Source organism: Alligator mississippiensis, chromosome 5, assembly GCF_030867095.1.
Source record: "Alligator mississippiensis isolate rAllMis1 chromosome 5, rAllMis1, whole genome shotgun sequence".
Taxonomy (NCBI): Eukaryota; Metazoa; Chordata; order Crocodylia; family Alligatoridae; genus Alligator; species Alligator mississippiensis.
The window spans coordinates 54,187,079-54,331,257 of record NC_081828.1 but is presented as its reverse complement, the minus strand read 5'-3'; the positions used below and the strand labels follow the sequence as shown (position 1 = coordinate 54,331,257).

The 144,179-nt window shown below is 44.8% G+C and overlaps 3 protein-coding genes across 5 annotated transcripts; 2 read left to right on the top strand and 1 right to left on the bottom strand.

The window, feature by feature from the left end:
* The first annotated feature begins 14,146 nt into the window (after positions 1-14,146).
* Positions 14,147-15,647, top strand: APOBEC4 (apolipoprotein B mRNA editing enzyme catalytic polypeptide like 4). Its single transcript, XM_006260629.3, has one exon. It carries the CDS (start codon positions 14,179-14,181, stop codon positions 15,289-15,291), a length of 1,113 nt encoding a protein of 370 aa, XP_006260691.1. The 5' UTR covers positions 14,147-14,178; the 3' UTR covers positions 15,292-15,647.
* A 15,520-nt stretch (positions 15,648-31,167) lies between these two features.
* Positions 31,168-50,917, top strand: NCF2 (neutrophil cytosolic factor 2). 2 transcript variants are annotated; one of them, XM_006278945.4, is made up of 15 exons: positions 31,168-31,527; positions 32,360-32,442; positions 33,106-33,214; positions 34,539-34,673; positions 35,409-35,516; positions 36,681-36,740; positions 37,333-37,376; positions 39,642-39,783; positions 40,443-40,505; positions 40,831-40,909; positions 43,421-43,467; positions 44,228-44,379; positions 44,456-44,567; positions 47,460-47,625; positions 49,433-50,917. In XM_006278945.4, exons 1-15 carry the CDS (start codon positions 31,354-31,356, stop codon positions 49,513-49,515), a joined length of 1,557 nt encoding a protein of 518 aa, XP_006279007.2. In that variant the 5' UTR covers positions 31,168-31,353; the 3' UTR covers positions 49,516-50,917. The 2 variants fall into 2 exon arrangements, with proteins under 2 accessions (XP_006279007.2, XP_019355867.1); XM_019500322.2 differs by lacking the exon at positions 35,409-35,516.
* A 1,490-nt stretch (positions 50,918-52,407) lies between these two features.
* Positions 52,408-135,690, bottom strand: SMG7 (SMG7 nonsense mediated mRNA decay factor). 2 transcript variants are annotated; one of them, XM_014596025.3, is made up of 23 exons: positions 135,345-135,690; positions 106,306-106,337; positions 105,431-105,548; positions 103,883-104,015; positions 92,290-92,461; positions 91,349-91,420; positions 90,007-90,157; positions 89,445-89,580; positions 83,296-83,458; positions 82,515-82,671; positions 78,333-78,403; positions 77,945-78,005; positions 76,333-76,452; positions 74,845-75,280; positions 68,940-69,084; positions 67,190-67,572; positions 64,392-64,760; positions 62,583-62,732; positions 59,631-59,711; positions 58,347-58,506; positions 55,573-55,743; positions 55,304-55,452; positions 52,408-54,542 (listed from the first exon to the last, which is right to left on the bottom strand). In XM_014596025.3, exons 1-23 carry the CDS (start codon positions 135,371-135,373, stop codon positions 54,429-54,431), a joined length of 3,573 nt encoding a protein of 1,190 aa, XP_014451511.1. In that variant the 5' UTR covers positions 135,374-135,690; the 3' UTR covers positions 52,408-54,428. The 2 variants fall into 2 exon arrangements, with proteins under 2 accessions (XP_014451511.1, XP_014451510.1); XM_014596024.3 differs by lacking the exon at positions 62,583-62,732 and having other exon boundaries at positions 135,345-135,688.
* Between the last annotated feature and the right edge of the window lie 8,489 nt (positions 135,691-144,179).

Here is a 144,179-nt window from a genome sequence, read left to right as displayed (position 1 = left end):
TCTGTATAGCTCACACACTTTAGCAGGGCTTTTTGGTGCTTTTGTCTAATAACTGATGTAATAAGCCATTAGATAAAAGTGTCAAAAAGCCCCACTGAAGTGCATGAGCTAAGCAGATGCTGGGCAAGCCAGGTCAAACTGCCATGATTCCTCTTCTGGACATGTGCTGCTCTTGGCACACCCTCACAACAAGCTGAAAGTAAAGCACTGTTTTCCTCCCCACCCCATTTCACCCCCTCCCTGCCAGTCTGTAAGCACCCTCAAGTGTCTCCATGCCCTAAGAGATGACAGTGCTGAAATCAGCTTGCTAACTGCAACAGCAGCTGTTGCATTTCTTGCACCATGCCTACATAATGGGTCTGCACAACTACAAGCCAGTTCTGTATCTGTGACCTTCTATAATGGTCCAATCGTTATGCATCTGTGTGTAGATGAAATGAGAGGCATGTGTGCACGACACTTTAAAGCAGGCTAAATGCTTTTGCACTGCTTTAATGGTGTCAGTGTTTGCACCCCTCAGCAGCATACTGTGCATTAATTCCAGCCACTGTAAGAAATTTGGCAACGTAATGTGCCTTAATGACTTGGGGTGCAGCAAACTAAAACTCCTTCGAGGAGTTTTAGTTTGCTGCCCCTACAGCTGCGGAGTGAAGCACCAGGCTCCGTGCAGCTCCATGGCTCTGCAGGAAGCCCTGTAGGCAACCTGGTAGCAGCCTGGGAAAGCAGCTCTGTCCAAGGAAAGTGGTGAGCCTGATCACCCCACCCCCAGACCCTGCCTGCCCAAGCTGTGCGTGGGCCCGGTGCTTCCTTCCATGGCTGCAGTGCCCCTGGGACCACCCGAGCCAGGTGCCTGTGGGTAGGTGCCACCTGGGGGGGGGCTGCCGCTGCTGTGGAGAAAACCACCGTCTTCCTCTCACAGCCCAAGGACTGCTCTGCCTGCCAACAGCTCTCCCTCCCCTCCCCAATGCCGGAGAGGCAGGGTATGTACACAACACAGGGGTTTAATCAGCCCTAAATTGAAGTGGTGTTTTTTAAAACCCACTGCTTCAATTTAGGGCCTCCGTTTCATCTACATGCCCCATGTCCACTTTCTCAGGGTCTCACCAAATGCACTCCTCAGAGTCCATGAGCCCTAACCACTTCATAATCCACCTGTTGTAAGACCAGGAAGTGGCTTACAAGCTACCTAATGTTACTCACAAGTACTTCAGCTAGGACTGAACTCTGCAAGGGTTTCCCTTCAGGAGACTGTGACAGCAGATTATTAAAAGGACTCAAAAAACAATTCTTAACAAAGCACTATTTATTTTCTGCGCACAAAGAGCACAAGGCCCCGGTATATCTTACATGTATTCCCTAAGGTAAATGTAACCTCTATTTCTGTAGTCCAGGGGGGCTCCAGCTGGTTCCCCATCTCTGAGCTGGGAGAAATACACTGTACTACTTTCAGCCTACTTTCAGCTTTTCGACTGTGTGCATCTTTCCGGTCTCTCAGCATTTTACTACTTTCATGAGCAACTTCCCTTAGTTTACGTTAAACCCCTTTTCCCTTCTGTAGGGCTAACTGTTTAAACAGATCGATGTCACTGATCTCCCTCTTCTAGCTTTGGTCAAACAACCCCAGAGTTGTGGCTAAAGAGGCCCTTTTCATGGATATAATGGGGTTATTGTGCCTTGAGGGAATGCACCTTATCTACCATCCTTATTTTACCTTTCCTTCCTGGTTCTTTAACAATATAGTTTACGGCCTCCTTTAATCCAACTCTACATTCAGGCAGGCAGTAGCACAAAGCTGAACAGCTAAACAATCGCAAACATAAAATATTCACAGGACACTAGTAGTTATAGCTATGATGATCTAAGGATACGAGAGAAGCAAAATTAGTGAGGTGAGGGAAGTAGGGAAAATGTAGAAGACAGACTTTTGGACTTCAAACACCCTTTCTCAGGCCTGGAAAAGCAGCGATCAGAACCCAGATTAAGTACAAATTAGAACAACTGCTGTAGATTACCCCATGTTAACTAATTTGAGCACTTGAAAGGGAAGTGGCCAGTTAACATCTGTGGAGCAAGTTAGCAAAAGGAGAGGTGAGAAGTAAGTTGTAATGAACCATAAAACCAATGTCTCTGTTAAGTCCCTGTTTTTAGTGCCTAGTAAAAAGTTATGAATTTCTGTTATTAATCCCATCTTCTAAGGCAGTGTTTTTCAACCTGTGGTCTGCAGACCCCTGGGGATGTGCAAACTATGTCTAAGGGGTCCACAAAAGATTACTTTGATCAATTAAAAGTATGTGAAATGGGGAATAGCCACATTTACAATTTAAAGGGGTCTGCACCTCCATTTGAAATTTCAAAATGGGTCCATACCTCCATTCAAAATTTTTTAGGGGTCCGCAAATGGAAAAAGGATGAAAACCACAGTTCCAAGGGATTGTGTAAGTTTCCTTTGATGAATATGAAGCCGAAGATGGAATGATTACTGTGTGAAAACTGTTTTCCCTTGGTCGGTAGTTTCTGTTGTTTATCATTTTTGTGGGATCCATGGATTCTGGGGTTTTGTGGTGAGGTGTGTTAATCATGGTGGTGGCTGTAGGAGTGATTTGTTAACAGGTTTTCCATTTATTGTTTTGACAACACCTGGTTCCATTTGATGCATGATGGCCAACCCAGAGTTTGCTTCTGAAGACAAGTAAATGCTACTTAATTTGTATTACAGTAACAAAAGGGAATAAATGAGATCAAATACCTTTGTGCTAACTACCATACAAATACTATGACAACATGTTTCTGTCCCCAAGAATTTACCTTTAGTGTCTGTCAAATACTTTCCACAGACAGAAGGCATTATAGAAATATCAAACTATTACTATAAATTCATAAACTAAAACAGATTTTTCTTCTTTCATGCAAATCGATTATGCTTCACAGAAAATACCAAAATAGCTTTTACAACTCAAGCCATATGTTAGGTGTAAAACCTACTTTGTCTATGATACCTGATCCAAAAGAGAAACAAGCTACACACTTGCACAAATTTAAGAGTAGATTCATATGTATTTTCTATTAGTATGTGTATAACATGTTTTATTTATATGCATTGTGTTTTCATCAGGCATTTTGCAATTTAATATTACTTTGCATTATTTCTTTGCATGACAAAGACATTCTGGGTGTGTCTACAAGTGCGTTTGATCTGGGAGTACTTTACTCATGAGTAAACTACTTGTGAGTAAATGCTCCCGGGCAGGCATTTAGACATGCAGGGTCTTGGGAGCAGATTTGCTGCTCATGGCAGTAATCTGCTCCTGCCCTTGCTGTCCTGCATTGGCCTATGGCAGCATCCAGGGGGAGCTCTAGGCTCCCCTGGGTGCTAGCCCAGGGGCTGGCAGGGACCACGAGGCCAGGAGACAGCTGTCACCTGGCCAGGGCTAGGACATTGCTCCCTGCCCCCAGGGGGCTGCCTGCTGCCAAGGTAGGGATAATGTCCCCCTGCCTTGACAGCAGGGGGCTCCAAACCCTAGTTCCCCAATCAGGGGCAGGAGACTTGGAAAAAGCTGCAGAGGAGGAGCAGGTCCCAGCCCCCTGCCCTGACCCACCACTGGTGCAGCTAGCAGTGAGCCCCCAGCTGGGCAGGGATTCCTTGCACAGCTGGGGCCATACGTGATGCGTAGGGGTGGCACAGGGGGTCACGCGCCCCCCCTGAGATTGGCCTTCACCGGCCAGGGATTGAGGGTTACTGAGAGAAGCACCAGGGGCACTTCCAGGTTTGCTGCCAGCACTTCAGGTTTGCTGCCGGCAATTGGCCACTGGGGGACATCCCCCTAGTCGGCAATTGGCTGCTGGTGCCCCCCCAGGATCAGTAGGCAGGGGACATGTTGCTAGCCGCCCCACTGGTGGATGGGGCTGGAACCTGCCCCACCCCTGCAGCTCTTTCCAAGCCCCGCACCTCAATTGCCCGATCGGGGCACAGGGCTTGGACCTGCTCCTGACCCAGACAGTTCAGCCCCAATTCCTCAATCATGGAGTGAGGGCTGGGGAGAGCCTATTCCCTGCACGGCTCCACAATCACAGAGTTGGGCAGGGAACAGGCTCCCCAGCCCTGGGCAGCAGGGACCTCCCAGCCCCCACATTTGCTCCCAGTCAGGAGTCTACATGTACACTGCTGCGCAGTTACTAATCTTGACTCAATTTGCTACTTGCATTTGCCAGAGCTCAGTTAGGTTAAGGAGGAAAAGACCCTTCAACAAATGTCTGGTGATAGATTTGGGAGGAAGGAAAGAAAACAAAATTAACAATTAAAAAATGGGTGTCTGCAATACAAGAACAAACAAGTATAAGATTAGCAAATCATGAGTTACAGGTGCAGTAACACAGAGCAGGAATAAACCCTATCCTGTCCATTGCAAGTAATATAACACACTGCACTCTAGAAAACAAAGTAATATAATGAATGAAATGAAGTAATATATTCCATGTGGTACATTTGCAACTGGTATCAAAATAGAGATGCTTATTTCAGAAATTTATTATTAAGCGTGTGTGTGTGTGTGTGTGTGTGTGTGTGTGTGTGTGTAAAATGGGAGATAAGGGAGACCAATTACACAGCAGCCACATCTGTCAAAACTTTAACCTTTAGCCTTAAGAAAGCATTATCTAGAATCAAATGGAGGCACCCAGCAGATGCACACAAACTATTTTATATTGCTCTGAAAGTGCTGTTACAGATTACCCAAGATATCCTTAAGAGCTGATGAGAAACCCAGATGCAGTCCTGGTAAAGCATTTGAAATCTTAAAGTAAAAGAACATTCAAAATAAGGATTTCCTACATTGCAATTCCTACATTTCTCCCACACCAGGATGAAAATGGTCCTGGTTGCTTTGCAGTTTGAAGCAACTGTGTAATGAGTTTTATCTATTTAAAATATATTTTCACTTCATGTAGAATGCAACTTGGTTTTATACTGAGGTTTTCTACTGAAATGTATCAAAGCATTTTACAGAACAATGAGTTACATACAGGTATGCACTGACTTTGTAGGTGAGCCACATCAACACAATGTATTCACAAACTCAGACACAGTCTTAACTTTTACTACTTGTTTCATCATTTCATTTTATAATACTTTGCATTTCTATTACATTTTTTGTCAGACTCTCTCACAACACTTCACCAACATGAATCCTGAACTAAGCCTCCTGGCACTCCATAAGAAAGAAGGATGAAGTGTTATCCCCATTTTAAAGAAGGGATATAGTGATATATAGGCAATTGTGGTCCCATAGTCAGGCAGCAGAAGGGCTGGGAATAGATTCTAGGAATCTTGACACCCAATCTCCTGCTCTAGTTACCAGGCTTAGACTACCAACTCAAACATTTCAGGGTTATTCCCCTCCAGTTTCCATTAAGAACTGCAGGATCTTTAATTCTCACCTAGACAACTATTAGAGATGACAAACTAAAGATACTTATTTAAAATTTCTTCTGAAGGGCAGAGCTTTTACTGTTTTATATCACCCTCTCCTCCCAATACTGCAGTGCAGCAACAATAGAGATTTCACATGAATGGCAACTCTAAAGATTTACTCTATCTTTCACACCCCATCTTGTTTCATTACAATTGATTTTAAAAGAAATAGGATCCAACCCAAAGAGAGAAATGTGATCTATGCTTCAAATTAATATATATATAATCTAAGCCTTCATATCCCCTTCTACAAACAGATGTGTACCAAGTACACTAGGTTTACAGGCTAAGGGAAAAAATCTGGTCTACCAGAACTAGTTTAAGTCAAACATACTATTGAGTTTATGCAGGCCTATATGAGCTTCTCAACCCACAATGTGAGCTATCAAGTTGTCACCACATTGAACAAAATGGCAACATCTTATTTTTCACATAACCAAACCAAAAGCAAACAAAATCCTGGCATGCATCTTTCACTTTCTTAGAGGAGGTATAAAGCAACCAACCATTCTGAATTTTCCGGGATACATCCCTGACATTCAGGACTATCTCCAGTATCTTCAAACAGTCCCTGGAAGAGGACATTTGACCTGAATTTGGAAATATTATCTATATTGACTTTTATTTATTCAGCTCTTCCTATGATATTTAGAATTCCATAACTTTTACCATTAATCTTTTAAATAACTTGCTCATATGAACCATGTTTTTGTTGTGTTTTTTTTTTTGGGGGGGGGGGGGGAGGTTGGTGAGGTTATGGCACACGAGTCTCCCTGTGCCTAAAGAAAGATGTTTGTGCCTGAAAGCTTGCAAAGAACAATTTTTCCAACTATTTAGTTGGTTCAATAAAAGATATCACATTTACCTAAAGAACCTTGTTTGCTCATATGAAGGCATTCCTGTATTTTCAAATGTACCAGTCTAGAGTCTCTACAGACACCTGCTACATGTTGACTAACAAGGAGATAAATGCCCAAATTTACAGCAAAGTTGGCGTGATAGCCCATATCAAGAAGATCAAACAAAGGAAGCATGAGCTTTCAGGATATGCAGGCTGAATGAGCAGAGGAAATTTGCCAAAGCATGTCTTGGTGCCAGAAATAAGGGTAAGGTGACCATATGTTTGGGGCAGTCCTGGATTTCATAGGCTGTTTCAGCATCCCAGCCGTTATAGAAAACTGAAACATAAATCCCAGATCAACGGGAACCTGTCCACATGTGCTCAACCCCGATGGACTCTACTGAGTAAGTGATTCTCAACTCATAGCCCAGCAGAGTCGAGACCAGGGAACGACCACTGCTGCTGCCCAGAGCACAGGTGAGGACAGGGTTTCCCAGGGAGTGGTAAAGGGGGTGGGGGCTCCTGTAACGTGTAGAGGGGGCCATAGTCAGAAGTTAGAGCTCTGACAAATAATGTGTCAAATTACCACTCTCACTCCACAGCTGTTAGCACACATGATTGTTTAAATGGGGACTGCTGAACAACCAGGCACAGGTTCTGTAAATGCTTTGTGTAGGTTTCCATGGCTGCGGTTTCAATGTAGGTTCAACCAAAAAATATATAGTACAGGGAGGCATTTTATAGGGTAAAAAGAAAAACACATATGCCTAGTTTTGAGCTTCCCCAACCAAACACATATATCCCTTATGGATACTACTGTTAGTAAAGAGAAAATAGAATTTATGTGTGGACCAATAAAACTGAGGTACACCTTGGTGGAATTAGAACATGTTAATTGTATGATTCTGATCACACACCTGAGATGGGATGTTTAAACTCCACCCTAGCAGAGAGGAGATTAGTAGAAGCTGAGAGCATGATGGAGCATGATCTGACTGGAGGGCTGAGTTACAGAAGAGGGGAAACCACTGCAAGGAGCAAAGCAGCAGCTGACACAGGGTAGCAGATAAAGGTCAACATCTGTATTGCCATGACCTAAAGAATAATAAGGCACACTTGGTAATAAAATACTTCCTTACTATCAGTGCAATTCTACTGGCTTCAGTGGGTTTCTGATTACTTTTACTGGTGTGAAAAAGAACAAAAATCACACTCAGTATATTTAGTGTTATGAAGCCAACTCTTCTCCCTCCACTGAACATCTGATACCAATAGCTACTTTTCTCAGCAGCAGCTAGACCATTAACAAGTCAGTTCAAAACAGAGTACTTTAAATCATTCCATGTACCTAATATACCCAACCCTCTGCTTGGTCCAATCCACTTGCATAAGTTTATAAGAAGCCAGGTTGGAGTTGAAGTGTGGAGGCAGCATGCCACTTACCCGGCTGGAAGAGGGAAAATGTTGGTATGCCTTGTTCAAACAAGTCATGAATATTACAAAATATTAGACTCCTTACTATTCCTACAGCAGGCACTCGGGCTAGGTTTTTAAAGTGTTATACAAAAAAGTATACACAATGTGGTACCAACTTGCACAACTTTATCCCAAGTTGCATGGTATTTGTTGTTTTTTTATTAGAGGCCAACCTGGTGGAATTGGGTTACTACCAGGGAATCCCTCCACTTTTCCCTGCACCATCCTGGGAAAAGCATATGCCACTGCCTCTTTTCCCTGGCTGGTGAAAGTGGTAGCAGCAGGCGCATTTCCGCATGCCAAAGATGGGAAAAGCAGCAGCAGTGGCTAGGTCCTACTGCCCTCTCACCTATTCCTCACTTCCCCCACAGCCCACCTCTGACCTGAACTGATACCTGATTTAAAGTATCTTGCTTCTGACTTCTTTTTACCTACCTTCAACTACACATTAAGTCAAATTCATTTGTGAACATTATACCTGGTTTGAATTTGGCTAATTTTCTACAATGTTTGCTACAGTTCTCTATGGTCTGCTTCCTTCCCATGTACAATAAATCGATCAGTTTTAGCTGGAGTTATTATTTTAGTCTCCTTATGCATGCTTCATGTCTAACATCAATTGGAGTAAACTCTTTTGTTTAGGAAAACACAAGTGTAAATTCTGTGAGCCACATTGGGATCAGAATTTTCATGAGCAAAAAAATACCTGCCTTAGGAATAAAAATTACTATAATTTTTTCACTATACATGGAATTACTATATCTTTTCACGCCATCAGTTCTTGTTACTCTGCCATATCAATCATTGGTTTAAAAACATGTATGTTGTCTTTTCCAAACCCAAAGTCTCTTTATGGAGATGTCTCAGATGCACTGCCACTCAGAAGGATGAAACAATGGGCCAAGGAAACACACTAATTCTTTAAAGGAAATGTATTTTACATTTAGTAGTAGAGATGGCCGTGATCCTGATATCTTAAAATACTTTAAAAGCTAGTTCATGGGTTATACATAAAATCTAAACTTTCCTGAAAATTAAGTAGTGCACTGTACCAACCCTTCCTTCTGCAAATCTGATTTGCAAATCTTAGTTTAATTCATCAGTTCAATTGTGTTTGGTGGCCTCATCCCAATCACTGTTTTATAAAAAGCAATAAACTGCACTACTCACAAAATCAATTCTTCTGGGTGATGCATATGTGGATGACTGACAATACCAAACTTGTCTGATTCAAAGCAGCACTGTTTCTTATTTGTATATGCACTAACATCACAACCCCATTCCTTGAGCTATTTCTTTCTCCAACCTCTTCCCCAACTATATTTTCATCATCTGCCTACTGCTGCTACAACTAGCAGAACAGGAGATTCAGGATCATTCTCTCCTATTTACGGTCTCACTGTTCACCAGCATCCCAATCCCACAATGGGCAAAGTACCTTCAAGTTAAATTTTAATGAGGCCACTTAATTCTGTGCAATTCGGGAGTAACTTCATTAAAATCAGTGACATATATCTGTGTTAAAACTGTGAAATAAGAATCAGACTGATAGGAAGTGAGGATACTTAGTCCATTATCCACAATCCAGCACCAGGTTTCCAAATAAAATTAAACTATTATGACAAACAGTTTTGAATCACACTGACTTCTTCCCTCCTCCCACTTCCACCTTAAAGTCTTAAGATAGGACAGAAATGTTAAATGTCTGATTGTTTAAGAGCCATGTGATCTGTCTGTACTTTGAACTCAGATAAACTTATTACTGAATGAAGTCATGTGTAAAATGCTTTCCAGTGGAGATTATTTTGAACCAGGCAGTGCTAAGATATGCTACAGAATTCCAACACACAGAGTTTCAGCAGTAAAAAAAGGAACTATTCTTGTTCAGGGTACATTATTCAGAGTGGGAATGCAAAATCCCTGTTGTATAAACTTAAGTATATTTATGCTAGGGAATGCAGAAAACACTTTGGCTAACTAATCAAGGAAAACACCTATCACTTTAGATAAACTTTTGCTTAATTATTTATAAACATTAATCAATATATGTTCCTTTATTTACAAAAGAAATCTTTTAAGGAACTAAAACTAAATCTTTTAAGAAACTGTCAGGGTCACTGGGCTCCAGACACAGTGAAAGAAGCTTCGCTGATTTGACAGAGATACATGATTGCATCCAGTATTAGGACAAGACAGAAAGCTAAGGTCCAGCCTATTTAGCATTGCCCCCAAGAGTAGGAACATATGGTCTGTGTCTTGGTTAACCTCCAATAAGAATAAATACATTCTAACCACATAAAATTCCTCCTGTGGTTCTAATTGTACTCCTCTTCAATTCCTTTTATAAACAGTTGTATTGTACATTGTAAAATGGCTTCTTCCTTCCCCTCCAGAGATGGTTGCACTTGTCATAGGTAAAGCCATTCACATTGGGGGGGGGGGGGGGACGCTTTACCTATGACTGAAATATAAGTATATACACACACATTAGAGGTGCACCAATACATCGGTCCAATATCGGACTGGCACAGATATAAAGAAAATTTACTGCATCAGAAATCAGCCTCGTGTGGCCAATAATTTGGCCGATAAATACCCATGCATGCACGCAGCTGCAGCACAGCATGTAGGTGGCGAGGAACACAGCCCAGCAGCTTGAAGAACTGTGTGCAGTTCGTAAGTCTGTTGTGGTGCAAGGGGAGTGGGGAGGGAAGGAGTGTGTGGGGGGCAGATCAAGCCCCCCACAGCGAGGAAGGAGTGGGGCTGGGATGGGGCACAGGATGGAGCTGTGGGAAGGGGGGCACAGTTCCTGCTGCTATGCACACCCCGAGAGTGTATGGGGGGGCATTTGCCCCCCAGATCTGCACGGGGCGGGGTGGGGCAGGCTGCAGCTGCAGCTGCAGGCTGGGGCCAGGGCGGCACCAGGCTCTTCCTGGCACATGGGGGTGGGGCTTGGTTCAGGGCTGCACTGGGGCGGGCGGTGGCGCTGGAAGAGAGGTTATGGGGGGCTACGGTGAATTTTGGGGTGGCTGCAGCCCCCATTGTAGACCCCCCCACCACTACCCACCCTGAGCACAGCCCAGCCCAGCACCCCCCTCCCATGCCGGGAAGAGCCCACCACCACCCTGGCTCTAGCCTACAGGCTGCCCTGCCCAGATCCATGGGCACACCCCCCCACTGTGCCCTCCCAGGGTGCTTGCAGTGGCAGGAGCCCCCCCTCCTCCCCGCGCCCCCAGACAAGCTGCGGCTCCATCCTGCACCCCGCCCTGTCCTGCCCCGGCTGGGCAGCACCTGCCCCAGCCCCTGTACCTGCTCCAGCTCTGCTCCTCCCTCATCTCAGGGGTCTCGATCTGCCCTCACATGCCCCTTCCCTCTCCCCTCCCTTTCCAGCACAACAGACTTACCAGCTGCATGCAGCTCTTCAAGCTTCCAGGCTGTATATAGGAAATCGGATCAGTATCAGCTGATATGCCTCCTTAAAAATCAGCTATCAGTATCAGCCCCTAAAATGTCTATCGGTGCACCCCTAATTATATTTATATACATATACACACACATATATATATACATACATACACACACACACACACACACAAATATCACACATACATACAGAATGCATGATTATGTTTTAGGATTTAAATGTCAGGATTTGTTGACATGAATTAGGGTTCCTACAGAACATGTCTAATAATTCGTGCATCAGGATGATGCTTTCATTCAGAGTTGTCACAGTATACCATGATATTTTAGAGGCACTTTGTAGATATCTTTTTTCAAAGACCAGCATTAAAGACCCACTCCTCCCACTGTTGCAGCAAAAATTCCTGTCCTCTTCTGAGGAACAGAGAATTTCTCCATGAATTCAGAAGGTTAAATCCATAAGGAAACCAAGTAGAAGAGGGAACGCTGGAACAGTGAGGCAGCCGAGTGAACCAAAAGACTTTTGGCGGTTCTTGTCCCCCTCACTAGTGTGCTTGATTATAATGGATGAAGGGAATTAATCATAATATGTACATACTATATTACTGTCCTACAGAATCCTTAGGTCTCACTTTACAGACATTAATTTGTTGTCCAACAACCCTTTATTTATGCAAGGGACTGTACAAAAATATTATAAGGAAACAAAAACTCAGACCAAGAAATAGGAGTCAATTTGTTTTCCAAACCTGGTAGATGCTTTATTTTGTTCCATTTTTCTTGAACTTTCTTTTATTGCCATACTTTCCCCTGATACACAATCTTCTGTTAGACTCTTAACAGTTAGAGGAATGGTGTATGTGACAAATGAAAGCAAAGAAGCCTCTGCTGTTTGCTTTCACTGATTTGTTTGGATTCTGCTCTGTTCTGAGCTGGCAAGAGATTTAAATTGATGAGAATGCTATAGTTTGGAGTACTAAAATGCAGGATCCTTGTCAATTTACACCCCTGCAGGCTCACAAGTACAGAACTGGCAAAGGAGCAGAGGGCTAGCGCAGCACTAACAGATATGCACTCAAGTCATGTGCATGCAGTCCTAATTAAATTCAATATCTTGGATATGTTTCTCTTGGGCTCCTAGCAGCACTTATCTGAAAGGCTGCAAGATCTGCTGTCACTGATGCAGCAAAAACACAGTACAGCAGATAGACAACAAAAATGCAAGTTTTAAGAGGAGAAGCTGACCTTGATACTTTGTGGTACTACCTCTTTAAATTTCATGGGACACAGATCAAATTAATTTTATTACAGACAGCAAGTATAAAATGAAGTGCACCACTTATGTGTTACACTGCCATCATGTGGTCACTCTGTCTAGCCACAAAAGGTAAAAAGAAGATACACAAACCAATACATTTCCTCTTTTCTTTTCTTTTTTCTTTTTTACTCTCCATTTTTCTTGTATCAGCAAACTGGACACGTGACAATAAACTCATTAAAGCATGGTTAGCCAAATAAAGAAATTCTTACGTCTTCAAACACATTCTTTTTCATTATTAAATAATATAAACACTAATATGCTCATCACTGGCAACAGCACACACACATACAGTCCCTGATGGAGGAAATGACAGAGACAAATGAGAGCTAAACACAGAAAGTGTAGCCTTTTTTTAAATGACAAGATGGACCTCAGGAAGTGATTCTTTAGAAGCAATGTGAATGAAAAAGAGGATAAGAGTCTGGATCTGGAGGCTGTTCACACATGGAAGCTGGAATAAAGACAGAAGAGGGAAAAGAAAAACAAAAGGAGGAGCAGAGCAAAGAAGATATGTAGGAACACAGTATAATCTGAAATACCTGGCATCAACATAATGACTCACCTGAACAAATTAATATTCTAGTTTACATACATATGCAAAAGTGTCAGCAAAATCTTGTATCAGAATATCTGCAAAGAAAACAGCAGAATGTAATAAACAGGAAAATAACATACTAACAGGCACAGAGTAGAGAACAACACCCAACAGACTGTGTGAAATACAAATGAAAAATAAATCCTGCTTGCATCTGCGTATCCTAGCATTTGACGTGTACAAACATCACAGTGAAGTTACCTATCGAGTCCTTACCATAACTGTGCAACAGGGTTGCCATGCCTCATTAGTTGTATTATAAAACCAAACTCAAGCAAACTGGGCAAACTGAAGTTAGTTCAGCAGAGCCAGGAAAAAAAATATTTCTCTCTCCTCTACTGAACAAGTGATCTTGAAAACAAAGTTTGTAATATTTACTAGACTAAAATGGGAATCAACACATGAACTCAAGAAGGCTGGTGTCATGGACTAAATATAAATACGTATTTACTGCTGTCCTGGTCTGGAACTGTAATGATGGTAACTAAATCTTTTATTTTATTTGAAACATCTAGCAAACTGTGCTCAGGTTGTGTAGGGCAATAGTTCTTAAACTGTGGTCCACAAACCACAACAAACCCAATCAATTAAATGTTTGATGATAAGCATATGGAGTGGTCTGCAAAAAGACTTTAAGGGTGGGCAGTTGGCCCATTGACCCCAAAAGTTGGGATAACTGGTGTAATGCAAATATATTCCTTCTTATTATATATTTGCTTTTTATTGCTTTTCATTATATATTTTGTGGGTTGAGGGGAGTAGCTAGAATTGCAATTTTCTAGTTTCTCTATTTTAAACAAAGTTGGACAGCAAAAGCAAAGACAATCTTGAAATTCACACTGCCAAAGGCACTTGTCTTTTCACTTAAAGCTGCCCTCCTCAAAGATTTTTAGACCTTACTACTGGCCAAAAGCTAGAAAAGTAGTTAATTTTATTCTAGGAAGAAGTTATATTATGCTTACAGTGCAAGTGCAAAGGAAATGGATTATGAGTTTCTTTTCTTCTTTTAGGCTTAATCAAGTACATAAAATACAAGTGAAATTTTCCGAAGAAATATGAACCCAGAAAGGGAAACACTGTTCCAGGAATACAGGGCAAAACAGGGGACACTCATAAAGCCCTATTACTGGCAGACACTGAGCCACAGCTGTGCCAAATGCCCCTATCATATACGGACAGGGGAAGAAGCAAGAGTTCCTTATGTGGAATTTCACAAGGCCTTTGGATTCCCATACGGACAAATGACTCCTCAGAACAAACACATTATATTCTATGAACTGAGAAACTCTTCCAGCATGTTAGTCCAAAAAGGCCATGCTACAAATTGCATCGAGTATAACATCCATCCAGAATCCATGTTATTCGAACTGGGTGGTTACCTAGACTCAGTTACATATAGATATGATAGCATTGGATACATCATTCTTTATTCCAACTACTCTCCTTGTAATGAGGCTGACCACTGCTGCATAAGCAAGATCTACAACTTCTTGACCAAGTATCCAGACATCATCCTATGTATATATTTCTCTCAGCTTTACCATACTGAGGATGATTTCCCTGTATCTGCATGGAACCGTGAAGCTTTGCGAAGTCTTGCCAGTTTGTGGCCTCATGTGACTTTACACCCACTTTGTGGAAGAATGTGGTATTCCCTCCTCTGCAATTTTGTGAGTAATATACCAGAGGCAACCTTTTATTATCCAGTTTTACCTGCAAGAGCATTAGCTGACCAACAAAATTTGTATAGAAGTAACACCATTACAGGAATGAAATCTTATTTTATGAAAGCATCTCCCCAAGCAACATATGGAAACCCAAACGTATTTCAGAACTTGCAGAAATCTTCTTTCACTAAAATAGCCTCTCAGCAATCTGCATCAATGATGAATGGCAGATTGCCACCACTGATGAGTCAAAACCATTTGGTGCCTTTTACTAACACACTTCCGCCTTTTGGGAGGAAACACCTATACTCCAAACCAAAAAATATTGTAAGGCACTTAAAAATGCCTCAGGAGTTTAGTGAATTTAATGATTCCCAATTCTTTCCCAGTGAAAGGCCTGTTCAGATGATAAAAATCACTGAAAAACTTACAAGCAGCAAAAGCAGAGACCAAAGGGGGCAAAAAAAGAAGGAAAGTAAATTCACCTCTTATAAAAATTAATATTCTGCTGGGACTGAATGGCTCAGAGAATTGATATGGACATGAAACCGCCTACCTTTAGAATACTAGTCTGAATATATCCCAGATCAGTAATGATGTACATTCACAGTGCTTTCTGATGACTTTTAGTGACTTGTGACAACTGGATTTGATGATCTCAGTTTAATTTCTACTAGAAAGATACTGGTAGTATTCACCACCATGACTGGACCCTTAGTGGCAGCTTCTGCAACAAAGGCTAGGATGAAACAGGAAACACAGGCCAAACTCTGCACCCACCTACCTTCAGGTGAAGGTAGACACCCACTACCTATTCTCTGAATACAATGTCTTCCCTCTTCACCCTTTATCAACAAGTTCGCATATTTTAAAATTACATATAGATATGTAATACCAGAGCACATGAAAAACAAAAATGCAGTGAGTCTTTAAGACAGATCTTTTACATATCAAGATAATAGACAGTATGAAGCTAAAGTTATACTTCAGATCAATGTTCTTGCTGTTGAAGTAGACTATATTTGTTAATAACATTGCAACTAACATGAAGTTGGTAGCTTGAACTCTTCAGCTGGCAAAGAGCTTGTGAGCAGGGGTACAGAAACTTGATGCAAGAACGAACACTGGCTAATTTTGTCAAATCAATTTCCACACCCTCCCCCACCCTTATTTTTATGGCTGTGGCATGAAGCCTGGGTACATCTATCCCTTATCATGCCCAAATCCTCAAACCAAAGCTCTGCTTTTCACTCTACATGCAATATTGCAGTACAAAACTAATCTAATCTAAGTGATGTGCCACTTTCCAATCTGATGATGTAACTTGCCAAGTATATTCCTGTAGGGAGGTGGCTTATTGGGCTGAAGTCAGGCATGTGCATGGTTTGCAGAACTAGGCCTCAGTGCAAGAACTTTTCCTCCTGTACTAAACTCATGTCCATAAGACACGTCATGCTTTAAGGCCTGCTTCACCTACACTGAAGACTCTCACACAAGGAGTCTCCCCCGATGTCAGCAAGAGAGGGCCTGGCTACTTGAAAGAGAACAGGCTACTTGTACTGCAACAAGCATTAAAAGACAAAAAGGGAGCAGTTAACTGGAAGCAGTTCAAGACGCATTGGTTAAAGGTGACTTTCACAAACCCCTTTTGTGGGGCTCATTCTTTTTCCCTGGCAGGCTGGACTGGCCGTGCCCATCTGTCTGCAGTCCAAATCCAGCTGGTGTTCCCAATCCAGCACCCAGGTGGGCACAGCAGGCACCATCTGGCCACATGGAGGATGGTGGGGGTCAGGTTGCCTCCAACGCACCCCCACAAGGGAAAGGATCCTGATCCAGCCCCATGGAGAAGGAAATGGATATAGCTTGGCCCTGAAGTGGGGGTGGGCATAGCCAGGTTTTAACTTGTTCTCTGGCATCAATCAGGTATGCACAACAGATAATATTTTCATTTTCACTACTGTATGTATAGCCAGTCTCTTGTTCATGTTACTGACCTTTAATTGAAGTTATTTAGGTACACTGGTAGTTGCAGAAGCATAACAAAACAGCTTGGCACTCAGCACAGCAGCAGTACTATGGGTAGTTGGGGCTCCCGGATGCCAATGCCAGTGGTGCTACCAGCTGACTGCAACAGTGTCTGTTATTTTTCCATGCCCCACCCTCCCCAAGTTAGCAACTAGGACTATTGTCGTAGTTGCCCCACCTTAGTTATGTTACTTGGTCAATACTGGTAGTATAATTTATTAATAAAAACACTAGTAGTTACATTTTGAATCTTACCTGTATATATATATATTTAAAATCCCTTCAAGGAGGTGAGGCCTAGCACTGAAAGGAAATTGCTTCTCCTACCCCTCAGCATTACTGAGGAAAAAACCTGGAGCTGGGTGAGGTAATTCACAGCACACTGCTCCGAGTTGCTGTAAAACAGGTTCTAATAGGACAGAAAATTAATTGCATAGGTGTTCTACCTCCTGCAAAGCTTCTAGCTTTGTGTGTATTGAATGTTATCTTTTTTGTATTTCTTATAACAGGTGTTATATGTAGTATTCACAGTAGGTAAATTGAAAGTGGCCCTATACACAGATATTCAATAGGGTCTGTTATATACATACAAACCTCAAGATGTTCAGAGGGCAAATCTGTAAAACACAAGGAAGTGCAAAGGAAATGGATTATGAGTTTCTTTTCTTCTTTTAGGCTTAATCAAGTACATACAATACAAGTGAAATTTTCCGAAGAAATATGAACCCAGAAAGGGAAACACTGTTCCAGGAATACAGGGCAAAGTGCAAGATCCCTTGTGATCTTTCCATGAAAGTAATTATAGAAGAGCAAAACAGTGCTTTTGTTTTCTTCTTATGGTTCTACCATCTCTTCCTTTTAATTGACAAGGACACAAAAGAAAATACACTTACCTGAAAATTTCAGACTGTTTTTGATGCAGTTGGGAAACAACTACATTTATATTCATGAATGGCCACATGGTCTGTAGACAACAAAGAACTCTTCCCAATCCAGTGATGAGTATTTTTCAAGATGGAGATAATAACTGAGCAACCTGATGTTTGCCTGGGTATGTGAGATATGGGGATGGCTAACGGAGAAGGGGGAAAGGGCACCTACAGGTTTCCCTCGCTTTATGCGGGTTCTGTACGTGCAAATTCACTCTTATGTGATGACCCTTTTTATGCCAAAAAATTGTTATATGCAAAGTAAATTCACTCTTATGCGATCAGTGTGATGGAAGCCCAAGGTCAGCTGCTTTGTGCGGTGCACTGTGGGAGTGACATGCACCAAAATATAGTCTCCTGTGTGGATTTTCTTTTTTTGTAAAAATATATATCTACACTCCGAGTATCACTCCACAAAGAAAACCTTAACCCATTACAAAAACTGCACCTGTGCAGCCCGCGCACCCATACAAAGGCCTGCTGGTCACCTGGACCTGTTACAATATCCACCTCACACGCTGCACACACAACCAACCTCTGGTCTCTCAGACTAGACAACCACTTCATTTCATCCCCACCCTGCTTGCGGGCTCACGTATTCGGTTCTCCTGTCGTCCATGCCACTGTCACTTCAGCTCCCACCGCTGCTGCTGCTGCTGTCGCTGTCCTCAGTTCCATTTGTCTCTTCCTCACTGTCACTACCCACTTCCCTGCTAGGGGAAAGTTGAAAGATACTGTGCCATGTGTCTTTGTGCCCAGTGGCTTTGGCCACATCCTCTCCATCCTCCACTACCTGTGGGTGGTCGCTGCTTGCCACCTTCTCCCCTTGCCGCTGACACTGCCAGCAGCATCTGCAGGTGGTCCGTGATCGCCGCTGTCCACCGCCAACACTGCTGGTGGCATCTGCAGGTGGTCGTGGACCACCAGTTGGTGCTCGCCACCCCTCCTCCCCCTGCTGCCAACAGTGCCATGGCCACCTGCGAAAGCTCCCCACTCGCTGCCGCCATGCTCCCACTGCTGACAGTGCTGCTGCCGCCTGCGGGAGCTCACCATGCCCCCCCAGCCTCTGGGGGCACACGGCGCTCATGAGAATAGTTCACCAAGCCCTTGATGTATTCCCCTGATATAGCGGTAAGTTACTACTATGTCCCCTCTCAGCCTTCTCTTTTTTAGGCTGAAGAGACCCAAGTGCCTCAGCCTTTCCTCATATGGCTTGCCTTGCAAGTCTCAGATCATATGGGTGGCTCTTCTCTGGACTCTCAAGCTATTCCATGTCCTTGTTGAAGTGCAGCACCCAGAACTGAATGCAGTACTCCAGCTGCTGTCTCACCAATGCTGAGTAAAGTGGAAGAATCACTTCCTTGGTTTTGCTTGATGTGCATTGGTCAGATCATTATCAGTATGAACAGGATATGGTATCTGCAGGTCTTTTCTAATAACATACATGTGACACAGAGCCTCCAGGCTGACTGATTTGTAGAGCTTCACACACCAGAAATACTGCTTTCACCTCTTGCAGCCATTGACCAGGATGTGTAGAAACTTCCCCCATCTGCCTTTCAGCCTAGTTGCACAAGAGTTGAACACAGAATGGGAAAAAGCTGCCTTACTATCACTGAACAGCTTTGAAGCAACTATATTTGAAACTCCTTTAACCATTCGGGAGCTGCTGAGGTTCAAGGAGGTCCCATGCCAGGATTGCTAAAGTGTCTTGAGAGCTCTGAGTCTAGATACCCAGTACCAGATGTCATCTACCTAGACTTTAAGAAGACCTTTGATATGGTATCGCATTCTGTTCTCTTAAATAGACTGACAGGCTATGATGTAGATATCGACCTGGAAAGATGTGGGCAGTGGAGTCCTGCAAGGCTCAGTCCTTGGACCGGTGCTATTCAATGCCTTCATCAGTGACTTGGATGAGGGCATGGAGAGCACCCTGTCCAAGTTCACAAATGATACCAAATTATGGGGCAAAGTTAACACACCAAAGGGTAGGGAAATGATCCAGGCAGATCTGGACAGGTTGGAAAAATGGGCAGAACGAAATAGGATGCCGTTTAACAAAGACAAGTACAAAAGTGCTGCACCTGGGCAAAAAGGACCCCCAACACACTTACAGGCTGGCGGATGACCTTCTCAGCAGCACAGCAGTAGAAAGGGATCTTGGAGTCATAACTGACTCCCAGATGAACATGAGTCATCAATGTGATGAAGTGATCAACAAGGCTAACTGCACTTTATCATGCATTAGCAGATGCATGATGAACAGGTCCAGGGAGGTGATGCTTCCCCTCTATGTGGCACTGGTTAGGCCATAGTTGGAGTACTGTGTCCAGTTTTGGGTGCTGCACTTCAAGAAGGATGAGGAGAATCCTGAGAGGGTTCAGAGGAGGCCACTCATATGGTCAGAGGCCTGCAGCAAGGCCCTACAAGGAGAGACTGAGGGATCTAGATCTCTTCAGCCTTCACAAGGGAAGGCTGAGAGGTGATCTTGTGGTTGCCTATAAATTCATCAGGGGAAGGCAGCAGGGAATAGGAGGTACTCTATTTACCAGGGCACCCCCTGGAGTAACTAGGAACAGTGGCCACAGATTGATGGAGAGCAGATTTAGGTTAGACATTAGAAAGAACTTCTTCACAGCAAGGGTTGCCAGAATCTGGAATGGGCTTCCCAGGGAGGTGGTGCTCTCCCCTACCTTGGGGGTCTTCAAGAAGAGACTGGACAAGCACCTAGCCTTGGTTGTCTGGCTCTAGCATTCTTTCCTGCCCAGGGCAGGGGGGTTGGACTCAATAAACTACTGAGGTCCTTTCCGACCCCAATATCTATGAATCTACTCAGAGCAGAGTTTCACCATCCACTTTCTGCTTTGAAAAAGCCACCTCTCTCCTGAGCACTCAAAACTTAATAGCCAAATCTTTTGTGGACAAACATAGTGGGGACAACTCAGAAATCCATACTACATCCTGATTTCAGCAGGTTTGGGTACACCGTCTGTCTCATAGCCTGCTGAATGTTATGCCCTATTTATATGCATGTAGCTAGAGGCTCAACATTTCCCTCTCACTCAAACCATAATGGGAAAGCACAGCTCTGAACTATTATATCAGCCTCTTCACCAAGACCACTAAATGAAATTCTAGCCAATCTGCACAGCTCCACTGCAGATTGAGCCATGTTTGATGAAGGAGCTCTACAACAAGTGTTAGCTTTGGACCAGTGATCCTCTGATTCCAAGACCTAATGCCAAAATAGCTGACCCACCGAGACTGCCCCACAAATACTGTCTGCTGGGTGTCAGGGATCTGCCCATCCTGACAATCATTCTAGGTAGATAGGAAGCCTGAAAGTTCAGAACAACATTAAAGTTTCTTGCTTTTGGAACATGAAGCAAGAACTGTACATTTCCACCAAGATGGAATCCCCTACTTCTATCAGTTTCCCAGCAGTCAACTTTGAATAGTCAAACCAACCCTCTCCTCAGGTTCTTATACCACTCCTGATTCCCTAATACACAAGTACCTCTGATAGTACATTAAACAGTGTGATTAGCACCAGTCAAGTGTGAAGCGAGCATTTTTTCCTGCTAGGACTGAAGTGCAGATGTTCTGTATATTTTGCAAACGTGATAATAACTGTGCTATGGGAACCATGGAAGTTCCTCTGATTATCAGCTGTTTGCACAACACATGTTCACATTTTAGATGGTTGTATCTTTTCCTTTTCAATAGCTTCAATATGGGTCTATAACTGCTCTCTGGTTTTACTTTAAAACCAAGTGTTGGAAACTAGAGGGATCTTTTTAATAGTGTAAGGGCCAGGCTTGACATGCCTGGATACCCATGAAGTAGCAGATGAAATTATAGAAGGCCCAATCCTTCACATTTCTGAGACAGATTAATTGTGCTTCTTAAAAGTTGGGATTGGTGCAGATGTGAGTCAGGCCAGACCAGCTTGTGCCTCTAACAATATCCACTCTTGGCTATGGCTGTAGAACCTTCAGAGGGTTTGTGTGGTTAAAATCAGTGGTTGCTACACTGACACAGAAACAGGCATGCTGCACTGCTCTTTCCAGTTGAGAAGCAATACAGGCAGCCTAGTCTCTGCCCTGGCCATTTGCAGGAAAGGACAGGAGAGGAGACGCCCCTGCTCCCCTACTCCCCCTGGGTTGCACTTTTGTAACCCGGGTACACCAAGGGTGTGCCTTCCTAGTAAAATAGAGAGGAAGTGGTGACAGACTAGAGTGCTGAGGGAGGGATGTCACCACCCTACATGCGGATCCCTCCATTTCTGTATAGAGACAACCCCATGAGTGTACACTTAACTATATACGGTTTTATTATTACAAATATAATTAAAACATTTACTTGCCAGAAATAATTGTATACCTGATATTACAAAATAACTTTCATAATCTCCGAGTCAAGAAATAAGTTACCTGACCCAATGAATCGAATAATATTCACCCCAGTGGGTAAAACCCAGTACTTAAAAATATGTACACAACTAACCCAAAGATTTCTTCAAGCTCTCAAACCCATCAACAATCACGGTTAACAACATTAAAATAATAAGAACAATATTATTTATAAAATGTAAAGCCCAAGGGGTGACGATCCCAACAAGAAGCAAGGGGGGCAAGAATGCCCAAAAGCCTCCCTGGCTCACCAAAGAAGTCCGGGAATGCCTGGTTGCCAAAAAGGTGGCATACACCCGGTGGAAGGGGGGGGGATATCTCCAAAGAAGAGTATACCTCCACTGCTCGGGCCTGTAGGGGGGCTGTTAGGAAAGCTAAGGCGGACATAGAGCTAGGACTAGCGTCTAAGATCAAAGATAATAAAAAGTCCTTTTTCAAATATATAGGGAGGATGAAGAAGGCACTGGGAAATGTGGGGCCCCTGCAAGATGCGCTGGGCAATCTGGTGGTTGTGCCAGAGGAGAAGGCAGACATCTTTAACAAATTCTTCACCTCCGTTTTCTTGGGCAGGGACCGGGACTCCCCCACTGTGTTTCAAGACGGACTTGAGGGGAACGCCTCAAGAACTAAGGTTGAGGAGGACCGGGTTACGGTGCTTCTGGAGGGGCTGGACGTGTTCAAGTCAGCAGGTCCAGATGCTCTCCACCCCAGGGTGTTGAGGGAGATAGCAGGGGTTATTGCTGGGCCCTTGCCATGGCTTTACGAGCACTCGTGGTGCTCGGGCCAGGTGCCAGATGATTGGAAGATAGCCAATGTGGTACCCATCTTTAAGAAAGGGAGGAGGGAGGACCCGGGCAACTATAGGCCCATCAGTCTTACCTCAGCGCTGGGGAAACTCTTTGAGAAGATCATCAAGGAGCACATCTGTGATGGGCCGGCATCGGGGATGATGCTCAGGGGCAACCAGCACGGTTTCATTAGGGGGAGGTCATGTCAGACCAACCTGATTGCCTTTTACAATCAAGTCACAAAAGCATTGGATGCAGGTGTCGCTGTGGATGTAGTCTTTCTGGACTTCAGCAAGGCCTTTGACACGGTCTCCCACCCCATCCTCATTAAAAAACTAGGCGACTGTGGCATCAATGCCTACACGGTCAGATGGATTGCTAATTGGCTGCAGGGTCGTACTCAGAGGGTGGTGGTGGATGGGTAATATTCGACCTGGGGGAAGTGGGCAGCGGAGTCTCCCAGGGCTCGGTCCTTGGGCCTGCGCTGTTCAATTTCTTTATCAGCAATTTGGACGATGTGGTGCAAAGCAACCTGTTCAAATTTGCTGATGATACCAAAATCTGGGGCGAGGTGAGCACGCTAGCAGGGAGGGAAAGACTGCAGAAAGACCTGGATAGGTTGCAAGGGTGGGCTAACAAAAACAGGATGCGTTTCAATATGGACAAGTGCAGGGTGCTGCACATGGGCAGTAGTAACTGGCAGCACACTTATAAGATGGGAAATTCCCTTCTTGAGAGCACGGTGGCAGAAAGGGATCTTGGAGTCATCATTGACTACAAGATGAACATGGGCCGACAATGTGAGGTCACGGTCGGCAGGGCTAGCCGGACCCTATCGTGCATCCACAGGTGCATCTCAAGTAGGGCCAAGGAGGTGATCCTCCCCTCTACGTGACACTGGTCAGGCCACAGCTGGAGTACTGTGTCCAGTTCTGGGCACCCCACTTCAAGAGGGATGTGGACAACACTGAGAGGGTCTAGAGGAGGGCCACCCGCATGATCCAGGGACAGCAGGGCAGACCCTACAATGAGAGGCTATGGGACCTGAACCTGTTCAGCCTTCACAAGAGAAGGCTGAGGGGGGACCTGGTGACCATCTATAAACTCACTAGAGGGGACCAGAAGGGTTTGGGGGAGACCTTGTTTCCCCTGGCGCCCCCCGGGATAACAAGGAATAATGGCCACAAGTTGTTGGAGAGTAGGTTTAGATTAGACATCCGTAGGAACTACTTCACAGTCAGGGCGGCTAGGATCTGGAACCAACTTCCAAGGGAAGTGGTGCTGGCTCCTACCCTGTGGGTCTTTAAGAAGGGCCTCGATGCCTACCTGACTGGGGTCACTTGAGCCCAGTTTCCCTCCTGCCCAGGCAGGGGGTCGGACTTGAAGATTTACAAGGTCCCTTCCGACCCTACTTCTATGATTTTATGAAGTGCAACATAAACTTAGAACCTCACCCACATAGAAGTCTAATTATGAATTTGTTCCCCAAGCCTGGAGAACAGCGGTCCCCTCACCCACTCTTAACAGGGTCTCAGGGCCCACCCACTGGGAGGGGTCTTTCACCCAGCTTTAGTGAGGCCACTCTCAATACCTCCCCTCCTTTTCAGGGTCCAGCGCTCCAGACCTGGCAGAGCACAGTCTTAAACCAGGTCCGGACTGCTCCTTGCCCCCCTCCCTTCAGGGAAAGGGCATGGCCTTGCTTACCCTGGCTTGCTTTTGATTGGTGGATGGGCTCCATCAATCGAAACTGCAGGATCTCGAGCCCAAGACTCATCCAGAGCTCAAAAGGTAAGTCTGCTACACTGTCCCCTGCGAAAATTGTTCACCACTCTGGTGAAGAGTATACCTCGTGGTATTCATTGAGTCCAAGGGGTGGCTCCACCTGTCAGCTGGAGCCAGGCACCACTCAGCCCCAGCTCCCAGACAGCGTGCAGCACCCTGCTGAGCTGTGCTGCACCCATGCCATGGAGTAGCTGCTGCACAGGTACCAAGCGGGGGTAGGAGGAGCGATCCCCACTGCTCCCCTGCACTGCTTCACTCTGTGCAGGGGGGCTCTGCCATAAGCACCCAGAGGCCTCAATCAGTGCTGCTGCAGCCGGTGAGTGCAGGGCTTTTTTTTTTTAAGTGCCGAGACTAAGCTGGGGCCAGGTTGGGGATGGGGATGGGCAGGGCAGCCATGGGGGCTTCTCCTATGGCTCCCCCACCCAGGGAGAGGCAGGCATAGCTGGAGGAGCAGTGAGAGAACTGGCAGCCACCTGGCTGTGCCTGCCTCTCCCTTGCCAATCTGAATCATCATATCTCTCCCAATCTTCCAAAGCTGATTCAGCCAAATCAATTCAGGACAGTGATCCAAAAAAAAAAAAAAAAATCGCTGTTCTCTGAATTGGCCGAATCTGAATCAAACACTTCCCTATTCACACAGTCCTACTGTCCACTCCAGTAAGTGATACAATTTGCACCATCAACCACAGGAAATATAACTCATGGACATACATTGATTGGTTACACCCCCCAAAAAAGCCTCTCTACTAGGAGAGTGGTTAGACACTGATGGATCTTTATGGCTGTCCATTTCCTACACACACCATTTTTCCATAAGCCTACTCTGCTTTCCCCATCTAGGGATAAATACAAGGGCTCACCTTTCAGTAGCAATAAGTCTGTCCATCTGAATTATCTACATTTTACTGTAATAGGTGTCATTTAGATACTCTCCCCTTTTGAACTGATACTGTATAAATCAAGCTACCACCCAATTGGAGACATTGTATTTTAGAAACAAAAAAAATCTGTTTGAAGCATTGCTTGCCATTTGAAGAAAGGTTATTATTTGTATTTATCCTAACACATCAGCACCTATAGCCTCCAGCTAAGATTGTGCGCTAGGAAGAAACTGTGGCTGCCCCTATAAGAGTTTGCCAACTAAATAAGACAGAAAGTGGGAAACTGAGGCACCATGAGATGAAGTGATTTGCCCAAGGCTGCATGGAAGGTGCTGAGCTAGGAATTGAACTCCTGTTTCCCAAGCTCCATGCCAATATCCTTGGCATATTAGCATCTAAAGTAAAATCTTTAGTAAAGGAACTATATATTTAAAGCCATGAGGCTGAAGGAAATGGAAAGCAAAAGCTGATTTCTTGCCTCTCCACTTCTACCTCCATTTAAAAGGAGAAATATCCTTGGGTTTTAACATGCCTCTTAGTCAAAAAAAAGAACAAAAGTCTCCACAGAGGAGTTTCATACTTATATGCTGTGTCTTCCTGTCCTTTTTCTTCATATTACTTAAGCTCCTTGCAGATTTCCCTTTTCTTTTCCTGGGGCCAAAGAAGCTTGCAGCCTATGTTCTCCTCTACGTTGCTGCATGTTGCCACAGTAATCCCACAGGAGTGAGTTGGGACAGAATAGATATAAACAGGTCTCTCAGCTCCTAACCTGAGATCCAAAAGGAAAATTAGAGGTTAAGACATACAGTACTGGATTCTAAGTTAAAAATGAGTCATTGTTTCTCAGGAGTCCGTGTTGGCTTGGGAGCTGAGCCATAGAGGTAGAGGTACAGTGGTTTGCCTGCAGGACATAACAGTGATGGGAACAGAAGGCAGGTGGCTTAACTCCCAAGCTAGTCATGTAGTCAGCGGCCCAAGTAGGTCATTTTAGTGCAGGTGAAATGGGCTGAATTCACAGCCCCTGAAGACCAAAGCCCTCTGCCACTTTACTGTGAAACGTCTACAAGAAGCTGCAAAGACGTGATAGAGAAGAATTATTATTCTTCCCAAGGCACAAAGTGGGCGTTGACAGGCCAAGTGGGGCTGTGCACATACCCATGGCGGGCTTTAAACTAGCTTCACTGGGGAAGGGGCCACTCCGTGTGGAGAGGATGCTTCATCAGCATGCAGGGTGACAAGAGAAAGGGATGCCCAAGTAAGCAACAACGTCCTGGAAATAGGGGGCCACAACAGCCCTGGAAGTAGGGGGGAGGCACGTGCACCCTCAGGAGGCCTCAAGTGCCTCTACACCAATGCTCGTAGTATGGGAAGCAAGCAGGAGGAACTTGTGCCTCCTGATTGCAAGTAAGAATCCAGACTTAGTAGGGCTCACAGAAACCCACGATTGGGTGGTGGGCATTTGGGGATACACCCTATATAGAAGGGACAGGACAGAGAGGAAAGGTTGGGGGGGAGGGGGGGTTGAACTCTATGTCAAAGAGCAACTCGCATCCTCAAGGATTAGCTTCCGGTTAGAGGAGGGTTGTGCGGAGACACTGTGGGTCAAACTACAAGGGGGGCGTGGCAAAAGGGACCTTAGGGTGGGTGTCTACTACAGACCACCCAACCAGGGGGAAGAGCTGGACCAGGACTTCTCCAGTCAGCTTATGGAGGCAGTTAGGTCAAGGGATGTCACTATCATGGGTGACCTAAACTACCCAGACATTTGCTGGGACGAGCAGACAGCCAGGTCTGACTGCTCACATAGGTTCCTGGCTGTATTACAAGACCTTCACCTTATCCAGGAGGTGCACAGCCCCACTAGAGATAATGCCTTCCTGGACCTGGTCCTGGTCACTGGGGATGACCTGGTGAGGGGATTGCAGGTCCTTGATCACCTGGGCAATAGTGATCATCACCTGCTGGAATTCACTATCCAGCACAGGGTGTCAAGGACTTATAGCAAGACTAAAGTCCTTGACTTCAGAAGGGCCAACTTCAATGAGCTTCAGAGATTAGTGGGGGAGGCACTGAGGGCCCAGAAGGTAGAGGAGATGGGAGTCCGTGAGGGATGGTTGTACCTTAAGGGGGCGATCCTCCAGGCCCAAAGGGTAACAGTCCCTCAGAGAAGCAAGGGGGGTAAGAGTGCTCAGAAACCCCCATCAGCTAGATGATCTGTTCAGGTCCCTCCTGACCCTAGCTACTATGAAACTATGAAGCTTCCCTTACTCTGGGGTGATCCTTTTCCCAGCTAAGGCTCAGACAGATAGCTTTTACCTCAAGGAGCTGGCTGAAGTCAGCCAAGTCTATTCCTTCGGGTTGACCTCAATTAGCTTTTAAGGTAAAAACATGCCAACCTCACTCCAAGATTAATTAAACCTGATTCTGTCCCCAGGACCAGAGTTACACTGGGAGGAAAGCCCGCCTAGGTTGTATGGCCTATTCAGAGTTTGACCTCTCTGCTAAGGCAGATTATCAGCATGTAAAGCTTAGCAGTCACATTATGAAACAAACACCTCTTTATTAGGCAGTAGCAAAAGCTAGGTCATACTCTATAGGCTTACAGTCATAAGAGAGTAGTGACTTTTGTTATGACCTGCTTGAACCAGATACAAACCAGCCAGCTGGCAGTAAAAAAGCCTAGAGACCTGATCCCAATTCCATGAGCCACTGGGGAAGTCCCCATGGCTGAGAGCACACCTGACAATGTATTCAGCTCTTTAACTTGCAGCACTCTTGGGAATATCTTCATACCTTCAGCTAATTTGCTAATAAGAGATGCAATCATTCTTATGAGGTTAAGCAACCAGTTACATCAAGGAAGTCCCTTAACTGATTAAAACACATTTTGTTTCTTCATCTTAGCCAGGACCAGACCATGCAATGAGGCAATCAGATAAGAACGTCTGAGGAGGTGAGAAAGATGAAAAACGACACTGCATTAGGTCTGCAGATCGCACTGAAGGGTAGATACCCATGAGGAGCTAGCAAAAACCAGATGTAATCATTCCTGATATGGGCCACAGTGTTGCTGAAGTGCTGAGGCACACAAAACATTGTAACCTCCTGATTAATATCCTGGTTATAGTTCAACTCAGTCAGCTTTATTACAAGCCTTAGCCATGTTTTAATGTTGCTCAAGGATTTATACATGGGAAGAAAACTGCCTCAGGTTGAACATACCCATTGAGAAGACACCAGTCCATCTTCCCCATGCCAAGGGGACTTGAAGACATTTCTGGAGGAGGAAGCCATTGTAAGCAGTTGAAGGTGTTACAACACCCTTGTCTATGTGACCAAGGTACACACTCAGCAGCATTTTACGGTTATTTCAAGGGTATTTTTGGTTTACCCCTGCCTGAGCCTGCTAAAAGAGCTTAATGTACTCCACCTTCTTCTTACCCTTGGAGGACAGTGAAGATGATGCTACCAGCTGGGCTGCTGGCAACTGTTGGCCCTAGCTGCAGTGTCCCCTTGTATATAGTAAAAACTTTTTAACTTTATAGGTCCATTGCCTACTTTAGACATGTGAGCATACAGTCAGCCTCTATTATATACTCAGTAATGCCAACTGTTTCAAAACCATGGTGAGACTCAGGCTTTCAAAGTCAAAATAACTGTGATTCATGATCTTTGGATCCAACCCTCAGATCTCTGGATTTTCCCAGCTGGTAAGTGGAGGGAAAGAGGTAGGGAGGGGGAGAGTAGGGCAGAGGTGGGGTGCCCACTGTGGACAGGGCCTCTGTGCCCTGCTGCCTTGCCCCAGGAGCTCAGCCGCACATCCAGTGTGCCTCCTGCCACTGGGTGGGCAGGGGATGTGCCAGCGCACCCCACATCCCCTGCCCGCCCAGCAGGCAGCAATGGCATCACACAGCTGAGCTCTTGGGGTGAGGCACCAGGGTGCAGAGCCTCAGCCCGCAGAGGGCAGTCCACCTCTCCCCCTTGGGGGGGGGGCACATGCCCCCATGCCTCCCTCAGTGGTGTTCGCTGCTGTGGGAAGCAGTGTCCCTCCCCTGCACCTCTGGATGACCTGCCCCAGCACTGGGGCCCCATTCACCCCTGCCCCACTCCCTCCATCACCATGGGGGCCTCAATCTGCCCCACTCCCAGCCCTTCCCTCTACTTATCAGCTGGGTGCTGTCTGTGTGTCTATCAGTGTCTCTGTGTGTCTGTATCTTTGTCTGTCTGCTCCTCACTCCCAAGCCACAGCCCACCTAGCCCTGCTGCTGCTTCTCACTCTTGACCCACAGTACCTCGCATCCTGCCAGGGTGTGCGGGGACCCTCCCTCCCTGGGCTCCAAACCCCCCCCCACACACACACCCACAGCCCCCAACACCTTCACAAATAACACCCCTTACACGCACACTTCAAAACTAGCATCTCATGATTTACGTGCCAATCTCTTGATTTTTTAAGAGTTCGTCTCATGATTTTTGGCATGGTGGGGCTGGCAATACTGTATAATACAGTTTTGGTGGGAAAATGTTGCCAATGTGTGGTATGGTATTCTATACCTCAGGTAGGGTCAGCAGTATGGTTGCATGAGATTGGCAGCCTTCCTTCCTGAATGATTGGATGAGTGGCAGATTGACATGAGTGGTGTGACTGAGAGAGTTAAATAGGCTGAGAAGCTGCATCTACGGGCACACACGTGAGTTTGCGTGTGCATTGGTGGGTGTCTGTGCATCTGTGGAGTGCAAGTTGTGTTGTGCTTGGTGCACCTGGGCCTGGTCTGGTTTACTTGCTGTTGCTGCTGTTGAGAATTGTTGTAAGTTGTGTTGTATGTGGTTAAGTGAGATAGGCGTTGTCTGAAGTGCAGTCCCTAGCTGTGACCCTTCAAAATGTTGTTTCTTCCCCCAACTTGTGTATATAGTCCTGTAATTGCCATTGTGTATAATTGTATTAATCACTTTTCATACGTACCTGTTGTTTTGGTATCTTCTCTGAGTCTGTTTAATATAGTCGGGCTGTTGAATGGTTCATGAGAGTCTGTGATTTTTCTTGGTGGGAGCTTATTAATATTTAGCTACCTGGAGCTGGGCTGAAGGCTAATGGTTAGCATTGGGACAGACCCCTCCAATCAAAGAGAGCATTTGCATAATTAGCCTAATTGAGTTCTCGCTCTCAACAGAGGTTTTGGGGAATTCCCATCAGCAACCAGCCTGCAGCTAGGTGCTGCCTTTGGAAGTTAAGAGCGTGCGCGCTTCCTTTAAAAGGAACACGGCTGCAGGAACATGGCAGGACCTTCTTTCTTCATGCCCCAGTTCCTCTATGCCACATCACTGATGAACTCTGACTCAACTGTGACTACACTGACAGCAGTGCGATGCCAAACATAAGCCTCAAATTATAGATCCCATGAGGCAAAAAAAAAAACCGAAAGAGGCGAATAGCCGTGGGTGGAGGAGGAGGATTTATAATAACACAGCAAGGGGCTGCTCGGATTCACGTCAGCCAGCATTTGCTGTACTTCCCCATCTCAGCAGGGCTGTTTTTCATTGGCAAGTGTAGACACTTCCTGATAAGTTTGCGACATTGAACACTGTGTGGGTGCTGGAGGGAATACAGAAGTACAAGTAGAAGTGCACTGGCCGAGCTGCAGTGCAGAGGAAAGAGGGCCCAGAGTAAGGAAAAGCCACTCCAAGTTGTGGGGAGACCTGCCATCGCACTACCAGATACCCCACTGAAGGCTCCTGAGGAACCATGTCTCTGGCTGAGACGATCCAGCTATGGCATGACGGGGTACGTGCTGCCGATCAGAAGGACTGGAGAGCAGCGCTGGAGGCCTTCACTTCAGTTCAGAACCCCTCCTCCAAACTCTGCTTTAACATTGGCTCCATCCATCTGATCCTGGGGAACTTGGCTGAGGCAGAGCAGGTGAGTAAGAGCATCTCGATTCCTCCTGCCCCTGCCTCTTCTACATTCAAATCCGACTTAGCGGCACACCCAGCCCTGCCAGATAGACTGAAGGGCCCACTGACAAGTGAGAGGACTGACAGAAGTAGACTGATGATGAAATGACTGACAGCCTGACTCGCAGGTCAGACACATCTGTGCCTGACAGGCTGAAGGGCACTCGGCACAAACCTGTCAGGTAGCTGGCAAGCTGGCCTGGCTGGGTGCAAGGGGAAGAACTCCTCCGTGCTGCAGCTCAGCCACTGCTCAGCCAACCAGATGATGCCACATGGAGTATTTGCCAACCTGGCGGTTCACACCAACAGGCAGCCACATAGTGACTAATGGTCTATTAGGGAGGATGGCCCAGCAATTGATAGACCTGTCCTGAGCAGGATGAAGAGACAGTTACAGCACAATAGGTCACATACTTCATTTAATTCTTGCTGCTCAGTGCTGGGCGGGGGAAGTGGGGGGGTATTTAATTTATGGGCCTCTGGCCAGGTGAAACACAAGAGCCAAAGCTGAAGGGTGGAAAGAGGAGGTACAATCCTTTTCCTTCTCTCCACATTTCCCTTTCCATTTCATCCTTCATTTCATCCCTTCTCCTGAGATGCTGGTTTCATGCCTCCTACCAGTCAAAGGCAAGCACCGCACATGCCAGGTTCTGTTCCACTCTCCCCTCTACCGCAGCACTAGCCGCAGCTGCAGCTGCTGCCTTCTCCCCATCCCTATACTCCGTATCCAGGTCTCCCTTTGCAACTTCTCTCTGGGGAATAGGTTTCATGTATGAATCATCTCCTATCCCCTGCAGGCATTTGCCAGGAGTATTAACTGTGACAAGCACTTGGCTGTGGCCTATTTCCAGAGAGGAACAGTATTTTACAAGAGAGAAAAGTAAGTATTGGAAACTCCCTAATGGAAGTGAGGTGGGTGGGTGTGTAAAAGTCAAACTTTGTTTCCCTGACTGGCAGAGAAGCCTTTTGACAAGTCAGTCATGCTGGAATGCTGCAGAGGTAACTGGAGCCAGAACGCACCTAACAAGGTAAATACTATCTCATGCTTAGCAGTGGTCCCAACCTACGGATGAAGACTATTCTTGGGAGCCTCGGAAATTTCCCAGTGTGTGTTTAAAAGCAATGAGAGGATTAGCTAAATCCTATATAAGAAACCTTTACAAAAGGGAGTGTACACAGCACCTAATGTGATGGGGCACAACCAGAATATAAATGATACACAATAATATTAACACTGGTCACAGCTTTGGGTCTAAAGCAGATGCAGGTAACAGACTCAAAAGCCTTGAGACTGGCAAGCACAATTGGCCAATGAAGAGTCAGAACACAATTGCCTAGATCTGGACAGCCTCTTTTCTCCCAAGAATGACTCAGGATGAAGGGCTTGGGCTGTGGTAAAAGGCTACTGGCATGTCATTAGCTGGCCAAGTGACTCAGGATGAGAACAAGACTGCATTCTTGAAAGGCACCAGGCAGCCCAGCCAGCAAAAGGCCCTGCCCTTTTCTTGGTGGACCCTGACAGATTATTAACTTTGCTTTACAGCTATGATTCAGCAGTCGAAGACTTTAAAGAAGCACTGGCTCAGCTGCGAGGGAACCTGCTGATAGACTATAAGATCCTGGGGCTGCAGTTCAGGCTGTTTGCTTGTGAGGTAAGGAGCATACGGGAAATGTGACACTGAAACAAGCAAGGCTATCCATGAAGCAGAACAAGTTAAGTGGTGAAGATATATTGCAATCCAATGCCACACAGCCAGTGGGTGTAACTCAGACATGAGGCCTCCATATAGGAAGAGAAAAAGGTGGGAGGTGATACATCAAATATAACGCAACACATATTTCTCCAGTTAAAAAGAAACTAGAGACTTTACTAATATGCTAAGGGCCTAAGGGCTATATTATTCCATTTAAGATCAAAGCAAAACCAAATATAACTTAACTGCAACATGCATTAATTTGCTATATATCATGTACTTTGTATAAAAAAAACAACACAACAAACTTGGCCAAAATAATCCAAAGATATTGTTGCATTAGTCCTGCAACATTAGCTATTAGAATAAAATGTATATTTTTTCAGATTCATAAAACAAAATCTAGCCTTCTTGAGAATCCTGATAATGCATCCAGTACTTCACTGAAAGTTGCTTATACAGCTGAATAAACGTTCACCCGAGTTAACATTTCTACAGCTGAGTTAGTGTTTTTAGATAGAGTTAAAAACAGCTAACAGACAGTAGAACTACAGAAGAAAGGGTAGCTTGATTAGTGGAACATCGAGACTTAAAAAGGAGAAACAGGCAGAATCAAGACTATAGAAGGAATCAGGCAGTTTACAAGGAGCCATGAAGTCAGTTGACTCCCTCATTGCTACTGCACCTGCCAGGCAGTTGGCTTTAAAATTTGGGTGGGCCAGGAATCAAGGAGTGGGTGCACCACTGCACCCTGACCTCATATATGAGTGACAAGCCAACATTCAGCCTTCAGAGCTCGCATGGAAGAAATTAGAGGCTGGTCCCTAGGACTAGTAACTTTAGAGCTAATTAATTAGCTGGTGTTTCTTTGTACCCAAACCCAATAAGAAGGAAAGTGAGTTGATAGCAAGCATGACAGATTTCATGTCCTCACAAAAAAGCAAGTGATTGATTTATGAGAGGAGGCAAGCAGAGACTAGGAATCTTTGGAACGGGAAGCTAGTCCTGCCTAGCTTCCCCTCACCCTGTATTAACAAACATCACCTCATTGCCTCCAGGTGGAGCTTTCTAGAAGATTTCTCTAGGAAAATAAGACTCAACAAAGCCCTTGGAGTATCTTCAAACAGCAGGTAGCACTGGCAGCACATGGGGCTCTCTCGGCTCTGAGTTCTCTACTGCTTTTAGGGACAGTAGCTTAAGGCACTCCTCATTAGAGGCTGGTTCACTTGAGAACCTCCATTCATTGAGCCTTTGTTTTTCTTAACAAATTTCCTTTTTGCAGGTGTTATACAACATAGCTCTGGTCTATGCCAAACTGGAGGACTGGAAAAAAGCAGAAGAGCACCTCATCTTGGCAACGAGCTTGAAGAGCGAGCCTCGACACAACAAGATTGATAAGGCTATGCAAGCCATTTTGGTAAAGAATAATTTCTCCACGTGTTGATTCCTTCCTGGGCTGCCACTAAGGTGGCCATTAGTCCAGTTTTATAGAGGACAGTCCAGTTTTCTGGTCCTTTGTCCTCTATTGATATGAAACTGGACGCCTTTATGTCCTCTATTTTTCACCACCCAGCACCCTCCCCTCCCCCGAGCCACTGACACCACTGCGGCCACATGCGGGAGCTCCCTGCTCGGCCTGCCCCCACCGCTGACACTACTGTGGCTGCCTGTGGGAGCTCCTCGCTCAACGCCACTATGCCCCTGCTGCCAACACTGCGACTACTGCCTGCGGGAGCTTGCTACGCCCCCCCACCCCCAGCCTCGGGAGGCATGCAACATTCATGGTGGTGGGGACAGTTGCACTAAATTCAACTCTCCTCTATCCTTGAGGTACCTCGATGGCCATCTTGGCTGCCACTGAAAAAGCCAGGGGCTTATAGGGATAAAAGAGACTGAAGTCTATAAAGAAGGGGAACTATCCTGTATCAGAAGCTTTACAAAAACAGCCAAGAGCTGTGGCTTGATATACGAACATGGGTTTTGCAGCATATGGGGAAAATGTGAATGAAGGGTTTTTGGGAGGGCTAGGACTGAAGCTGTGTAGCACATGGGCCAAATTCACCCAGAGGGAGCTACATGCAGAGCTAGAAGGTGGGCAATGCTGGAAGTGTCTGTACTTTCAACATGTCCCTATGATTTCTGTATGCTACAGAAGCAAAATGTATTTGAGCCAGTGGTGATCCCCCTGGGGAAGCTGTTTAGGCCAAATGAGAAGCAAGTGGCTCAGCTGGAGAAGAAAGATTACCTGGGGAAAGCTACGGTAGGAAAAAGTTCACATACTGCTTTCAAGCCAAATATGAGAGGAGGACAATGGGGTGGTCTCTGCCCAGGAAATCATCACCGTTATTCATTTTGCATTGAGTGCTGAGAGCATGAGCAGGATACAGTGGCAGACACTTTTTGCCCCAAGAAGCTGAGGCAGATGTTGAGGGAGGAAACTGAGAGGTAAAACTCTGTGGCAGAATTTAGAAGCTGCATGCACCTGTTTGCAGGATGATTCCCCCTCCTACCCCTGATTCTCTCAGCCCTTAGCTGGACACAAGGAAATAGTCATTTAGCATTTCGCTGGAACTGATCCACCACAGCTGATTCAGAAATGCTTCTGGAAGCACATGCCAGTCAAATATGATGCATGCTTTTGGTTTGAGAATTTCCAAGTTTTCTTGATCAAACGCCCCTAAACAAACTCCACAAAGGCCATGCCACAGCTGAACTGGGACAGGGGTCAATACATTAATAATAAAAGAAGCATTTTCTTTTACTTGGTGAAAGCCAAATATTATGGTTCATGAGACAGAGAAAAATAGAAACAGAAAAACAAAGCAGCAGTGGCAGACGTGCAGAGTGGATCAGACAGGCATCACCCCAGCAGATCAAATATTCCAAGGGGCGGTCAGCAACATGGAGAGAGACTTTTTAAAGGCTGGGATTTTCAAAGAAGCCTAAGGGCTATTGAGGTGCTCCAATAACATTGAAAGGGATTTAGAAATGTAATTCCTTTGAGCATTACAAATTAATGATATAAATTAATGTTAACTTGTCAGGATCCCCTGGAAGGTGTTAACAGTGAGAGCTGAAAGCCGATTTCAGTTTTGGGATGGGTTTAGGTACCCTACTGAACTAGAGTATGGTTGGCAAAGCATTTAGCCTGAAGTCACAGCAGTTCCTAGCACCTGGATGTTCCTCAGTGCTAGGAACACTTGAGCAACAAACTGCCTGCAAAGACAAGAACGTATTGAAACGCAGGCAGGTAGCTAGGAGTTTCCAAATCTATGGAGTCTTGGACATGACTTGCTTGGATCAGAGCAAGCAGCAAGCAAGAGAATGATATTAATAGGAATTAGCAGGATATGAGCAGGAATTAAAGCTGAGGAAAAGCCAATAATAACCACGTAACTAACTAAATGTCCTTCTTTGGCTCCAGGTTGTGGCATCCGTGGTCGACAAGGATAATTTTTCAGGGTTTGCACCACTTCAGCCACAGGTGAGTAAATATTGGCTGGAAACGTGGTAGCCCGTTCAGCACTATAGTGAGTAAGGGAAGAGATATGGGCATGGATGGCTTTCAGTAAAACTTACTGAAATTCTCATATGATTAGTGTAATTCTCTTTTTATTTTATTTTTTCCTCTCTCTCTTCTGCTAGTCACAGTTTTCTGACTCTGAGACTTTTGTCATTTGTTCTTATTGAGAAATTAAGATCTATTCTGGTCCTTAAGCCACCCAAAAGGCTTTCATTACAGCTCCTCAAGAGGCTGTCAAGGAAGTGTGGTAATCACGGGGTCATGTTATCTTCCAGGTGTGTGCCAAAATTAACCCCGTAGTAAGTATAAGCAGGCAATTCACAGAATGGTAAGAAGTTGCTAAGACACCACCTTGGGAGTGAATACTGGGGCCCAGTTTAACATTGCTAGCCTCTTGGAGCTTTGAAATCACCTCAGTTGAAAAAATAATTAGTGGGAGAAAAAAAAAAACTGGCTGGAGAAGGGCTTCAGAAACGTTGAAGGCCTGAGGGATTCCTCTGTGGAGGGTGTGAACCAAGTAGGTTTATGTAGGATTTGGTTTGTTTGCTTGCAGGCTTTAGATCCTCCACCCCGACCAAAGACACCAGAAATCCTCAGGTAAGCAACATGAAAACCAGGAGATAAAAAACAACATGTAAAGACATAGAGACTAGCTTAAGCCTAGCACTGCAACAAACAGGCTAGCAGTAGGGCTAGAGAAATGCCATAAGCAGCAGATATGTGAGCTAAAGGCTCTGGTTTTAAATCACAATCACAAGGCACTGACAGAAGTTACACTTTTCACCTGATCTGGCCCCTGAAAGCACTCTACAACCATGACCAAACACAAGTGCACAGCTGTAGAGCTCTTTAAAAGGGCCCAATCCTACAAAAATCATTGCATGAGGATTCAGATGAAGGTGCTCCAAAATGGAGTGGCTTCAGTAACTTGTGTCTACACTACTTCCCAGACCCAGTGCTCTTTTGAGAATGGGAGGGGGGAAAAGGGAGCAGAGGGAGTTCGGTCTAGGGTTTTCTCAGCCAGTGCTGGAACAGGTAGATTGGAGCCTCCCTGAAGCTCCCAGAATGAGCTCCCTCCTCTCTGTTTCCCCCCCCTCCCATTCTGAAAACAGCACTGGGGCTAGGAGAGGGGAAGGGCGCTACTAGGGAACAGTAGCTGCAGGCTCACAGCCAGAGAAATCGAGAGTGCATTTGAGGGCAGGAGGGTGATTTGGGCCAGGCCACGATGCCCAAACTGGATCTCAGTAAAATAGACAGCTGCTCTATGGATTCCATCTTAAGGATCCAGTGGCTTCCTAAACCAAGAGAATGACAATCTTATGACTTAGTGTTACTACCCAAATGTGAAGCGATGGCTTTAACAGGGAATCAGGACTGCTGAGTTCTTCCCATCCCTGCCACTGACTAGCTATACAGACCTCAAGTAAGTCAATATTCCCCCTCTTTACATCCATCTGTAAAACGGTTATAATGCTGCTTCTTCTGTGGGAGACTGGAAGGCACTGGTGCATGCAAGAGTTGCAGAGGGTTGGTTTTGTAGATATGGAAAACAGTATTAATGTTTGTTGTCCCTCTCCCAAGTACCAGGTCTGCGCTGTTACGGCCCCCACCCTCAGTTCAAGCTACATTTAGATTTTGATCTACCCTAGAATGGCCTTGGTTGTATTCAAAATGGTATCAACAGGAATAAGAACAGCAGACTTGCATAGATCTAAAATCCATATTCCTGCCTTGTGTGAACATATCTATAAGCTGCAGGCTGAAGGAATGACAGAAGGATTTGAGGAGAGCATGTACTTGCATGCAGGGAGTCCCCTAGGAGCAAATTGAGTCACTTGGGTTATAGACCAGAGTTGCATTTATTGTGGGAAAATACATTTTCTCCTGGGACAAATTGTGATTAAATAGACATTCATTTCCATTGTCTCAGGATGGACCCTGTCTAAATAGATGTCCCAGAATTGCATAATTGGATCAATGGCAGAAAAGTGACATTGCGTTCAGATGCTAGCTAAACCCCAGTTGGAAGGGTGATGTGTGTACACACAATCCCTTGACTTTTCTGTTCCAGGACAAGCAGAGACACAACTGATCTCAGAACAAATGCAACATGTTTCATACCCATACAGAAGCACAAATTCCACATTTTTGTTTGTCTGTTAGCAACTTCCATGCCTCAGTAATAGCAACTCTACACAGTTCTGCAGCCTAACACCTGAGGGGGCTGACCCAACACATCATTCCCTAGCTAAAGCACCATGGAAAAGGGGCATAGTAATGAGTCCATATTTATTTCCCTCGCTGACTTCAGCTCACACATGCTCCCTTTGCAAGTCACACACGGTGTTTCACTGCTTCCACCATACTTCAGTTGAATCTCTGTCCAGTCTTGCTTTTGGGACACAGCATCTTGTAATGGACAGGGCACTGAACTGGGAGTCTGGAGTCCTGGCTTCTCTTCTCATCCCTGCCACTACTCCTGCTTAGATGATTTTGGACAAATCACTTTATCCCTGTGCTTTGGTTTCCCTACCTGTAAAAGGGAGGCGAGGTTACGTCTCACTTACCCTTCTTTGTAGTCTGTGGCTGAAGAGTGCTAATTATGCACAGGGATGATGCACGAGGCAGATGCTTAAATGATGAGGGGTGCATCCCAACAAGCTCCAGCTCAGTCTCTTCCCATTGAGTCCACAAGCGTGAGCAGAGAGGGGTTGATTAAGGTATTGTTTTTACCCAGTGAGAGTAAGGGCAGGGGAAGGGACCAGGAAAGTGAGACACCCAAGAATTGCACTTTGCTATGATGGAAAGGGGATGGGCTTCCACCCCAGCTCTAAGTGACTGAGCCATCACTTTCCCATGCAGGGCTTTGGAAGGAGAACCTCACAGAGTCCTGTTCGAGTTCACACCCGAGACTTCTGAGGAACTGGCAGTCCTTCCAGGGAACATCGTCTTTGTCCTGAACAGGGGAATTGACAACTGGGCCACTGTTATGTTCAACGGGAAGGTACTTGCAGAGTATCCAACACAAGGGACCTACAAGGCCAATGGTAGTGTTTATGAGGGCCTGGGCAGTCTGGCTTGTTGGGTTGCTTCATGTTTTGTTCTGTTCTGGCTGAAGCACTGGAGTTGACCCACATCACTGAGATCTTGTTACCAACACAGTTGGGCTGAGGAGTGCTGTGAATGCAGATGTTTCTGAGGGTGCCTTAGACCAGTAGGGGAGTTCTTTAAACAACACCCCCTGTCATTCCGTTACTTCCCATCAGCCAGCATCTGAGCCCCGCATGTATTCACCCCGGAGTCACGTCAGTGCACACGACCTTCCTAACTCATCAGTCTGATCAGAGAGGAGCATACACCATGCAGGGGTGCCTCCCTGTGCTTAGCTTTGGGTCAAGGAACAAAGAAACATTCCTCCCCTGCTGAGACAACGTAACCAGAGCCTGGGAGGCTGTTCAGACACCAGCTTGAATTGAAAGAGGTCTCAAGGCTCAAGAGAAACTTTTAAAACTGCAGCAACTGCCCTGCAGGGCTATGGGGTCATGCCCAGAGTAAGGGCAGGGGTTGGACCAAGTAGACCTGCTCTTCTCTGGCACAGCCGTCACCACATTGTGACATGAATGTATAAACACGCCCCAGTTTCTCTGTTTTTCCTCTTCCCAGAAAGGGATCGTTCCATACAACTACCTTGAGGCGGTGGAGTTACAGAACAGACCTCACCAGTGGGTAAGGCAGTCTGGCAAACTAGGAGTGCTGCAGGTGGGGGGGGGGGGGGAAATCACGGAAGGGGAATGGCAACTTTCCAGCAGGAAGCCATTTTACTCCAGAGGACTAGTGCAACTGCAAGCAGGGGACTAGGATACCTGCAAGCAGCATCTCTCAGCAGGAATTGGATACTTTGTTCCTGCCCCACTAAAGCAGCAGCTGCATCTCTTGTGCTAACAGGGAAGCTCCCATGGAGAGCAGAGGAGTCCCAGCTACCTGGAGCTCCCCCTACTAAGTGTCCTCTGACCAGTCATGGTAACACTAACTACTTTTGCATCCCACACAGGAGGAAAAATCCCCAGAGCTCGACATCCCTGACCCACCCAGTTTCAATGCTCCAGAAAAACCCAGACAGGCAGCACCAGGTCAGTAACCACGGACCCTCGGGAAGTACCCAGGGAGCAATGGCTTGTGGGCAGATCTTTCAGGGCCAGGCACTCTGGCTCTATCACCCACCTCACAGTGTGTCCTTCCACTCCCAGGCATCCCCTGCTCTGCTGTCTGCCCCAGCCAGCTGCAGCCATTGCTGCTGCAGCCAGGGACATGGCCTGTCCCTCACTCGGTTGCAGCATCGTATGAGGCTGAGAATGGGATACAAGCAGGGGTAGGACTTGCAAGTGACTTAAGGCAAGTCCCTTTGAGGTTTAAAGTCATGTGTGCTCCTAAGTGCTTTTGGGTCTGTCTGTTTGGATGCTGTCCGGGTGGTCAGACTCACCCCAAAAGGCTTGCTGAGCATCAGGGCATGAGGTTGAGCCCCTTTGCAGCTGCACCTCCCTGCAGCATGCACATGACTCACCTGGGTGCTGCAGGCTCAGGGTACAGGGCACCCCCATTCTACAGATGGACAAATGGAGGCACAAGGTAGAGACTTTGCCAAAGCAAGGGAGCTAGGAGAACCCAGCTTGCTCAGTCCTCAGGACAGGGAATTCAGCAAAAGAACAAACAGTACTGCTACCTGGGGTTGCACTTGTTCTTTGGTTTGTTGTAGCACTTAGGATGGAGCTGTTTGCAGTGGGGTATTTTTCTGCTAAGCAAAGGGATGACTTTCCTCTATATCCTGGTGATCTCCAGTGCCACACTGATTTAACAGGCTTGGCCTGAAAGGAGGAGTGGCTAGTGACCTCTGTGAAGGTGTGGAAGTGCTTTGGGTCCTAGGCACAAGCAAGGACACTGTCCTCTGGTTCAAGAGTAAATTGGAGCTATTTGCCACAAGAACATAAAAGCAGGACTCCTTCAGTGGCAGACTGGACAACTGTTGCAACAGGGCACGCCTTGTGCTACCTCACAGTGTTTAAGCCAGGAAAGATTTAGACAAGTGTACAAGATCCAAAATAATTGGTGGGGAGCGAGTGGCCTCAATTCCCAGATTTGAAACCTTTGTTAAAGTCCAAAATCCAGACTTTTCTAGGGGACCCACACTACAGAGACTTTTCTGTTAGCCAACAGAAACTGCCTAACAGAGACAGCTGTTCTTAGCATCCTGGTGTTACTTTAGATTAATACCTGTGGTTAAATGCTCAGCACCACAAGGAAGACACGCACTGGACACTGCAAAGGGAATGTTTTTGCATAGACTTACCTGAGCTCTTTAATCTTTTAACCCTGCTCATATTCATAGGGTAGTTTTAGTTTCTCCCTGTAACTCCTGGTATGTAGAATAACCTTAGAGAACTGAACATTTTAACATGTACAGGAAACATGTACATGCAAGTTAAGTGTACACAGTCTCTAGCCAAAACATGGAAAAGCATGGATATTGAAAGCCAAGTCCCCATAAAACATTGATGCACAAAATAGTCACTAAAGCCCTTAGTCTGAGTTGAATTTTAAGTTTTGTGCTGGTGAATATGCTGGGTCGACAACCCTGAAGAGTGAAATGCTTCATAACCCCAGGACAGGGAGGGAACAGACATCTGCAGAACAACTGTAGCATTTAGTGTCCGTCAGGATCCAGAAAACAACTTCTAGGGTGATACTTTTTGGCCTTTGCTGAGGCTATCAATATGTCAGGGTGGTGGCAATAGCCAATTGCAATCTTGCTCTGCCAAACAAAGCTCTCTTTAAAACAGGCTGGTTTCAGGCAGAAACCAACTGGCATGTTTGGAACAGAACATTCACTTTCTCAATAAAGTCTGTTGCCCCAAACAAAGCCACATTAAGGTGAAAGGAAACAGAAGGACGTGGCTGAATTTTCATTAAACAGACTTGTTTATTTAAAATGAAAATGTGGTTGTTGTTGGGTTTTTTCCCTAGCAAATTTCAGCTTTTTTTGAAAACTTGAAAAATGCCCTTCCATTTTTTTTCTAAAATGTTTTCCACAGAGAAATACTTCTCAATCCCCTACCAGTCCTAAACAGTGAATCACCCTGCAAGCTTAGCTGATCAATTATAAAATTTAACCCGTCTTTGAGTCGTAAGTCTCAGGAAATCTTCAGCTCCAGAAGCACTTTTATTGCACCAAAATCCTTAGAACAAAGTGAAGAGCACTGTGGCACTTCTGTGGGACATTTCACTGAGAATGTCAAAGCTTTCATGGACCGTGGGAGCAGATCCTTCTCAGGGCAATCTGTCACAGCTCCACTGAAGTCAACCCTCTGTAAATTTAGTCTTATAATATCTCCATGAAACAGGGTTATCTGCAGTCTGGAGAGAGGGGGAAATGGAGGCACAGAGAGGATAATGGTAATTTAAACTAAACCAGTTAAATTACCTCTTGTAGCAACCTAAACAAGTTACTGGGCTTTGTTGTTGTTCGATGTAATGCAGGAAGGAGCCGCAGCAGGTCAGAGCATATATTTCCATATGCAGAAGGACAAGAGTTATCTAATTGGAGTCCAGTCACTTACCAGTTTACTTTGCCTTCCCGTTCTATTCAGATCATGTTCCTGTTACTTTTGACAAACAGCGGATGAAAGAGACAAAGGTAACAAATCCTGCATTGTGGTGAATTTGTGGACTCAAGTCCTTCAGCAGTGGATATACTGTGTCCATGATATGGGTGTGCATTTGTTGTACATCAGGGTGATCATCTGGGCACCTCCAATCACTGTAGCACTAGTGACTTTTTAAAGCTGCTTGACTTTTTCAAAGAAGTTATAGGCTAAGAGCCTTTCTGAAATGTTTGATAAGACTCAGGGCACCTAAATGTCATGTGAAGACTGCCAGATGCCAGATTCCTTGATCTTTCTACACTTGTAGTAAGAATCAGTTATTGATATCCTTTATCTCCTTCCCTGTCCAAGCAGGACAGGCTTATGTTTACCTCACCCCATTTGCCTGAAATAACCCCAAACCTGCTTAAGGATTCATCAAATAAGGAGTTTGTTACTATGGCTCACACCTGGGTTTCTAAGAACTGTCAGTGTTGGGTGTTTAGACTTTCTTGTAGTAGCGGCTTTGATGACAAGAATACCAGTCTGCTGGGAAAAGGATCAAAGCCACCTGTTGTACATGTGCACATATTATTGGTCTTCCTGATAACAGATGCTAACAGGCTTTTGGTCACCAACAACTTAGCTCAGACTTGAAACAGTGTCCTAGAGATGGTTACATATTCCATTGCCAGGTCCAGCTCATGCAGGCCCCATTCTTCTCCTCCTAATGCATCTTTCCATATCTGCAGTCAGTCAAATGTAAATGCTGATGTACAGATTGCCAATTCCGATCCATTTCACTGCCTGCAGGTGGGAGACACAGCTGTCCCAAGCCCATACATTCTCAAGGTGCACTACAAGTACACAGTAGCAATGGAAGCCACGCCTCAACTCTCCTACAGCGAGATTTTGGACATGGTCTGCAAGAAGCTTGAGCTCTTGACGCAGCACACAACACTGAGGTGAGCCGCTGTCTGGCATCAACATCATCCTTTTTCCAGGGGCTTCAGCTCAGGACTAATTTTTCCCTGTGCCCAGGTACCGGCCTGCAGGTAGTGGTGAGCTCATGGTTCTGAGTGAGGAGGGCATGAAGACAGCCTGGAGCCACGCTAAAGACCACTGTCTGACACTGTGGTGCGGCAGCACAGAGGTCAGTAACAGCTGGTTAAAATGCTTACCAACTGCAGCCAGGATCTGTAGGTTGCTCTCAGCAGAAACCCTTGCTGGTGGAGCTTGAGATGGGTGTAATATCTCTATGAGTTTCGGACAGAAGTATAACTGGGCAGTTCCTTGCCCTGGGTGGTTGTGGTACATGGAACAGCAGTGCAGCAGCAGCTATTTTTGCACCCCTCTTCCCCTCCCCAAGTCAGCACCCACAGCTGGTGCCCTGGTCACCTCTCCCCCATTATGTTACTGATCTCAGACCTGAAGGTTTGAAAGGGAAGATCTGAAAAATCCAGGTGTGTCAGAATTGTAAGGAGCAGTCCCAGCATGTGAATATGAGGGAGCTTACATCAAATAACTTGTGCACTGATGGACCCAGAAGCAGGTGTGCCCCCCACCCTCCTCCCTGCATTCCTCTTGTCTGGCCATTCAACGCACAAGTTGCAACAACCCGAATCTTGGAATCAATGGGACAAATTCAGAGAGAATCTGTGAATAGGGGATGGTTATGTAGAAGCAGGTAAGACTAAATTTAAGGGAGCTGAGGAACATGTACTGAGCTATGGAATACGGCAGAGTGTGATAAATTACAGCAACTTGCAATTCTTTCAAATCTGGCCCCAAGTTAATTATTAGGACTGGGCTCTTGTACAATGAGCAGATGTTTGCCAACACCAGCCCAATTGTTATCAGGAGCTGGAAGACAGGACCAGAGGAGCCATCAGTAAAGCAGTCCCCCTTTCGCCAAGCCCTGCTTGGCCCGTGTGATTTCCCTCTTGCACACTGTAGTGTCCCATCCTATGCTGCTCACACACGAGGATTCAGAGGGCCTCTGACTCCACTCCACACTGTGCTACAGTCTCTCTCAAGGGATGAACAATACGTTAGGTTGACAGATGTTGTGTGAAAGCCTGGGAACAAAAAGCTCCTGGGGGGTGGGGAGGAAGAGATCACAAGCTACATTGTGGGAAGGTTGCAGACAGGGGGAACCTTATGTGAAAGCTCCCAGGAGACCCACTCCCAGCAGTGACTCCCAAGGGAAAAAAAAAGTCAGTTTTAAATGTGTGTATATAAAAATCTCTTTAAAAATACCTTTATATTTATGGTATAAAGAGAAATCACTAGCAATATTATGTGCCTTCCCCTACAAAGGGCTGTGGCTTTAAAGCCCCTATGGGAGCCCCAGAATGGGGGAGCAGCTGCCCTTGCCCATCACCCCAAGAATCCCAAGCCAAAGAACTTACTTTCTTGCACCTCTGTAAGTTACTGTATGTTTGATATCCCATGCAAATCCAATCCTCTTGAAGAGTCAATGAATAGAAGTAACGTTTTTGCACACCTGCTCCCACATACAATGCACCTTTCATTTACCTATACAGCTTTTTCTTTTCCTACACTAGAACTCAACCAGGGAAGACCCAGCTCTGACAAATGCAAAAACAGAGAGGGGGCACCTCCGACACTGCAGGAAGTTGAACAATTCTTACAAGTGCAGTAGCAGCCGTAAAGAGATAGTCAGACCCTTGAGAACATGCACTGAAAAGCCTTAATAGGACAAGTTAAGAACAGTGACAGAAACAATGCAGGTGGACAGGTTTCTCTACAAACACTTGTTACATTAGTGGGGTTGTGGGGAGGAAGCTATTTATACTTAGTCACTCAAAGTGGCTCCCTTGGGCAGGCAGGCTGTGCTTCTTATATAAGGAAGGGCTCTTTGCAGGGATCATAGCTGTATTTTTCCTCATGCCCTGTATATAAACCTCACAATTGAGAGATGGCTGGCAAACACTAGGAGCTCTCACTTTGCTGTTTTTTACTGATGAGAAGTGACACTTTCAAGCCATGGGTGTTTCTCTCAGCCAGTGTTCCTGCAACAGGAGCCTAAGCATGAGTTTATGGCTTCTGAATTAAAGTAAACCTGAGTGGAAGGCAAAAATCCCACTTTCAATACTGTGCACTTTTCCTTAACGCCTCTGATGCAAGGCTCCCAACTCATCTGGACGCATGAGCCCCACCCCTATCTTTGACATCACTTAGCTATTGCATCTGTCACTGACATGCCACTTGTCTTAAGACTAGAAGCAGCCACTGCTTTGTGGTGTGCAGCAAAGTGGCATCTAAATTAAATTGCTGAGCTGAAACTTTGGGTAAATAGAAAAGAGTTGTCAACTCAATGGTCACAAAAAGCCTCAGATTTTAATAATGCATTGCATCCCCCCAAGATGAAACTTGGAAAAAAAAAAAAGGAATGCTTCTGGCCACAGGGAGGACCAGGTTCGCCACTGACAGAGGAATGAGCACTACAGCTTGCAGCTTCCTTTGCATTTCTGGAAGAGCTTTTCACTGAGCCCGACAGGGCTCGTAGCAAACTGTTTTAGATTTGGAATCAAGGACATGGCCAGGTTCAAAAGTAACCTAAACACTGACTTTCCTCCATAGTGACTCCTGGTATCATGCTCAGAGTCAGTTTTCAGAAGCAGTCATTTTGGGAACTTGAAAATGTGCTGTATTTTAAAAATGGTCCCACAGCTAACTGGACAGCAGTACTGGATACATGCACTAAGGAAACAACGAGTTTGTTCCAATCAGTTCTAAAAACTCTCACTACCCCCTTCTTACACAAGTGCAGGCTTAGCTCATTTAGCAAGATGCATGAAAAGATGAGTCCATTGCCCAAGAACTATGTAGTGGGGAAAGTCTGAACGGACTATAACATATTGGCCTGAATGGTTCTTTCACTTTGACTCAAGGAAATTTACAGTCAGACAGACTTGATCATTCCCCCAAGGTGTGCAAGATTCAGTTGCCTACTTTCTTAAAGAGTTACCAAAGAATAAAAAATGAAAGGGATCTTAAAAAAGACTATTTTCTCTACTAGGGAGATCAAGATTTTCCAGGAGATGGCAAAACAGAGGAAGATACCCAGAAAGCAACATCAGAAGAGGAATTAGCAAACAGAGTAGTAGCGCAATACAGTTATGAAGCCACCCAGCCAGAGGACCTAGAATTCCAGGCAGGAGATGTGATACTCATCCTATCCAAAGGTAACTATATTCTTCTGGCATTGACATGCAATACTCCTTGTAAGAGCACTGGCCAGATTTCAGGGTACCTGCAGGAGCTTCCACTGACTTTGACAGGAACTTCCAAACTACGTTAAAAATTAATTTGGTTGGTTGATGCTCACCAGTAGCTCTTCAGCACATCAACTCTACTAGAAACCATTAGTCCCTTTTTTCAGTTTCTTGCATCTTCTTCATGCATATTGTGCTTGGAACCTACTGAGCCATAGGTTGGAGCAAGCAAATTAACCAGAGAGAAAAATGTCTGCCGTTTCCAGCTGTTCCAGCCCACCTGCTCGGCAACAGGTTTCTCATTCTTCAGTTCCTTCCCCACCTCTTCTTCCTCCCCCAGCAACACCCTACACCTACTGCAACATTTTACCATTTTCAGAAAAACCAAATTAACTAAAGGAGGCTTGTAGAGCCTGTTGGGTGTGATCTTAGCTCAACAAGTGGTAGTCCTGTGCTAAGATGGTCAAGGGAGGTATACCTCACTTCCCACCCTTAAGAGACCTGCGTTTGTATTTGAAACCTGCAGAATGAGTTCCCAGGACTCCAAAGGTATCCATTGTTTTCATAGACACAAACCTATTATAGTAAAAGCAGCTTCTGCTCCATTGGCTGTTTGCTTTATGAAGCTGGCAGGATTTTAAACTCATCAGCTGATCCACTGAGCAGCAGGTGAAGGAGTGCCAAGTCTACACTAGCAAACCTCTCAAAAGTTCCCCCCTTATTCCCAGATTTTTTGGTCCATTCTTCCCCCGCAGAAGTTCTGTCCACACACAATACGAGCGTTACTATATTTCCCTTTCCAATCCACTTCCAGGCAGCCATTTCTATAATCTATTAGTTATAGACATATATAAATTTTACATTGCTCCCAAGATTAAATGACTTTGCTGGAAACTTTATCAATGTATCAATGTATTGATCACTTTTTCTTTTGGGGAGGCCGGGGGGGGGGGGGGGGACGATGACGACAGCTTTGAATGTCCAATTTGAATCACTGCCACCATCACGGTCTCAGAAAAAATGAAGTTATTTATTTTCCAAGTCCTTCTCCCTAAATCAGTTTCTTTTCTTCACTGAACCATTCTCTCTCTTAAGGTAAACTTCTGTATTAAACTTAGATCTTGCTGGTATTTTGAAAGATCAGATACACATCCTCATATACGCCTGGTATTTCAGACATTTCAAACATCATTATATGTGAGGATGCGTATTAGACCTTGCTGGTATTTTGGTTCTGATCCCTCAAGTCAGTGCCTGCCATACAACCGCAAGGCCAAGGCTGTTGCAGTTGTGAGCAGAGGATGCTGGTGAGCACAAACAATGTTAAGAGGCAGAGTCCTCTGCACTGGAGCTGCTATGTCTACTTCATTACTCTCAAGGGCTTTGAGCAAAAAAGGGGAGGAGGCAGAGAACTTGTTGAAAGAAAAGGATTTAAAGGCACTCCTCAGAATACAAATAAGATTTACCTATATGCTGCCCTTAGATCTGACTCCTGCTACGAGGTGGAAATAAACTGGTGGCCATATGGAAGGGATCTCATTAATATAGGGTTTTGCTCCTTCTATGCTGCCTCCCTGCCCAGCTCTTTTTGCCCTTGTTTTTATTTATTTTTAATACCTCATTAATCATCAGCCCCTTTTTATTTTAGCCATATCTTTGCCAGCCTTTCAGCATATCTACTTACCCAGTAAAGGTTATCTCAGGAACTGTTTGCAGTAGTTTGTGTTGTTGTTTTTTAAACTTACACAGAGTGACAAGTGTAATTTTTATCTTCTAGTGAATGAAGACTGGTTAGAAGGCCAGTGCAATGGGAAGGTTGGTATTTTCCCATCAGCTTTTGTTCAGAAGTGTGATGTGTAAAAAAGACACTGAAATTAATTTGGTAGAACCCTGAAGAGCCCAGGACATGCAAGGAAGCCTAAGAGTTTCTAAAGTTGCACACAAGAAGTCTCATCTCATTATCCGCTGCATTTAAAAACAGACCTAAGTGTAATTCTGGTGTGTAAAAAGGCTGTACTTTTCTTTGTTTCACACTTCTCTGTTGTATCAGCTCTTATTTAAAACAGGTACCAGGTCACTGGAAATATGGTTATGAACTATCTTCCCAATGATAAGACCAGACATTTAATCCTGCATAAAAAGAGCTACATATCTCAAATGGCCTAGTAGCAAGAGCCCTCTCTCCATGGCTAAGTACAGAAAGTCAAAAAGCCTGAGGCTGAATTGATTTAGTCTTTGCAAGTTAGTCTGAGATGCATAGATTAAATTGAAACAGAAGTGAACAGACATTTATTTACTTTTGATTCAGGAAATGCAGCCACATGCCTGCAGTGGCTCGGGCTAGAAGCTGGGGGTCCTAGAACATGGATCTCTCACATGTAGCTAGTATGGACTACATATTCGCTTCCTCTTCCTGCTGTCCCTGAGGTCTCTGGGATTTGTAGTCCAAAAATCACAACAGCAGGACTCTGCAGGGTTGCTTATCATTTCTTCTTCCTGCTTCTAGGTGCCTCTGGGATTTGTAGTCCACAGCCAGCAGTAAGTTTGAGCAGGGAAGATTGTTTAACCCCCTCCCCCTCCTCTCCCTGGCCCCAGTCCCCAGCTGGGGTTTGCCTAGAGGGGGCAGTTTCTTCTCCTCCTCTCCCCCTGCCAGACAGGGCTGTATCCCCAGCCAGGCTTGCCCCTCCTACCCCCTTGTCAGCCACCCTCACTGTTCCAGCCAGGGAGCAGAGGGGCACGGCCAGTCCTGCTCTCTGGAGCAGACCACACAGCCCAACCCAGGGCTGCAAAATATGATGAGATGCTGGGGGGCCTCTGATTTAACTTGAACCAGGAAGGTCTGGGACAGAAGTTTCATAAACTGGTTTGACCCAAATCAGTTGAATCTGATACTACATTCAACCAGGTGCATCTTAAATCAGCTTTAGCCATTTTGAAACTGGTTTATGTGCACTGAGCTTCTGTTCTGTTGCAGGTTTAAACCAGTTTCTGATCACTTAAACTGGTTTATGTGCAACTTCTTTCCCTAGCTCATCTGTTCTGCCCATGGCAAGAATGTGGAAAAATCCTTTCACAAGCACAATAATGCTTTATTTATGGTGCTGCCAGCAAAATGGAAAAGGAACTGGTATTCAGGAAGCTAAGCAGCAGAAGGGCAAATTTTGCCATACTATTAGCCATCTTACACTTTATTGCCAAGCCAATTATTCAAAAACCCTGCGTCATGCCCCTCATTTAATAAATTGGTTCTACTTTCACACTACATTGCCTTCACTGATCAGCAGCTGGGAGGTCTGCCTCTTTGAAAGGAGACTTTCACCAGTAGCACAAGAACTCCGGATAAATTTACTGTTAAGTTGATGCTAAACATTTATGGTTTAGAAAGTTCTATATTTAAGAGATTATGGTAAGTTTTCCTATTGAGTATTAATGGGCACATCCAGATGAGCATACATATGCGTTTCCCTGGGGAGAAACAGTAGTGGCACATATTTGTATTGCTCTGTCCCTGGGGAATGCCCCTACATCAGGGGTGGGCAATTATTTTGGGTAGAGGTCCACTTACTGAGTTTTGGCAAGCCATTGAGGGCTGCATAACAGACAGCCCTCGATGGGGCAGATGACTATTCATTTTCTAAAATTTTTAGGGGTCCTGTGGGCCAGATAGAATGGCCTGGTGGGCCACATCTGGCCCGCAGGCTGCATTCTGCCCACCCCTGCCCTACATGCACACTCTGGCATGAGGCAAATTGCCCCAGGTGGGGTGGGGGAGGCTGGGGCCAGCATATGGGCTAACCCCAGCAGACTTACCTGGGACATTTGGGGCCTTCTGGGGCTGCAGCAGTGATGATCCAATGTACAGGAGACAAGCTCTACTTTTGCTTTTGCTATGTGCACTGCACCGCTTTTTTAATCTGCATGGTTTTTGATACTGGGATTTTCCGGTATCTAAATTTAGCTCCATGCTGCAAATATACAGCACAGAGAACCAAACCATGGGCGCAGGGTGCATTTTGCAGAGCCTCAAAAGGCTCTGAGGTGCCACAAAGCACACTTGCACACTCGTCCAGATGTGCTAATGTGTATATTCTGGACAACCCCCACAAGCAGAAAGATATCTATCTGTAATATGTCCAGAAGCAACAGAAACTTGAAACCTGCCAAATCAGTACATTTGCTGGCATCCCTGTATTTTCCCACTAGGGTGCTTTGAAGATGTACCTATTTATGAGAAGGCAATTCAGTTTCAAACTCAAATGAGAACTCTTGCCAAAAAGAGCACCACCTACAGGTATGCACACATCTGCACCAACAACATTTGAACTGTGACCAAACATCCTTCAGGCTAGTGATTATTGTCAGTAACACCCTGGCTCATGTATAAATCAGGGAAATGGAACTAACAGCTCAGTACTAGTCTCCTCAACCACCCCATCAACTCCTAATATTTCAAGTTCAGTTCATTCTCAGGCTCTGGCATTTGGGCATAACCTTTCAAATAAAAGCACTGCTAGTCACTCTTATCCATGCTTTTTAGTTTGGAATACAAATCATGATGTTTTCGATTAAGCAGGCAATTTTTTTTTGTGACTACCTATGCTGAGCCCAAGTAGGAATCTCTCTGGCACATTTGGTTCCTTTCAATCCCATGTCAATATTCTAATTCCTATTACAAATCTTGCTCTGATTTCTACAAAACATACCTGCAAGTAACTGCAGTTCAGTTAGACAGGAAATAAAAGCTACACAAGCCTGGATGGACAATTTGTTTTAATTAAAGGCAAAGCTGATTTCAGCAGCTGCAGGTCTTGCACAGACAGACAAAAAACACAAAAAAGCTTACGACACAAACCAGTTTCTGTTGGGGATCCCCTTCGCTCACAACCCCAGACATCGGAGAGTGAGATGGGGAATCCCAGCCAAGATTCAGAAAACATTCCAAACACCAGATTCTCATGCAGAAATGGGACTCTGTGGCTGGGATCTGGCACTGTTGGGAGTGAGATGACGAACCTGGTTAGCTTGTCTAGGGTGCAAGAGTCAGTGACAGTTCAAACACTGGAATGTTGCAGCTGCCTGGGTGCACAGCTCAAATACACAAACTGGGAGGGCTGGAGAAGTACAGAGGGTTTTGGTTTATATAACCCCTGGGGCTGGGAGCTTCACGCTTTAGACCTTTCATAAGGAAACGTGTCTTAGAAATGCAACTGAGAACAGTAATGTTGCTAGTGAGTGGGTGCTGGGGGGACCCATCTTATCTGTAGAGAAGGGCATTAAATTTCAACATTTCCTTCTTGTATGCTATTTGGGGCTGCCCAGGCTCCAGTGTCACTGAGGCTCCTGCATGTGCTTTGCTCTGCAGCTGTTTCCCAGCTCAGAGATCCTGAATCATCTCACAAAAACCCCTACTGCTAGCACAGCAAACGGACATTTAGATAGTTTCCATAACTTCCTTGGGACACTAACAGAAATGCCGTCCTCTTGTCTACATGAGATTTCCAGTCTTCCTCCCCCTAATAAATAACAAATAAAATGTTTTATTTCCCCTTCTGCGCCTGTTCATATGTGAACAGCACGATGTTTCCTTCTGTATGCGGGTTACACCACTTATGTGGTGGCTTGCACATCATTCTGGAACTAGAAGTTTGGGGCTGCAGCTGTGTGGGAGTCTGTGGAGCTGATGCGTGCCTGTGGGACTGTACACTCCACGCTGCCCAGGCTCACTGTCCTTGTACTCAGTCCTGCTGGACCCCTTGTTACTTGTTTGTGTGATGTTGCACATTGGGAGTAAAACTACTAGCATCCAGCGAAGAGGGAAGGGGATGGGGTGGCGGGAGAGAAAGAAAAAAAAAAAAAAACACTGAAAGCATCTACCTACCTATTAAAATGAGTCAGGCTGTGAATGCACAGACTACCCTGCCCTTTTTGTAAGGCTGGTCACTATGCTACTGTAAAATGTACAGGAATCAGAAACATTAATTTAAAACTCCAGAACAATTACTTGCTTGTCCAGCAGAGCACTGTGATGCCCACTGTTGTCCCCGATTACAGCTCGAACACCTACAGCAGGAAGGGCATTTCACGCTGGAGTCTCTAACCCACACATGGGCGGCTCAGAGCCTTCGAGTGAAAGGTGAAGTGGTGTCAAGTGCCAGACTCTCCTTCATGAAACTCCTAACCAGCCCAGGAGATAGATCCCAACTCTGTCACCACCCACCTCTGACTGGAGCAGCAACTGGGGCTTTCATTGCTACACACTGACTACAAAGTACGTCTTGTGTATGGAAGAATTCAGTGTGATCTTACTACTGAGACAGTAATAATAATAAAGATGTTTAGGAATAATTTCAACTACATTCCCAGTCAGCAAAGCAATCATTAATGGATTCCTAGTTTATCTCCCCAAAAGAGGAAAAGAATTGAGTTCTCATTGGCTTCTCCCATCTGCCCTTCATTCTCAGCTCTTACTTCCCATGTGGCTGGGGACATGCACGATGGAGAAGGTGAGAGGCGGTGATATCAGGTTACTGAGTGAGACAAACAGCAGTTCCTCCCTCCCTCAAGAGAGCATGGGGAATGGGAGAGTTCCTGATGTTGTTTGTTGCACTGCAGACTTGTGCACACTCAGTGGGTTGGTGGAGCACTTACGCCCTCCTGACAGCAAGGAACAGAAGAGAGGGCTGCCACCTGCACAGGACTGTGTGGGCCAGTCCTGCAAACCCAACATGCCATGGTTTATGGAGCCGTCGTTTGCAAGGGTCGCCACCTTATTCTCAGTGCGGTGGATTCATGGTGCCTTGTCCACGTTGCTGCTTCTGCTTCTGCTGCATTAGCAGCTGCTCCAGGGCTGAAGGTCCAGGATGCATCATGGAGCTGGACCAGATAGACTAAAAAATAAAAAAGAATGAAAAAGGTAGCAGTAGCACCCATTTAGTTGGTGCTTGGGTGGAGAGGGAGGACTTCTATACATTCTCCAAGCAGAATATTTATACTATGCTCTTCACTCTAATATCTGAGATCCAGATCATTAACAAAGCACACTGGTTAATAAAAAAACCTCTTCCTTCAATAACCCTCTCTTCTCCCAAAAATATTTCCTTCTTTTAAGCTTCACCCCACATTAAACATGAAACAGAAATAATCCCTAGCTTAATTTTAGAGACACCAATATTCAGTCAACCTACTCCTTTTCCACATAACAGTCTACAACAGGGGCAGGAAATTATTGCGAGCGGAGGGCCGCTTACTGAGTTTTGGCAAGCCATTGAGGGCCGCATGACAGGCAGCCAGGGGCAGATAAATATTAATTTTCTAAATGTTTTAGGGGCCCTGCAGGCAGGATAGAATGACCTGGTGGGCTGCATCAGGCCCATGGGCTGCATTTTGCCCACCCCGGTCTACACTGAGAAGAGATTTTCACAGAGCTATTTGAAACCATGGTTGTCTCATGTCTGGTTCACTGTCTACCTAAATGGATCTTGGTGCAGGAAATCCACAGCTCCTGGTATTAATTTAGCTCTCTAGTATTTGGGACATTTTAATATGTACTTTGCATTATGTCCCATGACCAGATCTCCCAACTTCACAGGTTGGCTGGAAACAGGTGCATAACAAATATCTGTTCTGTCCTCTGCAAACTTAAATATACCTTGAGGCTCTCCATGAGCACAGCGGAGGAATCCTCCATGGAGGGGCCCTGGGCAGCCCAGGTGCCACTAGGAGTGCTGGTCTGATGCCAGCTGCTTTCTGAAGAGGAAGATGTTGCCGGGAGATAGTCCAGGCCAAATCCTCCCATTGCTAAAATGAAAATAGAGGACAAGTTAGAAATGACCATCACAAAAACACACCGCAAAGCATCAAACGCCAACTTGGAGTGTGACAGCTGGCTCTATCTCAACACTAAAACCCAACACCTGCCTGGCTTATCCGTTTTCCAACGGTCTGCAATCCTTCTGTCCCTGTTGTCTGGAGTCCCAATAGGTCCAAAGTTGGAGAAAGGAACAGAGTTGTGATTATGAGTTGGAGGGGAGCTTGGCAAGCTGCTAGGGTTGGAGGAGTGAGGGGACTGGCTGGCTGGCGTTGAATGGTCTATTGAACATAAAAAAAGAGTAAAAATGTCAAACAAATAAGCATAAGCATTATGAACATCTGAGACTTAACTCTAATATAGTATTAGTTATCGTCATAGGATTTTTCTCAACGAAGCCAGTCAGCTTATTACTACTTATTTCAAGATTTCAAGATTTAAGAACCTACCAATTGCAATGCAGCACACATACACAGTGATTACTTTAATTTAATAACCCAATACACTGAACACACAAATCCATATTTAAAACACTGGAGCTCTCCTAAAAAGTCCCACAAAGATATCTTGCCAACCAGTGGAACTGGATTCTCCAGATGTGTTTCAGATACAATTGGGGTACACTTTTAGTCTTGATCTCAAATTACAAATTATTAGTTTATTCAGTAGCCTGAGAAAAAAATATTTTTATATAAGAATGCTTTTCCTTAAAACCAATTCTTTAGTCCTTCTGAATTAAGCTTAAAGTTCAAGTTCAGCAAGTCTACAAAAAAAATCTGAAAAGAATTCAGACCAGCAGTTAATGCAAGAAAGGGGCATGGGTGAGTTTGGCATGGCAGCACATCTATTTGGACAGAACACAATACTTTGTACAAGAGATCTAGGTATATTAAAGTAGTGTAACAGGTAGCTGGCTCACGGGAGAGTACATCTTAAATAAAGATGCAAGGTGACAGAAAACAGATAGGAATGTCTTAACATAAATCTTCCCAAAATAACGACTATGCAATTGTACTGTTGTTGACTGAGAAAAATCTCTTCCCTTACATCTCACCTAGCAGTTCTTGCCTCTGTTGCGCAAATCTCAGCTTAAGAACTGTTCTGCAGCTGATGCAAAAGAAATAAAATGGTATTCTGATCTCTTGGCTTCAAACCTGCAATTTCTTTAATATTAAATCTTTTCCCTCCTTTGCCTGTGCCTCGATTTACCTTCTTTCTATTTTAAAGCGTATGACTACATACTTTCTCCATGACCCCTTCAGACAAAATTTCCTTTTCCTTTGAAATACCTTGTGAACTTAGTCTTCCTTGATTTTTCAGGACCAGGATGGAAGGAACATGGGTTTATGCATCTTTAGGACTATTCAGCAGAGACTACAATTTCCTGCCCTTCCTACTTCTTAAGAATTTGACTCTTGTGATACCTCTACATCATACAATGAAGCAGCGTGCAGGAGTACTCAAGATAATTCTAGTACTAGAAGCAGCATATCTGTTTGCATGGTGCTCTATCTGGGCTAATATAACCAGAGTGACTATAATTATTGGGGGTGGGGGGAGAGGAAAAGAAGGGCGGGGCCTGCATACACACACACATGCACTGGGGCAGTATGTGGCAGAGCACAGAGCCAGAGCAGCTGTCAGGAGCACAGTGCTTTTCTCGCCAGAGCTGGGGCTGCAGGTGGGATGCTGCACAGGCTCCATCTGATTCACAGCTTTGGCCCCGTTCCAGCAACTGCATCCTGGCCATGCACCCCTGGGCCCAGCAGACACAGCCAGCCCCAGCCTTGCACCCCTGTCCCTGGTTAAGGTAGGGCTGGGCCAGGCCAGACCAGGCTGCCTGCATCAGGGCTACAATATGGTGGCCTAGCCTAGCAGCGCATGGCTCTGGGTTGGGGCCAGAGCCACAAATCAGCATGAGGCAAGACAGAGCCCATGCAGTACTCCTAGCCCACAGCGCCAGCAAAGAAGGCACCATTCTCCCTAGCACATTCCAACAACTACTCTGGCCCTGCCCATAGCCACACACACCCCAGAAAATCTGAGACTGTCCCAGTTGATCCGGGACATATGGTCACACTAAATATAACCTGCTTCTCAACAAGAATAATTACAGCCTGGGGGTAGGGGGAATGGCATGCTAGCATGGTTTTATTGGTCCTGGTACCCAAACTACTGTATTTTCTCACATACTGCATATCCCCAAATAAGATGTACACTGTGGTTTAGGAAGGCAGAATATAAAAAGAGGATTTTTTAATTTTTTTTTTAGAAGTCACAGTGGAGCTGACTGCATGCAGCAGCTCACTCACCCTCAGCCAGCTTACTAGCAGCTTCAAGCAAAGGCTACTGTGTTAATGCTCTGACAGATGATGTTGAATTGGCAGCAGCTTCTGGCTGCTTAGCCAAAAGTTACTGCTAACTTGGCAGCAGCTGTGAGGGGGTAGAACAGGGCCTTCCCTGCTGCTTGCTGGCCTAGAGAGAAAAAACAGCCATTACAGCACAGCATCTCCATGCTTCTACTCCAACAAAGAAAATCAGCTTTCCAATCCCCAATTTTGGAGGGCTGATTTATGGGCAAAAGGGACATGTGGTATGACAAAAAGTATAGTAACTCAAGTATCCGTACAAATTACTGTGTTGTATAATGGAGGTATGCTCTTGATGTCATATTTCCATTCTCTCACATCACCTGAATAGTTTTCTATTAAAAAACTAAGAGACGTGATATGTATAGTTAGATATAGGATGGAATGCAAAAGGCTTAAGTCATCTTTGAAGATGCAAAAAACTTGTTTTGTTTACAGGTCACACTTAAGCAAACCAATAAAGACTTACCATGGGAAGATTTGAAATAGGAAAGCCGCCATATTAACATTATTACCTGAGCTGGCTGGAAGGGACGGAGACCAAGGTGTCCCTTCAAAGAGAGAGTATAGTGAGGTCTCCTGGTGGGTGACTGAGGGAGTGACCTCTGCTTTTGTGCTGGTATTCATATTTTTCCCATATACCTCATTGAACATACTGTTATTTGGGTATCTTTCCTACAAGATTAAAAGAAGTGAGTTTAATCCGAGTGCTAGGGTTATTTAAAACATTAAGCCTACAGAAAAACTTGTGGGTTACAAGACCAAGCAAACTCTACTTTTATATTTAACAAGACTTTTTGAAATGTTATTTATGTGAACTCTTATTACACTGATTCAAAGGGAAAGTTTTCTCCAGCTAGACTGCAATCATAACTAGGTTTCTACAAATGGACAGTGCCCACAACATCTCTGCCAAGAGAACATTCACAGTCGTTATTTGGGAAACATATCCCAGCATAAAGAAATGATAAAAGAGAGGGAAAAGACAGTGGGGGCCAACCTTTTGGTAGATGTGCTACAAAGGTAAGCCCCACACCCTTTCCCCTGCCCAGTCTATTGCTCTGCTTTCTACTTTCTGCCCTATCTGCTGCTGTGTTTCTTGCCACCTCCCTGATCTATCATGTGTCACATTGAGGCTGCCTGTGCCACTTGTGGCATGTGTGCTGCCAGTTGGCCATGCCTGCCCTGAAGGTTCAATACTGGGTCCTATTAAGGTCAGACACCCAGAGCCAACAAGAGTTTTGAGTATAGGTCTACAGAATTAGGCATCAAAAGATACTCAAAGGGGAAATAATTGAGGCAAGGGAACCAAAATGACTAAGACACAAAAATTTAAAAAAAGGCAAAAAACAAAAAACAAAAAAAAACAAAAAAAAAACCCCCATGCCTTGTCTGCAGAGAATAAGATTTGTACTGAGACTCCTTCCCAGTTCGTGCGTCTTTTCATCTAGAATGGCAGTTCTCAACTTTTTTAGACATGAGGCACCCCTCCATCATTTTTGTAATTTGAGCAGCACCCCATTTCATAAAACTAATTTTTTATTATCGTGCTTGCCTGCTTGAAGAGGGGCTGGGAAGGAGGAGGAGCAAACAGCAGAGAAAACCCTGCACTGCATCAAGTGGAGGAAGGAGGAGCAGCTGGAAGAGAAGAGCCTGTATTTATCTCCTTATACTTATCTCCTGTTTCCCAGAAGCAAGCTTCAAATGGTAAGCACCACTATTCTACAAGAGAACCATGACAGTTTCTAACACTGGGGAGCTAGATGTTTATTTACCAGATTTATACACCAGTTATGTACCTGATTAAGAGAGAAGCCGGTGAGGGACAGGAAGGAAGATGACTGAGACATCAACTCCGATGGTTTTTCCAATAGGGACTTCTTTAAAGACCAAGAAAGGGAAAGATGCTGTTAGATATTTAATGTAGTACATACGGGCAAACAAGTATATTATGAAAAACATGTTTATCACTAGAACATTCAAAAATATTTTTTAACGTCCAGGAAAAGACAAAATATTGATACATGCATTAGCCTGTCAAACCCATAATAGTAAATGAAATCCAAATTATGCTGAAGCATCAGCAGTTTCAAAGTCAGAGATAAAAATCTCAACCAAATTTTAAAAGGATCTGTCTGGATCAGATCACTGTTCTACTAAATCTGGTATTTTCCCTGGGCCTTGACTAGTCCCCGAGTCCTCAGAAGAAGTATTGTGAAACTAGATTTCTGCCAAAAGGAATCTAACCAAATTGCACAATGCAAATTACGGAGCAAGACTGGGAGAGTTCTACGTAGATCCTCTAGAGGTGACTAGCTTACTCCCTGGCAGAAGATTTAAAACTTTATATGTAGCTCTGCCAAGTGCGGTGCTATTTGTTACAAAATTATTCAGTTCTTTTCTAGCTACTCTAGAAATGTTTACCCCTCCTACAGCAGTAAGACCACATGCTTTGTCCATTTTTATTGGTCCATATATTCTTGTTTTCAGAATGAACTTAGGAGGAAGAATGGCCAGGGTCTCAAATTCTCACAGGGACACTGACTCTCCCTTGTCAACTTGGAGTCTCTCTCCCCCTTTTAAACCTTTCATCATTCCTAACTCTATACTTCTCAGCCAAGTACTGCACTAGATTTTTTCACTCAGTTCCAAGAACTAAAATCACCAAGAAGGTGAATAAATAAATAATAAATAACAACAAATTGAACCTAGGTTTTTTGGTATGATGATCCCATACTGAGAACAAGGAAAGAACATGGATCTATTTTTAGCCAGTTGAACTGTACAAGTCAGAAGTGAATAATGCAAGTCATAATAGCATTTAATCAAAAGTTAAAACTAATGACCTTAGTCCAAACCATCTTATATGTATACTACCCCTCAGCAGGCAAACTATATGTTCTCACATGTAACACACACCTTCCCTGCCCTCCTCCCGCCGCCAGAAAAAGTGCAACAAAATCAGGGTGTGTGTATTAAGCAGGGAAGTTAATTTTCTGCCCAGGGTTGGAGGAATCAACTTTGATTCCTGCTCCACAGTGTAGCAGGTATTGCATTACTATTCAGGCAGCTGAAGGAGTAAACTGATTTAATGCTTCACTGTTCTTCAATCATCTCTCCTTTTTAATGGTTTTCATGTTTCACTAATCAAGCTAACCATTCTTAGGGCAATTTTACTGTCCGCTAGCTAGATGCTCCCGGTCTCTCTAATTTCACAGCCTTAGAGATTCTTTAGCTCTTTTCGAAATCACAGATCCACTCAGGGAGACCAATCTTCAAACAGCAGCTAGGGTTTGAGCTTTAGTTAAACAGGAAAATGAGAGTGAATCAGCTGAAGATAAGGCTCTACCCCTGCTCTATGGAACCATGACTAGAAAATTCTTTTCTCTATACTGGCTTAAAAAAAAACAACAACACAAAAACAACAAAACCAACCATACCCCATTCAGGGGTATGCTGTATGCAAGACAATGGGGTTTGTTTGTTTGTTTTTACTTAAAATAAAAGCCTTGGGTTCGTCCCTAGAATTTAGGCCCTTGTATCGTGAACCCCACCAGGTGCAATCCTGTAAACTTAACTTGGCCAGGACTAACTTGATCCTTTGAAATCACGTTATAAAATCAGACAAATGTCATGTTTGCATATCTACACAACACACCTGACAGTAAAAAAGATGGTCTTGCCCCACTGCTTAGCAAGAATCAACCTGAATGCAATAAGAAGGCTTCACCAGGAAGCTTCTGAAACAGCACATATTGTCTTGTGCAAATTTGTTTATATCTATGTTGCTGTTACTCAGGATTATGTAAAATATAAATCTTATGATTGAAATCAGAAGTTCCAAGCAGGTTCCAATTATTTTCTAAGCGGCATTTTTTTTTTTTTTTTTTGCTTTGAGTCTCTTTTGCATTTAAAAGACGAGGATTTTTTAATTTCATATAATTATTTAATAAGGATAAAAATCTTTCTGGGTAACAAGCTAGTTTTACCAGTGTTTTGCCGTAACCAATTATTTCAGTTCACTCCCCCATTTACCCTAGAACAAAGGTGTTCAACTCCTGGCCCATGAACCAATATGGTCCATGAAGCCAAGGCATCTTACCTGCAGGGCTCCCAACAGGTTGGGAAGTTTGGCAGCATGGAAGCAGTGGCAATACTGCAAGCCCTCCCCTGCTACCAAATTTCTCAAGTCCTGCACAGCCCATCAGGGGTAAGCCACACCTCCCCTCCCTCCTTCCCTCCCCCAAGCAGCTGAATCTGAGTGAGGCTGCCCCCCCGCCCCCGAAATAATAAGGGTAAACTGGACCCTGCTATGTCTACCCTGTGCACCGGATCAGGCCTAACAGCCTGATCTGGTCTATGGACAGACCAGGCACTGTCTATCCAACCCACAGGACAAAAAGGTTGGGTACCACTGCTCTAGAACTATCCCCAATCTCATCTAAATCATCGAAGATACGGTTTTACAGATGCTGCATCAAAGGTTTCTCCTGTGAACTTCATTTTAAAAACAAAGAAAACAGCTATTTTGATTTTGGAACAAGCTAAGGAGATCAGGACTTAGATCAATAGCTATTCATTCATTACACTTCCTCCTCATTTATCCAGAGCCAGTGAGCCACCAGCTTGTTTAGATTCTCAGAAGCTCAACAAGGGAAAATAGAAATTCATGCATCTTACAACCTCACAGAAAATTTTTAAAAAAATCCAGAATTAGAGCGAGAAGCAGCAGAATTAAGTCAAATACATACAAAGAGGCTTCGTCCAGGAAGAGAGGCGAGAGGCCCCAGCAGAGCTGGGTAAAGATCAGGAGGATTAGAGAAAATCAGCTCCTCATCCTCCTCCAAGGCAGCCAGACTCTTTAACAGGTCCGGAGGAAGCAGAGGAGAGCTCTTGGGGTCCTAGTGACAGAAACGAGCACAGTGAGACATAGCAAAGGAATAGGAAGCGAGACCATAATAAACAGAGCAGACCAGACAGAAGAGCATACAGAAAACAGGATTATTATGAGCAAATAGGTGACATGCAAGAGTACAAGACAATCAAACACAGTGCAACACAAAGGAAAGAAATAAGAAAAAGAGGAACAGAGATAGAATGTTAAGCTGATAGCAAAGCCAAAATCTTGTCCTTACATATATTGGAAAGAATGATGCAGCTTTCCATCAAGTAAGTTTTCTGTAATTTGTATGAAGAATTTGCTTCCCATTCCATTATAATACCTACCACTTGGAGACAAAGGGATTTGTCTTAAAGAAAAAGGACAAACTGGACCTGAAGTGTTTTTTGATAGGAAAACATGACTTTTTTGGACAGCTGAACCACGAGTGATTTAACTTGTTAATAAATGTCACGTGTGTGTTGATGTGCGTTTTTTGTTATTGGAGAGTCTATTTTATGCAAGAAACATTTCCATCACTAATGGAAATAGTCTTATGGTCCATAAGTCAATGCACCACTGGGCAAAAAACAATCTTCATGAGCTGAGGAAGGAGTAGGCAAGAATGGTCATTTTACACCTGGCCTAGTTATCAGAACAGCCATAAGTACATTGTGTAGCACATCTTTGTTCATTTTGTGATAGTTAAATCCAAATTTGCAGCATGGTTAAGATCTCCATGCTGGGGATGAGGCAGTCAAGGACACTGACACTGGTTCCACCTAAATCTGATATCAGAGCATAAGGTAGCGTCCTTTATATCGTCTGGTTTTCCTCTTTTAAGGATCAGCTACTGAGCTAAGCTGGCCTCTTATAAATCATGAATGCATACACACACACAGGTCTATCTAACGCATGGTTTAAAATGGAAACTAGCTTCCTGCTTCACCTTCCTTATAAAAGCTTCCTGAAAGCATCTGTACCTTAAACTGTTCTTTATAAAGCCTGATGCAAACAGAATAAAAATGAACTGCATTGTCTGTAATAGTAACATAACTTAATGAAGCAGAGGGCTAGGGAAGCAAGACATCCATTTCTGCTGTTGCTTTGCTTCGTTTCCTTGCAAACTGAAGCTGGGAGGGAGGAGTTAATTTTCATCCCCATGCTGGATAACATCAGGTAGTAAAGGCACCCAAGACATTAAGTTTAGTTTTGTAACTTGTCTCATTATATTTCATAGAACTGAACAGGTTGGTCTTTTGTCCTCTATTGCTATACAACACAATTTTTCCTCAGTGTAGTCCGTTGATATTCTCTGCATCTATTTCATGAGTGTTGTGAACATTTTGCCAGTCAGATTGTGACATGCATTTTCCAGTTTCCAACAAACAGGAAAGATCTTGTTTTGCAGTGCAGAGAAATTAATATCACAGTTTTATGCTGAGTGCGACTTAACAGTACCTTGAGCCAGAGATTTTCATAGAACCTGCTCCCATAGTCCGACTAGTTAAGTTGCAGATACAGTAGCGATCATATCAATACCCTGATCTTGCTGCTAGGCAGATGGCCACATGCCCCCCACATTTATCGATTTCCTGCTACAGTATAGGCCGAAATTAGAACTTCCCATTCAGGGACATCAGAGCCTTACTGATCTTGATTTATAAAATCATATGCTTACCTCAAAAGCCATCCTGGACACAGCGTCCTGCTCTGGACGGAAGACACCTTGCTGTCGTTTCCCCCTGCGGTCCATGTTATTCTGTTGTGCCATAACTCTATTATCAGGCAGGCCATAAGAGGAGTCCCAGTAAAATTCTGGCATCTTGACTTCTGAGGGATTCTGGTTATATGGCTCCATGGAGAAAGGCTTCATTTTTTTCTCTAGAGGCTGCTGCTGCATCACTTGAGGCTGTAATGACTGTTCAAACAGTTTTAGGGGGTCCTGGGCCTGAATATAATAGGGCTGCTTTACAGACATCATCTTTCCCAATGAACCTTGGACATGAGGAGGACTCCAGAGCTGCTTTGATGAGTCTGCCTGTGGATACTAACAGAGGCACACTTTCATTAGGAGGCACAAGCAAAGAAATGTTAATACAAGTCATTCAGTTAACTTCCATCTTTCATGTACAAACCTTGCAAGACAAATCAATTACAGATTTTTCTATTGCATTCAGTGAGCTGATGTCTCACTTGGAATCATTTTATTGTTCTGCAAGACAGACAGATGCCTATTATACACCTGATCCAACTTCCCATGTTCTTATTCAAAATGTAAGAATCTCAGAAAGCACTTGCTTCAGATGCCCTATGTCCTTACACAAGTTCTAAGTCAGCTCCCAAGAATCAGCATTCTCTTCCAGTCTGACTACTTCATGCCCTTTCAGACAAAGTACCGATTCAGCAGTGCCTTAACATGGTACTTGAGCCTTCCACTGCACTTTGAAACCTATATTTATGCTGGCGAGCATGGAGCAAGTGTAACAAGTGGATGGGAATGAACCAGTGACATATGCTTACCTTAGGGTTATCAAAAATCATCCAGTCCACAGTGCTGCAGCATTGGTTTTCAGGCCAGACTGGACCCACAGACCAGCCCCACACCCCTGAGCTAGCGCACAGGGCCAGTTCGATGCAGGCAATTCATGCAGCATGCTCCCTGGACCAGTCCTACGTGCTGTAGGGGGGTCACAACCGACTGGCCCTAGGTGCTGTTTCTGGTGGATGGTTCTATCCGGACCAGTCCCAGAAGCAGTGAGCAGGGCTCCTCACCCGGATCAGCTTCCTGTGCAGCATGAAGCATACACCAGCCACAGTCTGGGACTTGTACACCATGTGGTATGTGGGGTTGGCATTGGGAATGCACTGCACACAGTGCCTGTGCCAGACTGACCCTGCATGCTGACTCCAGCATACAGAAGCAGTCTGTAGGCCCAATCTGGTCCCTGAGCCAGTGTGCCAGGCCAGTCCAGTGTGTGGAGTTGGTTTGAGACCCACAGACTGGATCTGATCCACAGGATCTTTGAACCTCCAGCTTAAATGAAAAGAACAAATAGCAGAGAATAGGCATGGGTGAAGAACCAAAACCACTTCTTTATTCAGACAGGAAAGCACTTGGCTGTCTCTGAGGGCCTAACAGAAACATCTCATTAAATATAATACCTTTTACCCATTCTATGAACAAGTTGTATGCAGAAGGCAGAATACATAGTGCATCTTCTGCCATGGGAGGCTTTTCAAACTTTCATTAGTGGGCTTTAATTAGGGAGTTGTCAGTCCACAAAACAAAGTCCCATGCCCAGGACTCTATGGGAAGACAAATGGTCAAAATTTTCAGAAACAGGAACTTTAGAGCTGCAGTCCTATTTCAGGCACTGCCTTATGACAGGTTTTTCAAAAGTATCTAAGCAATTCAGGTGTCCTGGGCTTTCACAATTTGTTAAATGGCAGCCAAAACTCTTGGGGTATAGGCAATATCTTTTAGTAGACCAACTAGATAGTTGCAAAAGAATTCTTTATTTGCAAGCTTTTGGGCCCAAACACCAGCACGACTATAACAATTGTCCCTTAAGTGGTAGCTGCATCTGTCCCTTTCATAACTATGTAAAACACCGAAGACCTTGGCTGATTGTACACGTGACGGGGGTTCTGCTCTCCCTAAATTGAAATGGTGGGTTTTTAATTGTGATAATTAAAAACCCACTGTTTCAACCCTCCCACCCCAGGCAGAGCCTGCCCACAGCCAGCTGCCAACCAGCTGACCCTTGAGCTGCAGGGGGCCCTGGCCTTTCCCTCTGCAGCAATGGCGCTCTGTGGGGCTGCCCACTGCAGAGGGAAGGACCAGCCCCCCCCCACACTGCCAGCAGCTCAACCCCCCAGCTGCAGGCAAGCTCTGTCCAGGATGCGAAATCAGGTCCCTTGCTGCTTCCCACTGGGGTTTCCAGCGCACCATGCATTGTCCCCGCTGCCTTCCCGCTGCCTGCGGCTGCCCAGGAACAGGATGACTTGGCCCTGAGACAGTGCGGGAAGGTGGCAGGAGGGCAGCTGGGTGTGCTGGCAGCCAGAGAAGGTGACGGGGACAGTGCATGGGATGCTGGAAGCCTGCCAAGCCCGAGCTTCTGCAAGCCCACGAAGGTTTCCAGCATCCCATGCACCCTCCTTGCCACCTTCTCCAGCTGCTAGCACACCCACCCACCTTCCTGCTACCTCCCAGTGTTGCCCCAGGGAAAAGCTGGGTGTGCTGCCTGCTGGAGAAGGCAGTGGGGACAGTGCATAGGGCACTGGAAGCCCAGTGGGAGGGCTCACAGATGGATGTATCGCTGCAATTTGTTGGGTAGCAAACTAAAATACATTGGGATGTTTTAGTTTGCTACGTATCAAAGTCATTTACAGTGCCACTGCACATGTATAGCGACACATTTAAACCAGTATAACAGGGCAATTTTGTCACATGTACAAGTGCCCCTTGATATTTACCTGCTGGAATCCAGAGTGGTGAGGTGGACTCTTCCCTAGTGCCTGAACAGCTTTTGTAGGGGACTGCTGCTGCTGGGCCAGAGCCTGAACCTGAAGCTGGCTTGCAGACTGTGCTGTTGCCTGAGCTGGTAAGGATGAGAGGGGTTGCTGGGAAGGCGGTGGTGTTTGTTGAGGTCCCTGGTTCATTGGCCCTGGTCCAGAGGGCCGCTGCTGGCTGTATGGAATGTGGGACTGTTTCCCACCTTGCACCTGGTTTCCTGCAGGTGAGTGAGTTGTAGGCTGAAGAAAGGTTCCTGGGACAGAAACGCCACCTGGGAAAGTGTAACCTGTGCTCATGGAGAAAGCCACAGGAGGGGGAACGACATACGTTGGAGGTGGGAATCCTTGGGGGAGAAAAAAAAAACAACGAAACACACTTTTAAACCCCTGGACACTCCTTGCTATGACAGGCCTGTCATACAATACAAATGTTTTGCATTTTCTGCATTTAAACTAAATTACAGTAAAACTGACCCATCATTTCATAAGAACAAGACTTTAAAATTACCCCATAACCTCTTCTGCACATTTTCAAAAGCCAGGGAGAAGTCTAATACTAGGGAAAAGTTTCATTATTAAAAGTTTTTTCAACTACCAATCTAGTTATTGAATATAAATCAACAGCATCACTATGGGAGATTCTTTTAATTCACCAAACTTAAAATTAAGCTAGTTTCTGTCCTCTCTTTCTTTTACCTTCCTGACATTTTTTGACATACTACTCTTTGGATACTCCTTTATGCAATATATTCTGCCCAATACTGAATCACTCAAATGCTTGACACTGATAAGTAATTTACTAAGCTCTCCCAGGTGGTCTCAAGTCACTGCCTTAATTTATCTAAAAAAAGTAAGTGGTACAAAACCAAACCTTTAACTCAGCAAGCCTGATCTTTTTCCTGTAGTTCACACTACCTGAGGCAGCTAAGAACAATGTCTGAAGCTTCTCTCCCAAACCAGACTTTCAGCTGTTAAATTTAATGAGTAACTGAAGGATCTCTCTTTCTCTGCCCCCACTTCAGTAGGCTACAATTCATAATGGCAGCTGTGGCACTTGTGACAAGTAGGGTATAAAACTGCTTCTTGGGTATGTGTAGAGAGGGGCACATGTGCAGCATTTAATACTGCAAGATCCCTCCAACAATGCAGACGGACAAGAATCCTATATAAACAGCAACACTAGTCATTACACATATTTAAATAATAGATTAGAAAGCTATCACTAGACTTACTACAGTAGAAGCCAGGATGTAAAAACAGTAGGTGAAGAGCTGATTTTCTGTAGTTTATGACAAAAGAGAAACTATACCCTGTATAAATACTACTTTAAATATGTAGAGGATTTTAAAGTTACTTTACTTAGGCCAAACATGACAAAATGAGTATAACAAGATGAAGGAGTTTCATGACAAGTACTTAATCAGCAGAACTTAAGACATGCTACATTTGTATGCAAACTACAGACTTCATGGATATGGAGATTCATTCTGGAAAAAAAAAAAATCAAATAACCTATTAAAAGTTCAAATAAGGAACTTCTTACCTTGCTTCAGTTCAGCTCTACCCTTTAATTTCAGTCAATTCCATAACCTAGAAATGAGCATTTTACAAAAATACCTGCTGCCTTGACACATACTTCCTTATTTTCTATCACAAATTTCTTAGGCAGCCAAGAGTAAATGGTACTTCAGAAGGGAATCAGTTGATTTACCTGGCCTGCTAGGAAGTGGAGGAAAGGCTCCCGGGTGGTGAATGGGGATAAACTGGGAATTGCTTGCCTGACTTGGAGTCTGAGTTACTGGTGTTTTCCTGGCTTCAGACACAGGTGTCTTCCTCATCTCAGTCTGAGATTTCACCTATTCCAAAGAAGAATCACAAAAAAGCGAAGATAAAATTACAGTTTGTTTTTTTTACACAACTATCCACAACAAGGCTCAGCCCTAAAATGAAAAGCTAAGATTATCTAAGGTATATTTATTTTACCCAGGTAGCCAGGGTATGAAGATTTGGGAGATCAAAGTTCACCTTCTTGCTTACGCCGTGATTTTGAGCAAGTTACTTGGCCTTTTTATGCTCCAGTTCCTCACATCTGAAACAGGATAACTATAATTCCTCATCTCACAGGAAATTAAGGCAGTTTCCACTGAAGCCTAGACACACCCACATCTTAGTGATGGAGGCCATATAGAAAAGTATATAAGATAGGTCTCCATATACAAAAGTCTTACATTACTAACAGTAAGTTATCATGCATGAGCACAAATGCAGTCCAGAACTGAAGCTACAATATTTTTCCCAAGCCACTGCTCTACTCTAAGGCAGTATTTGGGCAAAGCCGTGTACCATGTGAAGCATGAAATGACTCAAACAATGCAACGCAAACCCTGAAATGATGTGACAGCTCCCCACACTTTGCTAATCCAGGCCCATTTTTTTATTCACTGCCCACCACTACCTGCACAGTATCTTGTGCAATTTCATATTCAGCTTATTTTTGCTCTTCTTATTTTCAATGGAAGAAAAATTTTGTAATACGTCATGAAAATTTAGGTTCAGTGGAACAATTATATAAATTATAAGATTTATGTCAAAAGTTAAGGGGCTGCATACTTGCTTTATACAGAAGAATATGTAATAAGTGCATTAAAATGCACACTGCAGGGTCCGTTTTAAAAGTACCACTGATCAACTGTTATTTTTAAGATGTATTTTATTTTTCTTGATTTTTCCTATTTATTAATTATGCTTAGCTTGACCAGATTTTCCCCGAATTGCTAAGTGACCCTGCATGGTGGGGAAATACAAGTAAGTGTTTCAGTTTAATTAAAGATCTAAAATATGAACCAACCTTTACCAAAATACAGTGAGGAACGTGATCTGTTTAGTTTTCCTGCAGAAAACGGAAACTCAGTGAAAGATGTTTAGACTGTTCCAACTTTTTTGGCAATATTCACAGAATTGTCGCAATATCCCCCAAAATGTTTTCCATAAAAGTTAAAAACATAATAATTATCTTATTTCGTAAACAACTTGAATGATTACCATAAAATGGATCCTAGTCCTATTTTGTTTTTATTATGTATATAAGGAGGCTTAGAATACTCTCACCAAATAGAGTTCTTCTCCGGTTAAGGGTTAAAAAATAAATTACTTTAGAAATATATATATTTTCTGTAGTGCTTTAGCAATTTAAGTATTAGAAGATAGTAAATTTGGTTTTATTGGTTTCTTTAGTTTCCTAACTGGTAGAACAATTTTATATTTTAGTCACCGATTAAGCATTTTCACACTTTAAACAGAGATGAACCCCTTTGATTAAGATATAGTTCATTACCACCTGCAGATTGAAATGAAACTTCTACTCAAAAGTGACTCAGGTGCATTTCCAAAATCCCCCACTTAAAATGGTCAAGTTCCTATTTATACACCTAAACTTAAGCTCCTGTTCTCCCCCCTGCCATCTTGCCTTGCAAGTTTCTATAGAGTTTGCAACTTTATTAAAAAAATGTCCATTTAATCTTTCCACCATTTAGTTATTTTAGAACTGACTATGATTTTATGTGACTAAGATAAAAATTGCTATTTTTTTTTAACTTCACATTATAAAACACTCATTAGTACATTTAATTTGAAGCACATCAGTAAGTTTAACTGATGTTCATGAGTCATTATGTATTTGCTCAAGTGTTTGCAGGATCAGGGCCTTAGTTTTCAGCATTTCAGATTTGCTTACAGCAGTTCAAAGATAACCTTCCCACAGAACAATTAAATTTACATTTATAGTTCATTATAACGTTTAAAGCTGCAACAGCAATACATTTTCCAATCTATTCTCAAAGACCAAGCTCCCAATTTTAAATTGTCTCTATTTTTCAAAAATAAAATCAAGACCTTTAAATATTTAAGTTCCCTAGATTTAAAAATTCTAGATTCAAGTCCCCCATTCAACTGAAAAGGATGATACTGCCAGCTGCTCCCACAATGAACCTAAAATTTATATAAATAAATCAAATCTTAGATGCAACAGGAAGGAGCTGGAAGTATATCAAATACAAAGAGAAGGGGACTGGTGGTAAAATTTCCTCAGTGGAACAAGTGACATTATTTTTACACACACATTATTTATATAATACATTGTGTATCTAAGTATCGATTCATAATACATATATAATACATAAATGATATATAAACAGATCATATAAAACACATTACATAAATATATTATAACCAGGGACCCTAGTTTTCTGTTTAAAAATCACAAATTCTCTGATTAAAACCCCCAACATCTATAATTAAGATGAAATGCCATTACATATACATAGGTATCAACTGAACACAATATTTTATTGATATAGTTACAATTTAAAAGCAATTTGGAAACCTACCAGTGCCTCAATCACTATAATAACATAAATTATAAATTCTGCTGTTTGATTTTGGGTTTTTTATCATGGAAAAACATCTGGCCCCAAGCCCCACACACCACCCTGGCTGGACAGCAGCTCCAGCCCTGCCCAACTCCCTCACTCACTATGGGGGCCTCAGTTTTACCTCCCCCCTCAACCTACCTGTGGGGAGCTGCTGTCCAGGCTGCCTGGTGGCTACATGCATGTGTACATGTGCACATGCACATGGTGTTCCCTACTGATCATCCTTCTCCTGCTCCCCCCAACCCCTTGCAGGCTGGAACGCTGCCAGTTTGCAAGGGGAAACCCACCATTTCCCACATTTTTCGCCTTTAAAGGAGAAAATCGGAGCTTTTCTCCTAAAAAATGAGAAAAAACAGGTTTTACTGAGTTTTTCCATGGCTAATGGAAAAGCCAGATCCCCGACTATAACAATACATGCAGTAAAAATATTTTCTTTAATATATCACTGTTATCTTTTATCTTACAAATCATCTCATTTTTATTTTATCTATTCGCTAATAACCCTTATTAGAATTAAAATGCCAGAGAAATGCAGAGATGACAATGCCTTCCTCAGGCAGTCAGCACCCAAACCCTTAAGGAACTTACAGGTCAAATGCTCTATCTTATCCTAAAGAGTACGCTTCTAGTAGGAAACACTACTTAGCTACTAAGCCTTCAAACTTTGCCTAAGACTGCACATGTTTGAGGAAACTCCAGAAAAATATTAGCAGGCCACCAGTTAGCCAAAGTCACACTAAGTCCCAAAGAAATTCATGAAGTAACTCCATGGTAGATCAATCAATCCCTAGTAAGTAAAGACCCTAAACCACCATGTCACAGTGAGCAAAGGTAGTGAATGTATCCAGTAGTCAACTTGAACAATGACAGTGGTGGAGCAGAGGCAGGAATCTGGCTTGCAGGCCAGATAAGGCCTGTGATGGACTCAATTTCTCAGAAGCCCCTGCATGCATCGCTTCAGCTGGTTTCCATGGAGACCCAAGAAGCAGTGGGGACAGGGTTTCTATGGACACTGGCCCAAGCAACAGCATTGGCAGGGTACGTGGCTGTACAGGGAGCTGCTCCAGGGCCAGGGCTTTGACCTCTGCAAAATCCTGGCCCTGGAGCAGCTGCATGCCCAGTTGTGTGCCCTGCTAACACTGCTTGGGCATCTCCATGGAAACCCCAGCAACACGCTGTCATAGCCCCACCACTCCTGGGGCTAGAGCAACACGGGCAGGGGCTGTTTGGAAATAGAGTCCAGTCGCTGGCCGGATCCACCATTTTGCCCACCCCCATGCTGGAGTGATATTGTAGCCACCGTGGTTGAGGAAACATGCAAGAAATTTTGTGAGCAATATATTTTACTGGACCAACTGCACAGCTGGAATCATTTTAGACAAGCTTTTGAGTAACATGAAGAATGCCTTTCATTTGAAAATTAATTCTAATCATGTAGTCAGTACAATAAAAATAAAAAGAACAAACCAAAAAAACCCCACCAACATTACCCATGATTCAACTGGTGTCAAAGCAGCTGAGACCAGTGATCAAGTCAGGAGAACACTGAACAAATAAAACCTCAGCAGTACTTGTTAAAAACTCAGAATCAAAATAAAACCACTGGTTTCCAAAAAAACTCAGATCAGGATACTTCACCAAAACTCTGGCAGACACAGTACTCCCCCCTCACACATAGACATGCTTTCCAGACAGCATGCCCCCCCCACACACATGGCTCATGATTTTTTTCTAGGTCTGTATGTGATTTTGAAAAATTAAGTTCTCTAGAGAGGAGTACTAAAATGAACAGGGAATTCTACAGGTATTTCCATAAAGTGACTGCACACCAGAGATATTCAACATGTAAAGGGGGTGTTTTTTCTGACTCCCAGCACTATCAACAATCTTGATATCTGACAGTCAGTGTATGTGCTGGCCCATGAAAGACACACACTAAGATTGTGCAGGCCCACTTGTTCTCGTATACACCCATGTAACTCCATCACTTCAAGTTAATATAACAGTACAGGTATTCCTGGGACTTAATGTTGTTCCAGTTAATGTTTCATTATTACGTCACTGATCTATTACAGAACATACTTATTTAAAGTTGCGTAATGTTCGGTTATAACATTGTTTGGCCACTGCCTGCTAATAGGCAACTCCTGTGGCATAACTGGATTCACTTAATATCGTTTCGCTTAAAGTCACATTTTTCAAGAATGTAACTACGAGGTTAAGTGAGGAGTAGCTGTACAAATACTACAAGTATAGACTGTATTAACTGCATATTTTGTACTATGCACACAAGAGGTGTTGGACTGTTAAGCCAGAACTGCAGTTTTTAACAAGGAACTTCATACAGAATTAGTTTAAAAGCAGGGCTATCTATCTGGCAGCCCATGGGCCACTTACAGTCCTTGGGGTCCTAGTCTGACCACTACTCCCCCTATTGTTCTTTTGAAGTAGTGTAACATGGGGTGAAAAAATGGGGCACATGCCCCAGGTGCCACCTAAAGGGAAAGGTGCTAGCAGGACAAAGGGAGGGGGAGTGCCTCAACCCTGGGCTACTGCTTACCTTGCTCCTGCCAGCCTGCAATTTCTAGCTCCTGAAAGCAACCAGTACAGAGAATGGGTAACACAGACTGCAAGGTATTCTGGGAGTCAGTTTCCTGAAGTAGCAGTTTCCTACTGTTCAGGGAGAATTGAACCCCATTTTGCTGCCAAAAATCAGCATTCTGGCCTCTGGACACAGGGTTCAGTGGTAAAAAATGGGGTGAAAGCTCCCTCCCCAGAAGCAGTGAACTCCACAGTTATGGAGGTGCTGGCATCATGAAGTAAGGGTGCAGGAGGAGAGCTTGCCATGCACTGCACACAGCATACAGCCCTCAGCCTCTCAGAAGTTGGACAGCACTGGTCTAAGGTAAGGGATACAAAGTTACCTTCCAATGCCTGTCCCAGATCCCCCAACCTACCATGGTAAAAAATTGTGGCTTGTCAGGAAAAGGCAGAAATCACTTACACTTAGTCAACTTATTCTATTACTTGTTATTTACATTGAAACTGTAATTTAGTGCTCCAAAAGGATACCATTTTACTACATACTGTACCATACAAACAAAAGATGGCCCATCCATGGCCTGAACACCTTTCCGTAATGTAAGACAACAGACAATCATAGCCTCTGATTCTGAGCACACTTACCTGCACTGCCACATTCTGCTTTCCTGCCTCTTGCATCTTCTCCAAGCTGCATTTCTTGGTCTCATTTTTCCTCTTGTTGTTGTCCTTTTTTCCATCATTCTTATTGGCTATTATTCCTTTGCTAAAGTCTCTTCTTTCCCTACCCACATCTTTCGGTGGATAGATACGCCCTTGTTCTCTGTTTATTTCTCGTGGTTTAATGTTCTCCTTAAATGTGACCATTGGTTTTTCTCCTGTATCACAGTTGCTGTTTAGACTTCTGCCAGTGGACAGAACTGATTTGAGTCCTGGGCTCCCATCTATAGACAGTGGTTCTGCAATGGACGTTTCTTGCAGGGCAAGACTCTCTTTGGCTTCACTAGGATCTTCTAGTAATAACTCAGGGATTTCTGTCAAAAACAGCAGTTTTCCTATCTCATTTTCACACTGAATCAGCCTAAAAGACAAAAAGAAATTGGATAGCATTCATAATCATTTGGACACTAGATTCCACTTTCCCAAACTAATAAGGGTCTGACATGTAGGGTGAACAGAAAGCTTCATCACTAACTTCACTTAGGTTGCTTTACATCTTGTGGACTGAAGGCATTCTTTGTTATGAAACAAGCAACTCAACACCCTGCTGCCCAATCACTACCACCATGCATATTGCTGTTGCTCTTATTTAACTGTACTGCTATATTATTCACAAGCCCCACTATACTAGACACTAGACCCAAGATAAAACTCATAATAGTTTATCATCTAAGACAGTGGCTGGCAACCTTTTTAAGCCATGGGCTGGAACACCATAGCTCCAGCCTGATGTAGGCCCAGGGATTTGTGTGGCAGATCAGGGCAGGGCTTTCCTTGTAACTACAACAGGGCCAGGCAGTTGGGAGTTACCACTTCTCCCAGATCCCTGTTCACCAACTGGAGCATGGACCCAGCTACCAACAAGTGGGGAGCTGTGCCAGAGCTGGGCAGCTGCTTCCATGCTTCTGTCACTCCTGTAATGCAGCTGGAGGGCAGGAGGGCAAGGGAGAAGTGGCAGCAGTGTGGACAATGCTTCCAGCTGCCTGGCCCCAGTACAGCTTCTCACCAGCTAGAAGCTGCACCACACAGTCAGGGAGAGGATAGGATGTAGAGGGGAGAAGCAGCAGCAAGGGCACAGCTCCTTGCTGCTTAGCCCCGGCATGGACTCAGGCAGGGGCTAAGCTTGCAGGCTCTGTGGGCCAGATCAGTAGCTCTGCGGGCCGTATTTTGCCCACCCCTGATCTAAGACATTTCAGAAGTTTCAATAATGCTCAGCACAAACATCACAAATTCACATGCTATTCTGTCAATAGCAAACTACACGACACTACAATAATACCACATGCAAATGTTTTAGAATACATCACCATTTCCACTCAGTCCATCTTTAACACCTGTCATTACTCACAAGTCCTACAATAGTAACAACACTACACCCAAGTGAGGGACAGTAAACAAAAGTTTTGTACATACCTTGGCTGGTTGTCGGCAATCCATTTCCCTGTGAAGATCAAGCGCTGTTGCCGTATCCGCCGTTGCTGCCCCTCTTTGTCTCCTGTAATTGCCTGATGACCTTTGGAGAAATCCAAGTTCCTAGTGTTGACATAAACAAAACAAAATTAGTCTCATTTGCCTCCTATAAAGGCAAATATAAGCCTTTGAAAAAATCGTAATAAACTGCACAGTTAATCTACTGTAATTCTTGATTTCAATTTTGATTTATTTAAATTACATTATATAATTATAAATGTCCAAACTGCATTTTCAGTTTTACTTGGGTAAATTAGGCATATATTATGCAGGTAAGTGTTGTGTCAGGAATAACTTGTGATAAACAGTTGCTTTTTTAATATCAGGAAAAAACCTTCAACATATTAACTGACTAAAACCAAAAGCATAAAAGCTACCAGCAAGTACACCAATTAAATGTTTTTAATAAGTTTAATAATTTTATCCTTATGTTTAAACAAGGATATGCTTACTCCCAAACTATCTTCTATTTATTCCTATAATGAAGCCATAACATTACTGGTACTATTTCTATTGAAATAATGGAATTTACTCTGATGTCAATTACTGAAGTACTTGACTATGGGAACACACTTAAGAGAAGATTAGGCTGAGCCAGAGAAAAGCAGAAGTCTTCAACAACAGAAGGATACAACTTAGTCAAATAATTATTTTCCATGGGGGGAGAGAGGGTGCGTTTTGCAGCTCGCCGAGCACGTAGCAGGGAGGCTGCAAACCCCCCCACTCCTGCCCAGCTGCAAACATCCACCCTGCTCCTGTGGGACATTCCACCACCCTACTAATCTGAGTTCACCTGCTGAAGCAGCAGTGGTGGGGAGGAGCGCAGGGCTTGCACCGGTGCCCAGGGCCAGGGGGCCCTGCACCCAGGGTGGCGCCGCAGGAGTGTGGGGCCCAGGGCCAGAACCAGCAGAGGCCCATGCCCAGAGCACGGCACCATGAGTGCCAGTGCCCAGGCTGTCACATGGGGCCAGAGCGGCTGGTGGGCAGGTGAAGAGAAATGGCAGCTGTGACAAGCAGTGAATGGGGGGGGAGGGGGGGGATGGGCATCAGCACAGGGCCTGAGTCGGTGCCTGGGGCCAGGGCCAGTGGGGACCCAGGGTAGAGCAGCAGTAGTGCAGGCCCAGGCTGGCACGTGGGACTGGAGCAGCCAGCAGGCTACTGGGGAGAGGCGACAGCGGCGGTGAGAAGCAGTGGTAATTAATTATCTATATTTACATTCATTCCTATGGGCAAAGGGGTTTCACTTACCGCCGTTCCGTTTAATGCTTGGTCTTTCTGGAACCAATTAAGAGTGCTAAGCAGGGATTGCCTGTAGACTAATTTGCTGTGGTGTAAAGCACCACAGTCCACACGTGTGGCACTATTAGACTGCAGCAAACTAATTTAAGCTGTTGTAAGATAGTACTGTCAGGGATAGTACTATCTATAGTACTACCTTACAGCGATGAGAATAACTTTGCCTAAACACATGTGTAAACACTGACCAGGGCACATACCAAAAGTCTTCAAATTCTTAAGTAATTAAGGGTAAAGCCTCCTTCAATTGTCACCTCACCTGAATGAAGGCCTCAGAGCCAAGAATCCCTGCAACTCAAACTCCTCCGGAAGTGGAGTAGCTGATGAACAGACAAGAAACAGTATGAGCAAACATGCATGCAATAATTAGGTTATGGATATTTGGTCACCATACAGAGTACCAATTACTATTAGACATGCTATAATATACTGCCAATGCTACAGAAGCTATAGAAAGTTCAGGATAGACAAAATGAAATGTTGTGTAATCTGCTCAGCACAGGAAAGCCATTTGTAAAAATATTCAAGTGTACCAGTACTAGAAGCACCTTTATTTCATTTTCACTATCCAACCATTATTTAACACAAATGATGCTAGTTGCAGTATCACCACCCCCTTCACAAAACAGATTAGGTGGTGTCCTTACCATTGTTATTGGACAGATCTTCTTCACGGGGCTGGAAACTGTTTAGAAGAGAAATCAGCCAGGGCCAAATGCTATAAGTCAAAAAGATAGTTTTCACTTTGAATGTAATGCCTGAAAGAATCCAAATACTATTTAACTTTACCAGTTAAATATTGAAACCAAGCAGAGCTGCAGTCCAATTTAGCCCTACCCATCCTCCAAAATAGACAGTTTTATGAAGTTCTGGTACCGTCCTGCCTTACTGCAGATGGCCAGGAGCCTTTATTCCCTTTACCAAAGGAACACTCTCAGCAATTAAATGCTTTTCTTTCAAGACCGTGAAAGGTAGAGTAGCAGTTCCTATGAAGCTCAAAAATATTTCAAAAGCCAGTTAACAATTCTCTAAATCCAGGTTTTGCTGTCAAATTAAATACAGAAAATCCACTTCCCAGCTGAAGAGAAACAAACAGTGGGCTTTACTTAAATTTAAGTTACACTAGGCAAACGAGTTCAAAACACCTGTTCATGGTTCATGCTTTCTAATTCAAAGCTAACTGCTCCCAAGAAAGCATAATCTGACTCAGGTGAGAGACAAATTGCTTCATGAAGAAATGTAACATTACTTCTCTTAACATTAAAGAATACTGTCAAATCTAGGAAAATATCTTGGGAGGCTAGAAAGTTCTACATTCAGGATGCATGTAAATGAAACATTTAACTACTTTTATTATAAGCTCATGCTCTGCTGACACTGGTGGTTCTAATAGTGACTGAAAATAACATACACTGAAGAACAGTCCATTTCCAATTTAAAGATTATACTATACAGAATAAGGTAGGCCATGACACTGTTGAAATGTAATGCATTTTCCCTGTACTGGTACCCAAGATGTTTCCTTTAAGCTGAATGCCTCCTAGAACTCAAGCACATACAGTTGAGACTATGAAGAAAAAAAAATGAGCCACTGATCCCATTCATCCTTTATTTCCATTATTTTGTCATTCTAAAGGGCTGCTTCTGAACTCGAAGGGCACCTCTTCCACTCCTCTTACATGCAGGAGATGGTGCACCTCTTGTTTCAACAGTATTTTGAGAGGGGTCCCTGAAGAGAGATGGAGAAAGTCTGGGAGATGCAATGGGACATGAATTGTATGCAATAACCACTGCCAACAAACTTAGGCCCACTGTTCCAGTGATCTCAGTCCAGACTTCTCAGGAAAAAAAAAAAAGAAGAGTTGTTAAAAGGGATTGTTGGAATTCCAAAGATTCTGCCAGGCTCTTGATTAACGTGGAGCCTTTTGTCAAGAGAAAAACCATCAAGTACACCACAGCTAAGGAAAAGATGGGTTGTCCACATCTTCAGATGCCTCTTGTGGACTGCAAGAGACATGGGGCTAATGCAACCTGAACATCTGAGATCTGGCCATCTTTGTCCTTGAGCACTTTTTATGCTCAAAGTGGGCCTACAGATCTTTAACAAGCAAAGGTTGCAGCTCTCAGTGGAAAGATATCCATACTGCAAAAAGGGGCTTTCTGGATATTTTCAAAGAATACCACAAGGAAGATTCCCATATCTTAGTGTGATCTAAGTACATGTAAATATAACACACAAAAACAAAGCAAAGCAGTCTGCAAGGAAATTCTACCTGTCAGCTTTCCCCTCTAGTACGATGGATTTTATTTCTTCCATGTCGTCCAGTGGAAGACTTTCTGTAAACTAAGAATTTATTCCAATGTAAATAGCCCCAGTTTGCCAAAAAATGCCTAGTAGTGGGGGCACACAGCAAAAGTATTTTTTTTGCCAAATGGTTTCAATCTTAAAAGACCTTTTCCTTCACTGTTTTCAGTCCTCCACAAGATCTTAAAGACCTTAACAACTCCTTAACGTATGCCAAAGTCTACCAGACATGGACTGGTACAGGAAGTCTAGTGGCTTGTGTAATTTCTCTTGCATTACCTGCAAATGACATCAAGGGTCTCAGCCATCAGTTTTTGGCACATGCTAAGTTATGCCAGACAAGACCTAAAAAGGACAGACTGCCTCACTATGGAGGATAACAAAATTGCCACTGGAATCAGTTAATCCTTCCCTTCTGCCAACTTGCCTAATTTTGTAGACCACAGATCTAAGGCTAGAAGAGAGGATGAACTGCCAAACAGGACCCATGACTGAAAGCATACAGGCTCTGGGCTAGTGAAACGATGTCAGGATCTTGTTTCTTGAGAAGCTGATGCCTTCAGAGCAGGAATCCTTCCCTAGCTCCCAGTGTGGCTAAATAAAGGAAGTAGCTTGTAACCAACATCTAAAACTGCTAGATGCGGTATCATGACTTCAGGTGACCAGAAGCCAAGCTGGCACTGCTGTTGTATAAGGCACAAGGGGAATCTAACAACCAGGCCACAGAGAAATCATCCAGCATCACATCATCAGCAGGTGCTGACAGTGCCAAGTACAGAGTGCTGAAGAGTTTGTGCTGGAAGAAAGGCAGTCAGCAAATTTAGCAGGCACTCCTTTCATAACTGGTAACAAGGTACCACAAGGAGTCCATCTTACGCTAGTGGTTACCTTTCTGCAATGGAGCTTGTGATGTCTAATATATGTAGACTTCTGCTTTTCACTTTTGAGGGTGCTGGAGGAGAAAACCTTGTCTCATTTCTAGAGGAACGAGCATCACTACCCTTTTCTGAGGTTGCCATGTGGATCAAACTTGAGAAGCAGTGTTTTAGATGTCTCAGCCCTTGAGCTCATGGAACCATGGCTTATTGAAATACTAGCTGAAAAAGACTAGATGGAGGACTGAATTTTAGTCACGCTCACCTTCCTCCATATCAGAGACAGTTTTCATGTAGCACTCAGGGTGAAATATTTTTAGGCAGGCATCTCTAAGCCTTCCATGCCTGCCTAGAAAAAGAAGCAGTGGACGGGGCAATGGTCGAAGACATGTCCTTTGCCTTAAAAAGGCATGGTGCCATTCTGATTAGTGCTAAGGAGGGACAGGTCTTAAACCCCAGAGATCTAGTTTCTACTACAAACACTCAAGTTTGGTATTAGGTTCAGAATCTCTGCCTATTACCTGTGAAAAAAAAAAAGCTATACTAATTAATTGTAGTGGAAGAAGGCTCTGCCTGCTGTGTTACCTAGTCCAAGAATGACACCAGCCTTCTTTTTGAAAACATGCACACTCCTCTGCTCCTGATGTGAAAATTAAAATGTACTTAGGCAATGTTATATTGATCCAATCACTGAACTTTGGTTTTTGGACATCCAATGAAAAGTACATATCCGAGTAGGTCACTAATACTCATTCAAAAATTGAAAAGTCATCGGCAAAGCCAAATAAAAAAAAAACATTTGCTGTAGTAAGGAAGTGGGTAGTGTACAAACACTATAATTAAGTCTAAATTATAATTATAGTATTAGAAGCACAAACATAGAATAAGCAACACTGTGGAATGATGTCCCTCATCTCCTAAGACATTTAATATAATACAAGACTATGTGGAAGCCAACTTCAAGTACTGCCAGAACCACTGACTCACTGTACAACCTTGAAAAATAAATAATTTTACTGTCATGTTCTAGGATTTAATCGAGGAAGCAAGCGTAAAAAAAAAAATAAAAAAATATCAGAACAAGAAGCAATGGTCTCAAGTTGCTGCAGGGGAAGTTTAGTTTAGATATCAGGAAAAGAATTCTCATTAGGAGGGTAGCAAAGCATTGGAACCAGCCAGCCACAGAGGTTGTGAAGTCTTCATCCTTGGAGGTCTTTAAGACCTGGCTAGACAAAGCCTTGACTGGGATGATATAATTGGTGGTGGTCCTTGAACACGTGGTTGGACTAGATGACCTCCTGAGGTCCCTTTCAGACCTAATTTTCTATGATTCTATCAGCAAACAAAATAGTAGCTGTTCTTTGGTTTTTCAGATTAGATGCTCTTAATGGACACCTCTATCCTTAAAAATTTAACAATCAAGTCTAAAACCAGAGATTCGTGGTAGCAAACCCTATTTGGAATCTAATAATGACCCCGAAGAACTCTCACTTTTTTCCTTGGAAACATCGTATACTTTTAAATACTCAACGTCTGCCATGTTAATAAACAGTTAGTTTCCCTTCTACCCTTAATCCTTCACTGGTCACCACCATCTTACTTAACAGGATGACAAAACAAAAATCATATTAAAAAAAATTAACACTCACTACTGTCTCTCATCCACTACTGCCTCCTGGAAGACACTGGGCCTAAGTTTCAACCAGTCCATCGAAACTTTTACAGCTGGAAGAGGATATGCAGCTCCAGAGTCCTCCTGGTAGTCATTCTGTAATGGACACTTGCACAGGACTCCAAGAAAAGACACTGAAGAGAAAAACAAACAAAACAGAGAAATCCATAGAAAAATGTAAGTAAGCACTTATCCTAATTAAAGTTTCATCATAAACCACTACCTTGAAGATCTCTTTGCTTCCCAACTGATTTAAGTGTAAAGGATTTAACAACCACAGCAATGTTAAATATATGACCTGCAGAGCCATTTCCTTGAGCCCACAGGCTCCCAAAAGGGATGGAAATTTAACAGCACAACCTGCTGCAGAATTTAGGGAGATGGGGGCCCCATTAGGGCAGATTCTGGCAGCATGGGTGCGAGTGACAGCTGTACTGATACCACAAGCGCTTGCCCTGTCACTGGGTCCAGGTCTGAATCCAGTCTGGTGCATGGGGTGAGTTTGACAGTACTGCACTAGCAGACCATTTCCAACCCCTCCCCTTTTTTCCCCCTAAAGTCTCAACTGGTAATCATAAGAAGAGATACAGGAGCAGACTCAGTGAGGTAATCAGGCAACTCTCTCCTTTTATACGGGTAGGAAGAAAAAGATTGACTTTGCTTTCTTAAGAAATAAACTGACTCTTTCCATACTAACTTAATGCATACCATGTGGAAGCAAAGAGGAAGACAAAGTCAGCTGATGTTGCCGTACTTACTGAAGAGAGCCAGCAGCTGTGTCCAACAGAGCTGTTCATCCTCGCTGTAACTGTGCTGTTCAGTTTCATTGCTAAAATCTCGCAGGTGATGCAGCTGGAACAAGTTGATGACAGTAATATGAACTAACTGCTGAGAGTTGAAGGCTTTTTGGAATAACAATCGCTGTAACAAAAAAGCCTGTATTAAGTATGTGGACTGTAACCTAAAGAAAGGTCCAGAGGGTTAGTCTGACTGATAACCTGTAAGAATGTGGTTATTAATGCACTGTTTTAGTAATGGTTCAGTCATTAAGAAAATACTAATCCTAGAATATGAAAGACCTGAGAGAGGGTGAGGACAGATGTAACGTTTGAAGCATTTCAAAGCGCAGCTTCATGTTGAAGCACTTCAAAGAAGTGGAGGATTTCAGCTGCTGCATGCAATGGTGTGTTCCCTAACGTAGGGTGTGACAAGCAGCCATGGCAACTTGCGGATCCACTCCCCGCTACCATGAGGGCAGTAGAGTGGACTGTCAGTACAGCTTCTCATCTCCCAAAGGCTGCAGCTGTATTTCAACTGCCACCCTCTCCTCAACCCAGCCCCAACTCCAAAGGGGAGGAGGGTGAACGGAGTCAGTCAGTGAGGGGACACAAAGGGCCTCTGGTCTCCTGGTGAGGCAAGGTGCACTCCAACAGAGTAGACAGGAGAGTCCTCACTGACAGATTGCCACCAGTGCCCTACACTTCCCCTGCAGGGGAGTGGAATGGAGCAGAGCTCTGTGGGATGCTTAAGGACACAGAGGTCCCCAGTTGAGCTCCACAGTGTTCAGGAACAAGAGAAGTACTCCCTAAATGCGCTCATTTCTTTCAGGGTTAGTTTTGGAGTGCTTCAAAGGCTGCATATGTCTGTCTGGATCTCCTCTGGAAGAATTTCAAAAGACATTTAAACCACTTCCAATATTACACCTATTCCCACCCTCAGATTATCTTGATAATACACCTCTACTGCGACTGTTTTCCTTTAAAGATGGCATTGGAAAGGACCCTTAACTGACAATCTTTGCCAGACCTCTTCACCTGAGCGTACAATAAGATGGGTGGAAGGGAGAGGGGGGCAATCTGATCCAACCCCCCCAAACATACCATGACCACAAACCACATGCAGTGAAAGAAAGAGACAAGGGCACCACCCTCTGCCATTGCCAATCACTGACTGACTAATATTGGTTAAAATATACACATGATGGGGATCCCTGAAAGAGGACTTCCAGGAAGAGGCTTTCAGCTACAAAAGTTGACAAAAACATCAGTCCTTGCTAATCTGACCTGTGAGCAAAAATGTATTCCTGATGCAAAATCTAGCAATCAATTCAACCCTGAATGGAAAAGCAAGGTCTTCCAGCCAGGTAGCCGAGGTTTTGAAATGCTGTCCAAAGCACTGACATACTTTAGTCAAAAATCCCACTACCTCTGGTTGTGACCAACGTCCAAAGTTGTCAGAAGAAGGCATATGACTACCCAGATCATTGAAATGTGCTTATTAAAAAGGGGAGGATCCAAGGGGAATGCGGTGGTGTGATTCCATCCCCCTTCTGTCATGTAGCTCATATGTTGACAACTTCAGTTCTCTACTGTCTCAGATATCGGGGCCCCCCTGAAGAGTCCAGGCAGGAACTGAGCTTAGACTGTGTCACTGCAGCAGCCACCAAAGACTTTTGAGTCCCCAAAATAGGTAAGAATCCCCTCCCTCAGGTGCTCAGCAGCATCTCCTTTCCCATTCCCCCTCTCCAGCTGGGTTTCCCCACAGCACAGCCCCCCCAGTAATTGTACCGCTGAGAAGAAGCAGCGGGTGACTTGCCTGCTGCCACTTTCTCCTGGCTGACTTGGGGGGGGGGGGGGGGGGGGGGGGATATATCTAGTTGCAGGAGAACAGCTGCTCAGAGTGACAGGCTTGGCTGGGAACAGCACTGGTGGACAGATCCGCTCTCCTTCCTGCACCTGCTTCTTGTCCAGTGCTCACAGGTGATCCCTGCTGCTGGCAGCAGGTGCAGGAAGGGGGAACCAATCCACTGATGCCATTGTCCCCAGCCAAGCCCAGCACCCTGCACAACCACTCCTCAGCCCCTACCTGGCTGGCTCTGCCTCAGTCAGCAGGTGGGTCACCTCTTCACGTGCTCAGAGGCATAGTCAGCAGTATTTGCAACCTGGACAAACCCTGCTGAAGAGGGAGAAGGGAGATGTGGCTGAGCAGCAGAGGGAAGAGGTAGGATGGAGCATGCTATACTTACTTGCTTCAGGGACTCAAAAAAGTCCTCAGCTGCTGCTGCCACAGCACAGTCTGCCAAACCCGGAATGGAGAGGGAGGTGCTGGGAGCCAGAGAAGGAGTACAAATTTGCAGCCACCACAACTTCCACACCCCACTTTACAGAATACTAGACCTGCTTATGAGTGTACATGATTACTCATAAGCATTTTGGAAATTAGCACTCAGATGTTAACATCAGGAAAAAGAATCAGAAATGCAAAACAAAATACTATTAAAAAAAACAATTAAAACACAATTCTCCAAACAGGAGTACTTTTAGAGTTGATTGCAAATTGAGAACTGCACTTCCATAGATTCATAGATGTTAGGGTCGGAAGGGACCTCAATAGATCATCGAGTCCGACCCCCTGCATAAGCAGGAAAGAGTGCTGGGTCTAGATGACCCCAGCTAGATGCTCATCTAACCTCCTCTTGAAGACCCCCAGGGTAGGGGAGAGCACCACCTCCCTTGGGAGCCCGTTCCAGACCTTGGCTACTCGAACTGTGAAGAAGTTCTTCCTAATGTCCAGTCTAAATCTGCTCTCTGCTAGCTTGTGGCCATTGTTTCTTGTAACCCCCGGGGGTGCCTTGGTGAATAAATACTCACCAATTCCCTTCTGTGCCCCCGTGATGAACTTAAAGGCAGCCACAAGGTCGCCTCTCAACCTTCTCTTGCGGAGGCTGAAAAGGTCCAGTTTCTCTAGTCTCTCCTCGTAGGGCTTGGTCTGCAGGCCCTTGACCATACGAGTTGCCCTTCTCTGGACCCTCTCCAGGTTATCCGCATCCTTCTTGAAGTGTGGCGCCCAGAATTGCACGCAGTACTCCAACTGCGGTCTGACCAGCGCCCGATAGAGGAGAAGTATCACCTCCTTGGACCTATTCGTCATGCATCTGCTGATGCACGATAAAGTGCCATTGGCTTTTTTGATGGCTTCGTCACACTGCCAGCTCATGTTCATCTTGGAGTCCACCAGGACTCCAAGATCCCTTTCCACCTCTATGCCATCCAGCAGGTCATTCCCTAGGCTGTAGATGTGCTGGACATTTTTCCTCCCTAGGTGCAGCACTTTGCATTTCTCCTTGTTGAACTGCATTCTGTTGTTTTCTGCCCACCTGTCCAACCTATCCAGGTCTGCTTGCAGCTGTTCCCTGCCCTCCAGCATGTCCACATCTCCCCATAGCTTTGTGTCATCTGCAAACTTGGACAGAGTACATTTCACTCCCTCGTCCAAGTCGCTGGTGAAGACATTAAAGAGTATCGGTCCAAGGACCGAACCCTGCGGGACCCCACTGCCCACACCCTTCCAGGTCGAGACCGACCCATCTACCACGACTCTTTGGGTGCGACCCTCTAGCCAATTCGCCACCCACCGGACTGTGCAGTCATCCAAGTCACAGTCTCTTAACTTGTTCACCAGTATGGGGTGGGATACCGTATCGAAGGCCTTCCTGAAGTCTAAGTATACGACATCCACCCCTAGTATACGACAATCACCACTTAAAACACTGGAGCTCGTTAAACATCAAGTTCTGTTACTTCCAGGTCTCAAGTAGTTCAGAAGCTGCTTATACCAAATTCTGAGCCAAATTCAAGTACCGCAAAAAAACCAAAACAAAAAACCCTACTTTTTTAGCATGCTTCTCTCCCATTTTGAAAAAACCCTGCTGTCATAGTTTGAGGGAACCTATTATGCCCAGCCCAGTTACCTACCCATCCTCTTCAAATAATGCAGCTGGTAAAGTAAATGCAGTTATGTGAGAGATGAACAGTATTTTTTCTTTGCTAGCTTGCACTATCTGGAGTAAACATTAACCATTTCATCTGTTTGAGAGAGAATGTAGTACAGATTTAAGCTAATAAGCTGCTCGCTTAATTAAATGATCACTCTAAACTAGTGGTGCTCAACCTTTTGGCCCTGAAGGCCAAATGAAGAGCATGGGGCCAGGCCAATGGCTGGATAGGGCTCTGGGACCCTGAACTACCCCTGCCTGGTCTGATGTGCAGGTCCCATGTGCAAGCTCTGAGACCTGGCACTACTTCCTCCCAGTCCTGCATGCAGGATCTGGCTCTCGGGCTCTGCACCACCTCTGCCTTGTCCCGTGTGCTGGGATTGGGCTCCCCACACCACCCCTGCCTGGCCCTGCGCATGGAGGTCAGTCTCCAGGGGCCTTGTCCCACACACCAGGATCAGGCTCCCAGGGTCCCAAGCTGCCTCCACCCAGAGTCCCATGCGCTGGGATCAGGCTCCAGCAGCTCTGTGCCATTCCTGCATGCTGCGAACGGGCCCTGCACACCCAACCTAGTTTGCAGGGCCAGAGCCCATGGGAAGCCCCAAGAACTGGATGACAAGGTGCTGGGGTCTGGATCCGGCTCATGGGCTGGGGGTTGAACACCCCTGTTCTACACAGATTTTGCAGAGGAGACCTCAGTTTCAAATGGTTGTACTCCATGCACAAACAGTAACAGAATCAGTAACAGAATGCTGCATCCAAGTATGAATTTTGCTAGCAGGAGAAGGAGGCAGTTTTAGGAGGGGTTAAGGGCTTCAATTAAGAGAAAATGCTGATCATCCAAAAGAGGAAGCTCTTGTCTGAAGCCTTTCAAAACAGATTTCTCTCTCAGATGAAGAAGCAGTATTTGGAAGAAGTTGCCTTTTTTTTTTTTAAACCGTGTTTCACAGTGTATAAATCAAGGTTTGAGCCCAAAATATTTTCCCTTAATTTTCCACCTCAACTTATACATTGTATCCAGGCTCTGGGGAAGTTGGATCAGGCCCCTGGGAGCTCAGGCAGCACCGAGCCCTGGAGAGAAGGACCTCCCCCCCCCAGCTTAAGGGCTGCCTAGCCTGCCAGCAGCTTAACTCTCAGCCATGTGGGGGGGGAGGGGAGGGAAGGCTCCATCAAATTAAGGAATAGGCTCCTCGTCACTTCCGCCTTCAGCAGGCTTCTGTGGTCTGGGAAGGGACTGCCTTGTCCCATGGGCAGCGCAGGATGTCAGGCAGGTGAGGGAGGTAGGTGGGGAAGGCCGGCCCTGACTGACAACCCTAGCCTCTCTGCCCCCCCCAACCCTCCCATAAAGCAAGGCAGCCTCTTTTCAGGTGGCACCAGGCATCCTGTCGGCTGCAGGAGGCTCCTGAAGGTAGAAGTGGCAGGGGGCCCGATGATGCTTTCAGCGGAGTCTGCCCGCCCCCCGCCTCCCCCCACTCCACAATTAGAGGTTGAGCTGAGCCCCTGAACTGCAGGGAGGTCTGGCCACAGGGGCTGCCAGTGGGCCAGGTGCTGCCTGAGCTCTCAGGGGCCCAATCCAGCTTCCCCAGGGCCCACCAGCATGTGAGGGCCTGATCTTTTTTTTTTTTTTTTTGTGATGAAGATCAAAGTAAAGCTTGACCTATACATTGGATATATGAAAAACTTAACTTTTTTGATTAAAAAAACTTGGGGTCAAGTTATATACTGTGTTGACTTATACACTGTGAAATATGGTAAATGCAAACCTTCTTGGCTGATCCAGGTCAAAGTACAATTTAATATGGCACTCCGGACAAGAGTACAGTCTACATTTTAACCAGTAAGTGAATGCAACTTTGCCTCCTTGGGTCTCCTTGTCTAATCCTACACTACACTATGGTTAAGTAAATCAAATTGGGGAAGAGGGAAGGGCAGCTCATCTGTGCAGATGAAGAGAGTAGACAATTAACCTCCACATCAAAAGCTGTGCAGCCAGCTTGCTGTTGTCACGTTATGCTAATTTGCTCTACTTTGGTAAGTAGCACTCATCCTTTGACCTATAGTTTAAGAACACTCATATTTAAATACATTTTTCTATTGTATTAACTTAGAAAAATACCTTTTTTATATACTAACCTTGAATTGTTCCTCCAGCTTTTCTCGAAGAGGGCTCAGCTTCTCCAAGCTTTTACTCAGGTACACATGGCCATGGAATTTAATAAATGCCTTGATGAAGTCAGACACACTCCATCGAGTCTTCACCTCATCACGACTACAGTTTGAGGAGAAATAGCTGGCTTCAATCTTTGCAACTAGACACAGATGCACAGACTAAGGACCTTCCCTGCAGAACAAATGCTAAAAGCTACATCCTTGTCTCTGAGAAAGGACAGGTCTAAGAAGAACTGAGTTCCCCTCCCACACTAATATAAGGGTATGTAATACAGCGTGCATGCTCCAAATACTGCTCCGACACAATAGTATCTTAAATACAGATCCTCCTCTGTTCAGTGGATACCTAGGAAGGATGTGGCTAAGCTATGGTCAAGGATTTCCTACTCTGCTTCCACCCCCATGTACTATGATATTCTCTGGCAAATATTCAGACTCCAAAAGAGGAAATATGCTTGCTTGTACAGAGGCAAAGTCAGTTTTAGTCATGAATAGCTAGTAACTTACTAGAAGAGATCAGTCTCACCTTTCCAGTGCTTTAGAAAGTGCTTTCTGTAGATTAGTGGAGGCAGCTGGAAAAGGGAACTTCACAGCAATGCTTCTGCAGTAGTAGAAAATTGTGGTCAAGTGGTCCCCTTTGGAGGAAGCTAAAATAGCCAACTGATTGTAAGGCTGACCTAGGGGAGAAGAGGATGAAAGATTCTCATGGAGCGAAGAGCTCATTTCTTCAAACTCAAGTTTCTCTTTCTGGTCTAGACAAGAGACTTTCCATTTCAAACTAAACCCAGTATGTTTCAGAGGGAGTACTCTTTCATTAAAATCCTATAAACCTTTTCAACAGAAGAGATTTAGATTTATAAGCCAAACTAGTCACTTATCCCCTGTTCAATATGACTGTGCTCATAAGCTGCAGAATGTATAGCATATACATGTTATTACTAAATTAGATAGGAAACAGATGCAAAATACTTAATAGAATTTTGCGTAAGTAGGTACGTACTCAAAGCAAAGCAAGGCTTTTACCTCTACCATAACTGTCAGTAACTGCTAAAAGTTAAAATGCATTATAGCTTATAATGTAAAATGGATTATATTAGAGTTTTTAGACAGAATTCAACCAGTCTCTCTTGCAGTGACTACTTAATATAGTATCATAGGGAAATCAAAATTATTTATACATGCTTATCACCACAAAGGCGGAAAATATGTTAATAAAGCTGTCTTTTTTGGCTTAAGATTTCACAAGTCAGCTTCAGAAAGTTACTACAGTGGCCAAGTCCTGACATATGTGGCTCATGAAAGTAATCTGCATTTTCATTATAGAGCAACCTGCAGCAATGGAAATTGTTATCCTATTTGCTATACCTGGAACTGGGACCATAATACTGATATAAAATAATTTAAAAAGGGAAAAAAAATCCAGATGCCTGATCTAAAGAATCAAAATCAAGCTTGTAGGTGGCAACTTGGAAAACCACTAAAAATGACTGAGTTTTGTACACTAGTAAATGAACAGACTATTAAAGAAAGCAAAAATAAGTTATCACTATTTATAATGCTTCATAGAAATGCATAGATGAGCATGGTATACTATAGCAGTAATGAAGTTTTAGTACTATAAAACCTTAATGCAATACATTTGTAAAGATTTAGCTGAAATGAAAATGTGAGAGAGAACTATAAAGCACACAGATAAAACAAACAATGAATTATCAAATGTTTTACTGAAATACTATGATCTCAAAGTTAGTTGGGATTTTATTTGTTGTAGACAAGATCACAGATTTTTCTCTAGCTTCTACAGAGAACAAAGCAAACAAACAAAATACCAATTTGGGATGGTCAACCCACAGGTATTACCTACTCACCATTGGAGGGGACAAGCTGAGCTGCATGCCTATAGTAGGATTCTGCCTGGCTGGTTTGATTTCTGTAGCGAGCTAAAAACATGAGAGTAAGCATGCTTAGACAACAATATTTCAGCGTATTAAAATTCCAATGATTACAAAAACAGCTTGTTTGAAGAATAAGTATCCTGTAATTACTTTAGAAATAAACAATTGAGTTATAAGATGTTCCCCAAATAAAGGAAAGTAACACTGAACATATAGACTGATTTTAAGTTTGCCTTTCCGCCTCCTACCATGCCCCAATGTCAGGGTTCACTAGCTCTCACTCAAATGTTTCACATACATCTTGCTATTTACAATACCCATAGTGCTTGAACCCAATTCCAGTTTGTTTTAAAGCAAGCTGCCTTTGAAATAAATCTCACCTACATAAATTCATTTAGTGTGGATTATTTAAGTCAGTAAGCAGAAGAAAGAAACTTGATGAACTTAACTCCAGAATGCCAAATAAAATCCTAGGTTACAAAGAATTGTATTTTTGGCTACGTTCTTGAAAGGAAGGGGTTTTATAGAGTCATCCTCTGACATATATGTCTGCTAAGTGTGTCATCTTCCTGCAATACATTCTTGTAATAGCTCTTGCAATTTAAATAAGTTTCCCCTTTTCTCTGAATTTCCACAACAAAAAAGGCTCTTCCTGATGCAAACAGAAGTCTAAGCAAATTTAGAAAGTTGTATCACTGTTTTATTGCATCACATGTATTCAGTGTGAATACAATGAATTCAAAGCATCACTCCCAGCATCATAAACTTCAAGCTTTCTGACCTGTACAAACCACCAGTCTATGACTAAGAGCAGAATAGCAGGTTTAGCAGCTATATGGATTGGACTCTGATTCTTTTCTGTAATTATGGCATAACAAGGCAGGATGGGAACTCCCATTGCTTCAAAAACTCACCAATGTCTCCAAGGTGGACAAGGCAGTGCTGGCAGATGTAAGAGCAGGAACTAGACTGTGGCTTCACAATGGCACTAGTGTGCGTCTGTTTATTGCTGATAATTCCAAGCTGGGAGGACTTCACACGACAGGGTAAGTCTACATTAAATACTGTGCACAGCTCCTGTAATAACTAGAAGAAAAGACCTATTTTAATAGAAAAGTCAGAGACAGTCATCAAAGCCTCAGGGTAACGATACACAAATACTATTGCGAAGGGTGTGGTTACTAACATGCGCCTCTGAGTTTGAGTGCATCACCTCCACAAAAAAAAATCCAGTTGCACACCTGCTTTGCAACTCTGAACCCCAACATAATGGATACCTCAATAAAAGCAGCATGGTCAGCACTATACCCTCCACCAGTCAGCTATGATAAATTAGGGATAAAGGACACATGCCTATCCGAGGTGATAATTTTTATTATTCTGAGAACTCTGGTTGCTGGCAAGTTTCCTGCTCAAATTTGTAATTCCAGAGGATTATTATATAAAAGATTCACAGAATCTTCCAAGCCCAAAGCGTGACAATCCCCACACAAATCAAAGGGGGCAAGAGTGCTCAAAAGCCCCCATGGCTCACCAAAAGCATCCACGAACGCCTCAAAGCCAAAAAGGAGGCGTACACCCAATGAAAGGGAGGGGCCATCATCAAGAAGGATTATACCTCCTTGGCTCGAGATTGTAGGGGGGCTGTTAGGAAGGCTAAGGCAGAGACGGAACTGGGACTAGCGACCCGGAACAAAGATAACAAGAAGTCCTTTTATAAATACATAGAGGGTAAAAAGAAGGTACCAAATAATGTGGGGCCTCTGCAGGACATGCTTGGTAATCTGGTGGTAGTACCAGATGACAAAACTAATCTCTTTAACAGATTCTTTGCTTCCATTTTTCTGAGCAGGGACAGGGACACCCCCCCCACTGGGATTAAGGATGGACCCAGGGGAGGCGCAGCCAGGCCCAGGGTCAGAGAGGCCCTAGTCACGGAACTTCTGGAGGGACTAGATGTGTTCAAATCAGCAGGTCTTAACGATCTCCACCCCAGAGTGCTTAGGGAATTTGCAGAGGTCATTGCAGGACCCCTGGCACAGCTTTACAAGCACTCATGGTGCTCTGGTGAGATGCCTGACGACTGGAAAAGGGACAATGTGATCCCCATTTTCAAAAAAGGGAGGAAAGAGGACCCAGGAAACTATAGGCCTGTTAGTCTTACCTCAGTCCTGGGGAAGCTCTTTGAGAAAATTATCCAGGAGCACATCTGCGAGGGGCCAGAAGGGGAATGTATGCTTAGGGGCAATCAACATGGGTTCATTAGAGGCAGGTCCTGTCAAACCAACCTGGTGGCCTTCTACGACCAGGTCACAAAAGCCTTGGATGCAGGTGTCGCAGTGGATGTAGTCTTCCTGGACTTTAGGAAGGCCTTGGACACCGTCTCTCACCCCATCCTCATTAAAAAAAATTAGGCATCTGTGGTGTCAACGCCTACACAGTCAGATGGGTCGCAAATTGGCTGGAGGGCCGCACCCAGAGAGTGGTGGTGGATGGGTCATTTTCGACCTGGAGAGATGTGGGTAGTGGGGTTCCCCAGGGCTCGGTCCTCAGGCCTGCGCTGTTCAACATCTTCATCGACGATTTGGACGAGGGGGTGAAAAGCACCTTGTTTAAGTTTGCAGATGATGCTAAGATGTGGGGAGAAGTGAGCACGCTAGAAGAGAGTCCATAAAAACTAGGGAGGCGGTAGTCATGGGGAACCTAAACTACCCAGACATCTGCTGGGAGACGCAGACAGCAAAGTCCAACTGTTCACGCAGGTTCCTATCCTGTGTACAGGACCTCCATCTGACACAGGAGGTACATGGTCCCACTAGGGGGAATGCCTTACTGGACCTGGTATTGGCAACGGGGGATAACATGGCAGGAGACCTACAGATCGGTGGTCACCTGGGGGGCAGTGATCACCAAATAACAGAATTCACCATAAGATGTCGAGAGGGTAAGGTAACTAGTAGGGTGAAAGTGCTAGACTTTAGGAAAGCTGATTTCAATGAACTCAGGCGTTTAGTCAAGGACACACTGCAGAGTAAGAGTTTTAAAGAGATGGGAGCCCAGGAAGGGTGGCTGTGCCTTAAGGAAATGATCCTTCGGGCACAGAGGGAGACGATCCCAATGCAGGGAAAAAGGGAGAAAGGGGTCAAGAGGCTTCCTTGGCTGACCAGAGAAATCCAGAGCAGTCTACGGGGTAAAACGGGAGCATATAAAAAGTGGAAACGGGGAGAGACTACTAAAGAGGAGTATACCTCCTCTGCTCGCTCTTGTATGGAGGCAGTTAGACAGGTCAAAGCTACCATGGAGCTGAGGATGGCATCCCAAGTTAAGAATAACAAAAAAATGTTTTTTAGATATATAGGGAGTAAAAGGAAGGCCCAGGGTGGAATAGGACCCCTACTAAATGGGCAGAAGCAATTGGTGACGGACAGGGGGGACAAGGCTGAACTCCTCAATGAGTTCTTTGCCTCAGTGTTCCTAAGTGAGGGGCAAGACAAGGCTCTCACTGGGATTGTAGAGAGGCAGCAGCAGGGCGCCAGACTACCATGCATAGACTCTGAGATGGTGCAGAGTCACTTGGAGGAACTGGATGCGTTTAAGTTGGCAGGCCCGGATGAGCTCCATCCAAGGGTACTGAAGGCACTGGCTGACGTCACTGCACAGCCACTGGCGGGAATATGTGAACACTCGTGGCGCACGGGCCAGGTCCCGGAGGACTGGAAAAGAGCCAACGTGGTCCCCATTTTCAAGAAGGGGAGGAAGGAGGACCCGGGCAACTATAGGCCAGGCAGTCTCACCTCCATCCTAGGCAGAGTCTTTGAAAAAATTATCAAAGCTCACATTTGCAAGAGCCCGGCAGGAAAAATTATGCTGAGGGGAAACCAGCACGGGTTCGTAGCAGGTTGATCATGCCTGACTGATCTAGTCTCTTTTTATGACCAGGTTACAAAACACCTGGACGCAGGAGTAGGGGTTGACGTCATTTACTTAGACTTCAGGAAGGCCTTCGATACGGTATCCCATCCCATACTGGTGAACAAGTTAAGAGGCTGTGACGTGGATGACTACACAGTCCGGTGGGTGGCAAATTGGCTAGAGGGTCGCACCCAGAGAGTTGTAGTGGATGGGTCAGTATCGACCTGGAAGGGTGTGGGCAGTGGGGTCCCGCAGGGCTCGGTCCTTGGACCGATACTCTTCAATGTCTTCATCAGCGACTTGGATGAGGGAGTGAAGTGTACTCTGTCCAAGTTTGTGGATGACACAAAACTATGGAGAGAAGTGGACACGCCGGAGGGCAGGGAACAACTACAAGCAGACCTGGACAGGTTGGACATTTGGGTGGAAAACAACAGAATGCAATTCAACAAGGAGAAATGCAAAGTGCTGCACCTAGAGAGGAAAAATGTCCAGCATACCTACTGCCTAGGAAATGACCTGCTTGGAGGCACAGAAGCGGAAAGGGATCTTGGAGTCCTAGTGGACTCCAAGATGAACATGAGTCGGCAGTGTGACGAAGTCATCAGAAAAGCTAATGGCACTTTATCGTGCATCAGCAGGTGCATGACGAATAGATCCAAAGAGGTGATACTTCCCCTCTATCAGGTGCTGGTCAGACCACAGTTGGAGTACTGTGTGCAATTTTGGGCGCCGCACTTCAAGAGGGATGTGGATAACCTGAAGAGGGTACAGAGAAGGGCCACTCGTATGGTTATGGGCTTGCAGGCCAAGCCCTATGAGGAGAGACTAGGGCACCTGGACCTCTTCAGCCTCCGCAGGAGAAGGTTGAGAGGTGACCTTGTGGCTGCCTATAAATTCATCATGGGGGCGCAGAAGGGAATTGGTGAGGCTTTACTCACCAAGGCGCCCCTGGAGGTTACAAGAAATAATGGCCACAAGCTAGCAGAGAGCAGATTTAGACTGGACATTAGGAAGAACTTCTTCACAGTTAGAGTAGCCAAGGTCTGGAATGGGCTCCCAAGGGAGGTGGTGCTCTCCCCTACCCTGGGGGTCTTCAAGAGGAGGTTAGATAGTCATCTAGCTGGGGTCATCTAAACCCAGCACTCTTTCCTGCCTATGCAGGGGGTCAGACTCGATGATCTATTGAGGTCCCTTCCAACCCTAACATCTATGAATCTATGAAAGAGAGGGACAGGATACAACTAGATCTCAACATGTTACAGAGGTGGGCGGATGAGAATAGGATGGGTTTCAATACGGACAAATGCAAGGTGTTGCACCTGGGGAGGAAGAACCAGCAGCATATCTACAGGCTGGGGAACTCCCTTCTCATCAACACAGAGGCAGAGAAGGATCTTGCAATCACTATCGATTCCAAGATGAACGTGGGCCACCAATGTGGGGACACGGTCAGGAAGGCTAACTGTACTTTGTCATGCATCCACAGATGCATCACGAGCAGGTCCAAGGAAGTGATTCTCCCCCTCTATGTGACATTGGTCAGGCCTCAGTTGGAGTACTGCATCCAGTTCTGGGTGCTGCACTTCAGAAGGGATGTGGACAGCATCGAGAGGGTCCAGAGAAGGGCCACTTGCACAATTAGGGGGCAGCAGGGCAGGCCCTATGAGGAGAGGCTACGGGACCTGGACCTGTTCAGAGTCCACAAAAGAAGGATGAGAGGGGATCTGGTGGCCGCCTATAAACTTGCCACGGGGGACCAGCAGGCAATGGGAGAGTCCCTGTTCCCCCAAGCACTACCGGGGGTAACAAGGAACAATGGCCATAAGTTGACTGAGAGTAGATTCAGGCTAGAGATCAGGAGGTATTACTTGACAGTCAGGGTGGCTAGGATCTGGAACCAACTTCCAAGGGAAGTGGTGCTCACCCCTACCCTGGGGGTCTTCAAAAGGAGGCTAGACAGCCACCTAGCTGGGATCATTTGACCCCAGCATCCTTTCCTGCCCATGGCAGGGGGTCAGACTAGATGATCTGCTTAGTTTCCTTCCGATCCTACCAACTATGAAACTAAGAAGCACAGAGTTACTCTATATTACAATACCAATTCTATAAAATTAGGCAGCCAACAATTTTTCAAGTTACAGAATGAAGTCTGGCGGAAGTACACAACACCACTTACCTGCTCTATTAGTATACTAGAAACTAAGCAAAGAATGCCTGAGAGAGCAACTTCAACAGACTGTAAGAAAAAACATGTTAAGTCTACATAGTTTAACACTGGCATCAAACATATAGTTTGTGGAGCCCCATCATTTGGCACCCAGTGCTGCCTCTGGGTCAGAGCAGACCCACACAGGGCACACCATGGGACAAGTCTACAGGCTGGATCAGACCCCCTTCCCTCTCCCCTAGCATATAGGATCTGGCAGCTGCTCCAGCTAGCCTAGGACCCACTCTGTGTCATGAAGATCCCAGAGCAGCCACAACAGATATTGTATGTGGTGTAGTCCAGCTGGGGGTACGTAGTGCAGATCCCATGGGGCCAGATTGGGCACTATGCTACAAGTGGTGCCCACCCCAGTTAGACTATGCCACACGTGGTGCCTGCTCTAGGATGCACGCTGCACTTTACCTGGCAGCTCTGGGATTGTGCCACACATGGTGCCTGCTCCAGCCAGTCTGGGATGCATGCTGTATGCGTGGTGGTAGTGCTGTCCAGCTGGGGTGGGCATGAGGTATAGCACAGCACCCCCTCTGGCCAGTCTGGGATCTGCGTTACACACCCGTAGTCTGTAGACTGCCCCGCACACAGCACCTGTTCTAGACACACCAGGATCCATGCTGGCTAGAGAGGCTGCCAGATCTGATATGCTGGGGGACAGGGAAGGGGAGGAAGTCCATGTGCTTGATCCAGCCCATGGACTGGCCCCTTTCCACTCACTTGGCCTGCAGGACTGGATGAGTTTAACACTCCTGGCTTAGAACATTGTGTTCTATCCTGTCAGTTTACAATCATAGTGAGTCACCTTTGGACTGGCCCAAAAAGACCAAGACATAGACTTGAAAGACAGATTCCTTAAACTGACTTTTTGCTCTCAACAGAAAGTCTACAAATACACATAATTTGACCTGTAACTCACTTTTTTTTTTTTTTTTTTAAAGAGGCAAAAGTACCATTATTGAAATTCACGGAGAAAAAAAAATTCCTTGATCACCAAGTGAAACTTTGGGCTGGCAGGGAGCATTCTGCTCAACAGGGGAAGAATGGAATGCGAGTTATACAAAAGTTTAGCATCCTTATATTCAACTGCCACAGGCAGTTGAATTGGACAATTGAGAGGGGGAAAGAAAGAAGGAATTTTAATACAACTGGATGGGCAGAGATGAATATTAAATATATCCTTTCAAATATCTTTTACCTTTCCAGTTAAAAAGGTTAAGAAAGTGCCCATTATATGATAGAATGAGTGTGTATATTCTCTGTTTCTCAAGTCTTCACAAGAGGACAAAAAAATAGGCACTATGTTTTCCAATATGCAGGTCACCTTTATGAGTGACTAAACAGAAATTAAATGGAGAGACATTCACTTCATTTCTTATGCCAAGATAAGACAGCTTCCTGTTTTTAGAGTGTGACAACAATGGGAAATGAACTCAGCTTCTTCCAGGAAGAGATCTGTCCTCTCAACAGAAGAGAAGGCACTTCCTAACTTTGGTTTGAAAGGCTCCTCAGATAAGGTGCAGAGATTAGGGTCAGAAAGAGACATGAAAATTGAAGCTATTTGTTCTAAACTTAAACATTTGACTTGGTTGCCAGACCAGCAAAAACTGGTGCAGGGATAAAGCTCCAAAGACACAAGCATCTCAAAGAAAAATGAAACAGCTACTCAATTAAATGCAACGAGAGTGAATTTAAGGAGACTGAGCTTTACCTAAGTTAATACTTTCAAACTGTTGCCCATACAGTTTTGGCAGAAGCTCTTAAACTGGGAAGCATTGTTCTACTACTAATGGAAATATCTACACAGTTTGGTAACTAAATATTGGGGAGAACTACAAGGAATGTTCTCCCACTCACTTTCCCAGATTTTTAAAGCAAAAAAACTATCTTTCAGCTCAGACAGACAATTGAGTTTGAAGACAAGTAAGCAGAGGGTCAACTTGCACTGAAGGTAATGGTGTGGTCTTCCAGTCTTCCATTACAAATAGTCCCACCACATTGCCACCAAGGCCTCCAGTCGGATGCAGTTTACAGTCATACCCAGGACCTAAATTTGTCTGAGTAGCTGCTTATAAAATGCCTGCCTTAGGCCACAGCATCTTAGCAAGGTTTAAGAGTCAGTCACTTACAGGAACAGTATCTCCTTAATAGTTGGCAATACACTGCCTAACCTTTCTCCAGGGCAAAAGATCCTAATCCCTAAAGTCACCATCCACATCACCCAAGAAAAGATAAAAAAAGAGCATATTGCTGGACAGGTAAAAACTATTCCTTTCTTGGCTCAACAGGAAAAAAAGACAACTTGTTCCATGTGGTTCTTGGAGTCTGGACACATTTTCTAGTGCCATAAAGTTTGGCAAAAGCAAACAGGGCTGCTCCCAAGTTACTAAGTTAGGTAAGGGTGATTTGGGCAGTCTTCACTGTCTGATCAGCCCCTGCCACTGTTGCAGCCCTGTGACAACAGTGACAGGGCTGTATAATAGTAGTCTAGAGTGGCAAGGACTGATTGGCAGTAGATCCCCACTCCAGGAGGGCCCCTCGTCCACGGCTCCCTACAAGCTTTAGAGGGCTCCGGGTGCTGCCCCTTTAAAGTTCTCAGTGCTTTAATGAGCTGCTGACATTCAGCCCCTGCTGCCATGACTGCTTCCAAATATGTTCCTTTACTCTTGTCACCTGGCATCAAGGGTGACATGGACCCCTGTGAGCTTCTGACAGGAACAGGGGCTGATCCGGGAGGGGGGGGGGGGGGGGGGGGGGGAATATGGACCCCCTGATCAGCCCCTGCCACTGCTGTTTGCAGGCAGTCCTGTCACCCTTACTGCCTAGCAACAAGGATGACAGGGCTGCCTGCAAGCAAATCCCTGCAGGGTTCCCTGCCAGCTGGCTGCTGGGCAGTCTGTCAGGGAGCTAGCTACTCTCCCTCCATCTCTCTTGGGAGAAGGAGCACTGAGGGACACTGAGGGACAGGAATACTTGTTCATGTGTTAAAATCTGTCATAAAAACCTTCCTGAGACAAAGATGCTGTTACTTTAAGTGGCTACAGGCTATCTGCTATGCTAAAACAGCAGATAAAACGTTATAAAAGTAACATTTGTCAAAGCCCATAATGTTAACCACTGCATACTTTCCACCTGGAAAAGACAAAGGGTCACAGATCATAGCAAACCTATAAACAGATGGTATTGTTCTTGGATAAAGGCAAATAGAAAGCACAAGAGGGACCTGTAGTTGTTTTTACCAATAACACATACCCCTGATTTTTTTTTAATGTGATCATCTGATAGACCCCTACAAGGAGGACTAACTTGACTTGAGGAAACTACAGATGTCACTCTATAGGAAGTTATCCTGGACCAAGAGGTGATACAAGCCCCTATCAATTGTCCAGACATGACAGCAGCATATAAAATATTAAAAGCATTGAGGTGCTGAAAGAATCAGTCCCCAGAAGAAACTTTTGTATAAAGCTTCAGTTGCCTCCTCCAAATGAACAGAAGAAATGTCAGAGAACTGTTTAAAGCTTTGCCTACTGGGAAGGTCAGAATGAGATGCCACTGGAACCACTAAGTGCCCTTATTTACTAAAATTTACAGAGACATTACAAAAATGTGAATATATTATTATAAATGTGAATATATTATTATTTTCCATTTTTGCTCAACTAGAGTATAAAAAAAAATCTTACAGGATTAACGAAAGAAAAATGGAAATGTTCTAGTTTAAGGCACTCTCTGATAATTCAAAAGCCCAGTTAGGAGGGAAACTTCACCTTTCAAAATGCAGTGTTATAGACTGTGCTCGCTCTCTCCCTTTTAAAGATACCATCTATACAGGAGTCACACTTTTTGTATTATTAGTCTTCATTTTTTAGGTACCGTGGACTAGATCTTCAAATTAAAAGCAAAAAAAATTAGCAGTGAAACAGAGTAAGACAAACAGACTATGGTACCACAGTATGTGACCAACATGGACAACAGTAAAGCCACCAGTAAAATACCAGCTAAGCCTCAATTATGAGTTTTTAGACTATCAGAAGTTGGCCAATTCAATTAAATGACATCCCAAGACTTAAGTTCAGCGGTCAGGAGAGTTTCTCCTATCATAATCACTGAACTTCAAAGATGTCTTAAAAACAGCAGAAACAGGACTCCTCTTTTCAGAAACCAAATTCAAGCCGTTTCATAGACATGTGCAGGAAAAACCTTAAGGCTGCCCTGCTTTAGAAGATAAACGGACCTAATAAAGTTGCTCTATTTTGGGTGTTGAGCTGTGTAACTAAAACAAAGAAGAAAGAAATTCAGTCAGACAATCATTTGTATGTATTTTTAGTTCTGGCAATACCCACTACAGCTGATTCGAAGAAAAGCAGTTTGGTTGACTTTAAGCCATTAGATCATATCAAGTAAAAAAAAGAGAACTCTCCACAAAAATGACACTCCTCTACACCTCCCACTCAAAAAAAAAAAAGAATCAAACTACTCTTGGACTTTACCCAGTTTGTGGAGGGGGAAAAAAGAGGAGTGTGATGGATGCACAAGGGGAAAACTAGCAATATGATGGGATCAAACTGAAATTAAAATGTCAGATGAAGCAAGTTAGGTCAAATGTGGACTCATTCTATGTAAAACTTGGTATGAGGTAAATTAGATACCAAAGCTTGCTTGCTGAGCTGAAAGTGACTTTTTAGGTACCTTGGATTAAGTGGAAAAGTAACCTTTCCTTGTTTAAAACTTACTCAAGCTCATTGAATGTTAGCAATTCAAAAGGAGTTCTCATCAGCACCATATTAATACAGGCAGTCCTCAACTTACAACGTTGAGTTGCAACATTTCGCACTCACAATGTTTATAAACTGACACCTTGTTTCAACTTTATGACATCAGTTTCGACTTTACAACACTTGATCCTATGCGAGGCCAAGCCAGCGAACAAGTTAGCCGCATCACTCATCTCCCTGGAGAACATCTGTAAAAACTTCCTTGGACGCTTTCTTTAAGAAAGCGGACAGGACTCCAGAAAAACCTGCAGCCAAGACTACTGGGAAGACACCAGCCAAGAACCCTTCAAAAAGTCCAACCAAGAGCCTTTCAGTCCAGTAAAGTCACCTCAAAGAAGTCCTTCCAAATCAGTATGATTGCTATTTACAATATATATACATTAAGGTAACTATATTACTCATCTATAATTGATCGAGTACAAAATTCTGGGGTATTTTTAGTGAAAATAGGGTATTGGGCCTTGGTTCAGGAACCAATCCCCCATTTATAATATTGTTTCTTCTGAGACTATTAGTTCCGAGTTACAATGTTTTGACTTAAGACATGGACTGCCTGTATTACACAAGACATGACAATTTTTGATAGGAGAGAGGATGTTTCATTTAAGGTGGGACTCAACAACAGAATTGAAATGCAATTCTTGTTGAACTCATTTTCAAAAAAATAAAAAATAAAATGGTGCTGGAATAATGCTGGGAATTTCAAAATCACTAGCTTTATTAAAACATGCAGTAAGCTAGGTAACAAAAATGTTAAAATATCTACAGTTAGAATTATGAAAAGTAGCTTAAGTTCAGTGCCTTTTTCAAATTAATCATAACTCCTCCTATGTCATTCCCCAGGCTAGCCACTGAATTTCATCTTTCTAAAGGAGGGCTCAGCAACCTTTTGACCCTGCAGCCACCCTTTGTGACCCAGCCTCCACCACAGACCACAAATCTTTCCCTCTCTGCTCCCCCACCCCACAAACACCCAGCTGCCTACACTTACCCTTGCCACTAATCTTCACTCCCTCCGTAGAGAGGGTAAGTGTAGGTACAGTGGAGCAGCAGGTTCCACAGCAGAGGGAAACAGTGCAGAGGAGATGGGCAGGACAACCCAGTGCTGTGCCACCAATCTCTGGTGCCAGACTGGACCCCTATGGAATGCATCTGGCCCCTTGTTCTAAATATAAACTTGATATACAAGGTACAGTTCACAGAATTAAAAAAGAAAAAGAAAACATTAGAAGTCTTATCTCATTAGGAACATTATGCCACTTCCATAGCAAAGTGCTTCCATTGAAAGCGTAAAATGCTGCCAAAAGATAACTGTTTGGCTTTTAACAGGAATGGCTGCATATACTGAAAAGGATAGGATTTTATCATTTTTAGATGGATTTCTCCCCTTTCCTCATCCTTATGCATTAAACAACTGATCAAGCGCACTGTGGGAGCTTATCTGTTCTGAAGGATAGAACATAAGCAACAACTAGAAGCAGCATACTAAATTTAGCAAGTGACCATGCTACTAGAAGGACCTACATACATTCAGCATAAAGGCAAAGATGCAAGGCAAAATATTCATACAGAAAACATGATGTATTCCACACTCACCTGTGTGTAGAACCCACTAGCTGCCTCTAGGAACAAAGAAAGGTTTGCCTGAACTTCACTCCGGTTTGGATTTGCTCGGTTTTTTGCCTGACCCTGTAGTGTTGTGATCTGATTCTTGAAGGCATGATTCCAGCTGTGAACAAAGCACAGTTTTATTTGTTCCAACAGTGACTCACAGGCAGAAGCAAGTCCTGTACACAATGGGAAAGAACTGTTTAATTACAGTGCACTAGGCACAGAAGCCGAAGTGCTCTACTTAAACTGTAGTGCGTTACTTGTTCTGCCTATTGTTAAAATGGAACATGTGGTAGAAACAAGTCAAATACATGTAGACGTGCATCCTTTTCCAACATTTGTCAGCTGTTGCAACCCTTCCACCCAAATATTGAAGGGCAAAACCTAGGTGGAGAGAATGAAGCCCAGCATGACTTTTCTGTGGATCCTAAAAAAAGGTTGTGCTGAATGCCTCAAGTAAGATAAGATACCTAGGTACGCTATCCCTAATCTCTGGTAGAGAATCTTTGCCCTTAAGGGAGTAGGATGTATTGATAAGTCTGGTGCTCCTTTATTACCACTCTCCTAGATGCCAAGGATGGTGGTGTTAGTGGTACTTCTTTTCTGTCCTACCTTTCCTTGATGGTAAGAGGTGAAAAATCAGTCTCCTCCCCCTCTCCCTTCAAACTCACAACTGATGGGAACACAGTAACACCATCCTTGCCCACACTGCAGGAGAATCTTGGTCAGTGAGGCTTGCCTCTGCTGCAGGCAGAGTGCTAGTAACAGGACTGCTTTTAGGTTACAAATAAGTATCCTGCTCATGTGCTTCAGAGGGAGAAGAGTATGTTGAACTCTCAGACATAAGCAGCATTGTCCATTTGTAATTAGTGAGCAGGAAATAGTGTTTAAGACTGGCTCAAATCTACTATTTTGAGCTTTCTCTTCATACAATGTTCTCAACTGGAGCTAGATCTCACACACTGAGCTCAGGGGGAGCTACCTTTTAATTTTTGAGGCTAAATGCCCAAAGCCTTTTCCACGACAAAAGCAGATGCCAGAGCCTACCACAGAGCAGCTCCAGAGGGAAAAACTGATTGTTCACTTGTCTGACTAAAACACCAGACTTGTAGGTTAAACGGTCAAACATTTTTGGGGGGAATCTCACTAAGAAATATATTAGAAAGTCTGTGCAACAAGTGAACACTCTCTCTCCAAAATTAGTCAGTTTCATACATCATGAATGCATACTGCAGATACTCACTGAAACACACAAGCTTATTTACAAACCTTTTTTACCCTTAATCCAAGTACTTACCCATAGCATAGTTTCCCACAGAGCACTAAGTATAAACACCATTTCACAGCCCATTCCCCTACATTCTTTTTATTTCTTTAAGATAAGTATATGATTATTTAAGAAATGTTTAAGTCAAGCTGCCACTTTTGAAGAAAATGAGAGCCTTTTTAACATATTACACCCATTCTTTCATAAATATTGGAAGCTTCCCTGCTTCTCTACCCAAATGTATGTACATTTATTAAAATACTTACAGGTCTTGTTCTACTTTCTTATCTAACGCATATTCCAGATCAGTTACTAGCATTTTTTGGTATAAGTCCTGCAAAGCTTGTCGGGATGTCCAGACTTCAGCTGGACCCAGCTTCGAATCTATAACAAAGAAAGAAAAACAAAAACAAAAAGATATACTATGGCCAAGTACACAGAAGAGAATTATTTCAACTTATTTTCTCCACTGTCAAAATACATGGACCACCAGTGAACTGGAGAAAGATGTGCAGGCTTTGGCTTGTCCTGTTGTAACAAGCCACTAGAAATCTGAAAGCTGAATAATAAGTGAATATAGCAAATAAAATCAAACTACCTTATATAACTTCAATAATAATAAACATGCTGCTCAGATCCTGCAGCAGCCAGAAGGTAGTATTATAAGGCAAACTGTGACATTGACAGACTGCCTTTTGCACACAGACAGTATTTAGATCAACTTTTTCAACTAAGTTGCTAGAAACTGGAAAGGGACTTTCACGTCTTTTTATTGAGAAGATGAGTTATTTCTTTGAAAATAATTATCTGATCAACCAATAATCCTGGATGTATGAGATCTACACAGACATAATCCCTTCTTCCAACAGGAAGATGAGACTGAATGCACACCACCTGCTGGGAAAAGAGAAGAGAAAAGTCCTGCTCTTTTGTCCCAAGTGTTTTGTGTATTACTTGTGAAGCCTGATTCTGGCAGAAAACACAGCTAATTGCAACAAAGCTGTTTATCCATATCAGCAGGACAAACATTTATCATGACAACACTTGTATACTAAAACTGAAGAACATTTCATGAAAAGCATGAAGAAAAATGGGGCAAAATTTTATTCACCGTACTAACTATAAAATAAAAACAAATTACCTGTCATGTCAGCCTTCAGGACTTCTGCCTGCCTGCAAGATAAAAAGGATAAGATATTAGAAGCAAGTTACATTAAATTACATTGTTTTCAGACTACGGAATAAGCCCTTGCCCAGGTCCTTAGATCTTGTCAAAACAGTGAAGTTATAATGATATATAAGGTTTGAATTTTAACTACTACTGTTTAATACCCCAACAAAACCTAGAGAAAGTAGCTTTTTTGGGTTGACTTAAACCCTTTCTAAAAACAGCATAAACAACAAAGAATATCCCTCTTATACCAGAACAGGCACGTCCAGACGTGCATGGACGTTTGGATCTGTGGGGATAACTAGCAGCGATGCACCTTGCGCCACTGCTACTTGTCCCCAGGGAATGCCTGTGCCACGCACGCTTTGGTGTGCAGCAAGTTACCCCGAGGGCAGTAGGGAAGGCTGGGGCCAGCACTGTGCTGGCCCCAGCAGCCTTACCTGGGGACCTCCCGGAGCTGGAACTGCGGCAATCCTGCAGGGCAGAACCTGGTGAACAGCCACAGCACAGCTCTGGGTGGCTTGGCTCTGCTTTTCAGCAGCACACTCTGCGCCTGAGTACGTGCTGCTCTGTTTTGTTTTGTTTTGACCCCTGCATCCGGGGGTCAAAAACACCCAGGGGAAAAAACAAAACAAACTGGAGCGGCACAGAGAACACTTGACTGAGTGGTACTGCACAGCCGCACTCCTCTGGATGTGCCCAACATGTTTATGCACATAGCATATTATACCAGTATAGCAGTGATGCTCAACCTTTTTCCCCAGCAGCCTGGATGGGCAGTGCATCCACAGGCTGGATTTCACCAGTGGTCCCAATCCAGCACCAGAGAGGACACAGCAGGCACCAATCAGCCATGGGGAGGGGGGCGCAGGGCAACTCAGCTGCAACCTGATCCCACAGGGAAAAGAGGACATGGCTTGGCCCCAAAAGGAAGGAGCATAGCCCAGCTCCAATCTGGCCCCACAAAGAAAGAAGGGGTGTGGCCTGGCTCTATAGGGGAACAGGGGAGACAGCTTGGCCCCAACCTGTCCACGCCGGGGTTTGGGGGGGGGGGGGGGGGGGGGGTCGGGTTCAGTCTGGATCCAAATGCAGGGGAAGAGTTATGGCCCAGCTGCAACCAGCAGTATGGGGCTTGGTGTTTGGAAGCTGGGGAGGGTGTATTAATAACCACTGCTCTTCTACTGCCAAATTTCCCACTCCGTGTGTGGCCAGATGCAAGGGCATGTGGAACAGATGCAAGGGCTCCATGGCCCAGACCTGGCCCATGGGCCAGAGCTTGAGCACCTCTTCAATATAATGAAGTTTACTCACCTCTAATGGAAGTTTGAGATGGACACTAAACATTCCTATATAGGATGTGCCAACCAATGCAACTCAGATGGGGGAAACTCCTCATAAGAGTCCCCATAAGGCACAATTTACTCATCTGCCTCACTGATGTTTTGGCTACTATGACAGCAGACTGAACAAGTAGATGGAAACAGAACAAACTACCGCAGGCTCAAAAACAGGTCTTGATAGCTGCACTACTAGTAACACTAAGATATCCTGACACCAAGTTTGTCATTTTTGGGTGGTTATTGGTAAACCCTTCACTCATTTCTTAACTGTATCATGCAAAAAGCACAATCTACCAGTGCACAGCACGTTGATACAAATGCTCTATCAAAGGCAGATCTATGCATTTCTCATTCCCTGTTTCATGAAGCTAGCTCATCTGAGATCACAATACTTTTGTTCAACTGAAACCCATCGCATTTTTACTTCCTTGTATGACTAAAGAATGAGCCACTCCACCTCACATACTATATTGTTATTTCATTATCTGCAATAACTGGTACCAGGTTGTTCTGGATGCGAGGCAGAAGATTTGCTCAGTTAGAAGATATTTTTAGTTTCTTCTTGGTAACTCCAATTACTCTGAATTGTTAATCTGCTGAAGTGTGGTTCCCTTCCTTTCCCCCACTGGAGGTGCCTGTGATAAAGTTACTGATGAAAATAGAAGGTTTTATTGCCAAATAATTCACCAGTCACAAATATAATTTCAAACAGGGGAGCAGAATATTTCAATGAAGCACAGATGTGAGTTGTGAAAACACATAAACCAACACTCATGGCTTTATCTTAAGCATTTGTAGAAATGGATAAATTAATTTACTAACATCTGACCTGTTTATCAAAGCAATAGGCAGCTTTCTTTCTCTTCAAAAGGCACTTCCCCATCCCTACCCCACCATACACAATTATATTAATATTATGACATCTATGTCTGATAATCTGTCAATCTAATTTTAAGAGATGCCAAATCCTCCACATTTCTACCAACTGCATTCATCTTTTCTCCTCCCTATCAGAAGTGGAATACCATGGTCCAGAGATCCAGGGGAGGACAACCACCAGAGAATTTGGGGTATAGGACATGCAAAAGGAAAAAGCCCTTCGTAAAGAGTAAATTATACTAGTTGGTATTTTGGCCAATTAGCTTGACAAGTCTTATATATATGCTGTAGCAGGGCAAAGGAATTAAGGATAGAGAAACCCCTGCCCATTTCCTCTCCCTTACCTGTGGGACGGCATAAAACCACACTGGCTTGGGACAATGTGGCTGGAGTATTAAATATTGCACCATGGGAGATGTACGCCAGAAGTGCCAGCTGGGAAACTCCAGCTGCTGGGGAGATATTCCCAGCCAGGGCCTGTCTCAGCCTGCATGCTGAGCCCTGCAGAGCCTGGGGCTCTGAAAGAGAGGAGCCCAGCCCTGACTGACTGCAGGTAGGCCCTCTTCCCACAGACAACACGAGCCACAGATGGGAAGTGAGTCCCGATGTTGACTGGCTGGATGCACCTTGGGGCAGAGTTAGAGGTGGCCAGAAATGACAGGAGGAGTTCTTGGATGACAGACTAAAGCGCACACGCCAGAAGGGGGCGAGAGACAGCCAGATTGCCCATATTTCTTTATTTTCATACTAGACAGACTGTTGGGAATTCCAGGTATGAGTTTAGGGAGACTCCAAGGCTGGCATGACAGACAGAGTACGATCAAAGCGGCGACTGGAGGCCAGGTCTGGTGTGACCAAAGAACCATACAAAGGATTGTGGCAGGAGTATAGGAGCTCCCAATCTGGACCCCATAAAGGTCTTGCCAAATGGCATTCAGGAATGCAGAGAGTCTCCTAAGGGACTGCCCCGACTGGGTGAGCCATCATCTCCTGCTGAGGCAGAATTCTATAGACTTCTTCCATCGAGTTGTGGTGGGTGACTGCCTCAGCTGGAAACAGTTCTTCCCAGAGAGGGCAACAGGAGGGACAACAAGGCCATAATGCCAGCGTTGTCACATATGCGTATAAATACACACACTTGCACATCAATCTATTTATTTGAATCATCTGACTCACCTATCATAGCCTGAACTAAAGGCTATAGAATGTCTCTGAATCAAGATGTGGTTCAAATCCAATAGCTGTAATTGAACTCTAGAAACACGTTCTAAAAACAAAAACAAAAAAATCACCCAATCCTCACCGGCAGGAAAGGTTCTTCAAGTAGATGCGATATCTTTTATTAAACCAACTGAGTAGTGGGAAAAAGGTCTTAGCAAGCTTTCGGGCACAATCACCCTTCTTCAGCCATAGGGAGTCTCTGCTGGTCTGAGACTCCAAGGAATGAGATGAGGACAGGATGTCAGTGAGAATGTAAATAGGTAGAAATTAGGAAAACAAAAAGGTAAAGCAGGGAGGGGGAAAACAGCAGGGGGAAAAAAGGCAAAGGTGAGTAAGGGTGACATCCAGTCATACTTCTAGCTTTTCTCATTCCTTGGAGTCACAGAACAGCAGAGACTTCCTAGGGCTGAAGAAAGGCAATTGCGCCTGAAAGCTTGCTAAGAACTTTTTTTCCCAACTACTCAGTTGGTCTAATAAAAGATATCACATCTCCTCAAAGAACCTTGCCTGCCTATATCCTTAGACCAACACAGCTACAACCAAAAATCCAGTCCTCATTCAAATTTCAGAATCCATCACAACCCTTGTTAAGTTGCTCCAGTAGTTATCTACCATCACTGTTAGATTTGTGAATTATGGAGGCTGGAACTGTACACGGTACAACAGCAGTGATACAAGAATTCCTAGTGTATGAACAGCTTTCATTATAGTCCTGAGTTCCAGTCCTGGGGCTGAGAGCAAAACCATCCACACAGCACTTGTTGCCCGGGGCTATAAGGGATAGATAGTGGCCTTTCCATCATGGGTACAAGTCTCTTGGATGTCCTCAATCCTTGAGACTTCATAGATTCATATATGTTAGGGTTGGAAGGGACCTCAATAGATCGAGTCCGACCCCCGGCATTCAGGACCAGCAATACTAGGAAATGCCAGTCAGACTGGTAATTAAGAAGTGTTTTGTGAAAGCTTTACATATCTTCAGGTTAACCTCAAGAAGTTCACAGAACTGAATTTATTACATATTGAAATAAGTTTTAAAATATAAGGGCTGGCTTTGTGTTCAAAATCTATACTAAAATTGTCCATCTGGGGAAGATCAAAGTTCAAGCACTTTTATAGAGTTAATTGTTAATTTATCTATGTGTTCTTGTTTAATGTTTCCAATTTCAAAGCATTTTAGCTTGGCCTCTGATTAAATAAAAAAAAGATTTCACAAATCAATTCATTAAAAATATTTCAATATCTATTTAAAGTAATTCTCAATTTACCCAAGTAATTTTAAAACTTACTTCAAAGCCTTACCACAGAACACTTAGAACCTTAAAACCTTATTTTAAAAAGGGCTTCCCCTTGCAAGCTGCATCTTTCCTTTTCTTAAGAACTTGCTAGTATAAAAAGTCTTATTTTACTGCAATCCCAGGAGAGTATGCAGGTACTAAAGTTCAGTTTTAGAAAAAATAAGTTATTTACCAGGCTCAGAAAGCAAGATGTTAAGTTATAATCACCCCCATTATTTTATTTTTATGCTTTACAATTGACAATTCAGTTTTAAATTTAAGAATAATTAAAAAAAACCAACTATCTGGTTTTCCTTATTTTAGAGGAAATAGAAGGTAGCTGCCTCAAGGTTTTAGGGGTTTTAAATCATAAAAAATGTACGGCTGAGAGACCTCCAGAGATTATCTATTCCATTTCTGTGCACCATGGTAAAGTGAGTATTTCTAGACAACACTTGGCAAGGAAAGTCTAACTCGTTCCCAACACGTTTTAGTGACAGAGATACTACAACCTCTTTAGATAGCCTGTTCCATTGCTCAAGTATGCTTCTAGTTAGGGAAAAGTTACCTTATATAACCTGAATCTGAGACAACTCCCCAATAATTAGATTCTAGACATGGAAAAATTATACATTTGTTAACATTTTCCATGTCTAGAATCTAATTATTGGAGGGTTGTTTCAAATGCAAGGTCTGTTTTACCCTTTAGACTTCCTTCAGTTACCAGTAATTGAATAGAAATATGTTCTTTTTACAATTACAATGTCCTTCACTTCCACATGTACCCAATAAGTGCGTAATTTGCTGAACTACATAATACAAAAAAATATATATATATTTCCCTCCCCCCCCACCTACTACTTACATTGTAGTGCGCATTGGTTATCAGCATATTGTTTAAATGTATAAACTGCTTAAAATGCATAGGAAGTACCTACGTTGCAATGCTACTGCCTATTTTGTAACGCACCCCTCTACCTACATAATTGGTTAAACCAGAAGTGCTCAACCTCCAGCACACAGTGTCATGTCACCTGTATTCTGGAGCTCCCAACAGGTCCTAATATTTGGCAGTGGAGGAGCAGATATCTTTGTTATCCAGCATCCCCAGGGTAAGAGGATTGCCAGTTATGTAAAAATTCTGGTTATCTAAAATAATCCAGTTTTCAGATAAAGGGGAGGGGAGGATGCGAAAGGTAGAGGAGGTGAACCTCATATGACTCGTCATACTACACCCCCACTCCCCCCGCCACTACTATGCAAAACACACCAACCAAGAAAGTTTTGGTCCTCTCTGCCAATTATACAACCTAATCTGATGGCAAGAAAAAAAAATGTTCTGAAACTCATTTGACACCTGTACTACAGCTTTCAAATCAGAATTCAGTTCATGTTTCACAATTCATTTGTAGAGTTTATTATTGGGGTTTATATCCATTTAAATCCTATTTTTTACATCGGTCTAAGTCAGTAAGCAAACAAACTTGATTCAAATAATCAGGTTTATTTAGATTTGGTAGCATTTGGATTTTGTAGCTACTTGGCTAGGAGGTAAATCTCAGAGATTGGCAGCCATTAAACACATTTACAGCTAAATATAACCTAAACTTGCTGTTACCCAGGAGGGTACAGCGTGTCTATACATACTTATTTGTGCAACTGTATACCTTAATAAAAAGTAAATAAGAACATGACTGCATTATGTTAAAAAACCTCAGAGGTTTCATTTATTTGCATCAGATTTTACTTATTGATTTATGCATTTGGTTAAAAACTGAAACTTAATTGAAAAACACAAAATCTGCATTTGCAACATGTTTTATTAGTTAAATAAAAATACCTGAAATATGCTACATACACAAGAAAAATAATTAAGTGCACTTCACATTAAAACAAACTTACTAAATCAAGTATTTTCTAGAGTTCACAAGTTGAAGTAGTGCTGACCAGAAAAAGTATCCTTTAAGTCATTTTAGAACTAATGGATCTCTGTAAGTTACTCATCGTTTCTATTCATAAACTGGAAAAGGAATAACAAGTTCTCTTACTTTTTCAACTTCCAGTTGGTTTCTACACTTTGAATAAGCCAGTTATGGAAATGAACTAAATTAAAACAAATTAGTTCCTTCAGAGGGATCCAGCGGAGATTCAGCCCAATTCAGTGACCGAATCTCCGAATCGAATCAGGAGACCCCCTTAATCTCTCTGAAACAAAATGGTACCCTTCGAATCGATCTGGAGAGATTTGGAAAGATTCGGACATAGACACAGCTTTAGATGTTTTTTCTACATACCTTGAGATACCAGTGGGCTCACGCATGCTGTGATGCTGGTGCAGATGGAGTCTCACAAGAGCGTGGGAGGGTCCCTAACACACTCGGCAGCAGACCCAGAAATGGACCAGAATAACTTCAGGTCAACTTCCAGGTCCGCCCGGAAGTGCGCAGGGCCCCCCCCCATACCTTTCCAGCTTGGCAACTGGTGCCTCCTAGGTCTGGGGGTGCACCTGGGGTCCCCCTGCAGCCGATCGCCAAGTTGGGAGGGCGTGGGTGGCCCCTCCCCCCCCCCCACATGCTCCCTGACAGACCCAGAAGTGGGCCAGAAGTACTTCCGGTCCACTTCCAGGTTTGCCACTGAGCATGGGGGGGGGGGGGGGGCGGGCCACACTCCTGTGGAACACTCCATCCACCCTGGCATCACAACACTCACAAGCTGCACCTGATACCTCGAGGCATGTAGAAAAATCATTTGAAGCTGCGTCTGTGGCCGAATCACTGATTCTCCAAATCAGCATCGAATCTTCGGATTCGGCCAAATCAAATTGGAGACAGGGATCCGAAACAACGAACTGAATAACTGTCCCAGATTTGGGCTAAATCCAAATTGAATACAGCCCATTTCGCACAACCCTAGCAATTGTCTGCTCAGAGTGAACTGATTAAGAACAGCAATATACAAAGGAGGAACAACATAGGGAGAGGAGCTGCAGCAATAGAAAAGTGAGACCTTAACTCAGTCTTGTGAAGTTCAAGGCATGTCTAAAACATTTAATAAAATGACTATCCTAAGGATCTGTAGGTAAAGTGGGAAATCAGACCCATGTCATAAAGCTATTGCTCAAAAATGGGCTCCAACAGCTTCACAGCATGTTTGTAGGATCACAAAGGGCTTTACCAAAAAAAAAAAAAAAAAGAGCTGGAAAGATCCATTAAAGATCATTACCATGTGAACGGTGGTCTAACCAGGAACCAGAAAATTCAACTAAAAAAACATTCCCTATCAACTAGGTTAAAATAATCTAAATGGTCCATAAGAACCATATTCCAACTCATGGAAGACAAGAGCCAGTCATAACAAATGTATACTTTCCACCCTGTCTAAGCTGCCAGATTGAGCGTCTGAAGTAAAGTCAGGTCAGCTATAGGACACCTGCTGCAGAGGGGAAAAAAAGCATGCCAGTAACCTTCATTAGATGTGCAGTATGGTTAAGAGGGTAAGACTAAGTCTTGATTTCTAGAATCTTTTCTTAAGTCATGAAATTACTTCAGAAACTTAGTCGTTTCCATAAGATAAGCTCCAATGATATAGAAAATTTTAAAATCTACACTCTAGAGGTGCATCTATCATCGGTCTGATATTGGATTGGCACTGATCTAAAGAAAATTGTTTGTCAGCCCACAGGCAGAGAGGAGCACAGCCCAGCAATGTGGAGAGCACCGTGCAGCTGGTAAGTCTGGTGTGGAAGGAGAGGGGGAGGGACAGATCAATGCCCCCCACAGTGAGGGAGGGAGTGGGGCTGGGGGAGATGCTGCCCGGCCGGGGCAGGGTGGGCACAGGATGGAGCTGCGGCTCATCCAGGGGGCGCAGGAAGGGGGGTGGCTCCCACCACCGTGTGCCGCTCATCCGGTGGTTCCCGCCGCTCATCTGGGAGGGCACTGGGGAGAAAGGCATATGACCCAGATCTGCACAGGGCAGACTAGGCAGGCTGCAGCTGCAAGCTAGGGCTGTGCTACGCTTGGGGCAGGCGACAGCAATGCTGGGAGACAGCTAAGGCAAAATTTGGGGTAACTGCAGCCACCACCTCCCAACACTGCCACCTCCCGGCCCGAGTGCAGCACTGCAGCCTGCCCTGTCCAGACAGCACAGATCTGGGGGCACATGCCCCTCCCCTCCATGCCCTCCTGGACAAGTGGCAGGAGCCACCCCCTCTCCCTGTGCCCCCCCCCCCAAGACAAGCCACAGCTCCATCCCACGCCCGCCCTGCCTGAGCAGCACCTGCCCCAGCCCCACTCCCTCCCTCACTGTGGGGGGCACTGATCTGCACCCCACCATGCCCCTTTCCTCACCTTTCACCACAACAGACTTATCAGCTGCGTGCAGCTGTATCGGAAATCAGATTGGTATCGGCTGATACGTCTCCTTAAAAATCAGCTATCAGTATGGGCCAACAAAATCTCTATCAGTGCACCCCTACTATACTTCACCCGCTGCTATGAGATTCTGTAGCATCCCACATATGCTGAAGCAAACAAATTTACAAAACTTGCTGCTAAAAATCTGCCACAAGAGCTTGAAAAATGCAGCTGCAATTCTCTCACTCCAATTTAATCAAACCACATAGTATGCCAAAAGTAACAGGTTCTGACAAGTAGATTTTTGCTTCAAACCAGAACTGCAGAGCAATTGGGGCTTGTCCACACATGACATTTACTGGCTGAACTACAGTAGCCTAATTATACCAGGACAGTTTCACCATTAAATTCTCTCCTACGTGCACAAGCTCTTAAAAACAAAGCAAAACAAATCCCAGAAAACTCTGAGACTCAAAGCAACACCCAACTGACTGCAGTATTACGTGCAATAGTCATGAACCAAAAATCAAATCATAGTCACCACTGTGCGTCCCTCTCCCCTACATGCTGGTTTTGAACCAACAGTGACCTGGTATAATTTGAAGACAGTCCTATGAACTGTGTTTCATCATTTGGGAAAAGTTATTGTGCAGGAAGATAACATTTGAAAAAAGAATTTAGTCGATATCATGCCCACTGTTGAACTTCTCATATTGCCTCCTCCTGCCAAAAGTAAATCATCACACCTGCACCAATTCAGCTGTCAAACCACAGCTTGAAAACAGCCTGAGAACTGACAATAACTTATCCATTCTAATACTGAAAATTATTCTGGACCACAGCTGAATGCCTGCATTTAAAAATTCAGACCTATATATTGGAACTTATGAATATAACAAAGCAGAAAGCAGCAAATCATCCACAAAATACAGATGGCTATACTACTTTAGTGAGACTATCAACCAGCAAACATTCTCCTCTTCACCCAGGCAGTGAAAGGACACTAAAATACACAGAAGCCTCTGCAAGTCTTCATGCAAATTTAGGAGGTTATTCAAAGCTAAGGGTACTTTTAAATAGTCTCTTTCAAAGAGGCTAAGAAAGCATCTTTCAAGTCAAAACTGAGTCTACTGCTAGCTTCCTGCCATCACTAGCACCTGCAGAGCCAAAGAAAAGCCACATAACACATACTTTTGTTACAGCACATGCTAACATGATGAACCTCTAGCTCACTCAAAATTATATTTTTTAATAGGACAGGGAACTTTAGGGTCTTTTTTTTATCCTGTAAAATAATATTTCACAAGCCTGGTGGTGCATGCAGTATTTATGCCATACACCAGAATCACAGAAAATCTACCTTTCCACTTTGCGGGTACTATCTACAGACTGTCTGGACACGCTTAACCTTTGCAGCTGGTAACTGTTTGTCAGGGTTGAGGGGCAAAGCAAGAGAAAAATCAGTCTCTCTTTACATATTAATTAGGGAGTCTGTGCAAGTGCTGTAAGTTTGACAGCTCTTAAGCACACCTAAACTTTCATCAAAAATAGCCATTGCTATAACCAACTTAATGCTGTACCTCCCTTTGTGGTAAAATCTAAAAAAATTATGTTGTTACTATTGCTGCTGACAGTTCCTAAATTAATACATGTAGGAAATGTTGGCAGAGTACTTAATGGAGGTCCTTAGTCTCAGGAACTTGCTTTCCCAACTTGTTCGACAAAGCCTATGTTTAGTGACCTTTAGGATGCAGGTTCAGACTTACCAATTTGCTCCAGCCTTTAGCTAACTGGACAACTAGGGGTGGTACCAAGATTTTGAAACGGTATCGGGAGTCTGACATAAGAATTAACAAATACAAGGTAAGCCAAGTAGCCAAGTAGTTTCCTTCACCTTCTGCCTATTGCTTCAAAATACCATTTCTCTTAAAAAACATTAATAGACATGCAGACGGTCTCAGGACAATTAGTGTGCGCCAATATGCAACAGTGAGGACATGAGAACAGAGGAGTCTCCCCTGCTTGCATATTTGGGCAGAAGAGATAGCACGCACAAAGGTGGTCTCCAGACCATCTTGAGGGCTAACAGGGTTGTTTCCAGCCCCTGAATAAAAACAGTGTTACATTAGGGGATGACTGAACTGTAGATGAAGTGTAAAAAATTCATACAGTTCATCTATATAGGTGTAGCAATTCTCAGTTTTAGACTTGAAGCACCCCACAAAAATGACAGCTCTTCATTTTCACTCTCTGAGTGCAGAAAAAACTGATAGAGAAATTTGTCTGTTGCAAAGAACTCAAAGATCACAACAGGTTGTAAATATAAATAATACCTTACCGCAATAAATTTCCCTCAACAAATTTATTTTCTTTTGCAGAAACCAGTGTGAAAATTTGATCCAGTGGTGAAGGTGGTGGATGGACTCAAAGGCCCAAGTGTTGTCAACGGGGTCTCCAGCGATTTCCCTGCCTCAACCATGGCTCAGCAGCTGCAATGATTATCTGGCTGTTTCATTTTGTCTTCTTGTTTGTTTTAGTTTGGCTGTTCAGACTTTAGATATGAATATTAATGCTGAAGTTGTTAATGATGATGTCTAATTCATGAAAATCTAGGGTATGCATGTGAGGACCAGAATCTGATTAGTCAAAACATATGGGCAATGAGTACATACAAGGTCAGAATGTTTATGACACTGTTGTTTTCTATTTCAAATCTCTGGGCTTAGTGTACAAGACATGCTTGCAAACCCAACAATGCCAGTATTGTGTTTCACCCTGTGGCATTCTTGAAGAGATCTCAAGGAACCTCAGGGTACTGTGTCACCCTAGTTGAGAATCACTGATATAATGTCTCTACAAGTATTCCACAGACATTCAAAATAAGTGGCTGTTAGAGATCTAGACTGACAGCAGATTGGTTGATGAGGTATTTAAATTACAAGGAGAATAGGTAGGAATAAAACAGTTAAGAATAGTAGAGCAGAAGTGCCCAATCTGTGGTACGGGTACCATCAGTGGTACGCAGACAACCTGTCAATGGTACACGTTAACAGATTTATTATAATTACTTTATATGACAAAAAAATTGCTGGTGGTACTTAAGTTTGCATCATTTTAACTTGGTGGTGTGCAATCTGTCCGAGTTTGGGAACTGCTGTAGTAGAGAATGACTGAGTTTCCCAAAGATTTTAGCCATTACTCTTAGAAAAAATGAAAGATTAGAAATGCTTAAGTAAACCTTCACATTATTTTAAAATGAAGACTAACTGATATTATGCTCTGGTAGCTTTTTTCCCCAACACCATCCATAGGGTTTTCTTTCTAAATAAGGTAAGGCAAGGGTGAGTGAATCACTGAACTATTTTAGTTTACTTCCCCATCTCCTACAGCTGGCAACATAGTTTCTAAGGTAACCATTTGTTTTAGATGCTCTGAACAGGGAAACCAAGTTACTAAAGGATTTTAAAACAATTTATTTCAAACTACAAGAAAGGGTTTCATGTTCAAACTTAATAAAAAGCTATGTTCTTCTCCACTTGTGTCCCTTCAAGTCATCGGCAACGACACTGTTCAAAAGAACATCTCCATTCAACACTTGGTTTAATACCAGAGATGCAAAAGTTACTTTCAATTTCAAAGAGACCTTAGAAAAAATCAATAATCTTGCTGAATACTATGGCTGTTTGTCACCATCCTTCATTTTAACTAGAGGTGCACCAATACATTAGTTCATATCGTATCAGCACTGATAAAAGGAAAATTGACATTATCAGCAATCGGCTTTTTTTGGCTGATGTGTCTGGTAATGTCACCAAAAAATCTTGCGTGCATATGCGCAGCTGCAGCATGCACGCGGCCAGGAGTACAGCCCGGCAGCTTGGAGAGCAGCATTCAGCTGGTAAGTGACAGAGCTGGTGGCTGGTCTGGGGGGCGCAAGGGGGCAGAGAGAGGAGGGGCGGCTCCTGCCGCTGCGTGCACCCCTGAGGGAGACATGGGGGGCATATGCCCCCCAATCTGTGCACAAGGCAAAGGGGTATGCCACCAGCCCCAAACATGCAGCTGCCAGCCTCTCACTGGTGGCTGTGATCAGGCCAGCAGGACAGAGTGGGCAGTGGTAGCGCTAGAAGGGGAGTCTATGGTGAATTTTGGGGTGGCTCTAGCCCTCCCCATAGGCCGCCCACCAGTGCTGCCCACCCTGCCCTGACCACGAGTGCAGCCACTAGGAAGAGGCTGGCACCAGCCTTGAGCACAATGCACAGCCCGCCCTTGCCCCACACACAAATTGGGGGGCGCATGCCCCGCCCCATGCCTCCCCCAACAGTACGCACAGCTGTGGGAGCCGCCCCCTGGGTGAGCCGCTGGCTCCACCCTGTGCTCCACCCTACTGTGGCTGGGCAGTGCCTGCCTCTGCCCCACTCCTTCCCTTTTTCAGGACAGGAAATTTTAATCTAAGTCTCAAATTTCCATGGGTCTCTTTAAAAAACAAGAAAGCAGAGTTCTTCATTGCAAGCCAACAATTATAAAGACGAATGAAAAGAAAAACAAGTTTCATAAAACAAGAGGTGAATTCAAGAATCTCTTCCAATCTACCAACTTGCTTACAATTTACTTCTAAAATACTTATAACTTCTAAAATTTTACTTGCACATCTGCCCACAGTAAGTAATGTGTCAGGTATAGATTGGACAGCCGGTTCAGGGCTAGGGCCAGACCACAACCCTTCCCTTCCCCACCTCCCCACATGAGACTGAGCCAGGCTCCTCCTCCATACTGCTGGATTGGGGCTGGGTTGCCCCCCACCCCTCTCACATAGACAGATAGGTCTTTGCTGTGCCCAGAGCCAGACTGGGTCCACCAGCTGGATCCAGCCTGCAAAGGGTTCAGACATTGCCCATCCAGCCTCCTGAATGAAAAGGTTGAGCACCACTGGTACAGACAGAACAGCCATAAAGCTAGGGAGGTGAAAAAAGGAAGATTCCCAGGCTTGTTAACATAAAATATTTGATAGCAACAACTAATCCAGTTATTTATGAAATATAATAAATTTTATTTCCAAATTAGCATGCTTTTAGAACAGAGAAGTAAAGCAACTATTATTCTGAGAAAAGTCATTCACAGTAGTAACTAAGCCATTAAAATTTCTCCCCTGGATAGATACGCCTTTTGGCAACTAGGAAGCTGGTACGATTTGTAATTGCTGAGGATGTGGATGGCAACAAGCAGCAGAGAAGAGAGAACAAAGAGAAAATGTTTTGGAGAAAAGGATTGGGATTTAAGTGCTGGTTTTGACCTGCAAGGCCCTAAAATTATTAAGGATCACATCTGTGGGAGTCCAGCGAGGAAAGCAATGCTAAAGGGCAACCAGCACAGATTCACAGCAGGTAGATCCCGCCCGACCAACCTTGTTTCTTTTTATGACCAGGTCACCAAATGCTTAGACACAGGAATCAAGGTGGATGTCATCTACTTGGATTGTAAGAAGGCCTTTGATATGGTATTGCATTATATTGTCATAGATAAACTGAGCAACTGTGATGTAGATGATTACACAGTCAGGTGTGTGGCAAATTGGCTTAGGGGGTCGCACCCAGACAGTGGTGGTGGATAGGTCAGTATTGACCTGGAAAGGTATCAGCAGTGGAGTCCCGCAAGGCTCAGTCCTTGGACTGGTGCTGTTCAATGTCTTCATCAGTGACTTGGATGAGGGCATAGAAAGCACTCTATCCAAATTCACAGATGATACCAAATTATGGGGTAAAGTTAACACGTTTGAGGTTAGGGAACGAATACAGGCAGATCTAGACAGGTTGGAAGAGTGGGCAGAATAGAATAGGATGCAGTTCAATAAGGACAACTGCAAGGTGCTGCGCCTAGGAAGAAGGAATCAACAGCACGCTTACAGGCTAGGGGAAGACCTTCTCAGCAGCACAGCAGCAAAAAGGGATCTTGGAGTCACTGCCGACTCCAAGATGAACATGAGTCGTCAATGTGATGAAGTGATCGGTAAAGCTAACCGCACTTTCTCATGCATTAGCAAGTGCATGACAAACAGGTCCAAGAAGGTAATACTTCCCCTTTATGTGGCATTGGTCAGGCCGTAGCTGGAGTACTGCATCCAGTTTTGGTCATTACGCTTCAAGAGGATGTGGACCTTTGAGAAGGTTCAGAAGAGGGTCACTCATACGGTTAGGGGCCTGGAGGCAAAGCCCTATGAGGAGAGATTGAGGGCCCTGGATCTCTTTCAGCCTCTGCAAGAGAAGGCTAAGAGGTGATCTTGTAGCCACCTACAAATTCATCGGGGGGGGGGAGGCACCACCAAGGAATAGGAGATGCTCTGTTTACCAGGGCACCCCTTAGAGTAACTAGGAACAATGGCCACAAACTGACAGACAGCAGATTTAGGTTAGACATCAGAAAACTTTTTTACGGTAAGGGTTGCCAAAATCTGGAATTGGCTTCCAAGGGTGGTGGTGCTCTCCCTTAGCTTGGGGGTCTTTAAGAGGAGGCTAGACAGACACCCGGCTGGGGTTGTCTGACCTCAGCACTCTTTCCCGCCCAGAGCAGGGGGTCGGACTCAATGATCTGCTAAGGTCCCTTCCGACCCTAATATCTATGAATCTATTAACTAGTAAGGCTGTGCAACTCTGGACTCTGTGGGAGACAGTACAGTTTTTCCACAAATTTTCTAAGGTACACAGAAGACTGAAGGCAGAGTTGCTCTTTAGGAGAGAAACAAGAAAGACTAACATCTCCTGACAATTTCAGGTTCAAAGTCACTTTTACTATTTAAATCTCCCTTTTATAGTACCATTTGGAATTTATGAGTATTTCCTCCTCCTCCTGCCCAGTAACTCCAGGCTACTGGAGTTCTCACTCTTGTTAAGATATACTACAGGTGCTCAACCTTTTGGCTGCAAGGGCCAAATAAATGGCACAGGGCCAGCCCTGCATCACCTCTGCCCAGCCCCATGCACTGAGAGCAGGGCTCAATGACACCTTCATCTGGCTGATCTAGCCCACAGGCTCACAGTCCAGGAGGATTCCCTTGGGTCTGTGGGAAGCCCCGCAGGCCAGGTGACAGCACTGGGGGTTGAGCACTACTCAGATATAGACTTGGGCGTATGCAGAAGGTCTGTCCACTCCACAAAGCCCTACAGTCTCTAGCCAAAGCACCCTCTCTCTTGTGAATGTCCCAAGATAAATAATAACAATTTTAATGTTGCACACTACAGGTTAGGTATAAAAGACATAGGCCAGCGATGCTGGTCACCTCAACTGATTTGTTGGCCTGTTTCACAAGAAAACATTGAAGAACTCCCTCTCCCTTGGTCTTGGTATCTTAGGCAAGCATTAACTCTGGAGGAGATAAGAGTCTATGCTACTTCTCTTGCAAATTTTCATAACATTGACACCTGAAATTATAATACATTGTTCACCAAATGTTGATGAATAATACATCAAATAGCCTCCACAGAATAAGCTAGTAATTAAATCTGCAGTTTAAAAAAAAAATCACTTTTAAAAAACATTTCTTAACTAAATACAAGACTTTAATTTTACTTGGGTCTAAAGTCTTCAAGGGCAAAATTCAGCAATTTGTTAGGTAGATATATGCAAAAAGGTTGCACTCCCTATTTCAAAGTTTTAAAAGGAGTCAGTCTGAAATACTTCGACCTTAAAGTAAATGCATGCATAGCTTTAATAAGCATACATGTTGTAAAGCTGGGGGGAGGGGGGGGAGGGAGGGGAGGAGAAGGAACACGACACAACAATAACATTTAAAAAAACAAATTTCTTTTTTTACATGCAAATCCCAAGAGAACCTTACAATGGAACTTGGAATTTAGTTCCTTCATAATGTAGTTAATACTAAGTTAATGCTGTACCTAGGAGACAAGAATTTACTTTAGGCATATATTCAGGAGAAGTTCTTGGTGTTAACAGGCCTTTCAACTCTGTGGCCAAAAACAGGACAGAATCCAATTCCAGAGGGAAGCCTGCACTTGCATTAGCTACTTGACCTCCTTTCTCTTCCCACAACCCGCTGCCTCAGACCCTGTATACCTACACCAAATAAGATTTGGTTCCAACATGATTTCCTTCACTGCACAACCTGAATTTCTTTTTGAAGCAGCTTCAGACAGTGTGCTGAATGATACAAAAGTTCTGTGGCACAAAATGCTATACGATCACAGAATACATACATACATCTTCCCCTGGCACTGAACACCTGTTTAAGAAACACCCATCTCAGTTGTGCCCACCACCTTCATCAATATTCACAGGAAACCCATAGGCACCTTATCTCTTCTGCCCCCACTCACTTCTCTCTTCAGCTAGAAAGAACCATCACAATATACAGCAATTTGAGAAGTACCTGACATTGGTCTCACCTGGTCTTGTTTGGGAAACTCAATCACCTGCCTTCTCCAAATGGTTTTAAAATTAGTCAAAGCACCATTAGTTGCCAGTTTCTTCAAAATAAACTAAGAGCAGGAAGGTCCAAAAACCAAAGTGTCACTTGTCAGACAAAGCAGTGCCGCACCAATAGAGATTTTGGGGGCCGATACCGATAGCTGATTTTTAAGGAGACATATCAACCAAAACTGATCTGACTATTGATACACCTGCGTGCAGCTTGTAAGTCTGTTGTGGTGGATGGAGAGCGCGGAGGGGCAGATCCAAGGCCCCTGTGGCGAGGGAGGGAGCGGGGCTGGGGCAGGCACTGCTTAGCCAGGGCAGGACATGGGATGGAGTCACGACTCATCCAGGGGGTGCAGGACGGAGGGGTGGGGGCAAGGCTGTGCTCAGGGTGAGTGACGGTGGCACTGGGACAGGGCGATGAGCAAGGGTGGGTCTATGGTAAAATCTGGGGTGGCAGCAACCCTGCCCCCCATAGCCCCTCTCCCAACACCGCTGCAGCCCACCCCGAGCACAGGCCCCATGCAATGGGAGCACAGCCCTGAGTGTGGCACCACAGCCCCGAGCACAGCCTCCATGCACCGGGAAGAGCCCAGGGCAGCCCCAGCCCAAGCCCACAGTGGCAGTCCCCCAACCCCCACTCCGCACTCTCCCAGGGTGCACACAGTGGCAGGAGTCACCCTCCCCACCCCCCCCCCCGGATGAGCTACAGCTCCATTCCACACCCCACCCTGCCCCGCTGGGCAGCGCCTGCCCCACTCCCTCCCTCACCGGGGGAGGGGGACATTGATCTGCCCCCCCATGCCCCTTCCCTCCCTCCTCCCCTTCTACCACAAACTTATCAGCTGCACGCAGCTCTCCATGACCCCGGGCTGTGCTCCTTGCTGCCTCCACGCTGCGCTGGTGAACGCATGCAAGGGCATGTATTGGCCAAATTATAAGCCACATCAGGCCAATTTCCGATGCAATCAATTTTCTTTATATCAGTGCCAATCCAATATCGGACTCGTGTATTGGTGCACCTCTAACATAAAGCTACCTCAACAGATTTAAGAATCCAAATGCTCCATAGTGTCAGTGATGAGAAGTGACTGGTCTGCTATGGAATCCTCAAAGCCATGGGCCAGGCTAAAAGACATTTGGTAATAAATCTTAAGAGAAGATGGTAGTGTGCATCTAGTGCCAAAGAGCTTTACTCTCCAATGTATGAAGTGGCTTTTCCAATATTCCAGAGTTAAACATGAAGTAGGTAAAACAGACTGAGCACTTGCCCCGAATGGAGCTTTCTCCTAGAAAGAAGGGCTGCTTGGAGACTAAAAAAAAAAAGAACAAAAATGAACAAAAACATACAAACCGAAAAAATAGCACGTTAAATTTGAACTCCATATGTCCACACACTGAGCCAACCACATGCCCAAAAGAGGCACTGTGTTAGCTGAACTTGGCTTACCCAACATCTGTATAGATCAGGCGCTTTAGTGGAGCTTTTTGTCACTTTTATCTAATAGCTGATTTAATCAGCTATTAGATAAAATCAGATAAAACCCCGACAAAATGTAGATAAAAACAAAAAACCCCGCTGAAGTGCCTGATCTATATAGACACTGTAGAGCCAGGTCAAAGTAATGCACTGCTTCTTCCGGTAAAGCATGTTTTTTCATTTGTCTGGGTTTTGTTTTTTTTTTTAAACGTCTGCAAGCAGCCAAGATGAACTGGAACCTAGGGAAATTTATGAATGTTACAATATAATACCAAGTACATGAATTGAATCTAGCAAAATAGGAAGATTACAGAGGGAAAAAAATTTACATGTACAAACACTAGACAAGAGGAAAAGCTAAGATGGATGGTGCCATTGGAGATGGTAAAACTTTTAACTGATGTATCAGAAACATCACAAGCAGCTCTTAAAGAATAACTTAATGTTTTCTGTCCTAGAGGCTGAAGAGAAAATTAACTTTGGCCAGACCCCAAAGTACCTTAAAGGTCTTGATTTGAGTCCCATTAATGAAATTCAGTCAGTCACTAACATCAGTGCAACCAATTGCAAGACTCAGGCCCTTCTGGTTCCACAGAATTATCCCTCAAGTACAAAAGCCAGAGTGAGTCATCCAAAAGTCCTACTAGAATATAAAGAGGAAAAATCAAGCTGGGTCAACATGGCTCAGAAGTTTATTCCATCTTAACTCTAAGCATTACACTGCACATGGGCAGTGAGTAAAGTAATTCAATGCAACATAACTATACGCTATGAAGACATCACCTGAGCCAGCCTTTCTTCACTTTGGGAACCTGCCTGACACTATCAAAACCATGTCTGTTCTTCTTGGGAGCCCAAATGGGAAAGATGACAACAATGAGACCTGTATTATTCTACTGCTCCTCCATTTATTTTGGAGGGCTGAGAAATGCTTCCAAGATCAATTAGTCATCTAGTCATTAATACTATATGAACAATGCTACAGACCTAAAGCTTTCAGACTGAGGAAAAGGTCACCAGATTTACATGCATGATCTAAAGACTAGAAAGGTAACACTCAGAGGACAGAGCCAACCAAGCAGATTCTGGTAATGAAATCAGTACAATGGTAGTACTCTAAGCACCCTTGTGACCTACAGCAAAAATAAATACACATTGACTAAACCTGTATGGTATGAAATCATTATAGTCACAGTTTCACTGCAGACAGCAATGAGGTGCTGAGGACAAAGCAAACAGAGCCTTGATTACTTATGTAGCCCTACACCACATATTAGGATCTCCCAAAACAAAGAATGAAGGAGGAAGGGACAGAAGATGAAGGAGAATCCAGATAGCAACAGCCTTTGCAGAAAAGTCTTCACTTGTGCTTCCTAGAGCACAACATACCACCTCAACAGCAGTATGTTGAAAAAAAAGTCCCACAAACAAACGTATGATTTTCTTAAGCTGCAGTAAGGGAATATAAGCAGGGAGCTACCAAAATCACAGTGGAAGTTTGTGGTACAGTGGTACCTTTAATCTTGCTATTTTCACTGCTTTCCCCCTGCCCCCTTGCTGTAGAGTAGCCAAGCAGCATTTATTGCCTCTTATCCATTCAGCAGCAGGAGAGGAGGGAACAGGAGGGCGGACACAGCAAAGAGTGAAATTAAAGGTGCTGCTAAACTTTGGTCACAATTTAGGTAGGTCCCTAAATATAAGACTGTGTTTTAAGTTAAGTTTCATTTTCCTTTCCAGGGGCGTGTATGCAGATTTTAAATGAAGTGATGAAGGGGTTTCAAGTTTTGAATCAGGATCTTAGATTAACTCTTCATTACTCTTCTGTCATCCCCTTTGAGGACTGTGTTCTTCTATTAAGAAACTGCTACTCTGAGTCATTATAACAGCGGCAGCGATGGAACATTATTTTCGGGACTCCAACACTCACTGAAGCTTTTCCTTCAATAAGATCAGAGGAGCAGTGGTACAGCTGATGTTCCAATAGGTCAATTGCCATCTCCTCCCTCTCCTACTGCTACAAAAAAGGTCTAGAATTACTTTTCCTGACCTTCATTGGCTGAAACCGAGCAGCAAGGAAGTCAAGATCCCAAGGGCACATCCAAACAAGTGTGCACGTGCTGTATGCAGTGCTGCAAACCTGTGTGAGGTGATGCAAAGCGCACACGCTGCACATGCAGGCATTCACTGTGCTGCTAATTTGCAGCGCAGCAAGTGATTTTTTGACAAGAGACTCTGGTGTCAAAAAACCCCACATCTAGAAAAAAAGCAGGGCAGTGCATGTAGTAGCAGCATGCACTGTGCAAAACTGAAGCCTGGCCAACTGGAGCCATGCTCTGGCTGCCAGCCAGTCTCAGTGTGCTGGATCACCGCCACTGGAGCCCTGGGAAGCACCCAGGACCCCAGTTAAGGCTGGAGGGGCCAGCCTCCACTACACCACCCAGGGCAATTTGCTATGCACCAGAGCACATGTGCACGAGCATTCCCCAGGGACAAGAAGCAGAGGCACAACTATGTACCGCTGCTATTTGTCCCCAGAGAAACACACACACACACGCACGCTCAAAGCAGCAGTTCCCCAAATGTTCAAGTCTGATCCTTCTTACATGAACCCAGGCCATTTTGAGCAATGAGCCAGTTTGTTCTCATTTAAGCAGTTGTTCTCCCAATAATCAAATCTCAAATTTAAAGCACATTCCCTCAGCAAACAACAAAAGATAGGATACAGCAGCTTCTGATCACCTGGAATCAGTAAAGCTTTATTTGCAAAGGCTAGTACTTCAAGCCAACTGGCAAGGTCTGTTGAATGAGGGGAGTTAGTCTTGTTTGGGAAAGTAGTTTTTACTGGAGTATCTTTCACATAAAAAGGTTATAAGATTTTATAAGTTATTTGAATGCCATGCTATTTTTATTGTAATCAATGATTTAGTTCATTTTTTTTAATAAGGCCATCACTGTGGTACTTGGATGCACAACAAGTTAAAATACCAATATTAAAACAGCCCACAATAAAGAGACCTATTCTAGAATAGCAGAAAAACACAGGAGCTCAGCAATAATCACCAAGTAAACGTTTGATGGAAAAAGCTGCCCTGCGTCTTCCACTGAAGGTCAACAAGCTGGTTTCCTCTGATACTCCATTCAAACTAATATTCCACAGTTGGTACCTTCCTTTGGACATGCTCCTTTGAAGTTTAGGTGCCCCCCCAGGAACTTTTCAATCAAGCATCAGTTAGTCACCCATCATAGGATCCCCCTTCCTCATACACTAAAAAACAACCAAAACAGCCCACCAAGTGATTTAATCCAACCCCAGAGCCAGAATATCAGTGGCAATTCAGCAGCAAAACCATTTAGAAGCTGGTCATAGGTAGCAACCAGCCTCAGACCAAACTGCATTATTTCAGCACACTGCTCCTAAATGGTTGCTGACCCCTAAAGTAGGAAGAAACAAGTTAGATTAGTGACTCTCAACCAGGGTGCTGAAGGATCCCATTAAAGGTGCTATGTCATCCAGCCCCTGTGAGAAGGTAAAAGCTCTCCTCCCCCAGCATGGTGCACCATGCCTGCCCCAACTACTTAGTGGCACCTGCAGCTACTCCTCTAGGGACCGCTGCCACTACTGCTCTCCCCCTGGCAGCCCCTATGCCGGGGCAGGCAGTTATTTTGGGCAGAAGGCCGCTTGCTTAGTTTTGGCAAGCCATCAAGAGCCGCATGACAGGCAGCCCAGGGCAGATAAATATAAGTTTTCTAAATTTTTTAGGATGGGCCAGATAGAATGGCCAGGCGGGCTGCATCTGGGCCCCAGGCTGCATTTTGCCCACCCCTGCCCTATGCCATCTACTCCCACACTGGCAGCAGCATGTTCTGCTTCAGGCAGCTGGCATAGCATCAGAACCACATTTTGTAGCCTGGCTTGTCCACTGTGCTCCTTCCATTCCCAGGACATGCAGAAGCGGGTCCAGGAGCAGTTGCAGCCATGTGAGACCCCACAAGAACGGCCTCCAGTAGAGACTTCCCTTTCTCCCTCAGGTACAGGCAGGGAAGGGGCAAACAGTAGAAAGTGCACAAGCTTGTTTAAGTCCTTCCATCACTTGACACCAGCTAGATCAGTAGTTCTTAACTATTTTATCCTCTGGGCACCAATCCATGCCTTTTCTGAAGTTAGGTTGTAGCCCATGGATTCTCAAATGGAGTGCTGAAAATTCAGGAGAGGTACAAAGGGGACCTTGAGGCTAAAAAGGCTGAGAACCACTTGATTAGATCAATAGTGAATTGCCTCTAGAAGCAAACAGAAGCCAGAACAGATGGAGCATATTTCTAACATACTTGCAGTGACCTGCTCATCTAGGATACTAGACCATTGTTTTGCTGTTAACTTCAAATACAGCACAGTAAGAGACCGACCTGATCGTGACAAAAGCACTTACGAAGTTTGGTGTGATGAAGGAAAAGTCAGACTGTTAGCTACTCCAAACTGAAAAGAGGCATATTAATCACCGTTGCAAACAGGAATATTTGAGTACAGTCCAGAGTTGGAAAAACACATATAGCACATAAGATATTGTACCAGTTTAACAAATGTCTCTCTAGTTTATTTTGCCTAAGGTCTTGTCAAGGCCTCTCTTGTGTCTTGAATAATACTTCTCTGGCCTTGACTACTGCAACCCCTCTCAGATCCAAAGCTTTCCTCTCATGCCTCAATTAGTCAAGGCCAGAGAAAAGTTTCACTACTGAAGCTCCTCTCAAACCCATTCAAACATGCTAAGATCGCAGTCTGTCCCATCATTCTAACCACATGATCTACATCTTCAAATTCTTCCAATTGCTGTTGCTTCTTCACTGCATCAGAGTAAGCCTCTTGTACACATTTTCAAGGCCTTGCACAATTTAACCCGTTTCCATAACCCCCACGTTTAAATGCATCAGTTACCTCCTTCAGCATCAGTACCAACTGGTTCACACACTTAATCTCTTCTTCCCTTGCCACAACAACTTTAATATTTTTCCATATGGTTTTTCATGTTTGGAATAATATTCCCCCTAAAACTCTACCAAGCTATTTCTCTATCCTCCTTAAGCACCTCTTCTCATATAATGCCCACAAAACATTGCCAGTTTATAACAGACACACAGGTAGCAACTTACATCTACAGTCATTTTTCCCCCCTCCATTTATACCATTACCCTGTAATGTAATCTTACATTAAGATTCAGAAGAGCTACTTGTGTCAAAAGTTAGCAGCAATTCTAGTACCCAGTGTGTTTACTTATTTCAGATATCAAGACAAACAAACAATAAATAGTAGTGTTTTACAGAGTCCTGTGTTAACAGCAAGATTATACCTAAAAATGTAATTTTAGCTTTTCTCAATGTGTTTTCATCCTTAGATAGTTATGAGCACCTGGTACCTTGTGGCCAGCCCGTGGATCAGGGGTGGGCAAAATATAGCCCATGAGCCATATCCAGCCTCCCAGCCACTGCTAAGGGCCTAAGGAGGGAGGGCTGCGCTCCACACCACCCCCTCTGCCACAGCCAGTGCTGGGCCAGGCCAGGCAGTGCAGACTCTACCTCCCCTCCCTCCCCCACTTCCTCCCCCAGCTGGCCCTGTGGCCGCACAGTCCTGGCACCATAGCCACTGGCAACCAGGCCCACCCACCTGCCAAAATGAGCCACAGACATGAGCACCTGACAAAATGAGTCCATGCCGGTGGGTGGGGCACTAAGTCCAGGCAGTTAACCCCAACTTTCCCAACAGCATAAGCTAATAGCAGCAGGTGGGACAGCTACTTGGCATGCTGCATCACAGCCCACCTTGTGCAGGCCCAGCTGCTCGTGACCATAATGCTAAGACTTCACAGCGACAACAGGAAGCTGGGGAGTGATGGACATGGAGGTGCAGAGGAGTCTGTGTGCTGTGAGGTCCAGCCTGGTCCCAGCTGTGACAGACTGGAGTAGTATGAGGTACAGCCCTCTCTTAGGCTCTTGGTGGTGGTCAGTGGGCTAGATGGGATTCACTGGCTTCTCCACAGCACCCCCCTACCAGAACCTCAACAGCTCATGAAAACTCCTTAAGTGGCCCTCCAGCCCAAATAATTGTCCACCTCCTGCCTTAGATTCAAGCAGCACTGTGAATGCCTTTATTGGTTATGATCTAATTGGGCTTTATCAGAATCTTGTGCTGTAAGGCTAGGTACAGCTACTCTGGTAACACTGAAGAAATGATTAAATGTGCCATTGAACAGATGATAGGGAGACAGCAAAGAGGCAGTCAAGAGAAGAAACAGGACATATGTAAAAGGGAAAGTAGCCTTTCTACAAGGACTGATACACAGTCTGAATTTAAAGAACCTAAAGAAGCTATCTACTGATTTGTCAGCACTAGAATTTCTAAGTGTAAGCATAAAATTAAAAGGTAATTGAATTACCAAAGTCCTAGATGCTGTGGTCTAATAAGAGTAATGGTACATTTAGCTAAGAACTGAAGTCCTCACCTTCATGAAATACACCTGAATTACAGCTTCAAGGTACCAACAGATTTATTATTTAACATTTATGCAATTATTCCCTCAATACAGACATGAAAGGAAAGAGTGAACTTCATCTTCTATGAAGAAAGATAAAATAAAGAGAAACATTAAGGTTTCTATTAAAGTTCAGTTCCATCCTAAATGCTACTTAAAATGGCATCATGACATCCACTAATTTCACATCAAATTTGCTTCTATGCTTGTGGGTTTTTCTGGGTGGCTTTTTACATTTTTTTTTCTCCCAAACTACCTGCTTGGCCCACCCCCAAGTCCAGACAGATACACCAAGCTCTTTCCTTTTGGCAAATCACCAATAATATTAGAATTGGGAACAAATCTTATAAGACATAATGCACATGTTTAGCTTTATGTACAGCAAAAAATTGTAATGAAGTCAATGCTTGCTGAGCATGAAATTAAGCATATACATAATTCTTTACAGAATCACAGCCTGCATCTATGTGAAGTTACTTCAAATATACACTCAGCATTTCCTCCATCCTGACCCTGACCTCCCCTACTAGTGTCTTTTAAAAGAGGGATGAAGTGACAGTGAGCTTTGGAGACTGTTCTCCATGTAGTTCCTCATCAGAGATTATGCAGCTAGGAGTGGGTTTTTTTAGGCATCTCTTCCACCTGCAGCAGGACACACAAGAGACATTCAAATATAGACAAGTCTGTTCCTGTAAGATTAACAACTAGCTGTGGGGCGAGTACCTGGGGATTCCCAAAATAACCTGAGAGTGAGAGATATCCAAATCAAAAATACTTTGATTCACAAGACGTACCCTAGGCACTACTTTCCTCTGAACTGACAAGCCATGTGGACTACAATTCCTGAAAAAACATTAATGAGAAAGAGGTCTCAAATGCCTGAATGTAATTATGGCTTCAATCTCTTACCTTCCTATTCCTCTCACCAGACTTAATACAAAGCCATGACCAGCATTTCTGATGTTTTCCTTATTTGTCCATAAATGCAAATAGAACAGAGTGCATTACCGCAAGAGTGAATCCAGCAGCAACAGACACGTAAGTCTACAAGAACCTATGTAAAGCAATCAACTACCCTTAAAAACAATCTGCAAAGGATATTTGAAGAACTGGTGTTTTGCCTTTTTTTTATATCTTTATCGTTCATACTGACCTACAAATGCTTTTTTTTCTCCTTGCTCCTTGTTTCTCACTCTCTCAGAAAGATCAAGCATATGAAGTTTAACCTCCCACAATTTTGCTAGGAGGTTTCTGTAGGAGTTTCAGAAGTTTGTCAGCTCTTGCATGTTGATAGAAAAGAGTCTTGAATCTTTAAAGACACCCTTTACCCTAAATGCTCTATAATGAAGTCAAATGCATAATGAAGGCTGGAGAATTAAAATCTATTCCCTTATTAATTCTTCTTTCAGCCTCTCAATTCTCACAAAGCCATTACTTCACTACTTCTCCAATTATTATAGAGCCATCTTAAATAGAAGAGACCTGAATGTCCTATCTAAAAATACAGAAAAAAAAAAAAAAAACACTTCACAAAAGCCTTTCAGGTCTCCTTCATATATTGTAAAGCAGCTAGTAGGCTTTTTTGTTACCTATCCTTATGCATCAGCATCCTTAAGCACATTTATTCTCCCATCAGTGGATTTAACTTTGAATCCTTATGTCACCATAAGAGAAAAGATAGCCTTCTTGCTAAGGTCCAGGCCTAGTAAAACATAAATTAAGATTCCTGGGCTCTATTCCCAACTTGTTTCCCGAATAGTACTGGGCCCCAGTAATCCACAAGTAAACTGTCAATTCTCCAGTTTCGCCAATATTTGTCAGAAAAAATACTTTACAACGGTGGATCACGCAATTTCTCTGTCCCAAATACTTACTATCCAAGCAGGTTAATAAAAAGACAAAGAACGGTTGTGGTGAGGGAGAAATGTAAAGAAAACCAACAAGAAACTTCTAAGGTGATTTTTTTTTTTTTAAGAGAAGATAAGGTTTCAGCAAAAAGTAGAACCGTTCCAAAAAGTTTTTACACTAATTTCAAGATTCCTCAGTTCTATTATGCTAGGCGCTGTTCGTATATGAGGCAAAGCTAGGAAATAAGTGGAGAGATAAGCAAAGACCTGATGAAAAGAAAGGGCACAGATTTGAGTGAAGAGGATTTTGAACTTGGGGTGACAGGATAAAGAACGTTAACAGAACAATTTTACAAAGGGAGGGTGGGGGAAGAAGACAAGTGATTTTGACTGAGCAAATGCAACTTGAACGGTAACTATCTGGATAGCTGAAATAAAAAAGAATTCAACAGCAAGGAGGGCAGGCAGCACTGTTGAAGATAGTGAGGAAAGGATAGATGTGAGAGATGTTAATAGAGTGTTGGGATGGGTCAAAAAAGAAGAATCAAAATCAGATGCAACACCAATTATAGGCATGGGAGACAAGAAGGTTAGGGGAATTGTCAATAGCAAAACAAGAAAGAGTAAATATAAGAAATTTGGTTTTGGATGGATGAATTTTAAACTGTATCTTATCAACCAAGGAGAAGTCAGATGGAGCCAGAAACATGTGACTAGACAGAGAAAGGTAGAGATTTGGAAATTAATAGTGTGGGGGCAACAGCCAAAATTACTGAACTGGGGGCCTTGGACAGAAGGCCTTTCAGAACAGTAAAGAGTATTAACTGCATTGCCTCCTCAGAGGTTCTTACTTCACTCTCCAAGACTTCAGATGAGATGAGCATCTCCTTTTAGCACAGTCACTGGTACCAAATCCTTCCTTGCCTAAAGTCTTCACTGAGAACGGTGCATGTTGTCATATCTGGTCCACTCCAGAAGGAGAAATGAGGATTCAGAGCCGAAGGAGCAGGCCCCATTAGTGCCCAGAACGGTACCTAGCACTTTTCGCCTTCTAGACTTCAAGAACTTGCTCATCCTATGAAGCACTGAACCAGGAGCTTGGTCCTCAGGGCCCGTCTTCACGCAACCTCACCAGCTCTGACAAAGAAAACCTGCACAGCTCTGCATGCTCAGGTGAGACCGTGGGAGCTTCCAGCAGTCCAACAACTGCTGCTCACTTGCCTTTCTTACCCCAGGCATCCAGAGCACTCAGCAAACCTGTATGGGGTTTTGCTTGGCACCGGGGGGTCACGTGTGGGCCCGCTGAGCGGTCAAACTCCAGCGAGGCGCTGCACCGACTCCCAACTTCATGACTGGAGGAAAGTAACCCCCCTCCCGCCACACGACCATGCTTGACCTTGCCTAAAGGGCTGAGATGCTTCATGGCCACAGGCAGCTGCCTCATGTGAATAAGGTGACTCCCCCATGTCTCACCCCTGGGGCCAGTGCGCTGCTGCTGACCGCTGGCCTCCAGCCCTTCCTCCCGGGGGTGTGGGCATCCCCAGCTCCTTCCTGGCCGGGGGCAGACCCCGCCCGAGAGGGGCCCTGCGCGGGGGTGGGAGGCGCCCCTTGCCCCCTCGGCCTCCTCCGGGCACAGGCAGCGCCCGCAGGCCACCCCCACCCCCGCTCACCGGAGGTACTGCGCGCACAGCAGGCTCATCCTCCGCCACTCGCTGCCCGCCTCCGCCGCCCCCTCTCTGGGTCTCACAGGCCGGGCCGCCCCGCCGCCCGGGAGCCGCCGCTGCCTCCGGCCACCACCGCCGCCGCCATCTTCCAGTGCTGGGCCCAGGCTCCTGCCGCCGCGGGGGTGGGGGGGCCGCTCCGCAGTGCCGGCCGGGGGGGCGCGGGACCCGCTCTCGCGAGATCCGCCGCGGGGCTCGCGGCCCCCTCACGCGCCCGGGCTCGACGAGCCGCCTCCGCACGCCGCGGCCGCCAGCAGCAGCAGCAGCAGCCGCCTCCGGGCTTCCCAGCCAATGCCGTCCCCTCACCCACACTTCCGGGAGCGGCCCCGCCCCTCCGGTCGCACTTCCGCCTGGTGCCACAGTCAAGCGCTTCCCCACGCCCCGCTTGTCACCAGCCCCCCGTGCGGCCAGCCCATTGGCTGCGCCGCTGCTATAGCGACGGGGGGGCGCTGTAACCACAGCAACCACCGAGCGCGCGGCTCTTCCGGCCTAGTGACCCCGCCCCACCCGCGCCCTCGCCGCTGCCCCGGCCCCGCAGCTCGCGGGAAGTGCGAGGGAGGGAAAAGCCCCGCGCGGTCTCAGGAGCGCCCACAGCTCCCAGGAGAGGGTGCAGGTTTTTAAGCTAGCCCGAAGCTGCCCGCAACCCCTCTGGGGGACGCTCCTGGCCCGAAAGCCCTGTAGAAAGTGGCTCCCCTGGGCGGGAGGCGACAGCTGGTCCATCCAGCTGCGGAGGGCGACTGGGGGATCCACATGTTTCCAGCCCCCTGGGGAATCAGTGCATCCATCCCCATGGTCCCGGCTCTGCTGCATCCTGTAGATTCTCTCCCTCCTTTAAGGAGCAACTTCACCTGCTCTTCTCCTAACTCTCCCGCACACGTGGGCCCTGCTCTGTGCCCGGCCCTAGCCAGGCCACCATGCATTGGGCGGAAGTGAGTGAGGCGGCCACTTCCATGTTGAAGCTCAAGCCCTGGAGCTGGGCCTTGGGTCTGTTGCGACTGGTCCTTACCTCTGCTTTGCTCCTGCTGGTTGCGATGGCATAATTTGTCTTCCTATACGAGCAAAAGAGCCTGGGTGGCTTGAGGAACTGGGAATAGAGCCCACTGCGACCAAAAAATGATCTCATCCCACGGTGCCCTTGCTGGAGCAGACCAGCTCTCATTGCTAAGTCATGAGCCTGACTCCTGCGTTCTGCTCATTTACAGTGCAACTCGCCTGTTCTGTGCCTCAGTTTCTTCCTCTGTACCTTGGGGAAAATATCTAAAACAATCACACCTCTGACAGAAGAGCCTTCTGTCAGGAACTACATAATCAAAACTTCCAACAGAAATTAACTGAGCAGTTCCCCGCCTGGTTTCCTGCAGGACTGTCAAAATCCCATGGATTTCTGGCTCCCCAGATGCCTGCCAGGTTGGATGCTTAACTGCTCCACTCCAAGGCTTTCCAGGCCCCAGGTTTCTGAGCGGCCAGGCTGCCTGGCTCTCCGGGATCCCTGCCTCTCTAGCAGCCCAGGGTTTGCCAGCTGGGCAGTGCAGTAGCCTATGAGCCTGTAGCAGCCCAGGGATCCTGACTAGGTCAAAATTTCCATTTCCATTGTTTTCTAAACAGTGTCAGTTCCCTTTCTGTAGGAATTTCAACATTTTGACAATATTTCAAATTTGAAATATTTCATCTTTAAAATGACAGAATTTCCAGTGGAACAGGAATGTGTTATTGACTAACTCTAATGACAGCTTCTAGGGCAGGGCATGCCTCAAGCAAAAGGCTGGTTCCTCCAAATTCAGTGTGCAACCTTCTTCTCCCTCCTTTCTCTGTGATGTCAACTAAGAGAAAGGATAGCAGCAAAAAATGGCTTTAGAACTGGTTTGGTGTTTTTGGAGAGAGTTGGGGAAACAATAGATGTAAGTATCCTGTGAAACTGAATGAGAAGAGATGGAGAAATAAATTTAAGAGATGCTGGCATAAGAACAACCTGCATCCTGAGAATATGTAAAGCTCCAAAAGTACTGACACTTCTTCCCTGGCAGCAAGGATACTCCTCTAGTGTGATCTTCCTCCTATATATTCTTGCATTTTGTCCATAGAATCTGAAAAAGTAGGTTGTTGCCTGTGAAAACTCATGCTTCTCTAAACATTTAGTCTCTAAGGGCATGTCCAGACCAGCCCACACGTGCCTCTTGCCGCATCTCAAAGCAGCAGCAAGAGGCACGCTAGGAACAAAAAAACATTTGCAGTGTGGGCTCAAAATTTGATACCTGGGTATCCAGTTATCAAAAAAAACCCCGCAGGAAAAAAGCAGAGCAGGGCACAGTCCAGGATTGTACCCTTAGGTAACCAGAGGCTTGGACGCTCCAAAAAGATGCCCTAGTAGCCGTCCAGAGCATCTCTATGGCTTCCCCTTGCTGACAGCGCATGGAGCCCGTGCACACAGGACCTGGCCTGGCACGACACACGGTCCCCGCAAGTAGTGCCAGCCCCCAGGAGACAGCCCAAGCAGCCTGGAGCTGCCTGAAGGTGCACGGCCCTGCGCTGTACTGAGCCAGGCCAGGTCCACACGATACGGCACAGGCAGCAGTGGGTGCCAGGCGGCCAGGGCCAAGATGTGCTGTCCGATGCTGCACGGGGGCCTGTGCCAGGAGGGCCCCAAGCACCCCAACAGCTGCTGCTGCTCCTGGGGTGAGCTCTGGGCCCTGTGGCGGGGGCTTTGGGCCCTGTGGGGAGTCATGTGGTTCTGCAGGGGCCTGTGGCCCTGTGGGGGGGAGCTACCCCTCCTAAGCAGGTCTCCCCCACACATCCTCCCACACCCACCCCACAATCCACCAACAAACTCCACACCCCTAAGCCACCTGCACAGACCCCTCATCCACACATCTGGCCCTGTGGGTTAAGAGTGAAGGGACTGGGGCAGGGGGTCAGGCTGTGGGTTGAGAGTGAGAGTCAAGGGCAGGGGCAGGGCACTGGCACGTGAGTGCTGCTCAGCGCTGTACACCCTGGTTAGCAAAGGGGTAGGGGCAGCTTTGATTTTTCTCTGACAAAAAAAGCCAAAAGTAAATACCAAACCATATAGATATTTAGAAATTATTTTATTTTAGGCACTGGTAGCCTTCCAAATTGCTTTAAACTTGTAAATATATCAATAAAACACTGCCAACTAATATCTCTCTCTATATATATAGCGGCATTTCATTTTAATCACAAAAAACACTATTTTGGGTATTTTAATGAGATAATTTGGGTTTCTTATCAGAGAATTTGCAATTTTTAAACAGGGAACGCCAGAATCTCTGCTGGTGAGACAAGTGACAAGACCCGAGCAGAGGAGCCTGTCCAGGGTCAGCACTGGGGACCCAGCTGGAGGGCAGACAAAGTGGCTGACCTCTTGGCCATTTGGGGCCAAGAGGACACACTTGAACAGTTCAAAGAGGGCCCCTGCAAGGAACATATCTTCTGAGCGATAGCTGCCCAGATGGCAGAGCAGGGACACCCCATCCAAGCCTGGCAGGCGCACAGCCATGGGGCTGCAGGTCCAAGGGGGAAGATGCTGTTGCAGGTGGCAGCATCTCCCACTGCCAGACTGCTGCAGTGGGTAGAGCGGGCAGGGGCCACTCCAGGTTAGGGCTGCTTCAGCAGTCCAGCTGGCACAAGGAGTAGTGTCCACAGATACCAACTAGCTGGGCCTCAGAAGCTCCTGAGGACAAGTAGCCCTGAGCTGCTCAGCAGGGCAGGTTTTTATATTGCTGGGGCCAGCACAGGCGCTGGTCCCAAGTTCTAGATTCCCCTGGCTGCAGATCTGGGAGGAGCTGGGCAGGGTTATTTTGCCCCAAGTGGCACAACTTGCCCCACACCAAAGTGCATGTCCAGGAATGTGCACTGAGGCAAAAATCCCCAGCTCAAATTTGTGGCACTCCTATTTGAGCTGCTGCAAGTGCACATGCCTGCATGCGTGGATGGACTCTAAGGTGCCACCTTCTGCCTGTCTTCAGACTAACACTGCTAACCACTTCTCTCCTAAAGATGGTGATTTTTCTTCTTCTCAAAAACAAATCTTTAGTATAGTCTTCCAATATTATGTATGAAAATCATAAAAGGCCCTAAAAGATGTGAATGAATTTCAGAGGTTCAACTTTATGTTACTAATTGAGATCAATTCTATGCATAAGGAAAATATGACAAGAGTCTCCAAAATATTTTCAATTCTTGTCTCAACACAGTGGTATAAAACAGTCCTTTCCTTGGCCTCCTTCATAATAGCATGGCAATACTGACTGTACTTAATTAAGTATATATAATTAAGTATTATATATTATATATAATTATTGCGATGTCTGGTTGTTTTGTTTTGGTTGGGGGGGGGGGGGGGGGGTTTGAGAAGAAGAGAACCTGAGAAGAGAGAGCCTCGGATGTGTCTCTGTAAAGGCAGCAAGGCAGACAGGACTTTCTGATTCCTCAGGCAGCTCAAATAATCGTTGCTACAAAGCTTTAAGTCAGCACAAAGCAGCTTGTGCTGCATGACGTGTGCACTGGAACACAACAGTAAGAATCATGCTAGTGTTTTCATATGGCCCGTCATATTCCAGTTATTTAGGGAATCCCTATGCAGCTATGAGTTTGGCAGCACTGCCTAGACTAGCTCTGCACAGAGCTATTGCACAGGTGAGTTCATTAATGGTTACAAAGAGCTTTGAGATGTGTGGATGGAGATTGCAAGAGCATAACAAAAGGCCACATGACAGGGTAGGGCCCAAATCCTGGTATGCAGATTGCTAAATGCAAAAATGCATTTGCCACCTTAACTGAAAAGTTGTTGAATGGGAAATCCTTCAGAGCACTTTGCTCAATTGGTCACATCAGCCAAGAGGCTAGCACATATAGGTCCCAGACAGGGGGTTGAGAGAAAGAGGTGAGCCCCATTTTCTCTTTCTTTGTGGGCAGATAGAATTGGTGCCCTGATATCCTTGTTGGAAAGTCATGAAAGCTCTAAAAAAGTTGATTTATTTACAGTCTCAGTTTTTCATTATAAACTAAGTTTAAGGCAGCACAAAGCAGTTTATGCTGCATGATGTGTGCACTGGAACACAACAGTAAGGCCCATGCTACTGTTTCCATATTGCCTGTCATATCCATAAGTTTATAATGAAAAAATAATATCCAAAGGGAAATATTTTGAGAATTCACATCCAGGGCTCAAGGCAGGAATTCAAGAGAATCACTTGTACCCTAAATCAGAAACAGTCAAACAAGAAAAGGAAAGTTAAGGGAGAGATTACTCAGTGTCACGGTGGGGTCCTCGCGGAGGGCCGTGATCTCCTTGAGGCCCTCTCACTGCGCTACTCCGGCCCGAGGGCACCCTCCATTCTCGTCCGCCACGTCTTGATGGAATATGTAATAGGGAGGCTGCCTTGTGCTTCCTCGGGCCTGTCAGCTCCTGGACCCCTCGTGGGTCTCCCCGTATAATGGGCGCTACCCAAGCGCCCCAGCCTTATGGGCTATGAGTGGCTCCTACCAGCCCCCAATACCACGCCCCAAGCCTCACAGAAGTAATGGACGTTGTTCGGTCTATACGCCCGCTTCCCGGGCCTCCTCTCTCATGCCCAGCCTCTTGCTGGGACTCCCGTCTAGCCCACTCTGGGCCTCCCCTGCCGGTGTGGTTCCACTCTGGGACTCTCTAGCGGGCCTCTGGCCCTATGGGCCAACCGCACGGATACCCTCCCTGACTCTGGCTCACTGCGCTGCTACTCCCTGTCTTCTCAGGGGCAACCGCAGCGCCCTGCCTTGGTCTGAGGGGTATTGCCGCACTAGCCTGCGGCCGGGCTCGCTATGCCCGTGCACCCACACTGGGCTACTCAGCAAAGCACAATGACGTTCCCCCTCTCTGGGGCTCGCCGCGCCCACACTGGGCTACTCAATAATACACAGTGGCGTTCCCCCTCTCTGGGGCTCACCGTGCCCACACTGGGCTACTCAGTAATACCGCCCCTTTCCTGGGGCCGGGGGCTATGTTCCCCCACATGCAATCCAGGGTCTCGGTCCCTGTCCGCAACCTACGGGTTGCGCCCGCGACCCACTGGCCGCGCTCCTCATCGCCAGTTGCTCATGCACTGGCGTGCGAGTAATTGAGGCCTCCTCCAACCCCTACAGCCTCGCCCAAGCCTCCGGGTGTAATAACACAACGCAAAACCACAAGCCCCTAGGCTGTAACACAAATGCAAGCCGCATGGCCATAACTCATCATCATAGCTCAAGCCTCCAGGGCTATCATGAGCTGTACTTGCGACTTAGGTTCCTTCCCATATCTCGGCCGAGGGAGCTCCTGCCTCTCCGGCTGCTGGCAGAGAACTGCCAGTCTGGCCTCAGCCCTGAGCTTTATAAGGGCCAGGCCCTGCCCCCTACAGGCAGCTGGCTCCGCTTGGTTGCTCCGGCAACCCGCAGCTGCGCTCATTACCTGAGCAACCCTCAGCTGGGCTCGTTATGTCAGGCCAGGGCACGCTCCCTCGCTCCCTGGCAGTTTCTCCTCTATAGGAGCAGGGGCACCGAGGTGCCCTGCGACACTCAGATACTCCCTAAGCATCCTCAGAGAAAACCTGATATGAAGAATTACAGCGGTGAGCACATATCTATAATTTACAAGTCTTTTATTTTTTTGCCCAGTGCATACAACCAATTCTCAACTGTTGGCACAAGGTAAAAAGAACATCATATGGATATTGGCCCTCAAATCAAGCATTAAAAAGTAGGAAATTAATAGATAAGCATTAAAATAATTCCAAACACGCTTAAAAGATGGAAATACACAGTTAAGACATCAAAGCAACCTTAACTCTGCCATGTAGTGACACCCGGAGGAGAATTAAAAAACAAATGTATTTGTAAAATCAGTTTAATCCAATCGGGGACTGCACTCTAAAATCCATTAATCATAATTGTATGGTTATTGCATAATACCACTATAGGACCCAAAGGTGCTTTAACTTGCACTGGGTGCCAAGAGAATGCTTGCACAGCCCTAAAATTTGTGGAACAGAAGCCAGCTTCACCTCCCATTCTGTTCTGTCTCATCTGCAGGAACAGACCTCACCAAATAAACAGGTCTTACTAGTGGAATGATTAAGATCAGGGGTAGACAAAATACGGCCTGCGGGCTGCATCCAGCTCACGGAGGGTCTTTGTCTGGCCTGCAGCGGGTCCCTCGGTCCCACCTGGCTCAGGCACCATCCAGCTGTGGCGCATCCTGGCAAAGCAGGGCTGGGGTGGCTCCACAGCTGGACTGCATTTCTAGGCAGCCCAGGCAGTGGCAGCTTCTTCCGGCTGCCGCCACTGCTGGCCCCAGCCTCGTGGTACCAGTGGGGCCCTGTTCGCATAGGCTGGGGCCGGGACTGTGCATGCAGGTTCTGGCTGATCCACTCCAGCGGGGTAAGTGTGGAGTTAGCAGTTGTGCGGCACACGGGCTGTTGCAGGGTGGGACCAGGTGCTGACTGGCTCAGGGGTATGTGCACGGGGGGCTCCCATGCACACTCCACCATACCCACAAACCGTTCCCCACAAACCCCACTGTCCCCCACACACAATCACACATCCCACAAACTCGTCACTCAACCACACCCTCCCCCACATCCCCCCACAAACTTCACACCCCCCACACCCCTCCCCACATGCACCCCCACACACACACACACCTGCGCACTTCTGGGGGGAGCTCCACTCACTGCTGCTCTCACACACTCCATCACACCCACACCCACCCACACACCCCCAGCCACTGTCCCCCTCCACACACCCCACAACCCTCCACAAACCCCATACCCACCCACACACACACACACACAATCCCACAAACACCCCCCCCAAAAACCCTTCATGCCCACCCACCGACATCCACACATACACCCATACTCTCCCCCATACCCAACATATACACACACCCACACAAACACACCGACAGGCCTCCACAAACCCCGCCCCCATCCACCCATCTCCTTCTACACCCCTGAAATATACAAGAGTAAGACTTCATCTTGAGCTGTTATGCAATCACCTCTATATCCACCACGCAAACACACACAAATCAGGACAAAAATATTTTTAAAAAATAAAATAAAAATACTGTATGTTATTGTCAGTGTTTGATTTTTAGTACATAATTTTTTTTTTTACGGTTCCAAGATCCCAAAAAGGAGTACTTCCAGGGTCAAGGGGAGATATGCCTGTATCCATTTTGTTATTCATTTTATACCTGAACTTCTCTTTGGGCGCATCTACATGAGACGCTACGGCACAGTAGCCATGACCTACTATGCCATAACTCGTTGCTATGGTGCCATAGCATTGCCAGGCACGAACCCATGATGGCAACGCTACTGCAAAGTAGTAGTGAGCTACTGCACAGTAGTTGTTCCTACTCACAGTAGCGTCTAAAAATAACTGTGCGGTGACAGGACTGTGCAGTAACGGTGATTACTGTGCAGTCATTTAGTACTTGGTTGACTGCGCAGTAAAAACGTTAAATACAGGAGCAGGGGAAAGGAACTCACCTGCTGCTCCTGTCTCTGGCTGAGTCTGGCTCCATATGTGGCCCAGCTGGAGCAGGACAGAAGTCTCTGGAGCCTCCCCGCAAGCTTTCCCACTCCACCCCTGACCTTTAGGTTAGATAGGGACGTGGCAGCTGCAGGTAAGGGTGAGGATAAATGGGAGTGGAGGGGAGAGGTCATGCCATTGTGCATGGAGGGGAAGGAAGGATTATTATCTTACTGAGGCACTTAAAAACAGACTTTGTCTGCTGCTCCCATGGCA

Bases quoted from the DNA above. Each gene is read 5' to 3' on its own strand.
- APOBEC4 (XM_006260629.3), top strand. From the start codon at position 14,179: ATGAACCCAGAAAGGGAAACACTGTTCCAGGAATACAGGGCAAAACAG.
- NCF2 (XM_006278945.4), top strand. From the start codon at position 31,354: ATGTCTCTGGCTGAGACGATCCAGCTATGGCATGACGGGGTACGTGCT. The intron at 36,741-37,332 runs GTGAGTAAATAT...GTTTGCTTGCAG, and splicing joins TTGCACCACTTCAGCCACAG to GCTTTAGATCCTCCACCCCG. The intron at 47,626-49,432 runs GTAACTATATTC...TTTATCTTCTAG, and splicing joins GATACTCATCCTATCCAAAG to TGAATGAAGACTGGTTAGAA.
- SMG7 (XM_014596025.3), bottom strand. From the start codon at position 135,373: ATGAGCCTGCTGTGCGCGCAGTACCTCCG. The intron at 104,016-105,430 runs GTAAGTATTTTA...CTTTGTTCACAG, and splicing joins AAGAAAGTAGAACAAGACCT to CTGGAATCATGCCTTCAAGA. The intron at 59,712-62,582 runs GTATGTATTTGA...TGGTCTTTAAAG, and splicing joins TTCCTGGACGAAGCCTCTTT to AAGTCCCTATTGGAAAAACC.